We start from the raw sequence: 121,896 nt of genomic DNA, 5'->3' as shown, positions 1-121,896 counted from the left end.
ATACACACTTGGAGATGTCTAGCAGAAGTATCCCACACTCTGGGCAGAAACTCAGTAAAGGAAGTGAGTCATAAAGTTAAAGTGAGATACCCAGCAAAGTTGACTCAGGGCAGTCTTCACCTATGGAATGAGGGTGCCTTAAATTCAGGCTAGTGGTAGGACTGGGAACCCAGACTGGGGGGCACAGGTGAGTCAGTTCACCTGTGAGAAATTGCAGGCTATGGGTACAGCAGGTCAGGGGAGGCAGATGAGGAAGGTGCTACAAAATGCAATCATTTTAAACTGTGAAATCATAGTATAAAGACTGCAATAAAGCTAATGCTTTTATTGTAGTGTATGTCTCCTAGATAACATGCGAAAAAGAGAAAATTATCAGAAACTATATTTTCCTTTAAAAAAAAAGAACAGCACTCAAAGAAAATACTTTGGTGTATTCTTGTCCATTTTTTCTGTTTTATTATATACACAGGGTAGGCAAAAGTAGGTTTGCAGTTAGGAGTGCACCAGTTTATTATTGTATTATTATTATTAATTAATAATAATTAATTTTTGTATTATTTTTGTATTATTCATTTGTATTTGTGCTTCCCTGTAGTTTTGACCAGTCTTAGTATATAAATATACAGAAGTATAAATATACTTTTATTTATCTACTAGCACAGTGTTAATTCTCTCAACCCATTAAAAACTCTTCATTGGGATGATTTTCAATAACTGGGATGATTTTAAATAACTCACCCATAGAAAGAGCAACCACTTAAAAACTAGCCTTCTAGAACTTTATGTTTCTAAAAAAGCTCCAGACTTGGGACCATTTGGGGAAAAGGCTCGGAACAACAACAAAAACAAAACAATAATAACAATAACTATGATAATAATATCCCTTGAGCACTCAGAGGTAAATAAATATATGAGAAGAGCCCCCCCAAACCCCAAATTCTACCTTTTTATTGTGACATTGTCCCTCCTTATACCAAGCCAAAGGCATGCAATCAACTCAGAGTTAATCTATCATAGTAACTAAAGTTTGGACTGTGGAGTGCAGGCTCTGGTATTATTTAATTAAACTGTGGTAACTGAAAATCCTGCATTTCAGAAACAAGCCGGTGGGGGCTGCCTATACAATGGCACATTGTATATTCCAAGGTGGTCCACAGTCTCTCCTACCTCACGTGTTCTTCCAGAACCCTGATGTTCCTACACCAAAGGGTGCGGCCCAGGTCCCCTCTCCTTGAATTTGGGCAGTTTGTGACTCTCTGGTAACCAATAAAATGCAGCAAAAGTAAAATGATTTCTAAAGCAGAATCATAAAAGACAATACAGCTTAATGCTGGAAGACTTTCACCAAAGCTCTGGGACGCCGTGGGGGTGGGTGCGCAACAATTGCCTGGAGGACAGCGTGCCTTGGAGAAGTCCAAACGAGCCCCCGGGGAGAAGCCCCGGGGAGAAGCCATGGGGATTCATCGACCCAGCATTATATTATGGGGCCTTTAGGTTGTTTCCAATTCTTTGCTAACAAGTAATTTTGCAACCAGTATCTTTGAACAGACTCTATTTCTCACAAGTGTAAATCTATGTGCTGCTTAAATTCCAGAAACTAAAATAAGCACAAAATCTTGAATTGGGAAGGAATTTATATTTCACATTTCACCAATAAAGTTAAATTAAATGAAATTTTAAAAAATGTACTTAGATTTTCAAGAAAGTACTTAGTGGTCCATTTTCTCATTGAAGTAAGAGTTACAGATATTATTTGTGCTAATAAAGGAAAAGGCACTAGCAATACAATGAAGAAGATAAGTTTTGTTGGGATGAGAAAACTCCCTAGGCAAGGTAAATTATTCTCCAATTTAAAAGTGTATTTTGTAGAAAAAGGGCCATATTGTATATTCTTTATGTTCTTTTTAAATAAGATCTTATTTATTTATTTTTAGAGAGAGGAGAGGCAGGGAGAAAGAAAGGAAGAGAAACATCAGTGTGCGGTTGCCTTTCGCATGCACCCACCTGAGAACCTGGCCTGCAACCCAGGCATGTGCCCTGACTGGGAATCAAACCAGCGACCCTCTGGTTCACAGGCTGGCACTCAATCCACTGAGCTACACCAACCAGGGCAATTCTTTATATTCTAAATATAGTATTCTTTAATCTACATTCTTTAAAATGCAGAAAATGAACAAAGAACAAGTAGACAGTGGAAAAAAATGTTCAAGAAAACAAGATTTAGGGGTCCATTCCGGAGTCAGTACCATTCATCTTTATGTTGTACATCAGTTTTGTCAACATTTACTAAAAGATGTTTAGCTCAAAACAAAGCCTCATGCATGTATTGTTTATAATGAGAACCTTATACCATTAAAAAACATTAAGTATATTAGTATGATTTATTTAGAAGACAAGAAAGTGTATTTGATATTTTAGATTGTCGTGGGAAAGAACACCAACCCCCAACTATCTGGCCTTAAAGAGTTAACCGTCAGCAATGGAAAAAGCAGTTACCCAGAATGGCTCACTTCTGTACTTGACAGACTTCAGATTCTTTGTTTAAGCTTCAGCTTAACTTTATCTTGATGCTAGGCTAATTGAATTGCATACGATATTTCCTTTTCAAGGCGGCTCCACTTGTACACATCTTAGGTCTCTGTGGTGGCTCTTTCCAGCTCTCTGTCTCACCAGACCTGATAAGGCAGTATTTTTTAGTTAATATGTAGTGAAGTTCTAAAGCACTCTAACAACTTCCTTGTCTTTACCTCACCCTCAGAGTATTGGTCTATTAATTTCATCTTTATTTGCTTTTTCATTTTAAAATATGCCCTTGGTTTTAAAGGGCTTTGCTTTTCCTCTCTGCCAAATTGATTTAGGTGCTTCTGTTTTTTTTATACATAATTTCTTATTATAATCGTGCCACTGTTGGCTGAAGTATAGATGATGAAAACTCAATGTCCTGCATAGCTGAACCAACCTCAAGAAAGGGAAGGGTAGGTGACCCCCCGAAACGCCTGGGACTTCAGACGACGCTCATGTCATGTGCTTGCTGAGATGCAATTGCATTTTCGGCTTTGTTTACTTTCCATGTGAAGTTCTCTTCTAAGCTCTAACGTTTAGTCAGTGGGCGATTTTCGTTATGGGAGTTAAACAAGACTGAGGTATGAATGGCTGCTATGTGCGTGTTGCAAGCTATCTAGGATTCAAAGATTTCAACTAAAAGGTCTAAATATATTATTTAAAACAAATCCAGCAACCACTCTTTCAACAGAAGTGATGAAACCCAAAGAATTCATACAGTAAAATGGAGAAAATTAGGATGGTCATCTAAAAATTCGCCAAGGTTGAAGTGATGAAGAACACTTGTTGGCTGATCCCGAAACTTGTTGATTTTGTGACTCTGGGCTACATATGGATTTCTGTGGCTCAGTGTACAGTTTTAAACAGCTGCCTGAAGTCATGTGTAGCTAACCTGGTAAGTTTTGCTGGTCTAACATTCATCTTTGCAGGGACCAATACCTACAGAATTCAGCTGGTTATAAAGGATTACATTATTTTCACTTTAAAGAAGTTTTCTCACAAGAAAGACTCTTTTCTCAAAATATGTTAGGACCATTTGTAATTATGGAAGGTAGGGCTGGGCTATTTTATTTCTTTATCTGTTCAGAGATTTTGAGAGGACTGGAATTTGAGTAAATTTGATTCCCTCAGGCTTAAAAGAATCAACTTTGCATGCTTTAAAAAACAATAATTTTAAAACTCATTTATTACAAATTCACTTATACTTGTCTTGAAACATGGGCTAGGTTTGGACTCAAGGGAATGCCTTCTAGCCATAAACATCAGTACTATTTATATTGTGGACATATGATTGTATGGGGGGTGAGTGATCGAGGGAGCAGACACAATGCCATATGGAACAGCATTTTATTTAAAATGCAAGAATTGTTTGTATATTCCTTTATTGCTATCTATGCATTTGCAATTTTTTCAGTAATAAGGGTTTTTTTTTTAGTTTAAATCTGTTTTTCTTCACATTTCTGGGTGTTATCCTTCTTGTATGTATCACTTCATATCTTTTTACTTATTGTGATTTAGTTGTACTTAGAACAGTCACCAGATCAACTTTGAAAGCCAAATACAGCACAGCCAGGAAAAGATACACTCATCTACAGAAAAAGGAAAGAGTCTGATAGCTTACATGTGACACTATTTAGAGACATATTTTAAAAAAATAATGAAAATACCAAATGAAATACAGTACTCATCATTAGCCTAAAGTACTAGAGAAAGAAGTGAAGTGTAGACTAGAAAACAAATTTGTATTATTTTCTTTTTCGTTCAGTGTGAACTACAGTAGACATTATGATGCAGAATAGCACTTTTAAAAAAAAGTTTAGTATTTTATATAAATCTTTGCTGAAGGCTTCATTGGCATTAATGTATAATTATATGCTTTAGGTTTTTGCAGTTGTAATTCAAACTTAAAAATGAGAGAATGGGATAATTAAATGTTTTATATGTTAAAAATTTGAAAATTTTCTCTGTTTATAACAAGAATATTTACATATTTATTGTAAAGTATGTATAAGATAGAGAATAGAGAAGAATTAAAAAAACTAAAATTGACCATTATTAATCTCTGATTGTGTTTTTTCAATGTTTCTTCCTGAAACACATATATAGTTTTACACACAGCTGTGCACCCATCTTTTTCACTTAACATTATATTTTCTGCTGAAACTTTTATGGAAACAAGATCTTCAATGTACATGTGTTTAGAATATCCATCAAATGAATATATCACCATAATTTGTTAATGTTGCTACTGTCAAAACCGATGTTGGTTGTTTCCATTATTGCAGTTTCTATTCTATTTATTTGATTTTATTTTTAGTTAAGTTTAGTTTTATCTTATCTCTTTGTGTGGGCTCTTTGATTTCAGGATTTGGCAGTAGGAGTAGACAGTTTGTTCCTTTGCTGACTTGCCTTCCGCTCACCACCTACAGAGAAAGGCACAGCTGATGTGGTGGCGACGGCAAGAGACACGGTCTGCCAGTCCGCCTGGTGACTGTAAGGAAGGCTCTCCCTCCGCCTGGGCTCCCACGCGGGGGCTGGCGGGACAGCGGCCAGGTGAATGGTCAATGAACACAGCCTGGGTTAGGGGAAAGGATGCATGAAGTGCTCAAGTTTTTTGCACCGTTTGAATATTTTTTTCTGTGCCATCCTTTTTAGCCTGGACCTTTGCTCTGAAAGTCACCTTTGATTTCACTGGGAGGTTCTTTATGTTGAGGCATCTTTGTTTTTAAAGAAAAGCAAGAGAGGATTCTGCAAAGGAATGTTAGGATTGCTGTCCACAGATGCACAAATCATAGTTCTATGCTTGATCATGAGTATTTGACATCAACTGACTTAATATTTGTGAATTATATATGCCATGTGCTGCAACGAACAAAAGATAATATTCTTCAGAACACCAGCATTGTGAGGTCCATTATGAAAAAGAAACAAAAGAGATTTATGATCGAATAATTTATGAAAATTCTTTTTGCCATACCCTTTCTTATGTACATCCACATGACATAATAGCATATAAGTGGCTTTGTTTAATCACAATTTTCTTATTTTCAGCAACAAAATCCTTTTTCTCTCAGGAACAAATCCCAACAGATGTGGAGCTACTGTTGAGAAGTGCTTTGTTAGAAGTATTAATTTAATTCACTAAAAGGCTATTAGAAGCAATAGAGTTCAGAAGGTTGTGCTGCTTAAAAATATACAAACATTAGGCCCTGGCTGGTGTAGCTCAGTGGATTGAGCGCGGGCCTGCAAACCAGAGGATCGCGGTTCGATTCCCAGTCAGGGCACATGCCTGGGTTGCAGGCCAACTCCCAGCAGGGGATGCACGAGAGGCAACCATACATTGATGTTTCTCTCCCTCTCCTTCCCCTCTAAAAGATAAATAAAATCTTTTTTAAAAGTTAAAAAAATATATACAAACATTAATATTTTTCTTGTATATAGTAATTTTATAACAAGATAATGGAACAAAACCATGTCCCAAATTCCATAAAATACCCAGAAATTAGTAGGTTGTATTGATGTAGGAGTGGATAGGCCAGTGCACAGAAATAAGGCCATGTATGTAAGGGGTGTGGAATATGATAAAGATGACAATTCAGATGGAAGTAGGGCTATTGATTTAGACTAAAGAATAACTCCCTCCTTCAGTGGGAGGCACATCCAGACAATAGATTATTCAGAGCTAAAAAGAAATGAACTATTAAGCATAAAGGACATGGAGGAATTTAAATGTATCGCTATCAATAAATGAAAGAAGCCAATCTGAAAAGGCTACATACTGTAAGATTTCAACTCTGTGACATTCTAGAAAAGACAAAACTATGGAGACCGTGGAAAGACCAGTGANGGGGATGCACGAGAGGCAACCATACATTGATGTTTCTCTCCCTCTCCTTCCCCTCTAAAAGATAAATAAAATCTTTTTTAAAAGTTAAAAAAATATATACAAACATTAATATTTTTCTTGTATATAGTAATTTTATAACAAGATAATGGAACAAAACCATGTCCCAAATTCCATAAAATACCCAGAAATTAGTAGGTTGTATTGATGTAGGAGTGGATAGGCCAGTGCACAGAAATAAGGCCATGTATGTAAGGGGTGTGGAATATGATAAAGATGACAATTCAGATGGAAGTGGGGCTATTGATTTAGACTAAAGAATAACTCCCTCCTTCAGTGGGAGGCACATCCAGACAATAGATTATTCAGAGCTAAAAAGAAATGAACTCTTAAGCATAAAGGGCATGGAGGAATTTAAATTTATCGCTATCAATAAATGAAAGAAGCCAATCTGAAAAGGCTACATGCTGTAAGATTTCAACTCTGTGACATTCTAGAAAAGACAAAACTATGGAGACCGTGGAAAGACCAGTGATTGCTAGCAACAGGGAGTAGGGGGAGGGAGAGGAGGAACAGCAGGGCACAGGCAATTGTGAGAGCAGTGGAAACACTCTGTATGAGAGTATAATGACACATACATGTCATCACACACTCACCCAAACCTGTAGAGCGTACAACACCAAGAGCGAACCCTGACGTGAAGGATGGACTTTGGATGATTATGACGTGTCACTGTGGGCTCATCCATGGTAAAAAACACACTCTTCTGATTGCTGATGTTGCTAGTGGGGGAGACTGTGCATGTGTAAGGAGGAGGGTGTATAGGAAATCTCTGTACCTTAATGTCAATTCTGCTGTAAGCCCAAAACTGCTGTAGAAAATAGTCTTTTAAAAAAGTTAAACACACACACACAACCCCCTACATCACTATCAGATCCAAATGAATTCCAGGAGGTATTTAAAAAATGGTATGATTTAATCCAGACAAAAAACAAAAACAAGATAAGACTTTACTCTCGAAAATGGTAAACTAAATTAGGAGCAAATACTTCTATAATCTTGGAGTGGGAATGCCTTAAGAAACCTGATTCAAAAATTCAGAATTTCTGAAAGAAATGATTAATAAATATGAATGCTTAAAAACTTAAGCAGTAAAAGCAAAACTTTTACTTGCTATATGACAGTAAAAGCAAAGTTAAAAATAGAAAAAAGAATTGTACATGATAGACAGAATGTTATCAATTCTTATATATATAAAAGTATTTAAAATAAGTTTAAAACATGAAGATCTACTTCAGAAAAAATATACAAATGGCTAAAAAGCATGTTATCTTCAACTTCATAGAAATATAAAAATTTACAGTAAAAATGAATTATCAACTTTTCTTTTTTTAAAAAAGATTTTATTTATTTATCTTTAGCGGGGAAGGGAAGGAGAGAGGGAGAGAAATATCAATGTATGGTTGCCTCTCGTGCGTCCCCTGCCGGGAACCAGGAACTGGCCTGCAACCCAGGCATGTGCCCTTGGCTGGGAATCGAACCGTGATCATGTGGTTCGCAGGCCCTCGCTCAATCCACTGAGCTATACCAGCCAGGGCTCAACTTTTCTTCTAGCAGTTTGGCAAAGCTAAAAACATTTAGTTGACAGAATCTGGATAAATTTTGGCACTTTCATGTACTGTTTATTAGAATGTAAATTGATACATTTCTAGAAAACATAAGTTAGAAAATATCAAAACTAAAAGGAAAAATACCTATAATCCTGAACATGAAGAAATTTATCTGAAGAGAGTATTGCATAATGAACCAAAGATATGTCAGCAAAAGTCTGTTTGTAGCAAGTTTGCACCTGATATTAATAATAGATTTCTAAGTGCCTGGCACTGTACTATAGCAATGCATTATTTAATTTGATCCCCACAGAACTTTGTGAATTAAGTGTTATTTTGCTTATATCATAGGTGAGGATACTAAGTATAGACAGCACAGGTTAACTATCAAAATGTCACATCGGGAGCAGTGAGACTAAAATGCAGATCATTCTGCTTTGTTTCATTTATTAGGGTAGGAACTAAATGAAATTAGTTCTGCTGAGGTGGTCAGGGCAGAAAATCAGGCGCCAAGAAGTAGGTGATGGGTTAAGGGGACCTGAGGGCCAGGACTGGGATTGTGTGTTTTCAGCAAATGCCTGGAGCCAATGGAACTAAGGCACCTCCTATCTCCAAAGTGAGGCACGTGAACTTGATGCAGATTACAGGAGGCATCTGTGCTTTGGTTAAGAGCAAGGTTCTGGAAGGCAATTCTTCTCATTTTCCTTCAAATTCTAACTCTTGGGCAATTTACTACACCTCCCTGTTTTTCATCTGTACAATGGAGTTAATAATAGTACCTACCTAATAGGGTTGTTGAGGTGCTAAATGAAATTTAGTGTAAAACACCTTGAAGAGTTCCTGGAACGTAGGAGTTGCTCACAAATTGTTAGCTACGATGAGGAGGAGGGGGATGGAGAGAGAGTGGAGACTAGGAAAGAGTGTTGATAAAATCTGCTTCTTTAGAACCCTGTACACCTGGCTCCTGAGGCTGCCTTTGCCCAAGACCACTTGATGGGCCTTCCATTCAGCGTTTGTATCACATTTAATCTTGAAAGCTGCCAACTGAGGGACTCAGAACTGTTACAATATGACTTCATGGTCACTAAGAAACAGCTCTGCTGTCCTATTGTTCAGAATGGAACACAAAAACTACCCAGGTTCCACCTTGTTGATGTTATAAGCCAACCAGTTTTTGAAGAAATAGAAAAAAATTTAATGGCAAGTTCATTTTTTACACTCAACTGTATATGATTTCAATTCTCAAAAGAGAATCAAAGCTTCCTGATGAACAAAATCATGGGAACAAAGTATTATTAAGCACATGGTTGCACAATTAATCTAAAAGATACAGTTCAGCCCTGGCTGGTGTAGCTCAGTGGATTGAGCGTGGGCCTGCGAACCACACGATCGCGGTTCGATTCCCAGTCAGGGCACATGCCTGAGTTGCAGGCCAGTTCCCAGCAGGGGACTCACAAGATATTGATATTTCTGTCCTTCCCTCCTTCCCTTCCTCTCTAAAGATAAATAAATAAAATCTTTTTTAAAAAGTTTAAAAAAATAAAAGATACAGTTCATAGTATTCATTACCTAAAAACAAAAACATATCGAGCATTCTTTTTTACAAATATAAGTGGTTAGGGAATGGCAATTAGAATAATCTTTATTCACACATCCAATGAGAGGAAAAAGGTGAACATCTAGTTCGCTGGTTCCCGCATCAGATTACTTCTCAAGTAGCCCCCACACGGCTGGTGCTGGGAAGTGCTAGCCATCTGAATTCATGGGGTTATTTCTTCAGTATATATTTACTGAACACCTATTATCCCTAAAGCACTGTTCTAAGGTATAGGGGGTAGACTGCAGAGAAAAAAGGATGGTGCTTATGTGGAAGGAAGAGAGACTGCTCAATAAAATTAGGTACAAACATTGTTTTTCTTCCATTTGAAAGCAGAAGGACACAACGGGTGCTTAACCCCTGCCCCCTATCCCTCCGGCTTCTTGCATTTTCTATCATCTCCTGGAACATATCTTGCTAATAATGCTGAGTCACTTAGGGACAGATGGTGCACCTCTTGCTGGATTAGTCACTTCTTTGATTCAGTGGTTCAAACTCAGCAACTTTCATGTAGGGAGGTTCTGAGCAATACCCACAAGCAAAATTCACTTAGTATTCCTCTGCTTATAATTCTAAGTCAATCAGTGAAGCAGGTTGACAATCAGATCACATCTGGACAACAGTATTCAAATACTTAGCTGACTCATAGGCTCAGTATTGCCCTCTGTTCTGAGCGCTTCTGTTCATGAAGGACCACTTCAAATAAGGAACAGGGAGGGAGCAATTTAGGGAGTTTCCCCCCCTTAGTTCCTATTTCTTTCATTTCCCCCCAGCACAAACAAAAAGTTCTTAAAATTTGTGGAAACATGAGAAATAATCAGAGTAATCTGATATTTTACTCTATTTAAAATTCAATTTGTACTTTCTCTCTGCTTTTCAAAAGGCTACTTCTTAAAAAGAAAAATTTCACGTTTAATCTAAGAGTCCTTTGACATGTTTAAGTGACATGTCATGGGCTCGTTTCACACTGTGTGAGATGTGCTCCATTGTCCTTTACCACTTACTACAGCCACACTCCCATCCCACCTGTATCGTTTCTGCACAATTTTTAGATATTACATCTTATAACTTGCACTGACCTTTTTGTCTGATTTCATGACCAACTTCATGACTTTAAGACATTTTTTCTCTTTACAGTTAGAAGGCACTACGAGGCAGTGCTATTCCAGGAAGCTTTGCTTTGTTTGCTTTTGAAAGGTGTGGTAGTTATTGCTGAACACACTGTTGGGAGCTGGTGTTTATTACCTCCTTCTTCATTGCAGGGCAGGCACCTGGACAGTGGCATGCCTCATCACCTGAGTGAACCAGTGAGTAATCACTTCTATTGTTGAGAACTGTAAGTGCTTGCTTGGATAAGAAAGGGACAATGGTCAGGTCTTATCGCAATGAGAATAATTCCTAAGAAAGATCTCATTTATTTGTCCCTGTTGGAGGAAGAACAATCAAAAATACTTATAAGTCTGAGTTACAGAATATTCGAAAATGAAGCCAGGGACAGTGTGTTGAAGTGGAATGAACCCAGGACCAATCCAAGCCTCTGATTTTGATTCTACATACCTGTGTGACTTTAGACAAATTAACATTTCTGAAACATAATTTTATTGTATGTTATCTGAGAAGATTGGATTAGATTGTCTCCAGTGTCTCTTCTAACAATTACATTTGTAGTTTTATCACTTTTCTGCACCCGTGTCTATTTGTTCAACAAGAGTTTAGTGACTCAGAACAGAAGTATGAAGCGGGCGCTGTGCTAGTGATAGAGACTTAAGACTGAATAAAATAGGGTCTCTGTTTTAAAGGACTCTCCACCCTGTAAGAGAGACAGATGTGTACCTAAAATCATCACCAGAGAGCATCACTGGAGCCACAATAGGGGTGCGGGTGAGGGACAAAGGAAACACACAAGAGTAAAAATATCTCATTTGCCTGCATGACTTTTGAACTACCACTAGAAAGATAAAGAATTTTCTAGAAGGACTAGAGGGGAAAGGGTACACGGGTCAGAACAAGCCCTAACTTGTTCAGGAAAGTAAGACTGTTTCAGCCTGCCTGGAAAATGGGGCACATCTGTGGAGGATAGGGAGGTAGAACACAAGATTGTCAAGTTAGGAGGGGCTGGATTGCAGAGAACTTGGTATACCAGCTGAGAACTGGTTTCAGTTGCACAAAGTTTTAGGTAGTGATTAGGTTTTGTTTTTGAAAGGATCATTTCAAATGTGGAAACCATAGGTCTCTCAGGGGTCTGTTCGCAAGTGGTGGTGGGCACCAAAGAAAAGCAGGGGCAGTGAGTGGGTGAGGAACTCACATAGATTTCAGTTAATCAAGAGATGAGTCAGTAGGACTTGGTGATGCATTGTCTGAAGGGGGGTGAGTGGGATGAGAGAAAGAGAAGACACCATGTTTTCTGGCTCAGGCAACTCAGATTTTAACATATTAATGAGAAATACAAGATAAAAAGCAAGTTGGAGGTAGACAGTAAGGGATTTGATGTCTGACATGCCGACTTTGCAGTGATTATAGGAACTTCAACAGGTGTGTCTAATGAGCAGTTGCAAATCTGGGTTTGGTGCTCAGGAAGGAGCTTCAGTTGAAATCTGATGTGGAGATACTGACACCCGGGATGATTGAAGCTGAGGGCGTACACACAGACTAAAAAGTAAGGGGGTGGGAAAAGATACTTCATGCAAATGGAAAGGGAAAAGAAAACCTGGGGTAGCCATACTTATATTAGACAAAGTGGACTTTAGAATAAGCTATAATAAGACAAAGAAGGACACTACACAATGATAAAGAGATCAATCCAACAAGGGAATATAATTCTTGTAAATGTTTACGCATCCACCAGAAGAACACCTAAATATACAAATCAAATCTTGATGGACATAAATGGACAGACTGACAGTAGTTCAGTCATAGTAGGAGATCTTAACACCCCACTGATATCAATGGGTTCCTCTTCCAGACAGAAAACCAACAAGAAAACAGTGGCCTTAAATGACACACCAGATCAGATGAATTTGATAGCTTCAGAGCATTTCACCCAAAGCAGCAGAATATACATTCTTTTCAAGGGCACATGGAACATTTTCTAGGCTCGCCCACATGTTAGGACATAAAACAAGTCTCAGTAAACATACGACTGACATCATATCAAGCATTTCTCTGACCATAATGGTGCGAAACTAGAACTCAATCACAAGAAAAATACTGAAAACCAGACAAATGCATGGAGGCTCAATAACATGTTACTAAATAGCAAATGGGTTAACAATGAGATCAAGGAAAAACTCAAAAGATACTTCAAAACAAGCGAAAAGGAGAACACAGAACCAAAAATCTGTGGGACAAAGAGAACACAGTCCTAAGAGGAAATTCCTAGCATTCCAGGCCTACCTCAAGAACAAAGAAAAATATCAAGTAAACAATCTAACCTTACACTTAAAGCAACTAGAAAAAGAACAACAAACAAAGCCCAAAGTGAGTAGAAGAAAGGAAATAATAAAAACCAGAGCAGAAATAAACAAAATACAATCTAAGTACTATGAAAGATCAATGAAACTAAGAGCTGGTTCTTTGAACAGATAAACAAGATTGATAAACCTTTAACCAGACTCATCAAGAAAAGAAAGAGAGGACCCAAATAAATAAAATCAGAAATAAAAGCGAAGTTACAACGGACACCAAAGAAATACGAAGGATTATAAGAAAACATTAGCAACAGCTACATGCCAACAAGTTGGACAACCTGGAAGAAATGGATAAAGTACGGGACACATACACTCTCCCATCACTGAGGTAGTGGATGAGCTTGCCTGTGGAGAACTTGAAGAATGAGAAGAAACCAAACTGAGGATAGGCTATAAACTCAAAAGCTGTGGGAAGAGGAAACAAGAGATGCTAAAGGAGAAGGAATTGAGAGGAAGGAGAGGGGGATCCAGGCACCATTGTGGCCGTGGGAGGAATTTCTGCATGATCACAGGCTCAGGCAGATCAAGTAACGTAAGGAGAAATGGGCTGGATCGGTTCATCGGAGGCCAGGGCAATTTTGGGAGAGGATTTTTCAGGGCAGCTGTGAGATGAGAGCTGGCCAGTGGGCAGCAGACTTCTTAAACTGTCCCCCTATTTAAAGTTTGATAGGTGGATTTTGCTCGAGTCCCAGCTTTGAGTTTTGCTTGTCATGCTACCTCATGGGTCCTATGATATGTTCAATGCCGTGCTGTCCTAGACTTTACCTGCTGCCAGCCACCCGTGGACAGTGTGCTACCTGAAGTTCAGGTGCTCTCTGGGTTCTTGACCTGCCCATCCCAGGCGAAATTCACTTGGCAGCACCCTTGCCACCTTTCTGTGAACCACACCGCCCTGCAGTCTGGAGATAGGGCAGCTCTGCTTATAACCCCAAAGGCCCTGATTCCTTCGAGGCCACAGATTCCTCAGTAGATTTCTATTTCTAAAACACCTTTGGTTACTACGTTGCGTTTTCAGGTGACAAAAGAGTCGCTCTTGTCAGTCACCATTGTCTCTTACTCTCTCTTGCAGTGCATCCAAGGATGTCATTTTTGGAACTCTGTAGATCAGGAAAACTGTGCTTTGAAGTGTGTAAGTATTAACTATGTTTTTGTTTGGACACTGATGTTCCCTTTAGGGAACAGTCATCTAAGAGAATTCCCATTTGAATTTCCATAGCCTGAGTAAAACCCAGTAGTGGGGGAAAATGGAGATCAACATTGCTTATAGAGCTGGAGACCAAGCAAGGTTAACACAAACCATGGAACCCCGAGGATGCCCAATTACTGCCACCTAGAAAGGTCTTTCAGTAGGATGTTAGGTATTTGTTATACGTCCTAGTCCTATTCCTCAGGTTTTAATTTACACTTAACTGGGGATCTTGTTAAAGGGCAGGTCCTCATTCAGTAGATCATGGGGGAGGGGACAGATTCTGCACTGATAACACGCTCCCAGGGGATGCAGCACGGGTGGGCTCTAGACTCCCCTCTGGGTACCAGGACCTTCGGTCATGGTCAGAATTTCTCTATAGGCAACATGGTAGCAATCTAATCCAAACGTCACAGGCACCTAGATTTATTTCTCTTTATGTAGGAAATACTTCCCTGACACTTTATTTTTCACTTATTTTCATTTTACCACTTAGTGTATGACTTAGTTAAAGTGCTTAATTCCTTGGTACTTTACTTTTCTCATTGTTAAATTAGGATAATGATCAAATCTCTCTCCCAAGGATAGTGCCTGATACACTGTCATTACTCAGCCCCAGGAATAAAATTTGTGTAATTTAAAAGTGTTGTGTTGCCAACCGTTCAGGTCAGAGTTTAAATCATTTAATCATTTTATTATTTTTTATGGATTGCTCAAATTTGTAGGACTGACATTTAAATAAGGACATTAGCCTCTCCTATAGTCTTCGTAGCAATCTTGTGCAGTGCGTCCTTGCAGAGCTCTGTCCCAGGAGCCACTCATGGGCACTCTCCAGTTTGTGATCCTGTGCTTCATAGAACAGAAGTTCCCAAAAGGTGCGGCAGGTGTAGCTAGACTTCGAAAATGCTATGCACTCTAAAACCACTTCTGCCTCTCCTTGGCAGTGCTTTTTACAAATTGCAATTTAAGTCATTATCTGTCTAGTTATGTTTTGTCCCAACATGTAAACCCACCAGGGCAGGTTGCTCTCTGTCCCATTCATACTGCGTCTCCTGCACTGAACACAGTGAGAGCCTGATAGCAAGTGCTCTGATTGCACTGAGGCGTGAATGAAGGGGAAGTACCATTTGCTGTCAGAAACCATCCAGGAAGCAGAGTGGTGGCCAGCATGGCCTGTTTGGGCAGAGGAACCTGCTGCCTTTCTCAGCTGGAGTTATTGGCGGTTCTCATTTCAGGCTCTGTCTTCCCAGAGCATCTGCCAACACCCCTTCATTCTCTAACCTGGTCCATCACAGATTACATCTGACTTGGCTGGGACTTCCCAGCAGACATCACCTTTGCCATTTTATCAGTGGTGCAAATAACCCAATTTGTACAGCTCTGTCTTCAGCGGCTTATCTGAACAGAAGGCCCAGCTCCGGGCTCCCTTGCCTTTTGGTTGGTTGTTTGCTGATGATGGAATAATAAATTAATTTGGAAGAAATGTATCATTAAGTGTCACTAAAATTATTACAGCTTTAAAGATTGTAAGTAGTTTTTCTTCTTTTTGTTTTCTTTGTAGAATGGTACCTATACCACAGTTGGTGAGGTAAGTTGGCAGTCCTAAAAAAGATGTCATCATACTTGGTGTCTTTATTTCTTGTGAAAAAACTGGTAAAATACGAATGAAGAAACCTGAGTCATTCTCAGAGCACAGGGACACTCTTTTGGGGTGTGTTACGACTCTGGGTGTAAAGATAACCATGTAGTTCCATTTCGAACACAAATATTTTCTGTGTTTTATATATCTATCTGCATATATATAATGTACATAAGAAAATATAGAGATGTGTATATGGATACGCACATTTGTCTAATCTGGTTTGAAAGGTTTGAATTCCTGAACCCTGGGCAGGAGAGGGGGCAGGGAGGGAGGCAGGAGCAGACGCAGGGAGGTCCTTATCTCTGACCATTTTATTTTCCTCCCCATTAAGCATATGCTCCATCATTAAATACAGTGCATCAAAAAAGAACACTTCAGTTGCAGTTTTTTCCTTATTCAACAAACTCCTTCGACAACATTTTGAAACACAGCTTTTTTTTTTTTGTTCTTGCTATGCTAATGAGTGACTTTGTGCTGACTCGGCTTTCTCCACTGTACTTCATTTTTTTTTCTGCTCCGTCAGAAAGACCTGAGGGCTTTGACCTTTTCTTACTCAGCCTTCTTGAAATGAACTTAATCTGTTCTTCAGAATTTATTTTAGATTATTTGACAATAGGTATTTATGACTACATTATTTCTCAGTTTAAAATTTGTGTTGTATTCTTTTTACATGTCCTTAAAGCCAGAGAACAAAACTAATTTATTTCACCTGAGGAAGGCGTACAAATGATTGTCCATTAGTAAAATGGAAAAATTCCCTCTTAATAGATAATAAAAATAAAACAAAGTGTTTAAACTGGAATATTTTCTCAGTAGCCTGTAACTTCTCTGTACCTGAGTGATTCGTTCTGATTAAGATTTTTAAAAAAAACTTTCTAATAACATCTTGATATGATAAAAGCAGAGTTAAACAAAACACAAGCAAACAAAACACACGCACACACAAAAACAAAACAAAACAGCGACAACAAATAAAAGAGTCCAAGGAGGATTGTGGGTAGACAGCCAGAGAGAAGCCTGTCAGGCTTCTTAAAGCCTGTCAGGTGTGGACGCAGCCCAGAGGTGGATTGCTAATGTGGTGTTGTTCCCTCTTACTCATTATGCTGCCCAGTTGTCTGTGCTTACATTATATAAGTTTCTTTTAGTGTTAAAACTTGTATAATAATTCTATTCTTATCTATTTATACTCGGCTCCTTTACACTTTAAAATGTTACACTTTGAATAATGTAGAACTAAAGAGTAATGCATGCTCTGTGGCAGCGATTTTCAACCTTTTTGTTAAATTGCATGTCGCACATAAATTAGTTGCTAAAATTCTGAGGCACACCAGAAAATATATTTAGTTTTTGCTGACTGGACAACAAATAGGTATAAGTTTGATTCATTCACCTTGGATGACTATTCCATGTTGTGTTGGTCATTTTTAAACTTGACAATCGAAGGGAAAGGAGGTCGGTGCCCTTGGCAAATAGGCAGGTAGTTAGGTGCATGTTTTAAAAATTCCTGCCATGCACTGGTTGAACATCTCTGCTCCACAGTGATAGAGACAGAGACATATTTTAAATAACCTTCAGGAAATCAAAGTCTCCAACCATTCATGTTTTAAACTAGGAAGCTCAGCATTTTTTGCACATGTTCCTTGGAGCAAATAGTCTTGGAAGTGACAGTTCAGCGAAATATAACTTGGAAATGATATTAGCAAATGAGATGGCTTATCCTTCATAATTTAAAACACAGACTATACTGGTCCTAAAAATCCTTATATGGCTTCTCAATTGTTTGAGAAAAATTACAAACTACCAACCTTTGCTAGCTCCCCTGCCTTACCTTGCCCCTCTCCCTTGCTCTCTGTGCTTCGCCATGTTGGCCTTGTCCTCTTCTTGGAGTGTGTGGACCCTGCCCCAAGGCTTTTGTCCCTGCTCAGAGCTTTGCACACCCAGCTCCTTCTGATCACATGGTTTTCCCTTGAGGGTCGCCACCTCATGGTTCTTCCTGAGCTCCCTAACTAGCTAGGTCTCCTTCCTGCCTAGTCAGGCCTCATGCCTTTGACTTGTTTTACTTTCATCATAACAGTTTCATAATCTGAATGTGCTTTATTTTTACACTTGTTACTCTGCTGTTATCTGCTGTTTTCTAAGAGAATGTAAATTCCAGGAAGGCAGGGAACTTACCTATCTTGCTGGTTGCCATATCCTTAGACTCTAAAACAGTGCTTGACACTTGAAAGGTATCAATATATTTTTTTGAACAAAGGAGTGATTTTTTTAGGGAAATGAAGCCACAATTCATATGAAAAGGATGCAGGAGGGGCATCCCAGGTGGGTGGTGGGTGTGTCCTCCTTGTGTTACAGGGTACAAAAATGCACTGGTGACATGTGTCAGCCTGGGTGGACACAGGAGTGGAGCCAGAGAGATGATTATAAAGTTGGCTTTAGTGATAAAGAGTATGGGTGGTACAGAGACAGCAGGCTGGTGGAGCCCCGGGTAAGTGTGAGCTTGGCTTCTGCAGTGGGAATGACAACTTAATAGCCTGGAATATACATAGGTTTTTAGCTCAGATTCTGAACTAAATTTATCCTTAAATATTATGACCTTTAGATTCACTCCAGAGAGAGAGAGAGATGTGAATGTTGCTAAAAGAGTCAATCTTAAAGAAATGGTAGTTATGTACAGGATGGAGGTATTAGCTAAAGCTACAGTGGTCATCATATTATAGTGCAAAAAGTGTGTGAAATCAACATGGCGTATACCTTAAACACACACAGTGTTACATATCAAATGTATTTTACTAAAGTTGAAAAAATACAAATTTCACAAAACGTAAACAAAACAAAACATTTACATGCCTAGAGAGATCATAATTCTGTTATGTATTTTCCCCTGAAAAAAATGCAGGGAAAAAATAGGCTCCCTATTTCTACAATAGTCAGTACCAGCTATATTTCCAAATAAACATTATTGCATCTCCTTTCTTTTTCCTTGGTTTTCATTCCTGGAAGAAAATCTCATGTTACATGATAATTTTGCTGCCACTTAGTATACTTATTCTCTGCAGTTAATAAACATGTTGAATGTGTTTTACTGAAGAAAGATGTGAAAAGCACATTAAACCCTTAAGTTAAATAATCTGGAACCCAAACGGAGGTATTTAAATTAATCTTTAACTAAGCAAACCTGGCTTATCAGACTTCACTTCCTCTGGGTGCACAGATCAAACATCGAACAACTAGTACTTGCAAATCAGAGTCCTGAGATGTGCACTCAGGGCTGGGATGCTAGGGCAAATGCGTTACGTCATGGTTTCCACTATCACCATGAGAAACGGCAGCGTGCTGTCCTAGGTATTACACCCTGAATGAGAACAGGAAGATTGATCATCATTATGTTGTAGTTTTACACTGCACGTCTTTTCTCCAAGTTTTTTTTCCTTAGCTAATATTAACACATCTGTGTCTCAGTCATCAAAATGTTTACTTGGCTTTTAGTTAATGAGGTAAAAATGTTAAAAATTATGTTTTTGTAGACCTTAACACTTAATGTTGGCATTAAGACTTCCATTAAAATGTTCACCTACTACAGCAATTGTAGTCAGTGTTTTCATTTTTTAAGGAAGGCATAGATATATGAAATAAATAAATATAATTTTAAGCTAGACTTCTTAATCATTAGCTCACCAAAACTTTGACTGAGATGGCAAACAATTTGCATTATTGAGCTTAGTGTTTTATCAAATGGTGAGGTGTGACCCATTAGAGGGTCATAAAATCAATTTAGTGAATAGAATCTCAATAAGCAAATGAAGTAGAATAAGATGAATAAAATAGAACAGAACAAAGCTATCATTTCAAATGGAAGGGCAGTTAAAGTGCTTCTCAGACAAGGTAAAGTTAAAGGAGTTCACCATCACCAAGTCCTTATTGTATGAAATGTTAAAGGGACATATCTAAGAAAAAGAAGATCAAAACTATGAACAGTAAAAATAACAACAAACTCACAACTATCAACAAATGAACCTAAAACAAAAACAAACTAAGCAAATAACTGAAACAGGAACAGGATCACAGAAAGGGAGACATGGAGGGTTTTCAGCAGGGGCGGGACATGGGGAGACTGGAGGAAAGATACCTACCAATTAAGAAGCGTAATTGGAAGGCACAATATAGACAGGGGGAGGTTAAGACTAGTATCGGAAATGGAAAAGCCAAGGAACTTACACGTACAATCCATGGACATGAAGAGGGGAAGGAATGCTGGAAGGAGGGAGATGCAGAGTGGAGGGGGAAACAGGGGAGGAAAAAAATGAGACAACAGTAATAACATAATCAATAGAATATACTTAAAAAATAGAATAGAACAAAGATTGCATCCAGGTACAGGATATCTTTTTGGGATGAGGCTGTTCTAAAATGATATGGCAATGATTGTTGCAACATTCTGTAAATATACTAAAAACCATTGAACTGTGTACTTTAAATGGGTGAATTTTATGATATATGCAATATATCTCAAAAAATGGTTCAAAGGGAAAAAAGTAGATACTGTTTTAAGAATGTACTTTGCCACAACAGGTACGTCTGTACTAAGTGGTTTCATTACATGTATTTTGGAATCTGGGACATGATCAAGAAAGTTTAAAGGTGTTCTTCTAATCCCATTAGCAAAGTGGCAACTTTAAGTATTGCAGTTGCAATACTTGATATACAGGTATACTTATACGTCAAGCATTCAGATGTCAAAATTTAGTTGAGGCTTATCAGTTAAAGCTGTACAAAGGCTGCCCTGACTGGCGCACTCCCTGTCTCCCATAGAGAGAATCGTGTGAGGTTGGCTGCAGCAGTTCTGAAGGTGCATATGAAGAGGAAGTCCTGGGTGAGTAGGCACAGACAGCCACTGCCGAAAATTACCCGCACCATTCTAGGAACCTGTGCTTCAGTAAGGATAACGAGCCACTTCGTAAATCATCTAGACTTCCGGATCTCAGTGTGATCTATCTATCTATAATTCAATAATTTCAAGTGCGGGAGCCAGTTTGATAGGGACTCAGGGAGACTTGTCTTTCAGAACAAGATAGGGCAAACATTAGCACAAGAGCGAAGTTGAGAGCCTAAGATTTTGCCCACAGTTCAGTAGATGGAATCACTCCTATCACCGAGAAACAAATGCGAAGCAGTCGACTTGCAGTCAGGAAATGCCAGTTTTAGTGAACTGAGAGAATAGGAGGTTTTTTTTAAGATTTTATTTATTTATTTTTAGAGAGGGGAAGGGAGGAAGAAAGAGAAGGAGAGAAATATCAATGTGTGGTTGCCATTCGCGTTTCCCCCACTGGGGACCTAGCCCAGCAACCCAGCCATGTGCCCTTACTGGGAATTGAACTGGTGACTCTTTAGTTCACAGGCCAGCATTCAATGAGCCACATCAGTCAGGGAAAGAGTATAGAAATTTTTTAATTTAATGTTCATTTAATTATTCAGCTAGCAGTTATTCAATAAAGTACCTGCCATGGGTATGTCTTCCTACAAGACTCCAGGGCATTTGCAGGATGTATAATACCTATGTTCCTCAGTGTTAGATCTTAGTAAGGAAGGGACTTCAGGTGCTTCTGTATAACCAGCTCCCTCTGACTGATTTCAGAGCAGGTTGGGTGGGTCTAAGGTGACTTTGCCCTAAGGTGTTTGTTCCCTAGTGGTTTTTGAAGGACCAATTCTTTGATAAGTCACAGCCTAGGTGTCCGCAGCTATCTTTTTCAAAATTCCCCAGGGCCTCCTTCCACTGAAAATAGTCCTCTCTAGACTGGGAGGGGATTGGCTTTTCCTTAAGCTGTTTCAATGGCTTACTCATTGCTCTCAGTGGCTGATGGAAACTGGAAGAAAGATCTTGCCTTGCGGTCCTGATTTGCTTCTGACCTTTAGTATGGAAAGGGAGTGTTATCACATTTTTTTCTTCTGTATATTTGGGAATTAGCTGTGGATAAAATTTATATTTTATGATTTCCAAACTGTGCACCAAGGTGCCCCAGGGCATCACATCTACTTTCCAGGGAGGTACAGAGAATTGTAAATATTGAGGGAAGCACAGGGACAGTCAACATTTGTTGGACACTGCTGGAACTACTAGCTGGAGTGGTTAGCAGTCTAAACAGTGGGTTGCACTACACTCCTTCCCATATCATTCATATCTTCGTGGTGCCAGGCTTACTTTGCTTATTGCTGTGATAAAAACAACAAGTGCCGTGAGAAACTCAACGTGGAACAGGAAATGAGGATGTGGTACCCGATCTGATTACAATAGTGGAGACATTGTGCAGTGCCCAATAAACACACAGACCCCATCAGTTTGCAGTTGTTTTTATTAAAGGATGAAATGAATATACTCTCTTGTCTTTAAGTTTATGTGTGTTATTTTCTTCAAACATCTACTAAGTTGATAAAAACGCATACTTAAGTTATAATAATAAATGGAATTGTTAGATAATTCTTTTGGTCCAGCGACTCCTGAAAAAATTAGCGAGAAACTAAAGATTTCAGAACAAGAAGGTTTTGGAAACTTTAATTTATAGCTTTTTCTTATATTCTGAAATTATACTGCCAACCTAATTATACAATTCAGCTAGAATACAAGTGTACTTCGTGCTTTATTTTAAATTTCTCACCGGCTTTGGATCAGTGTCTACATACCACTGACAAATGAGATGCACCCCATGTAAATAAAGACATTCGTGCTTGCAGACCGTACCCTCACTTTGTTGAATCCTGCTGCCCATGCACCTAAAGCCTTGTCTGCCTCTCATGCCTGATCCAGCTGCGTCTGGGTCTGCTATACCATTCTCTCGGAGGTACCCTCCACGTGCCTTTTCTACATGGCAGGAATGATAGTAGCTAATAATATACTGAAATACAAATAGCTATTATTTATTAGGCATTTATGAGTCAGGTGTTGTTCTAAGTGACTTATAGGTATTAGTTCTTTTTGTCCTCAGAGATACAAATATTATCATCATGTTCATTTTATAGGTTAGAAAAATGAGGCACAAGTATAAATACTTGCTTGGAGTTGCTTGGGGTAGCTGGAAAGGGATGTGATTTCAATTGTAACCCAACTACCTCATCCCAGAGCTTTTCATATTCGCTCTGCTATGTACTGTGTTGAAAGTAGTATATAGCTCAGCTTAGCTTCTCTTTTCTCATTTGGTTCACTTTTGTCTTGATATTTTAGAATAAACCTAATTTACCTGTGTTTTTCCATACGTATCACCAGGGTTTAAAACATGCCCCCTTTTTTTAGCTATGAAATATATATTTATTAATCCTTATAAAATTCTAGTCCCTTTTGTCTAACTTTAATTACACCTTTTCTGATACCTGATCACTCCTGTTCCTTACTCTGTTTATAACTCATTTTTGGACACATATTAAAGGCAGACTAATAGATGAATGGGCTAGAATAGAAAGTCTAGAAGTAAAATCTTACATGTATGGTCAAATAACTTGGGCAGGGCTGCTAAGATCATTCCATGGGAGAAAGACAGTGTTTTCAACAAATGATACAGGGAAAACTAGATTTCCACATGCAAAGGAATGGAGTTGGACCCTTACATAATGTCATATAAAAATAACTAAAAGTGGATTTATGGCCTAAATGTGAGACCTGAAACTATAAAACTCTTAGAAGAACACATAGGACAAAAGCTTCACAACAGTGGACTTGGCAATGAATGATTCCTTAGATACGACACCAAAAGCACAGGCAACAAAAGAAAAACATAAACAAATTGGACTTCATGAAAATTTACATTTTTTATGCCTAGAAAGATACTATCAACATAGTAAAAAAATAAACTAACAGAATTGGAGAAAATATTTGCAAATAATGTATGTGACAACTGATTAATATCCAATATAGAAAGAGAACTAAAACTCAACAACAAAAACCCCAAGCAATCCAGTTTAAAAATGGGCAAAGATCTTAAATAGATACTTCTCTGAAGAAGATATAATAAAAGCCAATAAGCACATGAAAAGATACTCAACATCCCTAATCATTAGGGAAATGCAAATCAAAACAACAGTGAGATACCACTTCACACCCATTAGGATGGCTACTCTTAAAATAAGAAAAAAAAAAGAACCCAAAACCCAGAAAAGTGTTTCATAGGTGTGGGGAAATTGGAATCCTACCCCCTGCTGGGGGAATGACCATGCCTGGTGAATGAAATCTTGTTTCTCTCCAGAACGTGTGGGCCTCCCCAACGCACCCTTTGCTTCTTCCATTGGAAACCAAAGTGTGACATTACGATGGAAATCTGCCAACGTTTCTGGAATAAAATACATCATTCAGTGGAAATACGCACGACTGCTGGGGAGCTGGACTTACACTGAGGTATGAAAAGCTATCTATATACTTAAACAGCGTCTTTTCTCCCCAGGTTAGTTAGAGTGCCCTATCACCACACATAGCTATAGGTATAAAGACATTCTGGAGGAGATTCCAGCATAAAATGAGTGGTTTGGTTTAGATGAATTTTAATCTCTGCTACTCTGTAATGTGTTAGTACTATACCCTTTATTTCTGAGGAAAGGCTGTTATCAGACATACGTATTATTCCTTCAGCACAGCATCATATAATCAACTACTCATCTTATTGGTCGTTATCTGCCCATCCCATTTTACATGATTCTAACTAGGAAGGAGGGCAGGAAGGTCACCAGCACTGTACCTTTTAGGTACATGAGCCAGCTCAGAGAAAACTATGCCCAAAACACCAACTATACTGACATAAAAAAACTAAATTGAAACCTTGTGGTTGATGCCAAATCATTGAATCCATAATTTTGCAGTTTTTAAGAAGGAAAGAGCTTCTATGTGAATGAGGCAGACTGACATCTAGATGGCTCAGGTTTAAGCTCCAGACTTTCATTTTGTCTGGCCTGCAGACACCAAGCCACTGCATATCCCAAAGGCCACCCACCTTCTCCAAGTTAATCTGTGCCCTGGAGTCACAGAGGGTGAGGTTGAAGCTGCAAGTGCTGACGATTGCTCTCTGGTTGATCTAGGCCGTGTCCCGGCTGTCGTTCGTGGTGCAGCCCCTGCACCCCTTCACTGAATACATTTTCCGAGTGGCTTGGATCCTCACTGCCCAGCTGCAGCTGAACTCTCCCCCGAGTCCCAGCTACAGGACTCATCCTTACGGAGGTATGCATGCACATGTTGCTCACGCAATAGGAGACTACTCTAAAGCTTTGGTTTAATTCATTTTTATTTTAAGCCATGAAAAAATCTATTCCTTCATGAGTTAATCCACTTAACAATTGAGTTCCTATGTGCCAGCAGTGTTCTAGGTGCTCACCAGACCTCCGTGACCAAAGCAAACCAAAAACCCTGCCCTTGTGGAGCTCACATTTTCGGGGAAGAGAAGTTCAGCAGCACACATAATAAACAAGGAACGTGTACTGTGAGTGGAGAGGTGCTGTGCACTAAGAGGAGTGTTTTGAGCAGGGTCTGTCCTTCAGGGCATTGGAAATGGGGGGCTTGAGTGGAAGGCAAGTCAGGCTGCCGTATAAATGAGCTGGTCAGTATAAGGCTCAGTAAGCAGTTAGGAGTCGGGGAGGTTTTAAAGCAGAAGAGAAATTGCTTCCCATGCTCCCTGAAAAGATAGTTTCAGCAACTACACATGGAATGGATTGAGGGAATGAGAGAAATTGGAAAGTATAGAGGTAGAGAGACAAACTGGGACTGGGAGGTTATAATAATACATTTTATAATACACTTACTATACATTTTATCAGAGGTTACTAAAAAACATAGTGCATATATTGGAGCATTTCCTGATTCTTTTTTCGATGTAACTTTCACATCAGGAAAGGTTTTAAGCCTAGAGCCTTTTAGGGGGGTGAATGCCTGGGCCAGACACTCAGAGGGAGTTGTCTGGTGCCTTCAGCCTCAGAGTCAGCTGAGAGCACCTGTGAGGAGTTACTCCAGGCCAGATATGAGATATCCTTACCCCTCAGTTCTGGGAACGCAGCTGTGTGTAGGGACCCTGAGACTGAACTAGGTCTTGGGCCTAAGTAAGCATAGCTGGAAAGCTGATAAAGTTGATTGGAGCATTTTCCTCTTCTCCTCCTCTTTTTGCTCATTAGATCTTAGGTTATATGTGGCCACCTCTCCTGACCATTCCCTGGCCGTGCCCTCAGGTCTGACACTGAACTAGGACCATGTATGTATGCAATGTTCCACACTGGAGTAGATGTAAGAATCCTTCTTTGTTCTGAGAAATGCCTCAAGTACTTCAACTGTGCTGGATTATTTTCCAGTGCTGGAGGGACGCCATGGTCCAGGGCCCATGGCTAGTCAAATCAAAATAATGAGAGCCAACTCTGCTCTCCATTTCTGGGCCTTTCTCCTGGACGTGCAAGCCCACAGAGCCCGCAGGTGCTCCAGGCCCTGTACTGGGCGTCCTTGCTGTGGACAGCATCTCCTGCTGCATTTCTCTCTCACTTTTCTAGCCGCCTGAAAACTTACAAAGCTCTTTGTTTTGTGTTCCATTGCGTCATGGCCCTATTCTCTTTTAGCTGTGGAAAAAAATACACGATTTTAGATGGTACAGCTGCCTTTCAATGTTGGCTCTTACATAGATGATTTCTTAGCCGAGAAGAGTGGTTTAAGGCAAGGAATACCTTGCCCAACCTGACCAGCCTTTCAGGGAGGGCTTTTGTTGGGGAGATTTAGATAATAATCACACCATGGAGGTGGCATCTAACTTGCTTGAAGTGGAGATTATATCTGGGCACTAACCAGAACGAGTTAGGCTTTTTGACGTAATTCAGCGGTTCATGATTCCTATTGCCTTCTTCCCTAAGGTGACTGAGCGCGTGCAGCAGTGGAGGCATGCAGTGATGTTTGTTTGCTAAAGATGAGTCTGGGAGTGGGGAGGAATTGTATTGGAGAAGGGCTGAGAGATCCTTTAAAGTCCTTTTAAAAAACAGCGTGAAGGCTGAACGATCTCATTCTCACAACTCTAACGAATCAGGCATGACCTAGAGCATTTACCAAAAGTATTCGGAGGGAGCGGAGTCTACTAAAGAGCAGAGTGACATCAACATACGTCTGTCTATGGAAAGAGGAAATGAAGGAATGTGATTTCAAGGGGCAGAAGGTATGCAAAGTAGGTGGAGACATGGATGGAAGACAGATTGTTAGATCATTTGTTTTCTGTTCGTTGTCACTTAGGTAGCTTCTGAAGGTTATGCATGGGTGCTTAATTAATTAATGCATGCTCCTTTAATTCTTTGCAAGGGAAGGAGTGTAGCTAAAGCACAGTCAGCCTGGATTTCAGAGGACTTTAGGAGCTGGCTTCATCTCTGATGAGCAGGCTGTTCTGATTGGCGCTTATCTGAACCCATATCTTCAGCTGGAACTAGTCAGGCCATCGCACTCTAGTGAGTGTAAAGGCCCCAGGCCTTAATTCTTTCAACCCACGTTAAACATTGACTCCAGTTTTGTTACAGATTCTGTTCTTTTCCCCAGCTTGGTCCCACCCCACATGCGGTTGTTTTAACTCGCTGGAGATTTTTGACAACTTTTTCCCTGAAATATTTATCCTATTTGTATCCTTTCACATCACATGTAATTCTATTTCATAAATTGGAAGTGAGGAAAATGACATTTGAAAGAGTCCCTTAGGAAAGTAGCTAACTGGTAAGGTTTAGGAATCAAGAGTTGCAGCTCACAGACATCTTACCACCTTCTCTCTATCCTTTATTCTGAATATCAATAAAAGAATGTCACTTATTAACTTTTCAAAAAAATTGGCATTGTTTTCTACCCTATTTAAAAACACAAGTGCTGTGCGGTGTTCTGCTCACTTTGTTTCCATTATCCCTTCCAGTTCCCGAAACGGCCCCTCTCATTACAAATATTGAGAGCTCAAGTCCCGACACTGTGGAAGTCAGCTGGGCTCCACCCCACTTCCCGGGCGGACCTATTTTGGGTTATAACTTAAGGCTGATCAGCAAAAGTCAAAAATTAGATTCAGGAACACAGAGAACCAGTTTCCAGTTTTACTCTACTCTACCAAATACCACCTACAGGTAAGAATTAAGTGGTGCAAGGAAAAAGTAACCAGCATGGCTACAGGCATGATAATTATATATGGCTGAAAGGTAGTTTAAATGTATTTTGAGAAACCCTATTGATTCTGTATTGTTGAGAGGAAGTCATTGTGTTTTTCCTTAAGTTTGCATGCTTAATAGGTCACACCATCTTAAGCAGAAACATTCTCAAGTATTTCTATTATATTCAGAAGACCTCATAAATATGGGCCAATAAAAGCCATCATAAATACCATGAATATTATTTCTTCATTAAATTCAACATAAAGAAGTAAGGAAGTAAAATTCTATTAGTGGTATTTTTTATTAACTATTAGGAGGTGCTATTTTATTATGTTAGCTTTTTGAGCATTTACTAAGACCCTTTAAATGTAGGTAGGCATGGGGGTCATGCAGATAGCAGAGTTCAGATTCTGACCTTTGTGACCCTGAATTGTTCTATGGGAAATGCAAACAAGGATGTGATTGATGGTCATTTTACTGCCCAGCACTGGCACCAAGTACTTTGATACACACATTATCACGTCATCCTTTAAATAGAAACATTATTGCTCCTTCTATTTTTATCTCCTGTTCACACCATGCCCTGTGAAACACATCTCTCCAAATTGTTTTTGGAATAGGTTTTCAATTGCAGCAGTAAACGAAGTTGGTGAGGGGCCAGAAGCAGAATCTAGCATCACCACTCCATCCCCAGCAGGTATGGCCCAGCTGTATTCTTCTTTATATGGAACTTGCAGGGGTGTCGAGGGTGGGTTCACAACTCAGAGGCCCTGGGTCACCTGGTGTTTGTCCAGACTCCACCTCTTCTGCCCAAAGGGACAGTCTTTTTCGGTACTTAGTAAGCCTTTGGTTTGACAAGTAGAAGTAAGTTGTTAGATGGAAAGATTTCACATTAGAATTTAGGAATTTAAAAATTAAAATAAAAAAGCTTAGGGATTAGTGGCCTTGGTTTCAGGTAATATCACCAGTGATCATGACTCACACTTCCACACTTAGGGGAAACATATACCCTTTCTGCTTTAATCTTCATTTTACATTGTGTATGTTATTTAGTACAATGCATATCAGATATCTGTTCTTCCAGTCTCCTTCGGGTTTTCAGTTCTATCTGGACTTAATCATTTCCATTTTGCCATTTTGAATATTTACTCTACCAATATAATTACCCTTTTTTTTGGCTTTCGACATTCAACAATTGCCTTGAGAGACTGAACACTTACTACATGGTGCTTAGGTATGCAAAATAATAAATGAAAATGCTTTCTAAGAAGCACTGGAGATACTTTGGGGCGACTACTGAAAGAGTTTTGAATAGCACACAAAGATTTAGAATTGCAGGGGCCTGTTGTCTGTTTTCACTGGAAATCCCATTTGCTGACTTGACCGCCCCTTACCCTAATCTGCTCACACCTGCGCCAGTGCATATTGAATGTCATCTACCGCCAGTCTTTGTTTTTTTTGGCTGCTGCTAGACGCTAGGCAAGAAGAGGTATTTTTGCTATGCAAAACACATGTCCAAAGGGCAAGTTAAATATAGAGCAGGCTTAAGGTTGTCGTTACTGTGATTATTGCATAACATTTATTAATTGTCCTGAAAGTGTTCACCAGCACCCACTTCATCAGTCTCCAATGGAACGGGACATCAAGCCCAGTTCTGTGGTCCTGAAATTTCATTCTTCTAAGGACTTCTCTCCTGCCTCAAAGGAAGAGAAATTGAAGGCAAAGTGAAGACAACACATGTCTCTCTGTGTGTGTGTGCTCTGTAACAACCACTTTGACCTGGGCTGGACCACGGACTGCCACCAAGCAGTCAAGTTCTCATGGCTGAGCATAAGGAGCTGAACTTCTCTTGGGACAAGGCTGTTGAGAATGGTGATACCTCATGTGGCGTTCTTTTGAGGGCATTGAGGGGCACATACGCATGCAACCCACTTGACTGACACTGGACTTCCTATCCCACTCATAGAATAATGTGCTTTATGCAGCAGGTGAAATGCCCCAGCATCTTCAGAGAAAATCTGGGCAGCCTCTTTCAGGTGCTAGTCCCCTTGCTTTGGAGGATGGTATTGATCCTTTTGGGTCGATGTGTTTATGATTGGGGTTGCCTCTTTGTAAATTGTGTTGTTTTAGTTCAAGAAGAGGAACAGTGGCTCTTTTTATCCAGAAAATCTTCTCTAAGAAAGAGATCTTTGAAGTATTTAGTGCATGAAGCACAGTGCCTTGAGTCAGATGCTATACCCCATAACATTACAGGTCAGTATAATAGAGAGAAATGTTTCTTTGGTGTGAAAAGAAAGAATCAAAGCTGACTTCTATTTTAATCCCTTTGTGAAAAATTAAAAAGATAAGTTACATTTTGTGTAAGTTTTTTGTCTATATAACAACACACATATATTTACATGCTTCTTCTAGGAATATCGGTTAATGTCCACCAGCAAGTTGTTTATTTCTCTGAAAGTACTCTCATATGGGTGAAGAAGGTCTCCAGCATGTCCGACGTGTCTGACCTGAGAATTTTTTACAGAGGGTCAGGATTGATTTCTTCCATCTCCATAGACTGGCTTTATCAGAGACTGTATTTCATCATGGATGAACTGGTCAGTGTGAGAATTTACAGTGAATAACCAGATCCTGATAATCACATGTACAGTTTGGTACAGTTACAAGTAAACATAATCCCTTCATTCAATAAATCCTCATTGATTATTTACTGTTTTAGATACTTGGTTAGCAATGAACCTTGGATATGGTCTAGGCTTTACCTAGTTCTAGTCCTGACCTACTATTCACTTATCTTATTTGTGATTTTTCAGAGCCATGAGTTTGTACTAACAATAATTCATCTTCCATAAGATAGTGGTGGTACATGTGCTATTACTAGTTAAGGCTGCCAGTCACGGTCAAAGTCAGCTGCAAGTATTTTAAATTATATAATAGTCAGGGGTAACTTTAGCAGGTCCCTGAAAACACAGGACCACTGAAGTCTTTGAGAAGACACAGTCTTGATGTGTTTCAAGTGTCCTTCCTTGAAACAGACGGGGTTATCACAATTGCTATGGCTGGAGTCTGTAGCTTGGATCATCCTCAATATTAAAAATAGTTGAGTGCCTTCATAAGCCAGGAAAACAGGTACTTGTATTTCTTAGTGCCAGTAGCATACACACTCATTAGGATATGGGATAGAAAACTGACTTTGAAGGGCATTTTCATGTTTTCAAGAAGTGCTCAGTGACTAGCACAATTTTAAGCACAGGACAGATGCTCAAGAAATACTTGTTGGCCAAATTAAATACAGACAATCACTAATCCGTGGAATTTTGATTCTCTAGGTGTATGTCTGTGACTTAGAGAACTGTTCAAACATTGAAGAAATTACTTCTCCCTCCATTATTGGACCTCAAAAAATTGTGGCTGATTCGTACAATGGGTAAGTGAGTTAGCCTTGAAAATATGAATTCTCTTCCATTGGCGAGAAACTTTGGGAAACTTGCTTGCTAATGAAACATCATTGTACCAGATGAGCCAGTCTATGTATCTTAGATCAAATTTAAATAAATTCAGGCAAAGTTTTCATTCTATAGAGGCACAAGGGGATTTCTTTCAAATGCGATCTACAACTTCTCTAGTTAAACAGTTTTTCCTTTCTCATTCACAGCAAAATATGGGCATACAGGACAGACCCATTGTCTAGGATTCAGGGACCTGTATTCTAGTACTGTCACTTTATGACACAGCTCAGGTCTCGTTGCCCCCCACCTCGCATATGCCCCATGTTCCCATGTCCTCCTGCTCTATTTCTACCTATCATTGCCCCTTTCTTTTGCTGAGCAACTCAGCACCAGTTCAGTTCTCTGCTCTGGTTCTTAAACCTATCAAGAGGCTGGTTTATCAAGAATGCTGCCAGCATCCACCTTAGGAGATAGGACTCCACAGTTCAGAACAAGCGAAACTTTTACATTACAAATAAGTGCTTTTTCCCTTTGCTACCAATAAAATGGACACACTTTAGCTTAGTTGTGCTGGTAAATTGCAAAAGCACCTCCAGCTAGTAACTTCATGTCTGTGACCTTTATTTTATCCATCCATTATGGGGATGGGAATTATACTTACCTGCTGGGCTATTCTGAGGATGGAATGAGGTATTCACTGTGAATGTGTGTTGTGATCTCCAAATGCACATCAGTGTGCAGGAGGAAAGCATAAAAAATTTATTATAGCTTATTTCTTAACTATGACCACTAACTATAATCATAGATACTAACTAATAAGTAAGACAAATATTTGCAATATTAAACATTTTTCTTTTCTGTAAGAATAAAGTGATTTTCATTTGGAATGAAAAAAAGTTTCTAATACCTTTTAATTTTCACAAATTGACCTTCTTAAATAGGAGATTGTTCATTGTTGATTTAAAATCAAGCCTTTCTATTAACATTAATTCATAGTTTACTAGATCTTTATTTTAATATCTTAGTTTAAAAGAATTACTGAATTATAGAAAAATGTTAAAATTCTGTGATGTAGGGCGAGTCCTTTGGACTCTCTGGAGCTTATTTTCCTCATTTATAAAAATCTAAAAACCTATGAAGTATAACTTTGTTGCCAGCAATTATTCAAAATGACTCATTCTTAGGGTCATGAACTGCACCCCTTAAATCAATGCCTCAAAATGCATCTCAGTGAGGTCTTTGGTGGCTCTGTTTTCCATAAGGATAAAATTGATTTGTGCTTGGGTTTTGAAATGTGACTAGAAATATAAGGATAATTAATAGTTAATGAACAATTTGTGGTTTTAAGTGCATTACTTCAATCAATTGTTTAATTCTTATTCAACCCTCTGACATAGGTACTTTTAATATCCTAATTTAATAGATAGGAAAGCAAAGGACACATTGATTTAGTAATTACCCAAGATCACACAGCTATTTTGGGATGAAACCAGTGCCTGGCTCTCTGCCCCAGGGCCTGCAACTGTCTCCTCATACAGTGACAGAGTTTCTATAAAAATCAGATGTAACTTTTAGCAACACTTTTAGAGAATGACCTTAAGCATTCCAGATGTGAAATAGTCGACTCTTTTGCCATTAAAAATGAATTCCTTTACGCTATTATTTTGCAGCATTGAATTATTTACGCACGGAGTTCCTACTTACTACGAACCTTTTCCCTGCTCCCCCATCGCTGCCTCATCCCCTCAGCTCTGAACGCTTCCTCCCACACCCAGCTCTCCTCACCCTCCCGTTCTTTACCTTTCCCCTCCCAACGGGCCGCGGGCATTAGAAGCTTGCACAACTCCCTGCTTCAGTGCAAGAATTACAAACTTCACCCCATTCACCCACATCTTTTTCCTTTTATTTACTCTGAAATTCCTCCACATTCCCTTAGCAGTATCAACTTGGAAACAAAAGCAGGAAGTTAAGAATCAAGTTGTGTCTGCTTTTTGCCTGTCTCAACCCTCCCTTAAAAAAAACAAACTTGGGTTCATATCCACATGGAGTTTATACCTCAGGACACTGTGCTAGCATGGGGGTGTCGAGCATACTGATAAAGATTTGGAATAGTCACTAAGAGAACAAGGGTGGGGCTAAATAAGACAGGCACAATGATTGACAGTTGTGATGAGGGGTTTGAACTCGCCAGTCCCTGGGTTTGTGATAAGAAAGGTGTACTAAGTAAAAGGCACTTTTGTTAGCATCTATCTCCATGAGCACAAATCCAACATTGCCTAACTCACATCAATAGTTTTATGTTTTCGTTAACATTCCGACAGATTTGATTATCAATGAAATATTTTAGTGGCATTTCCTTTTCCATTCTTAAAAATTGTTTGGCATCACTATTTGGAGCCAGACATCATGATGTCTGGCTCCAAATGATGTGTTTTTTTCAAGATTCTTCCATTGGCTCCTTTCTTCTAATTACTGGGTGGCCCTCAGCTGCTTCGCTCACTTGTGCAGTATTTCTTAATGGTTTATAAAATGATAGCCTTGTTGCTTCAATTGTAAATATTTTTAAAAGCCCAGTCTACTACAAATACAAAGTAGTTTGCTGGACATTTATAGTAAAATAATAACTGAGGTTTTAAAAAATGGTTGAAATAGTTTTGATTTCTTCTATTTTATCATTTGCAATGTGTGGAAAAATTTACTGACAGAATTAGACAACAATTTGTGTTTTTTGGAGAAAAGTACTTTATAATAAATAACGTTCAGCTGTGTGTATAACTTTTATATAATATGCTTTCCTTTAAGAGTGGGTTGCATTAGAAAATCTTTAAAGACACTTTTGGTTTTTAAATTCTGTAATTCCTTAAAACATCTTGCATAATGATGAAGATGCTAAGCAGTATAAGCGAGGCCGAAGTTTTCCAGTGTTCAATCTTCTAACTTAAATGAACAGAGCATATCTTTGGTAAATATCTTTACTCTTGTACTCCCTGGGAAACCCTGTACTTAGCGACTCTGGAGATACGTGATTCTGGTTGCAGGATTGGATACAGCAATGGGTCGCGGAGGTTGCTCATCTACCTTTGCAGTGAGTCACACCAGCTTTTTTTGTTCTCGTGTCAGGTATGTCTTCTATCTCCTGAAAGACGGCATTTATAGAGTAGATCTCCTGGAGCCACCTGGTCGGGACTCGAAAGCCATGCGCATTGTAGAGAGTTGGACATTACAGGACTTTGTAGTGAAGCCACAGTCCAAGAGAATCATTTATTTCAATGACACTGCCCAAGTCTTCATGTCGACATTTCTGGATGGCTCTGCTTCCCATCTTGTCCTGCCTCATGTCCCCTTTGCTGATGTGAAGAGCTTTGCTTGTGAAAACAATGACTTCCTGGTCACGGATGGCAAGGCTGTTTTCCAACAGCATGCCTCGTCTTTTAATGAGTTCATCGTGGGGTGTGACCTGACACACATAGAAGAGTTTGGGTTCCGTAACCTGGTCATCTTTAGCACATACACCCAGCCATACCCGCTGCCAGCCCACCCGCAGCGGCTCTCTGTGCTGTTTGGCTCCCACCAGGCCCTGGTTCAGTGGAAGCCTCCTGCCCTCGCCATAGGAGCCAGTGAGTGCCCTCTCGCGGCGTGGTTATGGCCTCAATGGTCGGAAGGGGAGGCCTGAACTGCTTGCCATTGTGACTCGATTTCGAGGGCACATACATGATTATTCACTCATTTACCAGACAGTCTACTTAGCTCAAAAAGAAAGTTCTTACACATTAATTCTGCATTTGTTAGTTTTGCATTGGGACGATCTCTATGCTCTCCATTCTACTCTAAAAGAATGGTGTAAACATTTATGGAGTGTCTGCTAGGAGCCAGGCACTGACATTCTAGTCTGAGTGAATATTAGCCAGGGGGATAGAACACCTGGGTCAAGATTTTGTATGCACCATGATCATGAATGAACTTGAGGAACTCCCTTAAACTCTCTGAACTTGAACTTGTATCTCTGGAGAGGCAGTTTGTGTAGTGGGTTAAATAGGTGGGCTCTATAGCCAGCCTGCATGGACTCAAAGGCTGGTCTTGCCATTTATTAGCAGCATGATCCTGGGCAAGTTACTTAACTACTCTGTGCATCAGTCTCCACAGCTGGAAAAGGAGGGTATTAATTCTGCCATACAGATTATGCTATGGGATTGTCATACAGGTTAAGTTAAGACACAGAAGCAGAGCACTTGAACCAGTACCTAGCACAGAGGTCAGCAAACTTTTTCTACAGACGACTGACTAGAGAGTAAGCAAATATTTTCAGCTTTGCAGGTCATGTCGTTTGTGATGTATCTATACAACACTGCCTCGCGGTGTGGGAGCAGTCACAGATGATGTGTCACTGAGTAAAGGCTGCGGTCCAGCACAACTTTATTTACAAAACAGGCAGTTTGGGCCCCAGGACTGTAGTTTGCCATCCACTGGTCTCCTAGAGTATTTAGCAAACTATTTTCTGCTTTGAGACAAAGTTAATTATGCCTGTTTGCTGTATATCTCAAAGGCAGCTGAAAATAAAGAGGCATTTTTTTTGGGGTATTGTTTGGGCTTCTGGGAGGAAGGTGCCACGCTAGCAGTGGGAATTACATCAGAGATTCCGCACGAACCATTTGTTTTTTAGGAGCCTGGTTCCACCTGGTGGTGTGAGGGAGCACGCTTCTCGCGGTTCTCTGCAGGAAGCACACAGCTCTGACTGAGGAACAGTGTCCTCTGATTTGCTGGGAATAGTGTCTCTGTCAATAAGCAAAATGAGTGGCATGGGTGGGATAGACACTGTTCCAGTCATACTGTCAAAGTGGTCAAGATAACCTTGATGATAGGTTGTGTAACAGGTATCACTGCCTAATTACCCTTCCACACAAAGTGAGGCTGACAATCCTTTGTTTGCTCTTGCTGACACCATTCTGGCCAGTAATACGACTTAACTCTTCCCATTAGGCCCTTCTGCCTGGCAGAACTGGACTTACGAGGTGAAGATATCCACCCAAGACTTCCCCGAACTCACTCGCGTCTTCTCTGACATAAGTGACACCATGCTTAATGTCCCTGAGCTGCAGAGTGCCACAAAATATGAAGTTTCTGTGAGAGCAAGTTCACCCAAGGGGCCAGGCCCCTGGACAGAGCCCTCAGTGGGCACTACCCTGGTGCCAGGTGAGGAAATGTTCTTGATTTAAGGAATGATTCTGATGCCCCCCCCCCCCGCCCAAAAGATTTACTCCCTATGTCCCTTAAAGTGAGTTACCTCCAATGTGGTAAAGACATTAGAATGAGGGTGTGACCAACTCTTGAGTATGTGTTTATGTGAGATCAGAAAAACACACAGAGAACACTGTGTGATATTTCTGGGTCTAGCCTGCTATTTTATACTTTCCAAGATATTTTGTGGAAACAATACAATTTCTTCTTCTTCATGGCTTTCTTCTTTCTCATGGTTTGTTAAGCAATAGCGCTCCTTGAACTCTGAATGTCATGGGGAAAGGAGTGCAGGGGCCACGGATTGTACTAAATTCCATCCTCTTGGCAGAAAGAAAATGGAAAGATAATTGTACCATTTATCCTGCCATTCTTATCACAATTGCTTCGGGTGCTCTGAATGGGACCGTGGGACCATGGCAACCAATAGCAAAAGCAAAATACAAAAAATCTGCCATGACCATGACGTTGCTGTGGAGGCAACATTATCACACCTTTCTCTTCACATTCCATTTCAAATATTTACATAAAAATAAGAAAGTATGTTTACTATTATGGATAATTCTATTAAGCAGATGCAATTGCTTACACCTTTCCAGATTATTTTCAAAATGTTGATATTCTTTTACTTTATAAAAGAAATCCTAGGGTATAAGGTGTCTGCCCCCAAAGTGTGCTTCCTGTGATATTTTTTTCAATTTCTTTTTTACCAAATAGCTACAGAACCACCGTTCATCATGGCTGTCAAAGAAGACGGGCTGTGGAGTAGACCATTAAATAGCTTTGGCCCAGGAGAATTCTTGTCCTCTGATATAGGAAATGTGTCAGGTAAGTACCAAGTCCCTTTACACTTGGAATGACAGGTTTCTACTCACAAGACTTCCTAAGCTATTCAGTAAGTCAAGAGAATTGAGTTCTTTGGAATTAGGTCAATAATGAAAGGAAAAAATGGACTAAACTCTAATGCCAGTGAGAGTATTAAGAAAATGTTGGTTTTCTTGCCCTGGCTGGTGTGGTTTGGTTGGTTGGACCGTCATCCCGTAAACCAAAAGGCTGAGGTTTGATTCCTGGCAGGGCGCGTCCCTAGGCTGCGGGTTCGATCCCTGGCACTAGGACATGTACAGAAGGCAGCTGATCGACGGTTTTCTCTCATGTCCATGTTTCTCTCTCTCTTTTTCTCCCTTGCTTTCTCTCTGAAAGCAATGAAAAGAATGTCCTTAGATAAAGATTAAAAAATGTTGGTTCTTAAGTAGGAGTGCTATTTACTATTTCACAAAATGTGAGGTTACATATTGATTTTTGTCCATTTCAAGAAGGCTTTGATATTCTTATGTATTTTAATCTGTCAACGTTGTCTCATAGTGACAAACTATCTTGTTCCACTAAGGCAACTATACGGCAGTCATTTTTTTATGAGCTACCAATAAGACAGGAACATGGAAAGGATGCATGGAAATATAAAGAATGAGAATTTCATGTCAATGGAGATTATTAAGTAATAAGTGGATAATTTTGCCCAGAAGATATTAGAATGAAGAAAAAAAACCCTTCACTATAGGATGGTATAATAGTGATCTTGCTGGAAGATGGCATCTTTTATAATTATCTAATTATTTGACCTACTTGCTTAGCCATTAAAAGTACAACAGCATTTGTGACCAACAAGGGGGTTGGGCCTGGGGGTCAGCGAGGTACTGATGGAAAGAAGGCTTCGGGTTGTCTTACATCGTAGCTCCCCTCTTTCCACTTGCGAGACCTTGGGCAGAACAGATAATCTCCGAGTCCCGGTGCGCCATGTCAGAGATGGGGATGATTCCCATTTCATAGCTTTGTGTTAAGGATTCAGGGAGGCGTGTAGAAGAAGCGCCTGGGATGATGTTGGGGAAAGAGAAGATGTTTCATGCATATTAGTTCCTCTCTCTAGTTCCAGGGGTACAGGTTTTAGGATAACATTACTGAAGTATTCCTGACCAGTCCCTGAAGTTCTAGTGACTATCTATGTTAATAAATACTTTAAAATTACATTCAGATGAATGTGTGATTCTTTGACTTGCTCTGTTTATGTTAACCCATGCGAAACAATAACTGCCATAAATTCGTTTTGTTTCGAGACATGGATTGGTATAACAACAGCCTCTACTACAGTGACACGAATGGTGACGTTTATGTGTGGCTGCTGAATGGGACCAATACCTCAGAGCATCGCCACGTAGCCAACATTGCAGGAGCAGGGGCGATAGCTTACGAGTGGCTGGGTCACTTTCTCTACTGGGCTGGAAAGACATACGTGGTAAGTGAAAGCCTGGCGTTCTGGATGCTCTAGAGCAATCCCACCCACTTCAGTGGCTTCATGAGGTTTCCGTGATTGTTTCATGCTGGGGCACCACCTGTGCTGTTAGTTATTTAATATTTGTCTATAGGCCTGATCATATTTTAAAATTAGGATTCACTGATGTGTAAAAGAAATTTGTGTCTTTGGTGTACTACTTTCAACATCTTAAAATAAATATATTAAAATGTTCACTAGTGGGTCAGTGTCCTGGAGGAAGGTGCCACATTTCAAAGGCATGATGAAAAGAAAAGAAGTGAAGGCACTATTTTCTTTTTTTTTCAATATTTTATTTATTTATCTTTAGAGGGGGAGGGAAGGAGAGAAATATCAATGTATGGTTGCCTTTCATGAGTCCCTTTCTGGGAACTGGCCTACAACCCAGGGATGTGCCCTGATTGGGAATCGAACAGCGATCGTGTGGTTCGCAGGCCCACGCTCAATCCACTGAGCTACACCAGCCAGGGCTGAAGGCACTATTTTCAAGGGGGTGGACAGGGCTGTGGAAAAGGAGCAAAGGATGGCAAAGCATACCCTGGGCTAGCAAGTGTGGAAAGACACAATGACCTCCGGGCATAAAGGGGCAAAGGAAAGAAGGAGAAGGAGCTGCGAGGGCTGTGGCTTCAGGACAGTTGCTGACATGAGCCCCAATCACTGTCAAAATGCATGGGCTGGGGGAATGGGTACCCCAACCCCTCTTTCGCTCTGCACTCAGATCTCCTGTCGGTACTACTGTTGGTTGAACTTCCCTGGAAGTGAGAGAACCAGGGAGGCCAGCTGATGCAGTTCATGGACAGCAGCCTCCAGGGGCCCTGAGGAGGGCGCAGAGGGTCGAGAGGGGACCTGGAGGCAAAAGGAAGACGTCTTGGGCATGTGTAGTGGTGTACTTTGAAAAGAAAGATGGTTAATAATGAGAACACTAGTCTGACAGGTCAGGAGATACAGTACTGAAATTGTTTTCTAATCAGGAGGGTGCTGTTTTCAGCGCTTTTATTCACTCAACAATCATTTATCTATTAATGTGTTTAGATCCCTGAGAATAGACATAGTAGGGAATCTCAACAGTAGATATGTCCCTGCTCTTTTTTTAAAGTATCAGCTTTGTTGAGATATAATTCACACACTATAAAATTCACCCTTTTGTTACAGAAAATGGATGGTGTTTTAGTATGTTTAGTGTTGCACAATCATTACCACTTGCCCCTGATCTCTTAATGAGATAAAAATACATACATGAAATAATAGAAGAAACATACAAAGCAATGTATTTACGGGCAAAGCAATATGGTATCATCCAAATCTGTATGTGCCAATGACTTGTAGGTGGAGCTGAGTGGGGTTCATCAGAGAACGCTTCCTAAAATGGGTTAGTGGGAAATGGTTCAGAAAGAAGAAGTGGAAGACAGGTTGTAAAAACTGGCTTCAACTATTTACTGGGTCTCTTATAAAGCTGTTTAGCTCCAGAGAAGTTTGCTTAACTTCTCCGAACATAGTTTACTCCTGAAAAAATAAGGAATATAAATCCTTTATAGGCTTAATGTGAGGGTTACAAGAGCTTGTATTTTAAAGATTGAAAAAAATATAGTGTCTGGCACATAATAGGAGCTCACTAATAATGGCAGTATTTCATATTGGGAAAAACTGTTGATAGAAAGGAGCAAGGAGAGACATGGTTTATCAGAATGTATACCTCTTCCTCAGGAATCTAATATAATACATTCTTACCCAGCAGTGTTTTGACTGTGTGGACATATGATTAGGAAGAACAAGTACTTTAACTCAAAATAAATTCATCTCCCTTCTCGTCAGAGACATGAAAAGAGATAAGTTACGTCAGAGCAGGTACTATGACTACTGTGTTTACAAAGTTCAGCACGGTGCTCAGCACATAGTGTCAATACATATTTGTGGTTGAACCGATGAATGGATAAAAGCAGCAACTTAGTAATGATTGCAGTCAACTCTTCAGAAACCATGATGTCATTTGAAATCATTAACTGACCATATGATCATGTGTTACAGATACAAAGGCAGTCTGTGTTGACAGGACACACAGACATAGTGACTCATGTGACGCTGTTGGTGAATGACATGGTGGTGGATTCAGTGGGTGGCTATCTCTACTGGACCTCACTCTACTCGGTGGAAAGCGCCAGGCTCAATGGGGAAAGTTCCCTTATCCTACAGGCACAGCCTTGGTTTTCGGGGAAAAAGGTGAAAAATTAAAAATAAGGTCTGATTATTTAATAATTCTGAATGAAACTGTTTCTGCTCATTGTGAGTGGATAAGGTAGACTCTGAAAGGAAATACTATTATAGTAAGAACTTGGTATAAGCAAAATTTCTGTGACTTTTATTATCATTATTATTTTAAAAATTTAAAACATAATATGGAAATTTTTTAGTTTGCCTTATCTTGAATGGTCCATACTTAAAAGTGTTTTAATATCTGATTGTTTTTATAGTCTCAGGTATTTGATTGGCTACATGAGAGCTTGTTGGGTAGTGATTAGGTGTTTTATTATTTTTGATCAGTTTTGGAAGTTGACTGGTCAGAAAACTGGCTGACTCCATGGCTACTTATTTGACTTCTGTGTCCATTTTCTTATCTGAATAGTGGGACTAGTAACAATTGTTCCATCTCTCACTGTAGTTGCAAAGATTAAGTGAGATAATCCTCGGGAAGTAATGAGACTAGTTCCAGGCACATAGTAACTGCTTGATAGTCAAGCTCTCATTGTTGTGACTCAGTCTAAATATAACCAGATATCGGAATGTTTCTAAAACAAATGCTATTTTTACTTCCTCGGCTTCTAGAATCAGTGCTTATTTTTCCTGATCCTGTTTAGTCACCCTTACACAGCCACCTAAATTCCTGATTTTTTTCTGATCGTAACAGTAATATATGTCTAAAGCTCTCCTTGCTTCACTGCCATCCTTTGTGTTACTCACAGATTTATCACAGAGTCATGAGACACACTGCAGTCAGCAGTCCTGATGGAACAGTGAGCCAGCTATTTATAGAAAAACTCACAATATGTGTGTGATGAATCGGGGCATAAAGTAAGATACTCACATAAAATTAAAAGACACCTTTTGCCCCATCTGATGGGTTGGGCTAATGGTACATGGTACATTTTACCCCAGAATTAAACTTCAAGGTTTTAGTTTAGACTAAAAAGATTATTTCCAAGGCATATGCTCTATTAGACATAATAACGGTAGCAGAGATTTATAGAACACCCTCTGACGCTTTAAATATGAAACCAAGTGACCCAAAGGATTGGGCAATGACTCAACACCTAAACTTTGCTTACAGCTTGAATAGTTTCTGGTATTCCAGCAAAGGGAGCAGTAGAATCCCCTTTTTTAAGAGGTAAGAAGTATTGCTAGTTTTAACAGCATGGACGGACATGGATATTATGTTAAGTTAAATAAGTCAGAGAAAGACAAATGCCATATGATTTCATTTGTATGTGGAATCTTAAAAAAATGAGCTACAAAACAAAACAGAAAGAGACTCATAAATACAGAGAACTAACTGATGGTTGCCAGAGCGGGTGGGGTAGGGGTGGGAGGGTGGGTAGAAAAAGGTGAAGGGAAACAAGAGGCTTCCAGTTATAAAATAAAAAGCCACACAGATATAACAGTGTACAGTGTAGGGAAAATAGTCAATAACATCATGATAACTTTGTATGGTGACAGATGGTTACTAGGCTTATTGTGATCACATCATAAGGTGTACAAATGTCAAGTCACCATATTGTCCACCTGAAACTAATATAATGTTGTAGGTCAACTATACTTTAATAAAAGGAAATTTAAAAAGAGATGAAAGAGTTCATCCATTATTTAAAAAACTCCAGTGCATCTCATTATAAATAATGAAACAAAATTGACCTAATTCCACTTGAACTGAAAAAGTAATCAATAAATTTCTTTTACCCTGAAGTATATGGACAGGATTCAAGTCCCAGAAGGTTGGGAATTGCTAGAATAGTGTTTTACTGCTTTTCAGAAAAAGAGGAGGTTGAGTTTTTCTGAAAACAGAAAGCTGTGATTTACAAGGCCATTCAAGGTTCTTGAAGTCGGGCACTTCGACGTCATGTGTTTGTACAAGGCCTCAGGTCATATTAGCAAGTATTTTTAGTTCTCAGATACATTATTGTATTCTATTTACATTTTTCACTGGCTCGTCAATTTTGCTTACATGCTCACGCTGCTGTTTCTTGCTAAAAACGTAGTCATCAACTTTAATCCCATGTAATTAGACCAAAAGACCTTTTGGTCTCTGTGGGGGCAACTTTGCCCCCAAATTCCCCCATCTGCCATGGATGAAAGTAAACACTACCAAGACATGATCGGCTTGGGGAGGAAAGGTGGCCGACCCCTCAAAGGGGAAGGGCCCAGAGCCCCCTGCTCAAGGGGTTTTTATTGGGTTTGTTTGCAAAAGAATACAGGTAAGGATCAAACAATAGATATCATTCAAAGAACTATGAGGGCTTATTCTCAGTCAGGGTCAGATAGCTAACAGGCCGTAAAACTCTGAGGAACAAACTTCTTGCTTGGACCCTTATCATTTAAATGAGAGCATTCTGAACAAAGCAGGTTCTATAGGATTTTTACATATTCTTTCTTATGGCTGATTTGATCTGGATACCTGCCCTGTCTAGCACAGGGCTGCACTGCCTTCCTCATCATAGGTTTTCAGGTTTAAGTGGATTAGAGCCAGGCAGTGCTTCTCCCAGATGGAAATGAGGACTTGGCTATGTCACAATAGCTGGGGAGATGAGGGTCCATCACTCCCTCTTTGTCTCAGCCTCTCGAGACCTTCCATGATGGCCTCCCAAGTGATTGTGTCTGGCCTAGGTTGCCCCTCTCTGAGGGTCGTACCTGCCATGAACATCGACCATGCTTCTGGGGGTAGGGGAAGAAGCAGAAGCAGCGCTTGCTGCCAGAGACAAGTTTTGTCTCCTGTGGTCCGCATTCCAGAGGTTGCTCACTTAGCCATGGGGAGCAGTTACAATTCCTGAAACCAGGCAAGGCAGTTCCCAACAGGTCTCTTTGTCTGCTATAGAGAGAATCTACTATTCTGAGATCAGACTCCTGGCAACCTCAGCCTATTTGAAAAATACCTATAAAGCCAAGAAAGCAAAAAAGATCTCTTGGATTGTAAGAGATCTCTTGGATCTCTTGGACTGCTTCTATCGGAAGCAGTCTGTTTCATAGGAGAAGCAGTCTTTATACATGTAAACAATTGGACATAAAATTAAGACTGGATGGTAACAAGAGGTCAAAGACAGAGTAGTTAGAAGTGGTTTTCAGATGTCAGCTGGACATAGGATTTTATATATGTGTGACTCTATTCAATTATAATACATAAAAACTCTGTGTATTATGTTTTCAAAATGTGTCGGGATGTTTTTGATTATAATTCACAGAAGATACAATTTAAAGTGGTTGAAACCATTGATTCTTAAACTTGTTGACCCGTTGAAATTATCTGGGGAATTAAAGAGTATACAGGGGCCTGGGTTTCATCTCCAGAGACCAGACTTTAATACAACGTGACCCGGGAATTGAGATTTTTAAAGAACTTCACAGGAGACTCTAACATGAGGCAATGTTTGAGAACAACTGATCCAAACAACAGTGACATTCGTTGGCTTATGTGGCTGAAGGGTTCAAAGTTGTGACATGACACAGAGGCTCAAAGTTCCCGATCCAGCAGGACCCAGAGTGTGGTTGACAGTTTGTATTTACAACAAGTTCCCAGGTGATGCTGAAGCTGCTGGGGATGAGTACATAGCAATGAGTAACATCCCTAACTTTTGAAGATTTTTAGGAAACCAGTGCACTTATGGCCAAATTACATAGTAATAGGCATATTCATATAACTTTTATATTCAGTGAAAGGTGAAAAATTAGCGAGTTTACTATTCCAAAGAGGATCTTAAAGGGAAATCTGTAGCTAAAGTGTGACTTGTTCACAAAGCTATCCTTTGAAAGTGTATTTGATTTGTTTACTTTATGTTCTATTTAGGTAATTGCTCTGACCTTAGACCTCAGTGATGGGCTCCTGTACTGGTTGGTTCAAGACAGTCAATGTATTCACCTGTACACAGCTGTTCTCAGGGGGCAGAGGTATGTAATGCCTCTCAAAGGCAATTGAGAGGAGGAGGAGGATGACTTGCCCCTCACTTATAAATGATGATGCACAAGAATTCTTTCTTTCAATAAACAGTTACTAATTACCCACTCAGTTGCAGGTGTGCTTGTGGGGAAAGACAGGTTTATAAACAGCAAGTTACAGTAGCATATGTGCATATGGTGATGGGGTGCAAAGAGAGCGCTGTGGAGACACAGTCAGGGGGATGAAAGTCCACAAGGCACACCGGCTGCTGTCTTCACAGTGGAATAGGTGTGGGTGAATGGTATTTCACTAGACCAAGGACTATGGAAACAGCTTCTCTGCAAGGTTCACAGCTCTCAGCTGTGGTCCTCTGAGGTAGTGTCAATTTTTTCAAGGATGCATTGTAAAATTCTCAAAACAAAACTTTCATTGATTTTGATGTTAAATGTCATGCTTTGTAATTTTCTAAAGAGGGAAAGGCCTACATTTTAACAAGATTTAGAGAAACCATTTTAACAAGAGGTCAAACCTCTACTCTAAGAGGTTGAGAATGTTATGAGTTTTTACGGAGTACTAGGTAACTGGAGTAATTTTAGAAACAACCAAACAAAATTTTAAAGTAAAAGCATCTTTGTAAAATTTCCTGTCAATGAGAAAAACTCTAAAAACAACTTAAACAATAGTCTGTCTACATGAATTCCCTGGTCTGAAAAGAAGCATTTTGGCTAAGCTGTAGAACTTAAATATCACTGAAGCCGCAGAGTTGTGATTAGTATACAGAGAAGGACCAAACAGCCTAGAATACTGAAAGCAAGTAAATAACCTAGAAACGAGGGAGACATGACTCAATGAGAAACCAGTTGATGGGCGGTGCCTTTGGTAGGAGGGTATTACCAAGATTCACAAGTATGTGTTAGCACTCGTGCGACACTGTTGCCACTGCAGTATCACATTGATAAGAAAAGCCCTAGAAAATGTGCTTTAGAATTACTTTTTAAAAGGTGTGTGAATCAATTTAATATTAAACTAGAAATAGCAACGATTATTGCTGCGAGGTGTTTTCTCTTTGTGTTTGTACACACACACACACACAAACACACGTTTCCTCCAGTGCTTGAATGTGCCCGCCCTTCCCCCACTCCATATACACGGACAATAATGGATGTCATGTTTTAGCAGTGTTGGGAATACCACCATCACAGAATTTGCAGCCTGGAGTACTTCCGAAATTTCCCAGAATGCACTGATGTACTACAGTGGTCGGCTTTTCTGGATCGATAGCTTTAAGATGATAACAACTCAAGAGATAGGCCAGCGAACGAGTGTCTCTGTGTTGGAGCCAGCCAGGTGTCATCAGTTCACCATTGTTCAGACATCCCTCAAGCCTCTGCCGGGTATAATATCTTATTCCTGCCTACCCTTGCTCCTCCTCTCTTTCGGTTAAATAAATGTCTGGGTTGGGGTTTTTTTCTTAAGAATTATGTTTTCGCCCTGGCTGGTGTAGCTCAGTGGATTGAGTGCGGGCCTGCGAACCAGAGGATCGCGGTTCGATTCCCAGTCAGGGCACATGCCTGGGTTGCAGGCCGGTTCCCTGCAGGCCAACTCCCAGCAGGGGACCCGCTAGAGGCAACCATACATTGATGTTTCTCTCCCTCTCTCCTTCCCCTCTAAAGATAAATAAATAAATTAAAAAAATAAAAATTAAAAAAAAATTTAAAAAAAAGAATTATGTTTTAAGAGGAGAAAGGTTTCATTAGTTTCGGTTGTTGGTTTGTTTACAGTCCATTTACTCTTAATTCAAATTTACAGATTGAAATAGTCAGAAAAAGATAATTTCAGGACATATTAAAAGAAAGGAACATTTTGTTTTGGTGCCGTTGGGAATTAGTATTAACTTCCTGGGTTTTCTGTTATGATCAATAATTCTAAAGTGCTTCCCCCCATTCTTCCTTTCATCCCTTCCCAGGGACTTTTTCTTTCACCCCTAAGGTGATCCCCGATTCTGTCCAAGAGGCATCCTTTAGGATTGAAGGAAATGCTTCCAGGTTTCAAATCCTGTGGGATGCTGTCCCAGCTGTGGATTGGGGTGCGATTTTCTACAGTGTGGAATTTAGTGTTCCTCCTAAGGTATGGCATTTGTCCTAGTGGCTTCCATTTTTCAAACAGGCTGTACCATCTGCTCCCGCCCTACCTACACTGATTTGTGCTTTCTTCGCTTAGCCAAGCCCATCTCCGTGGTTGTTCCACTGGCATCTGCCATTGCGATCATTCCTGAGGTCTTTTGTCTGCAGCCAGTCTCTGGCCGCTCTGTGGCTGTTCCGAGCTGGCGCGTTAGACACTTGAATTGGTCTATGCGGAACCACATGGAACTTACCAAGAGAGTATTTCCAAAATTCCAACGTTTGACTTCACATGTGAGCCAAAATGTGAAGATTTTAGTTAAGTGAGAATAAAAGATTTTATAATTTTCTCCCTTAGAAAATAATGTTTTGTGCTTGTATTTTAGTTCCTGGCTAGTGAGCAACAGCCTTTACCTGTATTTACTGTGGAAGATCTGGAGCCTTATGCCTTATTTAATCTTTCTGTCACTCCGTATACCTACTGGGGAAAGGGCCCCCAAACATCTCTGTCACTTCGAGCACCTGAAACAGGTACACAGGTTAAAATCTTTAAAAAAGAAAAAGACAGAATCTCACTTTGCATGTTCTAGAATGGATAATTACTAACTTTTTAGAATAATTTTCAGTTTTGTAGATGTATTTAGATTCAATACCCTTTCAATGACTTTCTGGAGATTAGAACAGTACCATTAAAATAAATCTGCATAATTCATTCCACAAATATATTTCAAAGATTTCTTTAATATCACTTCACTTATTTGCAATGATATACAAGATAATTTGTAAAATGCTTCAGATAATTTGTAAAATGCTTCATCAGGAAAATGGGCATTTAAGAGCAGAGACAGTTCTGAGGAAGGCCAGCTTATCAGGAGGTATTCTCAGAACTGTAACTCACAGTCGTCACTAGGTGAGTAGCTGATGTCTAAATTTGATGTTTTCTTTGGAATATATTTAAAAATGGATACTAGCTATATCTTTACATGTGTATATCACTTTAAAGTGATACTTAAAGTGTCAAAAGCATATTTATGTGTATCACTCCTTTATTAAACATTTATTACATACCTATCATATGTCACAAACATCATTTTGTTTAATCCACACACAACTGTGAGGCAGGTAGACAGGTGTTATCATTTTGACTATGAGGAGAAAACAGAAGCCCAGAAGTTTCCCAACGTGAGATAGCTAGTAGCTAGTAAGTGACAGGGCTGGGACTTAATCTGGGCTTTTCACTATAGTTTCACCAAACTTCTATTCCATCATTTTTGCAAATGTTGGCAAATAATAGTATCATACTGATTTATTTATCTAAACTTCCTAGCACAGGACTTGGCAGGCAGTAAAATCTCAATAAACATGGTCATCCATTTACCATTGTATTTTTTTTTACTGTTAAAATTCTTTCAACAATATTTTACCATGAGTCTCATAACAGGAATGTAGTGCAGCTTGGGCAGGTTCAGAGCAGTTAGCATTTGGGTCCAAGTGTACCACCTTTGAGATTGCATGGGGATGTCATCCTTGGTTGGATTCTTCTGCAGAAATGGACTTGATGGCGTTCATCAGGGGATGGAGTAAAGGCTGGCAGCACTCTGCTGGATATTGGGGACAATAAAAAAGACTGATAAGATTCAGCCTTGGCCATCAGGAAATTTACAATGCAGTCAGGAAATTATTCAAATCAACAAATGTTTATTAAGCATTCACAGTGTACCTACCAGTCCTATACTAGAGTGAGAGGGATATAACAAGGAATAAGAAAAGGTGCTTTCTCTGATAGAGCTCATAAAACAGTAGAAAGATAAACACATTCTGCTAGTGATAATAGAAACAAGACAGTGATAACCCAGTAGCAATGGCATGTAAGTAGACAAGACTATAAGCCACCTCAACATTCTTAAGAGAGAGCAATGTACGCACTGGTATGGCCAGGGAAGGTCTTTAGGGGGTGGAAACTCTAGCTGGGCCCTGAGGAATGAAGTAAGAAGAGTGAGTATCCCATGTGAATACAATGTAAGAAGGCCTGGAGATTGGATGACGATGTGAATGTTGAACATTAAGAAGCAATGTGATTGGAGAGGAGAGTAGGAGGGGACCTTGTGGAAGAGTCTGAAGAAAGAAGAAGCGTATTTTAGATGGGATGACTTGAAATTCAGGCAGAAAAATTACTCTTGATTGAGAGAGAAGTTAATTAAAGGACTGAGCAAGAGTAAATTGCTGGGTTTGGCTCTAAAATGAATAGCGACCCTCAAATCATATTCTTGGGAAACATCCTGCCTCCTGGGAGGGTTCAAGGTGAGATGGCCTAGGATGCCTGTATTTTAAACCCCAAACTAGCTGAAGGCTAGTTACTGCCTTCCTCATGGGGGACTGCGATTTCCACCTCCAGCTGAACCACTCTGTCAGGATGAGAGTAAATGTTGTATTTTTCTAAGGAGAATCAGCCACCTTCCATCTGAATAATGCACAGACAGGAAAACGTTCCTCAGTGGTAGTAAGAGGAGTTTGGATTGAACATAAGGGAGATTTGCTGAAATACTGAGATAGGATCCTAAAGAAATCCATGGAATATTCTCTCCTGAGGATATTTAAGAACAGGATAGATATACTTCAACTGCCTGGAAGAAGAAGTATTTATTACTAAGTTGCTCCACACCCTCATTATGAGTGCTAAAAGTCAACCTTGTATTCTTTTCTGCCCTGCCTGTGTCTTTGCTTTTCAGTTCCATCAGCACCAGAGAACCCCAGAATATTTATATTATCAAGTGGAAAATACCACAGCAACAATGAAGTTGTGGTGGAGTTTAGGTGGAATAAGCCTAAGCATGAAAATGGTGTGTTAACAAGATTTGAAATTTTCTATCAAATAGCCAACCACAGTGACACAAACAAAACACTTGAAGACTGGATTTCTGCCAGTGTCGCTCCCTCAGTGATGACTTTTCAACTTGAGGGCATGAGTCCTGGGTACGTCGTTGCCTTCCAGGTATGAGAGTGGAAACAGGGATATGGGGGGTCTTACAGTGCACAGAAGGTTGACTGTAGGACCGGGTTATGAATTCTGCCACCCTGTCAGTAATTTAAGGTTCACTGTGACCACAGAGGTCAAGTGGGCAGCAAAGGTACAAAGGAGAGAGGGTAAAGGGCATCTTGACAACCTTCGTGCTTTCAGAGGAAGAAAAACCATTGTTTTTGATGTAGTCACCATAGGGCATTATTCCGGTAGATTCTTTTATATTTATTATCTCACTTGATCCTATCCTTTTGGGAGTAGGGGGAAGAATAAGCCATGTCCAACGAATTAGCAAAGCGGAATGGCTGGGAAGTGGTGCCCTACAGCCCAACTTCAGAGTCCTTCCCTCCGTATAACATCACTGCTGGGAACCACCTGGCTGCCCGGTCACAGAGCTACCAATGAAAATCAAAACTGAGGGTCTGGGCAGCTGACATCTCGCAGTTATCACCTGGCTGCCGATAGAGGGGAAAGTCGGAGAGAACAGGAATCAGGGAAAAGCTACTGCCACACTGTTCTGACATTTTAGATTTCCTGTGGAATAACTGGCCACATAGGTGGTTTGATGACTTCCATGTGTTCCTTAAACACTACCTCGGTGACAGTGTTGTATCTATTCAGAGATATTTTCTATTTCTTTTTTGGTAACATAATGTTTTGGAGATTGTTTTGGAGATTTGGGTTTCCTAAGGATCTTTATTTTTGTAAAAGGCTAATTTGTTTTCATAATATATTATGTCTACCTATAAAAATTTTTTAAATGTACAAAAAAGCTAAAGATAATGTATATTCCCATTTGTGAAGAGTTGTGTGTATTCTGTTTAAATAAATATTCTGGTTAAGTATATCTGTCTATATGTATATATAATTTCAAATATCAGTCACTATAGACCTGAGCCAAGTGAGAAACATGAATATGCATAAGTTTCACTTAAGTTTCTGTGTAAAAGTAAAGACTGCTTGATATTTATGCGCCCCATGATATATAACTATCATACACAGGTAGTTGTATATAGAATATAGTAAAGTATATTTAAAGCTAGAAGTATGACAAAATAATTCAATGCTTTATTGGTTGAGGGGGCACTTGAGGATCTATCTTTCGAGGTTGTCTTGTGGATGTCCATTTTCTTCGTAGACTATTGTATGCACATGGGCAAAGTTGGAAATGGAAATGATTTATTACACAATGAAAGACATCTAATAAAGATTGTTTTAAAACACTTTGCTGTTACGATGCAGCATGGCACAGTGGAAGGAAAATACATAGACCTCAGAATACGTGGTTCTTCTGTCTGTTTCTACACATGTCATCGGGGACAAGTTATTTTCCTTAATTATGATCCTTGTCCAGTTTATAGATGTGAGGATCCGAACAGATAACATATGCAAAAGTGGTTTGAAATGCACAATTCACTTTTAAATGCAAGATTTAATTATTTCTTTTTTATAAATCTTTTAAAAAGTACATAAACTTACTTAAAATTTCTAGTTGTTGAATTCAAGGTAAGTAAAATTTAACCATAATCCGTATAAGTTCATTTCTATTAAATGTTCTATGTGACTTAGTTTTGGAACTAGCTAAAGAATTTTTAAAATATTAAATATTTTTGCAATAGAGATTTGTGCCATTTCTTTGTGCTTTTCTAGACAAGAAAACCCATCAACAAGGATATGGGGAAATATTTTTCCTTTTGAGATTTATTACTATATACTTAGATATAAATATTTGAAATATTTAATAATGTGTATTCAGAGTGTGAAATGAAACACTCAATAATTTATTAGCCCCAAAATGTAATTATTGTCACTGAGGACACTCTTGAGTACAATTTTTGGCATTTTTTCTTTCTTTAGGTTCGAGTCTTCACATCCAAAGGCCCTGGACCATTTTCTGACTTGGTAAAGTCCCAAACATCAGGTATTATCTAAAACCCATGTAAATAACAAATAGTGTTTAAAAAAAGTTTTTAACCATTGATGTTCTCAGGATATAAGCACAGTCTCTTCACAGAAGTTAAACTCAAATAAAGTGATCAATTTTATTTGGATTAAACATGCTTAAAAACACCTGGGCATAGACCACCTAGCCTGTCTGAATTGAGCCTGAGATAGCAGATGAACCCAAAGGAAACCCATGGATTTCAAAATGACCTGATATTGAGTTAAGGGATTTGGGTAAGTGGAAGTTATTTTTTCTCACACATATCACCTACTTGTTTTTTGTTGTTGTTGTTGTTTTCAGAAATCAAACCATTTCCACACCTCATAACTCTTTTTGGCAACAAGATAGTTTTGTTAGATATGGATCAAAATCAAGCCATGTGGGTGTTTTCAGCAGAAAGAGACATCCATGCCATGGGCTACACAGCTGATAATGCAATGGGGTATTATGCTCAAGGAGACTCACTTTTCCTTCTGAACATGCACACTCGGTCTAGCTCTGAGGTATGTCGCCATGTAATTCTTTTGAAATGAAGGATGTTAACTGACATGGTTGTCAGCAAGAGCATTTTCAGTAGAGCTGCAAAAGAAAGTAGGGCATATCACACTGTCTGCAATGAAAATGACTGGCCTGGGGGTGAGCCATTATACCTAGAATGGTTGTAAAAGACAGATGCGGTACAATTATTCAGTCACAAACGATTTCAGACTAGGTTTTGGGCAAATGTCATTAAGAATTAATTTAGCAAACAATTGTTGGGTTTGAGGCAATGTGTAAGTTCCTGGACTAGTGGTGAAAAAGGAAAATTACAGTCCTTAAACACACCAGTCTAGTACTGGTCTAATACTAGGAAGACAGTAACTATTGTGTAGTAATTAAGAGGATGAGCTTTGAAACCTGACAACCTAGATTTAATTTTGACTCCACCTCTTACTAGATCTGTGACCCTCGGCAAGTTATCTAACCACTAGGTAGTACCTCATCACAGAGTTCCTGTGAAGATCAAATGAGATAATGTACGTAAGGCACTTAGCACAGTGCCTGGCATGTGGTAGGCATTCACTGAATGTTAGCTAGTGGAAGAGACAGAACGTAGTGTAAGTGCTGTGCTGGGGGCAGGATGCAGTGGAATCACAGAGATTGGATGCTCAGTCCAGGTTGGACGGGTGATGGCTGTGGTAGGATGGAAGGACATCTTGGGCACAAAGATGGTGAACCAGGTGAAGGTGGGGAAAATCTGAGGAAGAAGCAAGTGCAAAGTCAAGAAAACAAGAGAGCCATATGGCATGTTCAGGGAGCTATAAATAGAGGGAGCTTGGAATGGGGAAGGAGGTGAGGACAAAATGAAAGGCAGGTGGTAAAGCTGTAGTGGTAGGCAGGAGCCTGCATATAATGGGCCTCCTTTACTGTACCAAGTAGTCAAGTGTCAATCTCAAAGCCAAGAGCAAGCTATTAAGGCAATTTAGTGGGTCATTATAACATGATCAGGTGGTGTTGTAAAAAGACCTCACTGTTAACAGTGTGCTAGCAACTTAGAGTAGGTGAAGTCTGACACAACCAGGAGGCTATCACAGAAATCCGGAGATGAAAGGCAGGAAATGAGAGGCACTGAGGTGAGAAGGGAGAGGACAAACTGGGGAGATACTTAAAATGGGGCCAATTCACAATGGGTAGTAATGGGAGGAAGAAGTCAAGGATGCACTGCAGTTGACTGGATTGCTCTTTAGGTGAGTGTTGGGAACCCATAAAGACATAACTATGGGTGAACAGAGGGTTTGGGGCACACAGTGATGAGTTCCATTTCCTAAGATGATTCCTTTATGTTTAGTGGGCAGTTTATTTCAATCAGTAACCCAGTGAGGGATCTTGCCCAAAGGTGTGGATTTGTAGCACTGCTTCATGGGTGACAGTTGAAGCCACAATAGTTGAAATCACCCAGGGAAAACACACACTGTGAGAAGAAGACTGAAGTTACAAAGGCACGCAATCCAGTTACTGAGGCTTGGGATTATGAAAGAGAGGTGCAATAAATAAGTAATATGAGTGGTTACAGCAAAGTCCTCAAATTTGGAAAAAAATGACCACTATTATCTTGGCTCTGTTTTCTATCTGATTTAAGATTTTCCAAGATGCAGTGCTTCTTGATATCACAATTATTGCAATTGACTGGATTTCAAGGCACCTCTACTTTGTGCTGAGAGATTCACAAAATGGAACGCAAATATTTGATGTGGATCTTGAACACAAGCTGAAATATCCCAGGAAGCTAAAAATTTGCAACAGAAATTCAACAATAATCTCTTTTTCTGTGTATCCTCTTTTAAGGTATGCGAAGAGACATATTTAATATGATATCTCTGGTTTAACAGAAGTCAATGATGGGAAAATAATATACTTAGAGTTCTTGACTCACTACATTAACTTTTAATAATTAATTCTACTTATAAATTATGAGCCCACACCCACAAATATATAGACTGAACCCATACTGATAATTTAACTAATCAAAAGTTAAGTTAGTTGCCAGCAGGAAACCAAAGCAGACCTTTACATCAGTGAATTTAATAAAATCCTCAGTTGGTAAGGACAAGAACAGGACAGAGACAATGGAAGAAGATGAGTAGGAGGTAGATTGGCCACACGTCTTACACAGTAACATCTATCCTACACTCGTCTATCTTTGATTGCTGTCCTCATCAAATGAGTTTTAAGGCCTCTGTTCAGCAACTGAGCAATTGTTTCTCAGGCTGGAAAGATATATTTTGTGCTATAAGCATGGATATTGTCTATCTTAAAATTAGATTGTTGATTAGTATTAAGAAGCAGAAACAAAACTGAGATGAGGGGAAGGGAGATGGGTGTTGATGAATAGTTGCAAATATAGTTTATATGTATAATCATTAGTGAGCCAATTAATGCAATGCCTAAGGTCCTTATAGTCCAAGGCTTTAGGTATAAACACATTTATTAAGAAACCACTGGCCCTGGCTGGTGTAGCTCAGTGGATTGAGCGCGGGCGTGCAAACCACATAATCGAGGTTCGATTCCCGTGATTCCCGGTCAGGGCACATGCCTAGGTTGCAGGCCAGTTCCTGGTTCCCAGTAGGGGACGCACAAAAGGCAACCATACATTGATATTTCTCTCTCTCTCTCCTTCCCTTCCCCTCTAAGATAAATAAATAAAATCTTAAAAAAAAAAAAGAAACCACTGGAAAATGGTACAAACTAGATTTGTTATGACCTCTTCCATCTCAGAAGGTTATTAGTCACATGGACATATTATCTTCAAAGGCTGCATTTGTCCTTCTGATAATTAGAAACGATTGATTTTCATAATAAACTAATATTTGAAGTGATGTATTTTACTCATTAAGTTGGAGGGTATTTTTTCCCCCAACAGTCGCTTGTATTGGACAGAAGTTTCCGATCTGGGCTCTCAGATGTTTTACTACAGCATTATCAACCAGTCCTTGCACCACATTCTGCGACCCCCAGCAACAAACCATCCAAATGGAAGGAGCCAATGTTCTTGTAATGTGACTGAATTCGAGTTAAGTGGAGCAATGACTATTGATACCACTCACCTAAAGAAACCACAGATATACTTTGTAAAAGGACAAGAGATCTGGGCCATGGATCTGGAAGGATGCCAGTGTTGGCGAGTTATCATCATGCCTGCTTTGCTTGGTAAGACACTTCGTGCATAGGTAGATCTTGATTAGTAATGGCAATGCCTCCTGTCTCATTGAAAAGTGCTTACATCCCGCATATACTCAAAATAATATCCCCCTGGTATTTACTCTGGACTTTGCCAAATGCTCTTGTAGAATTAAAGTGGTTTCCAGGAAAATTGTATATAGGCATCCAACATAGTTTCCTGGATCTGTGGGGATGTTTTTGTTGTTATTTTGTAGTTAACAGTGGTGCTACAATTTATTAAGCTTAACTACATATTCTAAGCATGCAACTAAATGCATGATCTCACTCGATTTTCACAACATCTTGAAGTAGGTACTAGTGTTGGTGGTGGCAAGAATGACCCCAGCTGTTAAGCTGGTGGGATCAGACCAAACCTTGGTTTAGCAACCTTGGTACTTGAGTTCTGGCTAAAAAAGAATTCAGAGTCAAGACTCAAACTATAAGAGAAAGTTTATTTAGAAAGTCACAGAGGTAGAAGAAGTGATTCGTAGAAGAAATCGGCTCAAGAAACAAGTTACAGAGATAAAAGAAGAGGCCCTTGGAGCTTAGGAGAGATGAAGGTAAAGGTAACATATCCATGCATCAATGCATCAATGCACCTGGCAGGGGAGTTTGGGCGGGGAAAAAAGGAAGAGGGGAAAGGTTCAGCTTGCTCTCAGAAGGGAAAGCTCCAAGGGTCTTTCATCATAAGGGCTTTTAAGGGTGAAGATTTTATGGGAGGTTCCAGGGGAGGATCTCAGAATATTCATCAGCTTTCCAGGTGTGTCCTTTCAGAGGCATGGTCTTCACTGGTTGGTTGGTGTCATTTGTCAGTGGAGCTGGTCCTGAGGTCAGCCGTGATATCACTTGTCTCATTTTGGTCTTTTCTGAGCCTGGAGCTGAAACACAACTGAGGCCTACATGTATTTGACCCAAGTGACGATATCATTGCCCTGGGAGCTTGATGCTTAAGGGCTGTTCTCTGGGTCCTTTGTTTGTTCTCCCTTGAAGGGGATCTAACCCAAATGAGTAACAGCAAGTCAGAGAGGAAAGGTCAGGGGAGGATCTGAACTTCAGGACCAGCAATATGAAAGGTCTGGGTGAGGAAAAGTTACCCCGAGGGTGAGCTTCTAGTTTTCCCAGTTTTGCTCATTGCTAGGCACCTGGGTGCCTTTGTTCATTTCTACCTCGGTGACCTTCTGTACTTGGCTCTGCTCATGTCTGTCTTACTCCCTACCACACAGTATCCTCATTTTGCAGATGAGGAAACTAAGGCTGAGAAAGTTCAGATAATTTGTCTGAAGGGCTACAATTGGTTAGTAAACAAGCTGGGATTTGAAATTGGGCCATACTACAACTCATGATCTTACTCCCAGTACCCTATTTTACTTTGGTTTTGGTGATTCCACTGACTCGCATTCGGCACAAGTTGGTAAAAATTTGACAGGTCTATCTGTTGAAATTCACATGCGTGGGGAGCAAATATCTGAAAGCCTATTTGGAAGTATCCTAATTAGGAGTAATTGCAATAGGAAAAATATACATTCTAAATTCCCTCATGTATTTTTGGAGTCTATTTCTCACTGTCCAATATGGTATGTGCTAGTCACATGTGGTGGCTTCATTTTAAATTAATTAAAATACATAAAAGTGAAATTTTAATTGCATAGTCACACTAGCCACATTTTAAACACTCAAATGTCACAAGTGGCTAATGGCTACTCTATTGGGCAGCACTGATATAAAATCTTTCCATCATCAAAAATGCTATTGGGCATCACTGACTCACACAGCGAAGTTTTGAAGCGGCAGATATGTGTGTGCATGCATGTGTTTTTGTGGGTGTCTGAATGTGGAAGTTATAGCTACCCAATGGGTTTGTCAGCGTGCCAGTTGGTGTTTCAGAGACAGTTCCGCCGGACCTGCAACAGGCTTAAGAGTAGAGATAATGTTTAGAAAACTACCTGTTTATTGAATTTGTGACAAAGACCCTTTTCTTGACCAGACTTCAGTCAGGCTCCTCTGAGCCCTCTTCTCAACTAGGCCTCAACCTTAGCCTTCCCTGTCCACCCTTGCTGAGCCCAGTTTCAGCAAGGACCTGCCAAGTCAGTCTAGAGAGGACCTCCATGACTTTCGTTATCTGATTAAGCTCTCCGTACTCTTGCCTTGATGTCCTTGGCTTGCCTAAGGGCCAGGCTAGCAAGAATCCCCTCACCCTTGATGTCTCTGCTTCACAATTTTTTAGCTACTGGCCCTCTCACTGTGTGTGCTGGTGAGTAATCTTTGGGGGGTCTCTGTTGTGTTCACAGTTGAGCACATCCATTTCCCACATTATATCTCTTTCTACAATATTGCCATCATCTTGACTAAAGACTTCCTAACCATTTTGATGTATTAGAATAATTCTTCTTTAACATCGGATACTTGAGAATTATCTAGTGGGTATTACCAGTATAGAACTGGTGAAACTGTAACTTAAATTTCTAATCCTAAAATTGGAATAACTGTAAAGGTCATTTGGCTCAGATGGTATTGGAAGAAATCCCTCTGCAAAAACAGTCTTGACTGAATATTTATTTAAAAAATGACTACTTTATAAGGAAGTCCATTTAATTTTTTGGACAATTCTGAATATTAGATGTTTTTTCTTACATTTAGCCAAATTTGCCCAGTTCCTCCCATCTAATAACCTGAGTTCTGACCTCTGAATTTGCAAAGAATAAATTGATTACTTGCTAGATGATAGCCATTGAGCTGTCATAGCCGGTGCTCAGCATTTCCTTCCAAGGAAAAATTCAACTCTCTGTAACTACTCCTCAGGTGATGTGGTGTGTAGACCTCTCTTTGCCCTAGTCACCCTCCTGTGGTTTCACTTCAGCCACTTGGTGTCCTCTTAAATGTCATCCCCAGAATGACTCAGTGTACTCCCCCTGTGTTCTGATCAGTGCAGACGGCCTCCGACTGCCTCTGTCATGCTTTACCACAGCGAAGAGTGGCACTGGGGCTTTGGACTGCCTGCCATTTGAAAACACATGGTCTTTTTTATGTGAACTGTTGTTCAGACAGCTGTCTTCCATTTGTTATTTCTAGAGTTGATTTTAAGCTTGGATTTAGGCCACTGCATTTGTTCCTGTTCAATTTCAATCTATATCCTGGTTCCGTCGTGATATTTTTGAACTCCAAGTCAGTGATGGGATATACTAGTGACAGTAAGAACTGTATATTACCTGCAACTGTAATTTAACTGCAAATCTGATAATTTCGTTTGCTGTGCATTCATCCCAAATCACTGATAAAAATACCGAACAAGGCGCTGAGGCCTCTGCCTTGCCTAACACCTCCCTTCAGGAGGCGTGGTTTGACTTGGAGGCACCTAGGAGGGTTGTAAAGCCCGGCTCTGCCCTTTACTAACCTTCGGCCTTGACATGATTTAATGGGGCCAAGCCTCCAGTTTCTACTTCTACAAAGTGAGGCCAATAATAATAGTATTTATTTTATGGCTTGATGTGAAGCTAAAATGAAGACACTTCTGTGAGATCCTTAGCCTAATGACATAAAAATAAGTATTATTTCTCCATATTAAGAAGATTCAACATTTAGCAGTTATGATGTAGGAAAAGGATTTCACATATTGTTTACAGTAGAGAACATAGGATATGGTCTTTATTTTATGTTTTTCATAAACAGGAAAAACAACTGCTAGCTTAACCGTGGATGGGGAATTTCTATACTGGATCTCCACAGCAAAGAACAGCACATGGATTTACCAAGTAAAGAAAAGTGGAGGGGCCATCCTCTCTCAGGTGAGAGCCCTGAGGAGTGAGCGCATCCTGGCTTACAGTTCGCTGCTGCAGCCTTTTCCAGGTAATGAGGTCACACCTTCAGCAACCTGTTCTTCCAGTGCAGGGTCTGAAAAGTCTCAGAATGTCTCCTTCTCTAGGCTGTTTCTCCAGCTGGTTTGTTGTGCTCTTAGTGTACCTCCGGGTTGTGAGGATAAGCTGTACCCTGCGACTGCAGTTTGCCTGCATCCCAGCATCTGTCTGTGTGTGTGTGTGTGTGTGCGCGCGCGCGCGCGCAGCTCGGGCTGTGGTAGGAAACCCTTGTTTTGTCGTTCTCTCTGCCTGCTCTTCTTTCTCTTCTCAGTCCTGAAAGCGCCCTGCTTCCTGTCTTTTTTTCTTTTGACAGTATTTTAAATTCCCAATGGTGCCACAAAGCACTGCATAAAATTTCGGGTCTTTTTCCAAGTAAAATGCCTATTTGTAATAGCATTAGGTGCACCAACCATTTAACATGTGTATGTTTGTGCTACCATTTTTATTAAGTTCCTATCTTTTTAAAAATGTGTCACTCATGAAATATTTCGGTGCTGTGCCCTTGAATCTACTTCCCCCATAAACCCTGTGAATTTTATTGTGCAATTTTGTATAATGCACTGGCTTTTAGGAATGGATGTGTCACATTATGGGCAGAATTGACTATATATATATTTACAACTGGGAGTCATAGTAAAAAATGTTTGAAATCTAAAAACCAACCAACCAACAATAAAAACAACATTCCATAGACTCATGGGTGACATTCAAACCTAAAGTGGCTCTTCAGTTGTTTTCTCAAGTTCTCTCTGCCATTAAGGTACCTATGTCAGTCCAAATTAAGTACAACTCCCCACTAGAGAGGGGCAGAAATGAACGAGACAAACTCAAATAATCTTTGCTTAAATGTATTCATTTATAAAGTAAGTGAGTTACAAAATATTAAAAATGGAAGGTTTTATAAATAAATTGAACGCGCATTTTGGGTAAAGAACTCATTTTCCACTTCAAGAAATTTGAGAGACTTTAAAAGTTCATGTAATGTCTGTTTAAATTTGAACAGATGTGCACATTTCGCACCCCCCTCAAAAGAAAAGTCCTAAAGCTACTCTGAGTTTTCATAGTTGGAATTCATTTAAATATTGCCTTCAAAATAAAACTAGCTTTGCTACTATGACACTATTAAGAGTACTTTAGCTCCACCTGTTGGAGATTTTAAGAATTTATCAGTTACCTCGCTCTCCTTTTTCTGAGGCACACAGCATCTTCAAGATGTATGGGAAAAAACTTGTCTTCCTGTCCTGAAAAATATTTCCAATACTTTTATACATCATATCTTATAAGTTAAATAAAAATAAAAGGCTCCATTGCCCTTGATGTTAAATAAATTTGTTGTTCCTCTTTTATACATATATGTGTATATAATTAATATTTTTTTCTTATTTTAGATAAAGCATTTCTCTCTCTAGCTTCAGATAGCATAGAGCCAACAATACTTAATACCACTAACACCAGCCTCACAATTGGATTACCGCCTTCCAGGACGAACCTCACTTGGTACGGCATTACCAGCCCTACACCAACGTACCTGGTTTATTACAAAGAAGTTACTGGTGGGAGAAACAGCTCTGAACCAGAATACAGAGTGCTGGTAAGATTGGAGCCGGTGGTCTAAATCTTGTTGTAAGATGACCTTTTCTGATATGAAATTCTCAGTCACAGTATTTTCTGTATCATTTTCTTAAATGTGCTATTACACAACCTCTTATAGCTGATGTATTAACACGTAAGGTGCTCTAGTCTTCTTGTCTGGGAATAAGTTAAACTGACCAGTGGGCGGATCACCACTGTAACAATTTCCTAAATGTCCTCAGAGAACTGGGTTTGTTGCCCTTGCCGATTATCTAATTACCCCCAGGAAGGGACACAGATTTGCTTTCATAAAGCAGCAGTTTGCAGATCGAGGGGTAAGAAATGAATTGGGCAGAAAGAACATTGCCATTTACCTCTGTCTTCCACAGCATATATCTAATATAAAAATAGTATGTTATATTTTTTGTTATTTCCTGTATGTTATGAAAGGTGCCATTATACAGGGACTATGTTTTGATTTATCATTGTATTTCTAACACATAGCGCAATACTGGGTTGGCCAAAAAGTCTGTTTAGTTTTTTCCATAAAATTAAGGCACATTTTAATTTTTCTCCAATAACTTTATTGATTTGGATATTTTATATTGACTATCTTCCACAGAGTATAACATTGATTGTTCTCAATTAATGTCTCAATTTGATTGCTATCAACTTCAGCTGGAATACTTGATCATGGAGCCTCATCCAGTGAAAAATCTTCAGCACAAAACTTCACAAACCACTTTCGACACATTCAATCAGTCATAGCACCTTCTCTGTACACTGCACAAATCTTTTTTGGCACTTCAGTTGCATTTTTACCTTTCTTGTAATAATAAAGCATAGTGTGCCGAAAATGTCTCTTCCTTTCTTCCATCTTCAATATTAAAATGGCTGCACAAAAATTTACCAGTTTTGATAAGTTTTTTAAAAATGCAAGCTGATATGACAGCTATCACAATCCAATCTAACAAAATTATTTCAAAGGAAGTTAGAGACAACTAAGCACTACTAGAGCCATCTTATGGAAAACAAACAAACAAACAAACATTTTGGCCAACCCAATGCTTGGTATTGTATAAGAATTCACTAGATATTTCTGGAGTGAATAAATGAATTGGCATAATTCCTTCCATCATGGGCAGTGATGTTTTAGTTGTCCTTGGGATGAAATCATATACATTCAGTATTTTGTTTTAATTATTTAACCAAGTCCAAAGCGAAACTGATCATCATTTATTTGAGGTTAAGAACTGTATACTTTGCCACAAAGTACAGCTAGTATCTTTACTGTGTCTATTTTGATCTCTACGCATTTCTGAAGAGAGCCGTCTCAGAGACAGACTGGACCATCTGGCTGAGCGAGCTTGGGCATGTGGCACTGGGCATCTCTACTAGAGCTCACGTATCACATTGTCTTCACATGGATTGATGTGCATGAGAGCCCGTGGTTTTCAACCTTGTGCAGCCTGGTGCTTTTACAATCTCTGGGTTCAGATTTCACCTCGGACCAGCACAGCCAGAAGCTCTGGGGGTGGGACCCAGCCATCACTGTTATCTTAAAATTTCACAGAGGATTCCAAAGTATAACTAAAGTGGAGAACCATTGGTCTAAGGAAAGTTGTTCACTTAAACTTGATTTCTAAGAATGACTCAATAATGAACTTTAATCTTTTATTGTACTCACATATGTGTCACATCCTTCCAGTGCCACCTTGCTGAATTTCTAATGCGATGCTAATGAGATGGTGTTCTCCCCTGTGAGTCTAGCTTCCTGCGTGAAATGAGTATGTCACAGACTTGACTGAAGGCTGTCAGTCAATTAGCATTTGTTCTTGTAGATAAACAACTCAGGCCTGGGCAGGTTAGAACAGCAGACATTGTCATTCATAATCTACATTTTAAAAAATAAACTTTTTTGAGTCTTTTAATTTTTTCTCTCTTTGATGAAATAATTTCTCCCCATTTGTACAAAAAATGAGAATCACGTGTTGATTTTTAAAAATGAATTACAGGAGTTTCAGGAAAGGATAGCCCTTATTAAAGGTTTACAACCATTTTCAACATATATGGTACAGACAGCTGTAAAGAATTACTACTCAGATCCTTTGGAACAGTCACCTCTGGGAAAAAAGATCTGGGGAAAAACTAAAAGTGGAGGTGAGTGATGGGCTTGGTGTGGGTTGCTAGAGTAGAATTTTGTGATGTATGTGGTGTGTGTGTCTACATTTTTTGTTGTTTTTTTACCTGATATTAAACTTTATGTGAACTTTTTAAAGCATAACAAAAATGTATTGGTTGAGAAATATTTTGATGACCTGATTTTTGCTCCAACATCAGAGGAAGAGAAATAATATTCCATCCAAATGAAAAGCAACCAGAAGCCGAACATCAGAATGAATACTGTTCCGCCCAGAAATCCATTCTTTGGTCTCACCACACAGTGTCACCCTTTTCCCATAAATTCATAGGTCTCTGTATACATGGGGAGACAGGAAAAACAAGCCTTTTCTTTATGTGAATTTTACTAGGCCACCGAGATTTAAAGTAATACAACACCATTGCCTTAAAGTAAATGGATCTAGGATCCAGAAGGGTGGTTTTAGAGGTGGCGGTTATTATGAGGTGATGGCATCTCCTTCAGATGTCTCTGATGACATTCATGAAAGTCACCCAAATTTGGCTATTCAGCACCATTGGCCAAATCCTGGAGCCAGAGTCAGAGAATGATTTAGTCATTAGGCAAAAATAAGTGAGAGCCTTTCAGGCAGCCTGGTAACTTACAGTTACGTAAGAGGCTGGCTTTCCTTTGGAACATCTGTCATTCATTCTGCTCACATGATATGACTATATTCCTCAACCAAGACCCCGTTACTTCTTTCCATCTTCCAGTGCTATTGCAACATCCCTTGTCATGCGTTGCTATTTATTTCAGTACCAGAGGCTGTTTGGCATATTAACACCACTGTGCAGTCAGACACCAGCCTTGTTATATCCTGGAGAGAGACTCTCAAGCCAAATGGACCTAAGGAGTCAGTCCGCTATCAGTTGGCAGTCTCACACCTGGCCCTAATTCCAGAGACTCCTTTAAGACAAAGTGAATACCCAAATGGAAGGCTTGCTCTCTGTGTCACAGGACTGTCTGGTGGAAAACTGTATGCCTTGAAGGTACAGTGAGGTTACTGGGTACTTTGATTGCCATTCTTAAGCACAAGGTTTAGGAAAGTTTAAGCAATTTTATTTATATTTTTCTCTACAAAAAGGTTCTGGCCTGCCATGCCCAGGAAATGTGGTGTGCTGAGAGTCATCCCGTCACTGTTGCAACCTTTGACACACCGGAGCAACCTTGTGCCGTGGTTCCAGAGAACACGAGTTTGCAATTACATTGGAAGGCTCCATCTGGTGTTAACCTCACTAGATTTTGGTTCGAACTCCAGAAGGTAGATCACACTGTATACCTTTAATGCTGGTTTTTCTTTTATGCTATAGAATAAGTTGGAAGTTCTTTTGTGTATCTCTAGAGCATTCTCTTGTTTAAGTCAATAGTATATTGGACCACACTCATTGATTCAGGTTTTCCACATAGAAGTGGTGAGCTATCTAGACTAATTTCTGATGGGAAGAATTCCCAGAGAGATTAATTTACTCTTAAAAGGCCCCATGTAAAAGGGTATAATTATGGTTTACTGATTTCATAATATTTTACTTAGTGTAGATGTTACTGGCATGGTTCTCTGGTTTGAAGTCCACAGCAATTTGGTGTTTTCTAATGAAAAAAAAGGAAGATATGTACAAGTAAAAACCCAAAACCTTGTTTAGAAACATTCTTTCAACCATTTAAGGGCTGTAGAGCAACTGGAGAGTAAAATGTGAAGCCATTCTGACCTTGGCATGCAAGCTATGTATTCCTCATCTAAAAACCTCATGCTTTAATTGATACAAAGATATCCACTGCCCTGGCTGGTGTAGCTCAGTGGATTGAGCACGAGCCTGAGAACCAGAGGATCGCGGTTCAATTCCCAGTCAGGGCACATGCCTGGGTTGCAGGCTGGTTCCCTGCAGGCCAACTCCCAGCACGGGATGCACAAAAGGCAACCATACATTGATGTTTCTCTCCCTCTCTCCTTCCCCTCTAAAGATAAATAAATAATCTAAAAAATCTTAAAAAAAGATATCCACTGAATTTTGAAATATCATTCATCTAATTAATTCACTGCTAGGGAAAGTCTACATTAATTTTGATATTGCTGCACTTATAACATATTATTACATTGTATAATTGCTACATTCATTTTCATCATTATATATGTGTGTGTCCTCACTAATAAAGATTGGCTAGGAATGTCTTGTTCAGTGGTAATGTAAAAACCATTCAGTATAGTCATGGCCTCATTTCCCTTTAAAAATGAAGTTGTTCCCAGGATGTTTTTAGATTTTACTATGTAAAATTTTTTTATGCTCTTGTACTTTCAGATAAAACTTATGAAAAATGTGAAACAACAGTGAATGTTGAGTTGATAAAACCAAAGGTCGTAGTTTAACAGGACTTTTGCCATTAAGCATGTTTATGGTGATGTGTTGCTTTTTTCAAAAAATGCTCATCTTATAAAATGCAGTTACACTGGAGAAATTGGAGGATCACTTTTTTTTTTTCCTTTGACGTTGATTTAAATAAGCTCAGTGCAGTTCAGTTTAAAGTCAAAAGAGGGATGTAAAGTTCATTTCCCAGGTCAAAGACATGAAATGGAGAAGGACCTTGGAGAGGAGGATCTCTAGCCTCTCATTTCACTGATGAGAAGTCAGAGACCCAGACAGGTGCCCACATGAGTCAGATATCACCAGCCAGGCAGAGGAGGACCCCAGGGGCTGATTCATTCCCACAGCGCTCCTCCTCGGGTGCTCTCCGTAGAAGGAATGTGCATCATTAAGTCACCCTAGTCTTCAAAGTTTGGAAAGAAGGACAGCAGACAGGGACTGCCTGTTTCAGTCCTCGTGACTTCCGTGCAATGTTTTTTGTTTCAAAACGTCCTGTATTCTTGCACTTGCTCAACACAAGTTTCAGAAAGACCACTTAGGAAATCATGAAGCTGAAATTGTCTGATACAGTAATTTCTCTATGTGTGACCCTCTCTATAGGTACAAATTGATGAGCACAGTAGAAGGCTATGTTCTGATATGGTTAATGAGTGATAGCTAATCATAACTTCTATCTCTTTTGAATCTACCTTATCATAACAGAACATCTGGGAATGAATTTATAGCTCTATACTGAAACTCTGAGGCAGGCCACAAGAATATATATTTTTGTTCTTATTTATTCGATTACCATTGTCCCAGTGTTTCCCCCTTTGCCCTTCTCCATCCAGCCCACCTCCTCCCTCCCACAGTCCACCCCCACACCATTGTCCACACCCATGGGTCATTCATACAGGTTCTTTGACTACTCCCTGCCCCTTCTTTCCACCATTCTCCCCAACCCCCTCTCCTCTGGCAGCTGTCAGTCTGTTCCCTTTTCCCATGTCTCTGGTTCTGTTTTGCTCATTAGTTTATTTTATTCATTAGATCCTATGGTATTTGTCTTTCATTGACTGTCTTATTTCACTTAGCATAATAGCTTCCAATTCCATCCATATTGTTGCAAAGGGTAATAATTTTTCTTCCTTTCTGCTGTATAGTATTCCATGGTGTAAAAGTGCCACAGTCTTTGATACAGTCATTTACTAATGGACACTTAGGCTGTTTCCAGCACTTGACTATTGTAAATTGAGCTGCTATGAACACTGACTGCATAGATTCTTTTGAATTGGAGTTTCAGGGTTCTGGGAATATATTGCTAGCAGTGGAATCACTGGGTCAAAAAGCAGTTCCATTTTTAATTTTTTGAGGAAATTTCATACTGTTTTTCATGGTGCTGTACCAGTCTGCATTCCCACCAGCAGAGCACTAGGGTTCCCTTTTCTCCACATCATTGTCAGCACTTGCTTGTTGATTTATTAATGATGGCCATTCTGACAGGTGTGAGGTGGTATCTCATTGTGGTTTTAATTTGCATCTTTCTGATGGTTAGTGATGTTGAGAATTTTTTCACATATCTCTGGGCCCTCTGTATGTCCTCCTTGAAAAAGTGTCTGTTCAGGTCCTTTGCCCATGTTTAAATTGGATTGTTTGTCTTTTTGGTGTTGAGTTGTATGAGTTCCTTGCATGTTTGGGAAGTGTTCTTACAGAAGGAGTTTGGGAAAGAAAAACTAAATGTTTTAATCTGTAACTCACTGTGGATTTCTTCATAGAATCAAAACACATAAAAATATTATTTTGAAATTAATAAATCTGTGGAATTGGAAGTATCATTGTTTTGATCCATCATTGTATTCTTAGCCATCCTGGTATGTATAATATAGACCTATACACTTAGAGAAAACAAGAAGTCAAGCTCTGTGTCTTCTCCAATGACACATAGCCAGAAGTACATGCCCCACCTTGGACTTACCCAAGAACTGTCATTCAAGTCAGTTGTAGCTTGCTGCAAAACATACAAGGGCTGTCAATGGTAGGGATGAAGTTTGGGGTCAAATATAAAGAAGTTCTTATTTTTCAATATAAAATAAATTTTATTTAAAATTTAATTGCTTGCCTTAGTGTGTGAATTTCTATGCTTAAGAAAATTTTCTTAAAGAAACAAAAATGTTAATTGAGTCTTCTCTTCCTAGTGGATGTACAACGAATTTTACCAAGTTAGAGCTTCATGCAGCCCAGGTCCTGCTTATGTCTGTACTATCATGGACCTGCAGCCCGATACCTTGTACAGCGTCCGTGCGGTGGTGGTTTACGGGACAGGAATAAACAGCACCTCACTTCCAGAAAAATTTAAGACAAAAGGTGAGTAACTACAGCGTGCAGAAAATCCTATATGTTTTCTCAATTCTTTTCTCAGCACTTATTTTACAAATCTTTGAAGTTGACATTTTTCTTAAGACTGTAAGTCATTATGTCTAAAACTTGAGTGAAGAAACTGGAAAGGGTTAGGAGTCCTTATACACAGTATGAGATAATACTCACCGACTCTTGCAAGATCCCAAACAGGGCAAAGTTATTTTGCCTTTCAGGATTCAGACTTCTTGTCTAGCCTTGCTGTTTTGCAGTAAGAACTAAATGAGAGTAATGTTACAATATTTATTTTCTGACTACTATACCCACATGCTAAAGATAAAATATCTAAAAATATACTCATCTTAAGTAGTATTCTAAAAAATATACCATAAGTCCAACTTGATCCTTACAAGAATCAAGGGAAAATGCTTCAAAACTTACAATATTTTCTTTGTGTATCACTTATTTCATATCTAGCTAAGACATTATTACTCCTATCAAGAATCCATCACTAATAAAAACTTCAAATACTCATTTAAAAATATGCACTCATGTGAGAATATTTCTAAACATTTCTTTAATATATTTGTCTTTCCTTTTAGCAAATATAGTCTGTAAAAATATGTTGTACAGAATATTTTATACTGCTAACATATCAGTTAGTATTTTCTTTTGTTTCCAAAGCTGGAGTCCCAAGTAAACCAGGCATTCCAAAATTATTAGAAGGCAGTAGGAATTCAGTACAGTGGGATAAATCTGATGATAATGGAAGCCGACTTATGTACTATATCCTTGAGATAAGGTATGTCTGTTAGCAAAAGTGCTTTGTAAACTGCAAGGAACTAAGTAGTTAATTGCAAGTCATTATTAGATCAAAACTAACAATATTTTAATGTGTATTTTATAAATAAACATGAAGGATATTTAGTTTAAGGACCTTGAATGTATAATAATGTTCTTTGTTCAGTTCCTAGCAGCCAGCCTTGGCTCTCCAGTTACAAGCAGATAACATCAGTCTTCTCAGAAATCTGTAACTGCTTGTCAAAACTTTATGAAAATAATTCCATCATTGGCACATATAACTTATATTTACTTCATATCTATTACATTCTAGAAGCTGAGCTATGTTTAATATTAGATGATGGGATGCACATAAATTTCTGAAGTTAATTTGTTTTAGCTAGATGAATAATGTCTAGTGAGAATCGTCAATGAGCTAGGTATTTTTCTGAATGTAAAGTCAGGTGTAGATCACACCAGACTCTCTATTTACTGGGAAGATTACTGTTTGCAGTGTGTTCCTAGGGACTGAAAATATGCCTTTGATGAACACGAATCAGCTGATGAACACACGCAATCGCAGGCCCTGCCAGTAGGAGGAGCTCTGTGAATCCTCACTGGCTCAGATGCGCTGATTTCAAGCCAGCATGAGGGGAGAATTCCAAATTCCACAGACACGCCTCTCACGAGACTATGAAACCATCTTTTAAGAAGCTCCAAGGACAAAAGTCACTTCCATAATTATAGTCCTGGCTACTTGAGCTTTAGATCTATTTTTGCTTCATCTTACTCTGGCATTCCCATAACCTTAAAAAATGTTTGCTGCTCATGCCAGAGGATTACGTTAGCCATATTTCTAACTGGAACCTTCTTGAAATTTCTGTTACTGCTTTTCATACAGAGTGAATTACGTTCTGACCTGCAGTACTGCCTTGGTGGTCTGTGACGGTAATCAGGTCTCTCCATCGTCTTGCAGGATTCCTTTCCTGTGTCCTCTTCAGTAACACTTCAAGCACACTGTTTCATAATACTTCACATTTCCTTACTCCAAGTTTCTACTCTCAGGACAGGACTCTGGGATAACAGATGAATTGCTGTACCTTCAGCATCTCAATGTAACTTTGTCAGCCAGGACACTCTAGTATACCCTGTGGATTGTTCACAATCCCATGGCAATAACAGTGCTAAGGGCATGAACCTGGGAGCAAACAGACCATATTTCTTAGGGCTGCCTCAACAAAGTACCACCAACTGGCTTAAAACAACAGACACTTCTCTCTTACAGTTCTGGAAACTAGAGGTCTATAATCAAGGTGTCGGCATGACCATCCCTCTGAAGGTTCTAGGGTAGAACCCTTCCCTGCCTCTTCTCACCTTCTGGTGATTGCCACCGGTCCTTGGCTTGTAGATGCATCGCCGGTCCCTGGCTTGGTCATCACATGGTGTTCTTGTGTGTGTCTGTACCCATATCTCCATCTTCTTAAGAGGGCATCACATCAGTCATTATGTTTGAGCCTATTGTAATCCAATATGATGTCCTTAACTTGATGACATCTGAAAAGATTTTCTAAACAAGGTCGTAGTTTCAGAGTCTGGGCTGGCATGAATTTGGGGGGCTGCTATTTAACCTAGTACACAGAGCATGTTTAACTCTTTGATTTATTCCACTTTAAACTTAAATTTTCTCATCTGTAAAGTGGGATGATAATATCTACCTCTATAGGCTGTTATGAAGGCAGTGAAGTGGAATGACATAGGGAAAACACCAGTATGGTGTGTTTTAAGTACAAGGTGTTCAACCAATGTCAGAATTCCTTCTCTTTCTCAATGGCCAATAGTGGTGAAGACACTTTATAAATTTTTTCAGGGTCTCTTTCTTTTGGATCAGAGGTGTTTGGGTTAACCAATAAAATTACCTGTGAGGCTCAACATAATGTACAAAGTTATTGTGTCATAAAGCTTCACTCAGGATGCTTCCCAGGGCATTCAGCTCCTTGTAACGAAGTCTGCTGCTCTGACCCTCGCCTCGTTCTTGCCCATCCCCAGACCCTCACAGGCTCAGCCTTTGCTATCAGTGTTGCCCTTTTGGGACGGCTGCTCAGTTAGTAGGAGCAGAGCTGGCTTCTATTACACATCTCCACACTTATTGTGGGTTGCACTGCTGTGTTCTGAAAAGTTTTCAACTTCTTATTGTCAGAGAAAACATAACTGGAAGACCTTCTGTCTGTGACTTTGTTAAAAGCCATTCCAGTTACGTCTTTTTAAATCCAGCTCTTGTGCTCTTTCCATGCTGCACGTGAAAAATAATGTGGGTTGATTTTCAGGTGAGTATAGGCCAATACAAAACTTGGAATCTCAGACATAATAATTTTGGTGGCTGAGCTCTTATACCTTCCTCATCAATTTTATATTTTGTACTTTATTTTATCTGGATATGGTATTTGAAAACTACAGATAGAGAGACTAAGTATTAAGAAACATAAAAAGTTTCCAGTTAGCCCTGGCCAGTGTGGCTCACTTGGCTGGAGTGTCATCAGCCCATAAACAGAAAGGTCATGGGTTCCATTCCCAGTCAGAGCACATGCCTGTGTTGCGGGTTTGGTCCCAATTAGGGCGTGTGGAAGGGATGGCCAATCAGTGATTTTCACATCCATGTTTTTCTCCCTCTCTCTCTCTCCCTCCCTTCTCCTCGCTCTAAAAATTAATAACCATATTCTCAGGCAAGGTTAAAAAAATCCCAGTTAAACCTTAGGAAATAATTGTTTAATGTGTTTGGAATTCTGAAGAAAGTGTACACATTCTCATGATAGGAAAAGGCACTTTGGCTTTCTCTTATTTATTATTTTCCTGAGGAGCTGACTTGGTTGGCTCCATTCATTGCTGGCATGACTTTACAAGACTATGCTGTGTTCTGTGGCCAAGCCATGTGAGAGGAATGAGATCAAGGGTAAAGTGTGCACTTGGACATGCTCTGGAGTTCTGTCATTAAAATGATCTATAAGCATCTAGAATAACACATATGTTGTCTTGTATATTTTCTCTGTTCAGGGTTTTGCTCTTTCTTTTGCAGAAAGGGCTCTTCAGATGACTCACTGAACCAGGATTTCACGTGGAAGATGGCATTTAATGGATCCTGCAGTAGCATTTGTACTTGGAAGTCCAAAAACCTGAAAGGAGCCTTTCAGTTCAGAGTGGTAGCTGCGAACAATCTGGGATTTGGTGAATATAGTGGAATCAGTGAGAGTATTTTCTTAGCTGGAGGTATATTACCTTGTCTGTCCACATACTAACTTACACAAAGGTTCAGAGGCAAAGACAGCACGTTCTTAAGATTAGCAGTAAATTGGGTGACTATGACTTCTCATCCAAAGTAGTGAAGTGTTCATTTCATTTGATGTGCTCTTCTTGAAACATCCAGATCATCATCATTTTTATCCCAATAATAATCAGCTACTGCTTGGTGCCTACCTCAGCCGGTCCTAGACTTCCAAGGTTGTCCAGAATCTGGCCCTAATCCAGCCTTATTGCCCCTTTTCCAGTACTCTCATCTTCTATACTGCAGGCCTAAAACTGTGCTTTGTCTCTTTCCCGATACTTACATTTTCCACTATGTATCCATTTGTTCATGATATACCATCTTTCTCATCACATTGGCTAGAAATCTCAGTACCCTGTTTTATTTTCCCTCTCTCTACTCAGTCACTAAGTTCTGTTGCTTTACCACCTTGATTTCTGTCTGATGAGGTCCCATCTTCCTATTTCCACTCTGGCTTTCCAAACTGAAGCAATTGAGTTTGGGCTGTGCTCTTGGCTTTGTCACGTGCTGACAGTTAGTCTAGCCGAAGCACAGCTGGATCACATAACCTGCCTCTGAAGTGCCCGAGGTGGCTCTCCATTCACTGCCTTCAGGAACATGTGCAAACTTGTGTGTGGCATTTAGGGCTGTCTATGACTGTCCTGCATTTGTGGTTTATCTTTCTCAGTATCTATCCCTATTTGGTAGTCCATATCAGATTGGTAAAAAGCTTTAAGACACTATGTTTTCAGCTTTTGTTTTCATCAGCCTGGAATGCAGGACCCTGGAACCTACTATTTACCCCATTACCTGGTATTTCCTTTTCACTACTTTATGTCCATTGAAATTTTTCTCATCCTTCAAGGCCTAACTTAAATGAACCCATCATAATGTTTAACTGATAATCCTTAGACAAATAAATAATTGCATTTTATATACACACAGCCCAATATTCTATATACAATTTGCATTATTCTCTTTTTAAAAAATATAGTTAATTATCTAGATAAGAGTTCAGACAACTTTTTCTGAAAATAACCAAATAGTAAATATTTTCGGCTTTGCAGGCTGCATCTGATCTCTGTAGCATATTTTTCTTCTTCTTTCCTTTTCTTTTTTTAATAACACTTTTAAAATCATTCTTAGCTCATGGGCAGTAAGGAATCAGGCTGTGGGCAGATGTAGCCCACAGGCCGTAGTTTGCCAAGCTCAGGCCCATCTCTTGTACTCAACTGAGACTACATACAAGAAGATAGCATGATTTCGTGTTTACACTTTTCAGTTTAATAACCATGGGATGAAGTGTGTATGAAGGTGTTATGGAGGAATAATAATCCCGACTATATATTTGAAGTCTGATACATTACAAGGATTATAAATGTTTTCACAGTCACTTAAAATAAAACACCTTGCTGGGTACCTCCCTACCATGTATTGGTAAACTGGCTCTCTGGAAAAAATGTAAAAACATTGATTTTTATTCCCAATGGTGTAAATACTTTCACCATAAATATGATTTCAAGCTACATGGTTTAACTGCCTCCTAAAATGTCATAGGATCTAGTTCTCATATATCAGGCAGATCACCTGGACTATCCCTGCGAATTAATTTCTTTTTCTCATTTATCTCATTAGATGATTTTTGGATGCCAGAAACAAGCTTTATACTTACTGTTATAATTGGAATATTTTTAGTTGTTATAATCCCATTGGCCTTTGGTAAGTAAAATTATTTTTCATAAGTAATCGCCCTGGGTGGTGTAGCTGAGTGGATTGAGCGTGGGCCTGTGAACCTGATGATCGCGGTTCGATTCCCAGTCAGGGCACAGGCCTGGGTTGCAGGCCAGTTCCCAGCAGGGGACTCACGAGAAGCAACCATACATTGATATTTCTCTCCTTCTCTCCTTCCTTTCCCCTCTAGAAATAAATAAATAAAATCTTTTAAAATTATTTTCAATAAGTAATTATTTACTTGATTATGCTAATTAATTTATCCCTTAGTTTATTTAGTCTTTTACATGAAATAAACTCATAAATTTACAATGTTATCTTTGGCTATACCTTCATAAGCATTATGTTTTGTGGATTGTTTTTTAGATATAGGAGTAAGTATGTTATGAATAATATATCTATATTTACACTTCATGGTATACTTTAGATAAAACTACTGGCAAAAATACCAACTTGAACTTTCTTTAAAATAGTATTTGTTTCTGGTTGACTATGTAACAAGTGTTATGTGGCTCATAGTTTGAAATAAATTACAAAACGGCTCTGGGTATATGTTTATTTTAAAAAGGGTAGGATTAGTGCAAGACCAGAGGAAATCCCTGGTCGGGATAGTCCGGGTCTCCGGGCAGACAGCCTGGTTTGGAAAGGGCGGGGCCTCTTTTGCAGAAGAGCCATTTCAGGCTTGTAGGATCCACTCTTACTTTCAGATGCCTGGTTTGCTTATTTCAAATCCCTGCTCATTTATAAATGATCAGGAAAGCAAAAGAATTAGCTTAGGTTGGTAGAAAACTGGCTATTTCCCACCATTCATTTTATATTGATATCGCCCTAAGAGAGTATAAAAACTACTCTCTTATCAGGATAAGAGAGTAGTTTTTCTTATAAAGATCTAGTTTAATGATGAGAAAATACAGTGAAAACTCCAAAAGGGTTGGTCAAATATTGGGCCTACAAGGTTATTACAGTGACCATACTTCCTGGTTCATTCCTGTTATTGCAGCATAAACATTAGCAGCTCTTTCTTTCGGCCCCTAAAATGCCTTGGTTTGGATTATAAGGTATATGGTCACCCTATCACTATTAATATTACGAGTCCCTGCCATGCTGAAACATTACAAGAAAGGCATGATGTTTACTAGAAAAGAATACTGAAGTACATATTCAGAAAATTGTGGCTTATTTTTTTCATAAATAAAAAAAGTTAGAAGAGAACATTTAAGGAAAAGTTACAAACATAAACTTGAAATCTCCAGGATAAAGAAAGCCAATATTTCACTAAGTGTTCTAAATCTTTATTTTTCTCCAAACCGATTGAAATTGTAAGCTATTGGAGGGCATGTTAAAACTTGAACTGAGATTTCTTTTCAGCGATCCCACACATATAATTTATGGAACTCTGTCTGCTAACTTGGAAAGCTAAAAATTTCAGCTGACCCTGCCAGGATATTAACCTGCGGTTCCAGGGAGTCTAAGTATTGCACAGCTGATGTTTGTGTCACTAAGCCAGCCCCTCCAGAGTTACGCCTATGACTGCAGTATATTTGGCAGTTGGCATATAGGCTTGACTGCTTGTCTGCTTCCCTACGGGGAAGGAATAGTACATGAAGGATCTTCTGTCTGACCTTTGCTTGCCTACTTGTACATCACCATTGTTTAAATGCATGACCCTAGTGGATAAACATGAGATAATTTCAGACAACCTATTGTGCTTTCAAGACATCCCCTGGAGATCTGACTTTCTCAAGACTTAAAGGTCTTTATTCTATTTGGGACTCACAGATTTTTCAGTAGAGATAAGCTAATCTGGTTATTTAGGAACAGGGCATGTGGTTGAACAAGTGGGGGTGAGTAAGTGCAGGAGAAAAGATGGAGTTATTAAATGAAAAGTAGCAATTGTTTTCAAATTTGTATTGTGCTGAAGGCTCTCGTCGGTCATACTTATAAATATAAAATTAAAGCAAGGGTTTAAAAATAAGCATTGCCAGTCTTTGCTCTGGTGAGCAGTCACATCTTGTGTGCAACATTAGCCATATACTGGGAGCAGAGGGCAAGATAAAGCAGGGACACACCAGCCTCGGGAGCTTGCCATTTAATGAGGGAGGTAAGACCTACCTGTGTGGAAAAGATAAAGAGTGANTGGAGTTATTAAATGAAAAGTAGCAATTGTTTTCAAATTTGTATTGTGCTGAAGGCTCTCGTCGGTCATACTTATAAATATAAAATTAAAGCAAGGGTTTAAAAATAAGCATCGACAGTCTTTGCTCTGGTGAGCAGTCACATCTTGTGTGCAACATTAGCCATATACTGGGAGCAGAGGGCAAGATAAAGCAGGGACACACCAGCCTTGGGAGCTTGCCATTTAATGAGGGAGGTAAGACCTACCTGTGTGGAAAAGATAAAGAGTGATATATGTGTTAAACAACAATAAAAGGCAATGGATGATACGTAAAATCCACTAGACAGTGACATAGAAGTGCTGAGAGCCACTGTTAGTCTTGTAAGTTCAGAGATGAGAGATCAGTAGAAGTTGCAAAAGTCATGAAAGATTCACTGAAGGTGGGGGACGTTAACCTGGGACTTTAAAAAGGAAGAGGGGTAATGAGAGCATTTGGGCTTTGAAAGATTGCAGTAGTCAAAGTGCTTAAGATCTATCCCTGTGTGGTGCCTCAGATGGAATTTCACTCGAATAAAACTCTAGCCTGTTAAATACAGAAGCTACTGTGGAATAAAGTTCAAATTTTCATGATCAGCTAACAAAGTGTCCTTGCTGTTTCAGCTTCTGAGCCAATATTCTAAGATAGATAGGTGATCTCAATGACATATCTGTATTTTAATCTTTATCATTTATTTTTTATGATTATAAAAATATTTGCTTGTTGTATGAAGAAGGCAGCACAAATCACCCCTGGTTTTGCAACTAGGGAGGCCCACTGCTAACACTCGGTGTGTATTTGAGTGAGTGTATATGGAACAACAATGGGTGTATCCTCTGCGTTGTTGTACTCTGCAGTTAAACAAAGCATGCTGTTATAGCCATTAATTATACTGAAAGCACTCCTTAGCTCTCCCGAGGAGTATAACCTGGCCATATCTGGACTCAGAAATGAATTTATTTCCCTAATAATTATTCTGCAAGTGTGTTTAGGTTTGACTATGGTTTATGGGTGGTTTTGAAAAAGAAGTTCTGATGTTAAGATATTTCAACTTGTTTATAATAGTAATAAGAAATATGTTAAATATTATTATGATACAAGATGAAAAGTGAGGTAGTATAAGCTATGTGTTTTTCTGTGACTTCGTACCTTGATTTAATCAGTTTAAAAAAAATTTTAAATCCTCCCTTGAAGGCATCTTATTGATTTTAGAGAAAGGGGAAAGGGAGGAGAGGAACAGCAATGAAAGAGGGACCTCAACCAGTTGCCTCCCCATGCTCCCTGACTAGGGACTGCGCCCGCAACCTAGGGATGTGCCTTGACCAGGAATTGAACCCGAGACCTTTAGGTTTATGGACCAACACTCCAACCAACTGAGCCACACTAGCAAAGGCTAAGGAGGTGTTTTTTTTAATATGGGTGTCTTTTTCAATCAAATTTGGTTATTTTACCAGTGGTGTTCTTATAGATAAGTGCTTAAAGTATACTGTTAACGTGTCCTAAAGGGAAAAAGAAACAATGCTTTATTCTGTAAATTATGTCTGTTTTTGTTTATAGTCTGGCACAGAAGACTAAAGAATCACAAACCTCCCAAGGAAGGGCTGACAGTCCTCATAGACGGAGACAAGGGGTCGGCTGAGCTGCGAGGCCTGGCTGCTGCGGTAGGACTGGCTAATGGCTGCTGTGCGATACGGTGGGTAATGGGGGCCGTCACCCTGGGGCACCTGGGTGGAGAGCAGGCAGGGCTGCTCTGCTTCACGCCCACTCTGCTGGTGCAGCTATTAACAACACAGTACCCTCAAATGTGACCTGGGATGGATGGCAAATGGCATGGTTACGCTATCCTAAGGAAAATACGCAAAAATCAGTTGTTTTCTAGTGTTTTATAATGTTTTATTACATAGTTCAAAAATAAATGAAACAAGGAGATAAATACTGCATTGAAGAGAGTAGATGGTAACTTGATTGGTTCAGCAGGCGGCATGTGGAAGAGAGGAATTTCCAGAATGATGTGGGTGTGCTATGAATGCAATCTAATTCTAGTTTCAAACGTTGTATGTTGGCTGGCCTCACAAACTCTTTAAGATAGGACTTCCGCCAAGATGGAGGCGTAGGTGGAAACACTGTGCCTTCTCCCACAACCAAGTTTGAATACAACAAAGGTTTGGAGAACAAAGACGCAGCCAAAGAACAGAAAAATTGAATTATACGGAAGTCTGACAACAACGTTCAACTGGGAAGGTAAGACGGGTGGAGCCAGCAGCAGAGCAGGGTCGGGCAGGAAAGATCCCCCGACCCAGGTGCACAGGCAGCCTGGAACCAGTCAGGGTGTAGGGCAGACTGACCGCCATCACACATTCGCGCACAGTGAGACGGACCGTGCAGGCCCCAGCGGGTGAACCCAGTGGTGGAGGGCTGATGGCGGTGGCGCACTTGCGTGCAGTGGGACGAAATGCCCGGGCCCTGGTGATGGTGGCAGCTGCACCACCTGTGGCGGCGGCGGCAGCAGTGGGAGGCGGCAGACAAGACTGCCATTGCTCCTCTTTGACCCCGCCCCCACGTACAGCATCACAACCCAGTGACTGAGTTGCCCTGCTCTAGTGAACACCTAGGGCTCTGATCCTGATATGTAACAGGCACGAACAGCCCAAAAGATGGCGCAAGAAGAACTCAAAGCCCCAGAGCCCATAACTCTAAGCAACCAAGAGATTGCCAGCCTCTCAGATGCACAGTTCAAAACACTGGTCATCAGGATGCTCACAGAACTGGTTGATTATAGTCACAAATTAGAGGAACACGTGAAGGCTAAACTAATTGAAATGAAGGGAAATGCACAGGAAACCAATAGTGATGGAAAGGAAACGGGGACTCAAATCAATGGAATGGTACAGAAGGAAGAACGAAACATCCAACCAGACAAGAATGAAGAAATGAGAATTCAAAAAAATGAGGAGAGGCTTAGGAACCTCCAGGACATCTTTAAGCATTACAACATCTGGATTATAGGGGTACCAGAAGGGGGAAAGAAACAGCCACGAGTGGAAAACTTATTTGAACAAATAATAAAGGAGAACTTCCCCAGTCTGGCAAAGGAAATAGACTTCCAGAAAATCCAGGAAGCTCAGAGAGTCCCAAAGAAGTTGGACCCAAGAAGGAACACACCAAGGCACATCATAATTACATTAGCCAAGATGAAAATGAAGGAGAGAATCCTAGAAGCAGCAAGAGATAAGGGGACAGTCACCTACAAAGGAGTACCCATCAGACTGTCAGCGGATTTCTCAAAAGAGACCTTACAGGCAAGAAGGGGCTGGAAAGAAGTATTCCAAGTCATGAAATCCAAAGACCTACAGCCAAGATTGCTTTATCCAGCAAAACTTTCATTTAGAATGGAAGGACAGATAAAGTGCTTCTCAGATAAGGTCAAGTTCAAGGAGTTCATCATCACCAAGCCCTTATTATATGAAATGCTAAAGGGACTTATATAAGAAAAAGAAGATGAAAAATATGAACAGTGAAAGGACAGCAAACTCACAGTTATTAACAACCACACCTAAAACAAAAGCAAACCAAGAGGACAGCTAGATCAGGAGTGGAACCATAGAAATGAAGAACACATGGAGGGTTAGCAACAGGGGAGTGGGAGGAGGAGAAGGGGGGAGAAGGCACAGAAAATAGCATAGACAGTAGGTAGAAAATAGATAGGGGGGAGGGCAAGAATAGTAGGGGAAATATAGAATCTAAAGAACTTGAGACACGTGGTTATAAACTAAGGGGGGGAGAATGGTGGGGGAGGGAGTGTGCAGGTGGAAGGGAATGAAGGGGGGAATAGAACAACTGTAATGGTATAATCAATAAAATATATTTTAAAAAATAAATAAATGTAAAAAAACCAAAGTCTTTAAGATAGATGAGTTTTGAACTTATGTTGTCATTATAATTAAAGAAAATATTTAAATGTCTTTTTATACAAGACACTGTATTATATGACCCATACACAAGGGGGTTATATAGTCATAGGCCTTAAAATTTGTAATTAAATACATAAAAATGAACGATTTGGAGTAGACACAGAGGTGATCTAAATTAGTCACTCAGAGGTAACTTTCCTTGAGAAAAATATTCAGCACATCCAATATTCAAGATTCTCTTTGAAAAACTCAAAACATTTTAAGTGCAGATACATTTCCCCCTTGTAGTATTCCAAGTGAGAAGCTTGGCTTTCTAAAAGTTAACCTGATGGAAACAAAGTTGATTTTTGTGGTCATGGTAAATTTTGTTTTATATAGGAGACCAGGTGTGTGAAATTGTTGAAGTAAATGTTTTTTAGCTCATAAATCCAGATGTAGTTATTACTAATGTACAATAGCTATATATACAAATTGGTAACCTAAAGAAATTAATAATTGGTAACTGTAACAAAACAAACTATGGCAAAAGAAAAGACTTGAAGCAATACTCACAAGGGCATATTTCTATCAAAATGAAGGTGCTTACAAGCAAAGCGACATGGTCTGTCTGGATTTCAGAATAAGGAAGGAATATTCTGGATGGTGGAATAGGAAAGGAACAAGAACACAAAATTCCACATCACTGTCTCACACAGAATGCACTGCAGTGTTGTAAAGCCACGAGATTTCTTCCTCATACTCTCTTGGGCACTAACAACACCCACTTTCAAACTGTATATTTTGGGAGATCGAAAATATTATTATTTTCTAGTACTCTTCCGACGCAAGAGGAGATTGAAAGTCTTCCTGCTTTCCCCCGGGAAAAACTAACTCTGCATCTCTTGCTGGGAAGCGGGGCCTTTGGAGAAGTGTATGAAGGGGTGGCAGTAGACATCTCAGGAGCTGGAAGTGGAGAAACCAAAGTAGCAGTGAAGGTAATGTGGTTCTTTTGACCCCATGGCATGTTATGGCTGCACATTTACGTGGATTCACATGGATGCAACTACAATGAAAGATGAGTAATATTAATTGAAAAGAGAACTGGTGGAACACAGGAGCCTATTCACGGCTACAGGAATCACATTTGTCTTCCCCTTCCTCCACGGACTCTGAAATTGATAGTATCCTGGATGGTTTCTGATTGGTTGATACCCAGCAGTTTTTCCCTGCGAATACACTATGGAGAAGTGGGCGTGTTAAGCACGTTCTCAAGGTCCTAAGTAGCAGGGCAGATTGTGAATATTTTAGGCTTGTGGTCATCTTACAGTAGTTGCAACTATGCCACAGTCAGTTTGAAAACCCATGAGGGTGATTATCTTCCATTTAAACTTTATTTGAAAACTGAAGTTTGAATATTGCATAATTTATATGTGTAATAAAATAACGCAATTTTTTTACTTCTTTCAACCATTTAAGAATGTAACATGTCAATTATACTTCATAAAGCTAGAAAAAAAATAAAATATAATATGAATGTTGCCACTATTTTCAGATTGCCAGCTATACAAAAACAGGCAGGGGGGTAGGGTTGGTCCACAGGCTCTACTTGGCTGACCTGTGCCCCACATTATTCATCATGTATGTTCAATGTGGTTTTAAGGAAGCAGGGGATATGTTCCCATATTTTTGTGAAACTCTCTTTTGATTGGGAGATGATGAATCTTTTATGTAATTGAATAATACACAGCTTGTTAGGGATTTGTTCCTCTGAGGGTGAGCTACCAGAAAAGCTAGCAAGATTCTCTCAACTGGTTTAAGTGAATGTTTATTTTTCTGACATAACCAGAGGGCTGCCTCCTTTAGTGCAGTGCCAGTATGCGAGAAAGTCTCTTGACTTTGTACATGTCTCATGGTCCCAAGAGAGTTGCTGGAAAATCAGGCATTGAATTTTCACTCAGCTAGAACACTCATTGACCAGAAGTGAGCCACATTTGCAAGGGAGGCGGGGGAACTGCAGAACGTGATTTTCATAATTATCTCAGATCAATTGCCTGGGATTGGCCCCTCGCCTCTGAGAAACAAATTATGATATTGTTAACAAAGAAGGTAGGGGAACAGATATTGAGTAGAAAATTTTGAAAATTAAGAAATTAACTCTCGCTAGTGTGGCTCAGTTGATCATAGCATCATCATGTTACATCAAAAGGTCATGGATTCAATTCCCCATCGGGGCACATGCCTGAATTTTAGATTTGGTCCCTGGATGGGGCACAATGGAGAATCAACTGATCAATGTTTCTTTTTCACATTGATGCTTCTTTCCCTCTCTTTCTCCCTCCCTTCCCCTCTCTCTAAAATTCAGTAAGCATATCCTCGAATGAGGGCAAAAAAGAAAAACAGAAAGAAAAAAATGGAAATTAGCTTAAATGCCAAATTTGGTCTTTTTGAAAAAAATTCTACATGTCGGAGAGACTTTGTATAAATATTACTATATCTTTTATCAGATTTTTCTACTTAAATACTTTCAATAATAGAAGCTATCTTTTGAATAGTTTACACAGCAATACACATTCATTATCCATTATCTATTTTGAGCTCTCGTGGTGGATATTACAATACAAAGCAAAGACAATCTCCACTAACCCACTGAGCTCACAGAAAGGTTGTCTAGACTGATCCTATTTTTATTTTGCACAGACTTTGAAGAAGGGCTCCACCGACCAGGAGAAGATTGAGTTCCTGAAGGAGGCACATCTGATGAGGTATCAGGGCAGCTCTGAAATAATGTTCCCTCAGTATGGGTGGGAAGCTTTTGCAACTGGTTGGTAGACTTTTAACATCCAAAAATCACCTGACGTAATAAATCATGCCCCAAATGAGCATGGCTGAAGTTTAAACGGAAGCATGTCTGTAATGACAAGTATTCTACAGAAGCCAGTCTCCCAAGACTGGGCACAGGCTGTCCTCAGGAAGAAGGTCTTCCTTCCTTTTACCTTCAATAAAAAGTGTGCTTCGCAAGTGACTTCTGAAGCTGTTCAGCTTTCAGCTTGCGTATGGTCTTCTCAGTGCACGATAAGGGTTGAAGTAGACTGAGTAAAAGAGAGTTCTCTCGAGTGCAATGATGCCAATGAAAATGTCCCTTGTCTTGATAAACTTGTCTTCGATGTTAGAATTAGTTGTTGGGCATAAAAACTGCTCAAAGACATCTTAACAGGAAAAGCTGAGGCAGTGGTCCCAAACTGTGGGTTCTAGTTATTAGGCTGGTGTTTACTTGTTTTTGATATCTTAAGAAAACACTTGGAGTCCATCCGAATTATTACTCTAAAGAAGAGAGAATAATATTTCATACTTGGGATGATCAAAACATAATGCTTTCAACTATCTTTTGAAGAAGGAAATTAGTTAAAATTACTTTAGTTTCCAAGACAAAAATACTTTAATATAAACATGATTTGTTCTAAAACTCACCCTATCCTATCCATATGCCTGGCCACTAGAGGTTGCCGTGTTACCTCTGCAAGGCAAGAACACAGAACAGCCCTTGGAAAAGGAGGCCTTTATTTATCAGAGAAAAAAAGCAGGGCTTTGAATGGATACTACAGATAAGCGATTGCTCTAGTCCATAAAGGCACTCGGCTACGACTTCTTTTTCTGTCACATCATCCCGCCTGTCTCTTTCTACCACTTAGCAAGTTTAATCATCCCAACATCCTGAAGCAGCTTGGAGTTTGTCTGCTGAGTGAGCCCCAGTACATTATCCTGGAACTGATGGAAGGAGGAGACCTCCTCACCTATTTACGTAAAGCCCGGATGACAAAGGTGGGAAATAAGGGTCACAGTATTGGTTTGTAATGTATATGCCCCATGATGTCCTATTAGTTTTCTTTAAATTCAATAGCTGCAGTTTTGGCCAATGGGAGAACCTTAGAATACTTCCTTGGAAAGACATATCCTTCATGTTGGATAAGGACGATTAGCACCTTGAACTAATTCCTGGCATTTTCTGGTTATTTCAGCCTGTTTGCTATATTTTACAGGAAAATGGGTTCCTCATTGCCAGAATCATGGTTTCTGGAGAACAGAGATTGTGTGAAATCCAAAAAGGCACATCTTTCTCTGTACTTTATGTCCGTCTCTCCCAAACTGGTATTTCCCACCCTTATGTCTTTACTAGACTTACATGTCCCCACCCAGCTGACATATCTGTTTGAATTTTAATAGGCAACTTAAACTAATTTGGGGAAAACCAAAATTCTTCATTTCATACATTCTCCTCCATGCCGTCCATCCAACTTTTTGCTTTCTCTTTCCCCACAACCACGCTGAAAGGTCCTGTGGGCTCTCCAGCTCTGTCCGCAGGACGCAGCCTGGATCCAGCCGGTTCTCTCTCCAGTGCCCAGAGCAGTGCCAGGCATAGTGGGGACCCCGAAGAAGAGACAGTGACGGCACTTAGGGGTCCCCTACATTAAAACTTAGATGAGGAACACATGAGACAAAACGGGAAACTAAAATGTAAATCTATAGATTAAAAAAATTTGATTTTCATTTGTATCAAAGTAAACATTATATAGCTAACAAATTTAGAGACAGAACAAAGTTTATAGATTTTAAAAATCAGGAGTTTTTCACTATCTCATCCCATGTTCTATCTTAACCCCCTTCCCAGGCAGCTACATGTTTCTCTTGTACTTACCTCCAGCTCCTAAACATTCTGCTAGCGCTGCTCACTGATGATTGACCTTGAGGGAAATTGTGGACGGCCTGCTGTGAAGGATGAGGATGTAACCCTCTCAGACGTCCTCCGTGTAGTGGCCCACACCCACCCACTCTGCACGCGTTGTTTCCTCCAACCCCCGACGGTGTCGCAATTTTCAGATAAATCAGTATTGCAGGTTTACATTACTGGGACCACCTAAGTATCATTTGCAGCTGAGTTACTCAGTGCTGTTTGTGTATTTTCCTTAAGCTCATTTAATAAATGTGTCTTCTTTTCCATTAGCTTTGTTTTCTATATACCTAAAGAATTGCAATACTTTCCTTGATATGGTAAAATATATCAGATAATCCAGCATGTAACACATTTTTTTCTTGGGCACTTCTCTCCTGGGCTCATATGGGGGCTTGTCCTCCACTACCTACACAGCTATTATCCTAGAGGTTTCCTTCAGGTTCACCCCGGTAACATCTACATCAGGCCTTCATTCTCTGTGTTCCATGACTTCTCTACTGTTTTAGAAAGAGAAAGCATGCACAGGAGGCTAAAATTGCCTTCTTTTTTTTCTTTCTGAGGAAATGTCCTTTATTCTTCTCTCACTGGATTCATGACTTGCTCAATTCTAGGTTGAAAACCACTTGTTCTCAAAAATAAATCCACGACATCTTTGTTTTCTTACTTCTACAATTGCCTTTAAGAAGTCTTTTGTCATTCTGGTTCTCAGACTTATGATCTGTGACCTGCATTTTGTCCTTCCTCTTTGGAAAATTTTAGGAGCTTCTTGTTATCTGTGGTACTTTTTACAGACCTCGGTACTCAGCCTGGAAAAATCAGCCCTTTCAATTCCAGGATTTTTTTCATTGTATTTCTTTGATAAGAAATACCTTTGTTTCCTTTATCTCCTTATTCTAGAAATCCTCTTAGTTGAATAATGGACAGCTTTGTTATATTATTATTCTTTATTAGCTGCTCTCTCTTCCTTCCTCTTTGTCCTTTTGCTCCCGATTCTGGTAGATTTCCTAAACTATTTAATAGAGTTTAAAATTTTAATTTTACAGACTCATTCTTATACAGGGTCTGACACAAATAATGACCCTTTTTATTACAAAATATTTTATTACAAAAGTGTAAGCATGTAATTCTGTAACATAGCAATACCACACTCAAGCACACCATATGACATCTAAGATGAAATATTCAAATTAAAACTATAAATTATTAGACTCATGTTATTACCCTACCAACCACACTCAAGCAAGCCTTACTTCTGCTGGGCCTTGTATTTTGACCATATCCTAAGATAATTATCTGGGGTTTTCCCATACATGCAAAATCTTCTCTTATTTTTCCTAGGATGCTAATTATAGTTTTTTTAATAGTTACTTTGCCTCCTGCATTGTCCTGGTTTCCTCCTTTCTTCTTTGGATCTGTTTGTAATGTGAGCTTTTCTCAAGTGTCTGGCAAAGTGTGGCTGGCCTTCATATTTAATAGTGGGGCCTTCATAGTTAATAGCAGATTGGAACCGATGTGTCTGTAGCAGCTTCATTTGGACTGTCAGGTGGGACCCAGCTGTTCTCTTCAGGGTCCCCTGATAACACGACCTGAATGCCTTCCCGGGCATATGCCTGTCTTCACCGGAGGAGAATTGGCAGGTCTAGTTTCCAGGAATAAAGCTTGAGCCTCTGTTCAGGGAGTCAGGACGGAGACAGAGGCCAGAGGTCTCAAGGCTCACTATGAGGATGCTTATTTAATTTCCTTCTCCATTTTCAACAGAGCACTTTGGGATGTTTGATGGTTTTGAACTTGGTGTTGTTGTGGTTCACTGTGTGTGTATGTGTATGTGTTTTCTGCAGAGGAAAGCCTCCAGCTACAGTGAGGACATCTAGGATCTAGTTCTCCTTTAATACAAACTTTCAAACATTCCTCTTGCCTTGAGTCCTGCCCTCACCCCAGCATTCAGGGGTACTCACTACCTCCAATTCCAGGGTCTTTAGAGGGTTCTACAGCGAAGAACAGCTTAGTTCTGTCTTCTTCTGTAGGTATCAGTTTTCAGCTTCTTCTGCCTCTACTAAATTTCCACTCCACCTGCTTTTCCTGTTCTACCATGTCTTGTTATTCTATGTCTAGTCTCCTGATCTAATTGTCCTTGAGAGTTTATAAAAATTTCCCTTTGACTGTCATTTTAGTAAGGTTTGGGCAGAGTGGAAGTAAAAGTGCATCAGTCTTCCATCTTTAGCAAGAAAGTTTATCTGTAGATTTTTAAGGGTTTTTTTTTTTTTGAAGAGAGAAGATGAAGCTGGACTAGAAGAAAATGTGGGTCCACTTTTTCCAAATTCTTCTTATACACCCAGAGTCCTAATGGCTGTGATAATTGGTCCTCAAATATATTCAGTTCTTCCACTGCCTTCCATGTCAGCTGCCCAGGACAGCTTCCAGGCTTTGTCCCCCTTGCTTCAGTCACAGGGGACAGGATGCTGTTAAGAGGTTGGTGCCAGAATGAAGGTCTAAGGTCCTCAGTGCAACACCATGGGCTCTAAGCCCCCATCATGCTGAGCGCATTTGGCTAGCCCTCCGCCCACAGAGAGTAAGTGCTCTGAGGCACATTCCAGAAGAACTACCACAAGCATCCTTTTCCCTGGGCTGAAACTGATGGTCTACCAGGGGTGTCCAACCCATGGCCTGCAGGCCTCATGTGGCCCAGGGTAGCGATGAATGTGCCTAACACATGATTGTAAATTTACTTAAAATGTTATGAGATTTATTTGTGATTTTGTATCACAATGTATTTGATGTGTGGCCTAACTCTTCTTCTTTCAGTGTGGCCCAGAGATGCCAAAAGCTTGGACACCCCAAATAGTCCTTCATTTATAAAATGGAATATTACATCAAAAACTTTCTCAGGCTAATTTTAGCTTTGATATTCTAAGACTGTGTTAAGACAAAAAAAGTAAAAACTAGCAAACAAAACCATGCTATTGAAATAATACAAACCCATATCCAAAACAATTCAATTAATCAAATCTCTGCTGGGTGTTTAGTGTACAACTCTGAAGAATATTGCTCTTCACAGAACGTGCCACATGGTAGGAAGGAACATCACATGTAAATAACCCATTTAAGGCAGAAAGGGGAAGGACCCAGTAGAGTGGAGTAGAGAATACACTGCTGAAGTGCAGGGAGAGATGATTTCCAACTGAGGGGTCCTGGAAAGACTTTGTGGAGAAGAAGTAAGCAAGGTGGGAGACAGAAAGTTCTCTGAAACTACAGCTGCATGAGTTTTGAAAGGCTTTGACCAAGGAATAGATCTGGAAGGAAGTTCAGTGTTCCAGAGGATTTAGCAAGAAATGATAGTTGGTAGCGCAAGATGGCATCTGGAGTCAAGGAAACCCAACAAGGGCTGATGAGATATCCCGACAAGCTGTCACTGATCTCTCAGAAGCAAGTGATATTTAGAAATCCAGGCAGGCGGGCAGCATTCTGAAAATCTGTCAGCAGAGTGCAGGGTGCTGGCCATCAGTCTAAAGTTCAGGAGCAGGATTCTCTGCAAAGACAATCTTTATAAGTAGGGTAGGTTTTGCCAAGAGCAGAGCAGAGCTCCATTTACAGGGGTTACTCAGATGCCCACAGGCCACGACGGGCATCTAATGGACCTGAATAGGACTTCAGGGGACTGATTCTTGGAAGTAAGTTCCACCCTGGTTATCAGACCTAAGTGTGGTTGAATGGGACCATGGCAATATGAAGTCCCAGAATATCAGGATTCTTCCCACTTTGGGAATAAGACACAAGGTCACTGGGGATGCCGAGGAAGCAGTAGTTAAGTACACCTGTCTATGGGAAATTTTGAGATTTCAAGGCTGGGAACCATTATAGATGCTCAGTGAAGAATGTGAATGGAAATTAGGGCTGAGGAAGGCATCCCAGGCAATAGTGCTAGCAGGAATGTAGAAGAGAGGTTGAGAATGGAAGAGAAAGTATAAAAACTGTAGTGTCACCCTGGCTGGTATGGCTCAGTGAATTGAGCACCAGCCAGAAGGTCATGGATTCAGTTCCCCGTCAAGTCACATGCCTAGGTTGTGAGTCAGGTCCCCATTTGGGAGCAAACAGGAGGCAACCATTGATATTTCTCTCCCTGTCTTTCATCCTCCCTTCTCCTCTCTCTGAAAATAAATAAATAGAAATATTTAAAAAAAACAAAAAAACCCTGTGGCATTCTAGTGGGACCACAGCACAGATTGTGAGAGGAGAAACTAGGGAAGTGGATGGACATACAGAGAGGCTGGTGCAGCTGGGGGCTGCCATGGACGCTGTGTTCAGGAGTCTGTCATGAAGCCTACAGGCAGTGGGTCCCAGCGGAGTGAGCTAATGAAAGCATAGGCTGCTGGGGACATGGCTGGTTTGGGATGAGCCCTTGTTTGGGATGAGTCAGACTGGGATGATAAAGGCCTGAACCAGGGTAATTTCAGGGATGCCAAGGGGCAGAGAGTATGCATATGCAGTGTCCGAGCAGAACTTTGAGTTTTTTCCATGTGCTACTAATAAGCACTTGAGCTAGCTTTATTATTATTATTTTTAATGTAGCAATCACTGTAGCCAGTTCAGGCTCAGTCACTCAGTTCTTGGTTTCTCAGTTTCTATGTTGGCTCTCTTAGATAAGAACAATCTGTGACCTTGAAATAGAGTCTGTGTTGCTAACAATTTATATGGGGCTCATATGAGGAAAAATCCCATTGTCATGACTGACATTATAATGTGACCAATAATTAATGGGCCAATAATTAAACTGGTGAGTGCTGGTTAAACTATCATTATTAACACTATGAGAGCAGCTACTATTTATTAAGTGCTTTTTATACACCAGCCAGATTATATATGTTATCCCAAATCCTATGAAATCAGGTCTATTGTTCCCATTATACCCATGAGGAAGTTGCTGAGTGAATAAGGCAAAATAGGCATGTTCGCACAGCAAGTAAGTAGCAAAACTATATTTCAAACCTTGGTGTGTCAGAACTAGTACTCTGCTTCCAGCCAAGGTCCTATTATTGCCTCTGCTTACTAAAGGTAGCCTTATTTATCTTTTTTGGGGGAGAAAACATATAAATTTAGTTCTTTGCCTCTTTGAATCCTTGGAACCATAACTAAACATTTCTTTAAAACATCATGTGCATGTGTACACATGCACATAAATGTAGCCATGTATGCATGGATGTCAATATGTGCATTTTGTGCAAACTGAATGACTGCCTGTAATCTCCCTTTCATTTCTTACAGCTTCACGGTCCTTTACTCACTTTGGCTGACCTTGTAGACCTGTGTGTAGATATTTCAAAAGGCTGTGTCTACCTGGAGCAGCTGCACTTCATTCACAGGTACAGCAATATTCTGGATACAAGGTTCCTATGGATATTGGCACAATAGCCATCTGCAGTTTGGGTAAACCAAGAAAGTAAGTATTTTTATTCCTTCAAAATAGCAGTGAGTCTTAAAAAGTCTGCCTTCCCTACAGATCTGCTAGTATCACTTGTCTGATCTCTGGATCTTTATTATTGTTATTATTATTATTAAATACAGCTTCTGCCGTAGGGATCTGGCAGCTCGGAATTGCCTTGTCTCTGTGAAGGACTATAGCAGTCCATCACGGGTAGTGAAGATTGGGGACTTTGGACTCGCGAGGGACATCTATAAAAATGATTACTATAGGAAGAGAGGAGAGGGCCTGCTCCCTGTTCGGTGGATGGCTCCAGAAAGCCTGATGGATGGAATCTTCACTACACAGTCGGATGTATGGTGAGCCGAAGGACACAGAAAAATGTGGGCAGAGGCATCTAACATTAGAGCCCAAAGGGATCTTAAAAGGTGTTGTAGCCCTGGTCAGGTGGCTCAGCGGGCTGGAGCATGGTCCTGTACAGCAAAGGGTTGTGGGTTCGATCTCCACAGATTTAGATTGCAGGTTTGATTTCTGGTTGGGGTGAGTATGGGAGGCAACCAAGTTTTCTCTCGTATTGATGTTTCTCTCCCTGCCACACACTTCCTCTCTCAGATCAATAAACATATCTTTGGGTGAGGGTTTTCTTAAATTTATTATTATTATTATTATTATTATTTTATTTTTTTAGAAAGGGCCCTGGCTGGTATGGCTCAGTGGATTGGGCACCAAGCCTGCAAACCAAAGGGTCCCAGGTTCAATTCCCAATCCAGGGCACATGCTTGAGATTCCCAATTCAGGTCAGGTCCCCATTAACGGGTGGGTGAGAGGCCACCACACATTGATATTTTTCTCCCTCTGTTTCTCCCTCCCTTCCCTTCTCTAAAGATAAATAAATAAAATTAAAAAAAAATAAATTTAAAAAGTCTTCTAATCTTTTTTTTATGTGAGAAAACAGAAGACCAGAGAAGCTGTAATTTGCCTTAAGCTAAAGTGAAAGCTGGTGTCCAAGGCGGGACAGTTCCTAGGTCTCATCCCCCCTCCAACCAGTGCTGACCCTTCATCTTACCAGTGCGTGTGCAGTAGCTACATTTCCTTCAGATATTGTACTACTCCCCCAAAGTGCAGAGACTTTGACTAATAGGAATTGGAACCTATGAATGAACGTGTGAGTGTGTGTCTGAATGCCTGTTATTTAGAGACGTTTGGTCATTAAAATAAACTTTCAATCACAGATCTCAAAAACATTAGGACTTTGAGGAGACTGGAAAATCTCTTCGGCATTTGAATAGGACCCTTTATTTCTGCTGTTACCTCAAACTTTTGATGACAGCTGCTCAAAACGTAGGGATTTATTCCAAAACTTCTAGGCACAGCCCTAGGCACAATTGGAAATGAGGAAAAGTTGGCCTTCAAGGAGGCCCATTTTTATTCATGCCTTCCCTCTTCCTGTTTACTAGCACTCCAACCCTCAAACAGAAAGAAGCTGAAATGCTTTTTCACTCACCAGAAGTATGTCTGCGTAATGGAGGTTTGCAGTCCAGGTTCAGCCAGAAAAGAGGAGCAAAGTGTGTGTGTGTGCACATGTGTGTCCCCACTGAGCCTTCCTATCACCTTTGAAGTGTTCCTGGTAGGCAGTTGCTTGTTCTACTTTTTCTTGTGATGATCTTGCTTTTAAGTCTTCCATTTGCCTTTTGTGGAACCAATCATTCCAATCACAAAGTACAGGCTTATAGCTGCAGGAATATTACATTGGAGGAACTACAGTAAACATGAGGTTTGTGATGTGTACAATTAAAACAAACTCTCTAATATCCTAGGTCTTTTGGAATTCTGATTTGGGAGATTTTAACTCTTGGCCATCAGCCTTATCCAGCCCACTCTAACCTTGATGTTTTAAACTATGTGCAAACAGGAGGGAGACTGGAGCCGCCTAGAAATTGTCCTGATGATCTGTAAGTTATAATTATGTTAATATAAGTACCCCAAAACAAAACCATGTGCACATGCAATCCTATGACTCATTGGTATGATATTTTAAAGTAAAAACTGGTATTTATATATTGTATATCCTGCATAAAATATGAATTGTTACAATTCACTAAATATATAATGTTATATATCTATGTGTGTATATATACATATACATATACATATATACATATATACATATATACACACACACACACACACACACACACCATCAAAATTTGGAAGAGTAGAATATATTCATACTCCTGGTTAGGTGAATTTTAATAAATAAATAAAAGTTCTTGTCTGTGTGGGTATGTATACTATTTTACTTTGGAAGAAGATTTGGCTAATATCTTAATCTGAAAATTGAAAGATTCATTTAAGTAGGAAAATATTGTTTAAAAGTTGGATTGCATTTGTTGATATAGCTGACATTGAGATATAGTACTAATGAAAATTACATAAATTGTTATCTGTTTATGAATTTAACATGTAATGACTGAATATTAGTGACTCTATCAAACTGATCCTGGCCACTATTGAATTCTAATAAATTTGTAATCCTCAAAGAGTAGATGATTTTGATCTAATTATAAACAAAAACAAGTGAATTTATTATTTTTTAAAACGTTTTATTTACTTATCTTTAGAGGGAAAGGGAAGGAGAGAAGGAGAGAAATATCAATGTATGGTTGCCTCTCATGCATCCCCTGCTGGGAACTGGCCTGCAACCCGGGCATGTGCCCTGACTGGGAATCAAACCATGGTTATTTGGTTCCTGGGCCTGCACTCAATCCACTGAGCTACGCCAGCCAGGACACCAAGTTATTTTTGCTGAGTACTAATCCACCTTTATGGGAACCACCTCAGCAGAAATATTGTCCCGAGTTTCTTTGCTGCAGTGCGAGGATGAAGGCCCTTCTCAGCAGTCAGACCGTCGACATTCCAGAAAATGTCGACATCACTCTGAAGGGATGCACAGCTCTTGTGAAGGGCCCCAGAGGCACCCTGTGGAGGGACTTCAATCATACCAATCTAGAACTCAGTGTCCATGACAGGAAAAAGAAGAGGTGACAAATGATGGGGAAATGAAAAGGAACTGGCCACTGTTCACACTATCTGTAGTCACGAACAGAACATGACCCAGGGTGGTACTCCGGGCTTTCATTACAAGACGAGATCTGTGTCCGCCCATTACCCCATTAATGAGGATATTCAGGAGAATGGTTTTCTTGTTGAAATCAGAAATTTCTTGGGGTTTGGATGAGTGTAGACATTGCATTTTCATTATCTCAAGACCAGAAAGATGAGTTGATTCTTGAAGAAAACTACATTGAGCATCCATCAAGTTCAGCTGCTTTGATTCAGCAGCTGCAACAGTTAAAAACAAGGACATCAGAAAAAGTTTGGGTGGCATCTTGTTCCTGAGAAAGGAACAGTTCACAGGCTGATGAATAAGATCTAAGTTGTTCAGCTATAGACAGAACAAAGTGCCAAATAATTCCTCAGACTTACTTGCAATATTTTAAACATGCGAGAAAAGACACATTGATTTGAGAGAAAAAAAATCAAGTCTTGAGACTTTTCCCAAGAGTTTTACCCAGGAAGTTTCTAAAAGAACATGCAAGCAAGAAGTATAAATTTATCTGATATATGCACAATACCATACCAAGGACTGTGTGATACTCAGAGGTGTTTGAAACAGGGTTGTGTTTCTTCAGCATCTCAGAATGTATTTTGAAGGAAAAGACACTCAAATGGAGCAGCTGGATAACAAGCCAACATGTAATAAAGTGCTAAACTGTGTGGTACAGGCAAGCGCAAAAGGAATTAGCAGTATGCGGATACACACCATGATTGTCCTGCCTTGACTATGCTGTGTTATTTAGAGGATTATTCAGACTGGAGCCAAAAGATGATTAAGAACTGGGCACCTTGTTTGGATGTTTTCCTGGTGGATGTTTTCATATTATTTAAACCTTCCAGCTAGAAGAGGAAGATTTGAATCACTGCTCGTTTATGATTTAGCGTTTACGATGCAGCATCTTAGATATTTACAGGAAGGTTAATTACACATGTGCATGAACAAGTTTGATGATAGTGCCTAGAAATATGCTTCAGATATTTGGGGAGAGGTGGGAAGAATCCTGTAAGTTACAGATGAGGAATTATACACAATTTAAAAAACTTAGATCAAGGTTTGAGGAGAAAGCCAGCATACCTGAATATGAAATACATTTTTATTAAATGATAAGCAAACTAATAATTATTTTGCATTTTTTACATCTATCAAACAGTCATAAAATTTTCCCAGAATCTCAATCAAATGAAATTTTCATTGTGTTGTTAAAATTTACCTGGAGTAAGCACTTTAGGAATCACTGAGTTATATATTTTGATTGATATGCTCATTTATATTATTTGTCGAATGGAGAGGTATTGTGGAGCAGAAAAGTGTAGGAATGTTGAACTTTGCTCTAATCCAAAGGTATCTAAAATGCAACTGGAAGGAGGAGGGAGAATGTGTGCTAGAAAAGCATTCCTGATTATAAGTAGGAAAAGATAATAATCTACATAATATATTCTTGATTTTTCAGTTGGATACATTCATGCTTTAATTTTATAAAGATATAGTTGTCATGAAGCCAAATTTTCCATTGGTAGTTTTGAAGTCCATTCAAACACCAGTCATTGAAAAGTAAACAATACTCCCAGCTGTCTCTCAAAGTGCTGTACAACTCTCAGAGCCCAGGAAGGGTTAACTCATTGCCAACCAGGAAAACAAGCTGTGCTAGGAAATGGAGCTCTGAGCAATGCCATTCAATCTGGCCAAGGCCTTAAGTTGTCACGATAAAGATTAACTACTCTCCTTAGAGTACAGAGGGAACTGATTTTTATTTGAAGCAGTTCTATGAGATCACAGGCCCAGCTTAGAGGGTTGAAAGTCTGCACTGAGCCATGCTGCACCTTCTATTCACTGCTTAAATTCTCAGCACCTGGATGCACTCGGGGTCAGGTGAGCCCATAGATGGATATGCTGTGTTCAGCTATTAATGGAATGCAGGAGTTCAAGCATTCCCCCTTCTTCCCGTAGCCTGGGATGTGTGGTGGAAAGCCCAGTCCTCAGTGCTCTCTTTGGCTTTCAGTGCACACAACAACCACACCACTCTCAAGAAGAAACAGGATCAAAGGGCAATCTGCTTCAAGTGACAGCTCTTTGGGGTTCTCTGACAGATGTATCCCAGTGGCAACCGGAATTACCAGAGAGCTCCTCAAATGGATGGAGCAACAATGGGAGAACATGAAGTTCACCATCTTATTTTTACCCCTTAAAAATATGTGCACCCAGATGCTAATGAGTCTCCCCAGGATTGGAATAATGAGTAAGAGAGTTCTTAAAATCAGTATTTTATGTGCCTAGTTTAAATACCTATAGACACTCACCCTCTTAATACTGAAAGATGCCAACTTAATACTGAAAGTTGTCTTCTGTTGGATTTTAATTGACTTGTGAATCCAAGGCCTTTACTCATAGACACTAAAAATGAACATGGTTAACAAGTCTCATGTTATTTTGAAAAAAATCAGGCAAAGAGTAGTAAAGGGCTGGCATAGTGAATGAAGGAATTTGAATCTGAACACTTAGCTAAATGAGATATTTCAAGTATAATGAGCATGTGTCTGTGTACAACTGAAGCAACCAGTCCGGATAAATTTTAACAACAGTAAAATACCTGTACATTTATTTAGAATAATACGTTTGAATATTTGTAACTGTAAGTGAGTGCAAATATCTAAGGCATGATAATGAAATGTGACAAGTGCCTATTCGTAATGAAAAACTTCTATGTCAAAAGAATAGTTGTTATTAATTTACCTGAAGGCTGCAAGAAATGCATTTTCAGGATTAAATTCTTTTTTTTAAAGATTTTATTTATTTATTTATCTTTAGAGGGGAAGGAGAGAGGGAGAGAAACATCAATGTATGGTTGCCTTTTGTGCATCCCCTGCTGGTAGTTAGCCTGCAAGGAACCGGCCTGCAACCCAGGCATGTGCCCTGACTGGGAATCGAACCGCGACTGTCTGGTTCGCAGGCCCGCGCTCAATCCACTGAGCTATGCCAGCCAGGGAGGATTAAATTCTTGAAAGCTCCTTCACTTTATTTCACCTCCAGCTTAATGCTATTAAGAGCCCATGTTGTACTCTTTACTTTTAAATGACTGTTGCTTTATAGACTTCTTCTTTGCTTAATGTGTTGCTGTTCAGTGTTCACTGGTCCCTGGATCAGGGGACAGAAAGGTTTTATAGGCTACAAGATCATATGTTTTTGCCATCAAATAATTAAGAATAGTCATTAGATTCAAAGTAGATAAAGTCTCCGTCAGTGAAAAAATAGGAATATCTGCTTAAATAAACTGCACAGAGTAAACAAGAGGCTGAACCTTCAGAGGGCAGTGTGCAGGGGTGAGGTGCAGTGTGGCCGAGTGGCAGCTGTCGACATGGCTGCCGTCTCCTTCTCCCCTTCCTTCTTGCTTTTTCTTTCTCTCTGTCCTAAATGATTTCCTTTCAGTGTTTTAAAATCCTTTGTAGAATGAGGCAGGTCAGAAATAAGTACACTAAATAAAAATTGTGTAGTTGAAGTATGAGAAGCCTTGAGAGATCCTATTTTTTGCTGATGTCTTTGAATTAATAACTTTTTTTCAGAAAGAAAATGCTTCCTGTGGAGAATTATGCTTTACTTTCTTCTTACGCCTCCTGAAGCAACTCTTAGGCTAGTCATCAAGATTTTACTCTATTATTCAAAATACTTGAAAATGCTTTCTTTCAAATCTAATCGTTTTTATTGGGATCATTGTATCAGCCCTGTTTCCAAATGCCACATGTTCTATTAAAAATTAGGTTCTCAGCTGTGATTCTAATTTTTAAAAAAATTGAGACAGCCCTGGCTGGTGTAGCTCAGTGGATTGAGCATGGGCCTGCAAACCACACGATCGAAGTTCGATTCCCAGTCAGGGCATATGCCTGGGTTGCAGGCCTGTTCCCAGCAGGGAACTCACGAGAGGCAACCATATATTGATGTTTCTCTCCTTCTCCCCTTCCCTTCCTCTCTAAATATAAATAAATAAATAAAAATCTTTAAAAAAAGAATTGAGACAAATTTGGCACTCTGTATCCAGAATGTGAATTCATTGTTATAAATATGAAAAAACATCAGATCAATACTAGGAAATAGACCATAGTGATTTCTCCATAGTGCTCCATATTCAGTACTAACTCCAAGCTGAGATGCTTGTCAAGAAATGAAAGAGCTGGAAGGAGAATTTGCACAGCAAATTAAAATGAAATGGAGATTATAATTCCTACAATGGACACTAGCTCATCTCAATACAGTACCCAGAATGATTTGCAGATCATTGTCTCCTACAATTGAATATGTCCTTGCTCTAGCTCCATTGCCTCTGTCTTAGTCCAAACCACCATTATCCTTCACCTCCTCTTCTTTAATAATGTCGTATCTTCCAACTTGTTCCTCTACCACCCATTTTCCACACCTGTCAGCTAGAATAACCCTTTAAAAATATAAAAATCATGCCTATTTAAAAACTTTCAACAGCTTACCATGGTAGTGTCATAAGTCCAGCTCCTGGCCAGGTCTATGCGACCTGCGTGATCTCGCCTCCTCCTCTGACCTCATCTCCTCTGCTCTGCTCCTCAGTGACAGCTCTTCAGCCACACTGGCTTTCTTTCAGATTCTGAAGTGTGCCAAGCTCTTTCCAAATTTAGAAATTTACACATGCTTTTACCTTCTTCTAGTACGTTCCCTGACTCCCATCCTCACCCTATTCCCATGACTAGCATCTTAGTTTCCAACCAAGTTCTCTGCTTAAATGTCACCTCTGCACGGGGGCCTCCTGTGAGCAACTTACCCAAACTGTTCTGTCTTTGTTGGATGTTACATTGTTTACGTCAGCACTTTTAAAATAACTTCTATTTTGTGATTTCATATTTATCTGTTGGTACAGTAGTCCTAATATTTTAAAATACTTCTCAATGGAAGTTTCTTTATGAGTTTTTCTCCCCCTGCTCCTGATTAACCTTATAATGCCAGAAAAGAGAGAGAGAGAGAGAGAGAGAACAGGTAGTTGACCTTTTCAGTAAGGCAGTAGACTTGAAAACCAAGCTGAGAGGAGAGAGGGTTATCTAGACTCTTTTGGCTTCTTGTTACCATATTAAATGCCAGTTTGGGTGACTTGCACCCACAATTCTATGTAAGGATGATCTAATAAAAAAGAGAAACTTTATCTAATAAAAAAGTAAGTCAGTGGAAACACCGCTCCTGCTAAGCCCTTGAGAAGCATAGGAAGAAAAGACCTTGACAGATAAAGGCAGGAGGGTGAAGATGTTGGATGTTTAGGTCCTGCAACCTTCTCTATAGGGTTCAATCAGATTAGATGTGGGCAACATCAAGGTCATGAAGCAACTGCCCATTCCTCTCAGTGTGGGAGGATGGCAAGGAGATCATTAAGCAAGGAACACCCCCCCCACACATTGACATGGAGACCCAGCATCACGAAGGAGGTACAATGGCATGTTTACACAGAGAACATCTAGTTCAAACTTTTAAGCCTCCTTTGTTTCCCACATGGGTGAACTTTTTGATGAAAGCTAGAGATTAGGCCAGGGAGCACCCTGTGGGTATACAGCAGAAACGGGAATGGATTCCCTGGGCCTTGTCTGCAGATATAGTGTGCAGTGCAGCCTCAGGACAGAAAGGGCTTCAGCTAGAAAGAGAAAAGGAAAGGCCAATTCACTGGGGATGGGCCCAAAGACAAGGTAAAGAGATCAGAGACGGTAGATAGCAGCTGGTGCCCACAGCAGGATGGACCAAACCAGTCATTGCTGTGGAATTCACGATCATTCCACTCTGAGACTGTGAAGATCCAAGGGACAGTGGGGTCCAAAGGATGCCTTCACTGTGCCCCTGTACGTCACACAAGACTTTCACCCAATGTATGTCCTGACATTATCTTGGATAAAAGGACAGAAGGAGTAGAACTAGCCTAAAAATAAGATAAATTGAACTATTATCCAGAAAAGACTGAGCATTCCTACCAAGATTATTTAAAATACTGAATTGGACGAGGTGGTGAACTGCATTCATTAAATGAGGTTAATTTTCTTCTGCCAGATGGGGATTCTGGGAAAGAACTAATCAGTTACAAACAATATAGAAGAGCTACATTTTTCTGCTTATATCAATTGTAGTGAGATACATTTTATCACCTTCCTACATCTACAATAAAAATATATTCTTATGAAGACAGGTGCCACACTGTCACATTGCTAGCTCTTGATACACTGCTAGTGTAATAAAAGTTCAACAAAGTAATTAATTATTTATTGAACAAATGGGCACTGGTTAAGAGTGCTGCACAGATATTTCTTAGACAACTGCTAAGGAAAAGATAATGTTTAATCAACCAGCTGTTCATGTCTGGGAAAGCTGAGTCTCTTGACAGAGTAAAGGAAGAATAAAAACATTAGGATCAAATACGGTTTCTGCTTCTGGTTGTACCACAAAACATCTGTGTGGACTGGAGTAACCTTAGATTTGGCTTTAGATATTAAGGTATGAGTGCAAAGTCTTTTTAACCTTCAGTAACTTTTATAGCTCTTAGCTCCCCTATGTGTTGAGGAAACATTTTCTATCTATCTATCTATCTATCTATCTACCTACCTGCCTACCTACCTACCTGGATTAATAACTGTTAAAATATTGTCAGCTTTTCAAAAGAAAATTGTTATCCAATAAATGTAGTAATTTTGCAGGTTACTATTAAATAAGGACCAAAAAGTTTGTGCTGGTTCATTTATATCAATAATAAAAAACTGGCAATAACTCAAAATCTTTTTCTCCTAAAATGACCTTTCCTGGGCTTTGTTATGAGTAATTGTTGCCTAACGACATCCAATCACCATTCACTTTCCTGCCTTTACTCACACATCCAGGTGGAAACTAATGACCCAGTGCTGGGCTCAAGAACCTGACCAAAGACCCACTTTCCATAAAATTCAAGACCAGCTTCAGTCATTCAGAAACTTCTCCTTGAATAGTATTTCTCAGTGCAGAGAAGAAGTGAAACCCAGTGGAATCATAAATAAAGGCTTTGAAGGTAAGTTTGATTATTTGTCAAAACATTCTGGTTTTCTCTCCATTGTGGACTGAACAAGGTTGAAATGAAATATAGAAGAGATTTTACAGTGGGTATCATCATCATAATACTTAAGAGCTTATTTTAGTGGTCTGTGAAAATAACTTTGATTTGTGCACTACATTTAGAAAAGAGATGTGGTCTATGAATTTATAATCTCAGGTAGTAAAGAGAAAAATTAACCAGCTACAGTACATTGCCATGAGGTCTGTTCTCCCCCCACCTCCCGCCCTCCCAACCCCTTCAAAGCAGTTTGGACCTCAAGTGCAGAATTGAGTTAAGTGTAGACTCTTAGTTTGTAGTCCATTATCATCACTGGTCTATGCAGGGCTTCTCTTTTATTTTGTTTGTTTAGTCCCTTTACCTCTATATTCCTCTCTTGTTCCAGTTTCTTCCTCCCCCTGCCAGACAACCATCGTAGTTTTCAATGTCTATCATTTTATCTGTATATGTTCCTGCTAATTGTATACTGTATGCACAGATGCTATTGTGTTGTGTAATGCTTCTCGTCTTTTCCCATCAAGCACTGAGAGCCATCTATGTTGATATGTGTGTATCTAACCCATTGGTTCCAAACGCTGAGTATTTCTGCGATGATTATTGTAGTGGGTCATACCCTGCTACAGTCTAGTCTGGTTTTGCCACTTCAGTATTTTAATAATCAAGAGAAGAATCTTCTAGAGCCATTCACAGTGATGGAGAGACTAGACCTTATAGTTCTATGAAGAGTACAAAATGTAATTAAAACACAGTGGTCACTTGATTCATTTCCAAAACCAGATTTGTAATACGATTGCTTAATTGGCTGCAGCAAAATGAATTTTAAAATGATCACTTCCAGCTGCTTTAGAACTTCTTCCCATTATTAGTTCACAGTCACCCCACTTTTGTTTTCAAATCCAAGAGCTTAGATACAAACCTGGAAAGATGGATCATGACTCAGAATCTCTCAGAAATTAGGCCTCTCGGTCTTTGCAGTGATTGGCTGGTGACTGTCACGGAGTCTCCCCACTATTGCAGCACGTGGTGAGACCTTCACCTTGACTAATAACAGGGAAAAGTAAGAAACTCAAGGATGAATACCCTCTTGCTGTGTTTGGTGTGTTTCTAATTGCATATTTTGAGAAACTTGGAATAGGCGACACGAATGGAGATAGGACTCTGATCACGTGACTTCTGTGACATAAACAGCTAGGTGACAGATTGGAAAGGCCCTGCTCTCTATTCGCATGCATAGCCTTGTCCGATAAGCCTTGTTAACCATCTCACACTGTCTCCGCCTGCCTTCTCATTGTGGGGCTGAGCTGATTCGGAGAGTGGGGCCGAGAGGGGGGGCGCGTTATATAACCGCTGCACAACCCCATCCTTGCGGCGAGTTCTGGACATAACACTTGTCTATGTGACGATCACAAAGGATAAGGAAAAACATACCTGCGAGCGTTCTAGATGCCATCAAGTCTGTCTCCTTTTCTAAGCACTTACTTAATGCATTTCTTTGAATTTTTGTTAAAATTTTTCAAAATTATTTCAGCAAATAGTTATTAATTTTTGCCTAAGGTATAGTGTTAAGCACCTGAATTCAATGTGTTTCATTGGGCTGCTTTAAAGAAAAAGAAAGAAGAGGCAAGAATATTTCTTTCCCTTTTGAGAGTAGAGTCAGTTTCTTTACATTTTTTATGTAAAGTTTTATAGTGCGCTCTGTTTCTACTGGTGAATTTGAGTCGTCCCTGTCATAAGGACAACTGTCCCTATGTCCCTTTCATAGAGACATGGGGCTGTGTCTCTATCCGCAGGAAAGATGGGGATCCTGCATCACTGCTGAATGATCCTGTTTCGCTCAAGCCATTTGACTCTGCTCCTGCTTGGTTTGATTCTTATTTGTGTAACCTGATGTGTGAAATTTTAGAGGAACCACGATCTGGAGTGGTGTGCTAGTGTGTAAACGACGTCTTTTCTTCCTGAGATAGATTAGTTGCAGTAGCTGGGTTGAGTTGAATGTGTAGGATCTGAAAGGCAAGCAGCATATAGTTTTGCTTACCTGGAACTGGAAGCATGGTTTTCTTACTAAATCACTGCTCTTATCTCCAAAAGAAGCATGTAACTGATAGGACTCTGATGCCGATTTGTTTGTGGACATTATTTCTGTAGGCCTTATGAAATTAAACACAATCACCTTTTAAAGATTTAAAAAGAATTTTATGTTGTTTTGCATCAATCATAAAAATGATTGCTGGTTTCTTTCTGATTTCCTTTTTAACATTGCCAGTAATTAATCTCATTGACAGTTCTTGTTATATTACTTATAACTGTATCTAGAGATCTCTATTATAAAGTAATTTATATTTATTGTTTAAAACCTAAAATGACCTAAACAGAGTAAAAAGTAAAAGTCTCTTGCTTCCTACCTGTCTTCACTCCCCAGTGCTAGCCACGGTTTGCAATTTGGTTATATGCCTCCAGGTGTTTTATATGCATATACAGCCATTCACAGAAATGTTCATTTGAGTATGTTTGTACATATACTGGCTGAATTCAGGGATAAAATTTAGGTAATCTGGAGGAATACATGAGTTGTAGATTCTCTGGTCAGTTCTCCACTATGTTTTTTCCTTACAAATAAGCTTACTTTTAAAGATTTAGTGAGCAGATGATTTTATATTGTATCTTCTGCTGGAAACCACATTCTATGTGGTCAACGAGAAGAAATCTGTGCTCTGGGGNCAGCTGGTTCCCTGCAGGCCAACTCCCAGCAGGGGACACATGAAAGGCAACCATACATTGATATTTCTCTCCCTCTCTCCTTCCTCTCTGAAGATAAATAAATAAAATCTTTAAAAAAAAAAGATTTAGTGAGCAGATGATTTTATATTGTATCTTCTGCTGGAAACCACATTCTATGTGGTCAACGAGAAGAAATCTGTGCTCTGGGGGAGTCCAGAGGAAGGATGCTGAATCCGCACTGCCTGGCAGAGGGGGAGTTAATAAAAGTCACTGGGAGGAAGTTATTTCTAAGCTGAGTTCTGCCGGGAGGTGAGGAAAAAACTGTATTTCAGAATAGCAGTAGCAGTGTGTGTAAAGGCAAGCAATAACAGAGAATGAGGGGTACCTAGATCTGCATGTTGCTTATCATACACTAGGGTGGGAAATGCAAGTGATGAAGCCAGAGGGGGTAGTGCAGGCCAGAAATAAAAATTAATGAAAGCTGAATGAATGAATGGTCACAGGTGTAGAGAGAAGGAAATGGACTCAGAGTTACCATGGAGCTAGATTCTATAGGATGTGGTATCTAATTTGGTGAAGAAGAGAGAGAAGAAAATAGTGAGCCCCAGTGATGTGAGAAGCTCAGTGAAAAGCAGTGCTCTTCCCAGAGATGGGACCGTAGGAGGAGGAACAGGATTGGCATGTTTGGTTTGAGTTGGGTGTGGGGTAAGTGGGGAAGCCCAGTATACAGTTGTAAGGTCTGTCTTGTAAATACAGGTAATTGACGTCCAGCGTGTGGATAAGGTCATTGATTTCAAGGGCACAGACTAAGAAGGGAAGTGATCAGTGAGCGAGACACAGAAAACTGCCAGTACAGGAAGGACTGATGAAGTAATAAAACAGGGGTGGGGCATGGAGAGGAGAAGCGGAGAAGCAGGAGGGAAAAGAAGACAGCTGTGACTGCATCGTCATAGAAACCCAAAGGACAGGGGCTCAGGGAGGAGGGAGTGACCAGATGCCGCAGACGTGAAGTTCCAGAGGGATACAGGAATTTGCAGTTGACTTGTATTATATTTTAAAATCCAACTCTTTGCTCATTGAATCCTTTCCTTCTAATATGTGCAGAGTTTTTATAAAAATCACGGGAGGCTGCCATAATGGGTGCCAGAGGCCCTGACAGGTCAGCCCTACCTCCGGCTCTACCACAAGTCTCCACGCACCCTTGGGAAAATCTTTTTACCATTTTGCATTACCTCGTTCACCTATGAGGCTGAGATAAGCAACAAACAATGCTCACAGTAAATATACAGAACAAGACCCTTTTTGAAGTGTTTTTAATAACACTAACAGCTAATTTTATTTTAGCCTTTTTGTCCTGTGCCACTGGCTGTTTTATGCAGGTAAAATCATTAGGCCCTCACACTAGGCCTATGATGTGGGTATTTTTATAATCGCATTTGACGGAAGAGGAGGCTGAAGTGTAGCGACTCGCCCCCCGCCCCCCCCCCATCGTGCCGCTGAGGTGGGGTTGGAGTCCTGGTTCCATTCCAGAGCCTGTGCGCTCTGCCTTCCCAGCCGTGGCTGGGGAAGGACTCCGCCCGCAGGCTCTACTCTCTCCGATTCCGTGTCAGTAGTGGGTGCTCAGCTGGCAGGAGTGAAAAATCATTACTTGTGGCCCACTGGGAGAGATACACCAATTGGGTATGAAATCTACTTAGTGCCAAGTTTTGGCAGACTTAATGAAAATTCTAAATAGTGTTCAGAAACATAGAGAAGCAGACATTAATATGTAGAATAATGATGCAGAAAGAGATTAACTGGGAAAGTAACTAAACTTTTATAATTTAGACAGAAACAAACAATTCTGTGACACAGACACATAATTTTAGGGGAAAGGGAAAATCTCATTTTGTTATTTACAATGCATGTAATTCCTGAAGGTAAGAAATAGTAACAGATATGGAAATTGCTAAAAATTTTGATAGAGAAGTGATTGAACCAAAGGGGCAGAGAAGAGAGAAGAAATAGAATGAAAGGTGGAGTTTGCATATTAGCAAAGCATGGAATTCAAGGAACAGTTCCTTCAAGTCAAGCCTAACCTTAATTACCTTTTTAATGAAAGAGAATATGTTTGGTAACATTTTGCTGCTTTGCAGACTGGTACGCATATTTAGCAAAGCAGTGTGATGTCTGTTTTCATTGTTATTGTCGGACACATATAAGAACATAAGAAAGTGTTGGGAAGACTTTTTTGGAAAATAATAAAGGGTATTAGGATTACATGGAGCAATAATTCCATGCCTATCCCATGGTCCTACTGACCTAATGGGGTGGAGAGGGGATAGAGAGAGAAGTAACATATCTGGGCATCTAGTAAAAATATCTCAGTGACTTCATCCCAGCATTTGTGTAAACACCGCCTCATCAGTCCCAGAGAGTTCCACAGGAAACAAATCTAAATACTCCTCTGCTGTTCTAAACATAGCCAGTCAGCCGGCATATGTCTCGCCTGTTAATACCCTGTCTTACTTGAAGTTTTTATTTTAATATTTCTCTCTAAAAGAGAGGGTTGCTGAGTACATGCTGTCTTTATTCAGAGTGTCTGTTTTGAGATTTGACTTGTGGGCTTTCTACTCAGGAGTCTTTAAAGAAAAATAAACAAGCAACCTTCCTCCCCAACCCCGCATCTCTTTACGCAATAAGATGTACTGATTGCTGAAAGCCTGCCAGGGTCAGGTTACTAAGTATCGCTCTAAGCAGCACGAACCAATGAAGTAGTTAGCTAATGATTTTTCTGGGACGTACCTGCAGAATTTGTATAAAACATTTATTTGCCTTATATTAAATTTTTTTCACTCACCAATAGGCAAACAATGTAAAATCTTATTTCATTAGAAAGTTTCCTGATGTGCTGTTTAATGGGTTAAAAATATGGCAGTGAGTAGCTAGACTTATACTGTAGATTTCAGTTTTTGTTGAAATTCTAATTTTTATATACTTTTTAGGAATAGCCTAATTTCATCAATACTTTGGGCCTCTGGGCTATTTGAAATTAAACATCCTATTTCTTTCTATCGCTTTGGATAGTTTCTATTACTATTATCATATATAACTAATCTTATGAGTTTCTCAATAGCAATTAATACCTATTGAAAGTACTCATAACATTTAGATCCTTCCTTCACTTAAGTACTAACACAACCTGGCATCTGATCAAGTTATTTCTATGGGGAAGATATTTTACAGCACTGCTCGACCATTTATGTGGTTTGAAAGATGCTCTGATGCTGTCTGAACGTGAGATGATGCCAAAGAGCTCATGAGCCCGCAGCTTGGCCATCCTCTTTGTCCTCAGTGGAAGGGTCTGCCAAAAAATGAGTACATAATAATACAGAGTAGGGACAGTAGCACATGTGCCCTTGTAATAAAATAAGCTTTACATCAGCAGTGGAACTTATGGCCTACACCTGGTAAATAGGTAGGTCCATTCAATTCCAATGAGAAAACATAGATACAATGATGCTTCCCTTGGTCCTTTGACATTTTCTCCTATTTCAGTTTAAACTCATTTTAAATAAATTCAACCTGGATGTATGTCAGGGTTCACTACTAGAGGCCAGCAGGCCTCACCCCACTTTGATGCTCTCCTGCTGGAAGGACAGGGAGGAGAAAGTCAGGGCCATCGTCTAGCTCCTGAAATACTTCTGATTTTTCAAATACACTTTATGAAAGAACAGTAGTATTTCTGATTGTATTTTTTTATCCAGGTACTAGTATCCAGAGATCAGAAAGTACTGATAAAAAACAAGTCTCATGATATACATTTGTGTATTTATCTTGTATTATGTACTGTTGTATTTTAGGTAATATACATTTGCATATTTGTCTTGTACAGTTGTGTAACTTGTATTCCAGGCAATCAAAAAGATTTGTGAAATGTTTCAAAAGCTCTGCTATTAGATTTCAACAAGAATTCTTATACTTTTCTATGTAAGTAGGTCGGCCTTTTGGTAGAGAAAGACAAAAATAGCAGGAGCATAATTGTGAAGAAGGCCTGCTACCCTCTGGCTGCTCATTTTTCTGCTGCCACACCGACATCACACACACCCGTGCTGTGCCTGTCACAGACTCCTGTGGGGCACACTGCTCATCCACATGGGTCCCCTCGTACAGCCCAGCAACTTCCCCTCTTCCTTGGGGGAGGTGAATACGAGGAAACAGACTTGAGCCAGACGGTCTGGGTTCAAATTCCAGCTGTGTGGTTTTGGGCAAATTATTTAACCCCTCTGTGCCTCAGTGGCCTCATCTGTTACATGGGGATAATATTTGTGTTTACTTAATAGAGAATGCATTGTTATATGTTTATGGCTTAGAATAGTGCCTGATACACAGGAAGTACTCTGTACGAGTTACAACTATTGTTATTAATAGGGTATATCATGTCATTTTCCTCCTCCCTCCATCTTGCCATCAGAACTTGCCAAGCCTGTGTCCATTTCCTACCAGCCTTTGGAAGGCAGGAGCACACGCTAGTTTTAAATTTGCCAATCACTGTTCATGGTTTCATAGCTACTCGTCCGGGGCCTGGCAGAGGAGGGCCGGCCACATCTGCTGTCTAGTCCTCCTCAGTCTACACCCAGCACTCTCCTGCAGCAGGACCCTGGTTCTCACTCTTCTCTCTCCCTTGAATCTTCTTCCTAAGATATCCTTGTGAAAATTCTCTCACTTAATTCAGGTGTCTACTTAAATTTTACCTCGTGAGAGAGGGCTTTGCTAACACCTCATCTACAATAACAGCCCCTTTCCCACCATTACTCTCTTGCTCGCTTTTCCACAGAATTTTCCTTCATAGTGCTTATTACCGCCTGACACAGATTTAATGGTCTATGAATTTATTTCCTCTCTTCCCCATGAGAATGTAAACCTCAAAGAGCAAGCAAGTTTGCTTCACTCACTGCTGGGCTATCAATGCCTAGAACACAGCCTGGAACACGTAGTAGGAATCCCATAAATATTATTTTAATACATGATTAAATTACTTAATTTAAAGAAACACATCTTTAAAGAAAGGTGTTCTAGCTGGGATGGCAGGATGGAAGGGTAAGCACTTTAGACAAAAAAGGCCATAATTTCTTCATTTTTATCACGAAGACCACGGCCCGTTCTGCCCATTACGCCAGAAGCAGCTCTGTGCGCCTCAGCACATTTTCTATATCCTGTTATGGCTATAACACATGCCCCCTACGGGGTTGCGTCTGCTTCCCTACTGGACAGGATTAGCCTCGAGGACAGGGAGCATGTCTTGTGTACCTTTGTGTTCCCCAGTGGACCACATAAATGTTCGCTGATCCAAGGTACATAGTTGGTGTTGTAATTCTTATACAGCCTATATTTTACAAATAAAGGAAACCAAATAGATACTAGAATATATTTTTTTTCACAGATGAAGATGGCAACATGATTTGTTTGGATTTGGATGACAGTATGTCAATTGCTTTAATGGAGGCCAAGAACCAAGAAGGGTTAAACTATATGGTACTTGCTACAGAATGCAGCCAAAGTGAAGACAATTCTGAGGGTCCTCTAGGCTCCAAGGAATCTGAATCTTGTGGTCTGAGGAAAGAAGAGAAGGAACCACATGCAGACAAAGGCATCTGCCAAGAAAAACAAGTGGCTTACTGCCCTCCTGGCAAGCCTGAAGGCCTGAACTATGCCTGTCTCACTCACAGTGGACATGGAGATGGGTCTGATTAACAACTCTGGTTGGGAAATGCAGAGTTGAGATAAATGCTCCCAGTAAGTAGTTACCGAGTGGAAACCCTAGTAAAATGATAAACCTGGCAGTTGTCTATGACTCTGAATTAACACTGGGAGGTTCCTGAATTCTAATCTTGGTTCTAAGAACCACTTGGTTTCAGTTCTGACAATCCCTATACCCACTGTCTAAACTTCAGCAAGATTCTGAGGTGGACTGCTGAGCATTTAGAAAGCTTAGGAAGACTCATGAGTCTGGAAGGGAAACTGCTCTCCTTTACCCTGGAGGACACTTAGACCTGCCCACCCTTCAGTCTGGGTGGTAACCAGAACACCTGGGACAGACATGACCGTTCAAAGACCTGGAGGAGCGGGGGGAGAAGCATGCTCAGGGGTCCAACTGAACTACAGATCTTCCTGAAAGGAGCTGAGAAATAACTAAATAACTCTACACCTCCCAAAGGAACCAGCACCTGTGGCGTAAGAAACCATGTGAAAAGCTACTGCTATAATAAAATGCTGCCTTTAATGACTATTCTAAAAGATTTTGTATTTTGAAGGTTTTGAAGTAATGAAAGTGGAGTCCTGAAGATGTTTAAACCCTAAAGTTGAACACTGAGTGGTAGAAAAATCTCTCTGTGACTTACGTACTGTCATGGAAATGAGCTAATATGAAAATTGTTTTTATTTGCTGTATCTATTTTACATATAAAATACTTAAGATCCTGTTTAGTATCAAAATGTCCTTAAGACTAAGTATAAATGATTATACAATGCTAATTAAAGCTCTGTGATTTTTAGAAACTACATGAAATAATAAATACCCAAATGAGAACTATTTAAAATATTTTTCAGTGAAATGCTCTGATTTAAAAATGATCCTTTTTTTTGCAGCTACCCATTTCAACCTGAAAGTCTTAACTGCTCTAATAGCAACACTAATGAAAGCTTTCTGCATCTTACTAAATTGTGATACACAGGACGTTCGCTAGATATAGAGAAGAACATTTTGATTATAACATTTGCTAAAATCTACTGTGGAAGAAGATCATGTATCCCCTGCCACCTCAGAGACTTTAGTTCATTTTTGGACTTGCCTGGTGTGTGAGGATCTTCACAGATGATTGGCTGAATGGTGAGGAGCATGGGGAAGTCAATGTATTCTGCAGTGAGCAGCTTCCAAGTAAACGTCAGGGTTTGTGGCCACATCTGGTATTCCGCTGAGCAAGGCAGAATGTTCTCTCTGACCTGCTGACCCTTTAATTGGCATTCATCATTCTCTTGGATAGTCCCGCATCTGACACCCCTTTCCGAGTTAGGGAATTCCTCTGCCTCCATCTTCCAGGTGGGAGCTATGCTCCACTCGCTCCTCCAGGATCCTTTGCTGAAAGAAGGCAGGCATGTGACCTGGCCCCCACACCTCAGACTCACCCACCACAGGCGTTTGATAGAGAGCTAAGGATGCACAGGGACAAGGCTCACAGTGAGTCTTTCCTGGTGATGGTGGCAACTGCAGTTGGTCTGGCACAACTGCAGTACCTAGGGCCAGGAGGGTTGGCAGAGCGAATCTAGAGCTTGGTGCCTAGGGCAGCAGGGTAACCAGACTGACCAGTGCTGCTGTCTGCTTCTAGCCTTTGCTCCAGGCTCCATAGCCCCCTGTCTGGGATTCTATCAGTAACATCCATATCTTGTCAATAAATGTTGAATCAGCCAAAGACATTTCCATTGCTTGCAAGCAGGACTTTTACTCTGCCAGTGCCATGTACTTTTATTTTGAAAAACACAAAGGGATCAGAAATGTATACAAGAATTGAATTTTCACTATAATTTGGACAGTAAAGAAATGTATAGACTATCTGAGAAAAACAGTCCCCCAAATATTGTGTTTCAGCTAAAGTGTAAGTGCATTATTATTATTGTGCCTTTTTATAATTCATAATGAATAATATTGGTAGAAATATTCAATGTAAAATGAAATAGACAATGGCTAAACTCTCAAAGGTAAAATTTATTATGGAAAGTAGTAATTGATAAAATACAAATGGCTTTAACTTACATTAAAAATCATGTAAGTTAATTCTGTAAAAGTTAGATTTTGTAATTAAGAGGGAAATATTGACAGTGGCCTCAAATGGCACTTGTTAAAATGTGTTTCTCACTAAAATTTAACAGGAGTATAAAATCTTAACGATGAATTTTTTTAATCTGTAAAATATGGCCTGGAAATATTTCACTTGGGACAAATAATTAGCAAAACTGTAATTGGTAACTGAAAAACAAAACAATACAAAAGCCAATTGATAAATCTAATTTTCATTTCAAATTGTTCAAGGAGAAGAAATAATTCATAAGAAAAATATTTAAGTTAAAAACATAAAATATTTCTTATAACTTAACACAACCAAGTGAACAAAGACTGACCTACATAAAATTAACATTGGTATCATTCTGATGAACATGCTTTTCGGAGAACACCCTTGAGCGAAGAACCTGCCCCCGGCCGCAGATACGCTCTATGCTGCTCATCCACACTGGTCCTTGCTGGCCTACTGCGCTCTCCTCATTCTTCTCTGCTCACCTAAATCCCACTCATCCTTTAGGATTGGCTCATAGCCCAGCTTTTTGGAAAAGCTTGTCCCTAAGTCCCTCCTCTTTCCCTTCTCAGAATGACTGTTGCCTTTCTTGTGCTTGCGCCTCATCTGGCAGGGACCGCACGTGATCCCTCCCTATTTCTATGCATCATACCTACGTAAGTAAAGTGCAAGCTTTCCGAGAGAGGGCAGTCGGTACCTTTTAATACTCTGTATCCTCTCAAAGTCTAAGTGGGTATTTATGTTTAATGAATTAATTGGGTAATTTTCTTGTCATCCTTTTCCAACACACTTCACAAAATGTCTTCCCCTATAACTCACAAGGGAGGCAGAAAATTGGTCTAACGCCAAGAGGGACTCAAGAAGATTACTTTGATGCTGAGCTGTCTCCCAAGACATAGACAGACAGATGATAGAAGTTGGGGGACTCCTCTGAGCTTTGGATCAGACTTAGATGGGGCCTGGAATTCTGGAAGCTTTGAACTGGTGATGAACATACGCTAAAAGAAGCAAAGGGTTATTTTCTCATTACGTTTTTCTCTGTCTCAAACCCACCTTTTATCCAAATAATGTTTTTTATGGAAATGGGATAAATGTTGAGGTACCATTGACCTCTTTTACCTCTTCTTGGTAAAAGGAAGCCAGTCCAGTCTTGCTTTTTGCAGTTGGCTAGGCCTATGCCCCAACTAGATGACCTATCTCAGTCCTTACAGGCTTCTTTACAACCAGAAGGACCAATGAGTCAAAATACACCACCCAGACTTTATTGTAAATATTTAGGACATTCCTTCCAGCTTTTTTCCCCTTTGTTTTCACACCAAATGTGAGCTTATTTGCATGGCTGGAATAGTTGGATCTATCATTTTTACTTAACATGATAGCATATGCTTTCTCACTTACCATTAAAAATTCTTTGGTAAGGTTTCTAATGGCTGCAAAAAAATCCCTTAGAATGGATAAGCTGCACTTTCCTGTTTACTTGTAAATCTACCCATTCATTCACTCTTTCACTCAATCAATGAATATTTATGGAGTGCTTACTCTACAGGAAGCATTGTTATAGGCACTATGAAGAAAGTAATAAACAAAGTGATGGAGCTGCCTTGATGGAGCTTGCTTTCCAGAACTGTAGTTGGTGGAGAAAACATAATAAATAAATAAGCAAAAATATATATGACACATACTATATCACATGACAGAGGATACTGAGTGCTAGTAGAAATATGAATCAAGGGACAAGGTATAGAAAGAGAGATGGAGAGTGAAGCTAATTGCTATTTTATGTTGGATAGCTAGGGGAAGTCCACTCTGATAAAGAGATACTTAGCAAAGACCTCAAGTAATTTAAAAATAGGTCATAAAACCTGTAGTAGAGGAAAAGTCAAACTCAAAAGCCCTCTCTGAGATGGAAGCATGCTTGGCCCACATAAGGAGCACCACCAAGGCCAAGAGTGAAGTGAGGGCGGAGGAGTGGTACTGGAGGTCAGATCAGACAGGCTGTTATGGACTACAAGGGATCATGAACTGCATGATGTAAAGGAGGACTATTCCGGGCACACTGGGATGTGCGTTACTCTACTCGTGAATAATATCCAACACAGCTCATAATTCCACCCTTCAAACATCTTGTTCACTTGGCTTCTAGGATTATAATCTCTCTTGATTTTTCTACTACTTTTTAACCCCCTTCTTCATTGTTTTGTTTGCAGGTTCCTCTTCAGCACCCTAATGTCTAAACATGGGAGTGACTCTGGCCTCCATCCTTTCCTGAACACCTCTCCTTAATTCTTCTTCAATAGCACACTCAACTCTCCCATACCATCTCTAGCAATCATCTCAAAACTAACATACCCCACACTAAACCTCTGATTGCTACCCTGCCTCTCAAAATGAATACTTCTCCCGCAACACTTTCCATCTCAATGAGTATATGGTGACTTCCATTCTTCCTCTTGCTCAGTGCTGGTCTGCTTCTGCAGGCCAGAGACCATCTCAGATCTGGGATTGTTAACATCTGTGGGTATGGGGCAGCCCTGAAATAATAGAGGCCAGATGGCTGTACTTGATCACTAGAAGCCATGGGAACCCCGTCTGTGTCATGATGGAGAGGCAGCCAATGAAGTTGACCATAGGGAGTTATGCAGATGGTTAATCAAGCCTGTTGTCTCTAAAATAAAACAGTTGGGCAGTTTAACATCTATAATCAGGTAATAATGGAGGAGTAGGAGGCTGATGTAGTAACTCCAATTAAAATTATGATTCCTGCTCAGATCCTGGATCTGAGCCAATTTTCAAATCTGTCACCCATTGGTGGCTGTCACTCCTAGGAGAACTGGTCCTAGGAGAAGGCTGCTGTAACAACATCATGGTACATTCTGTCATGTCACCCCTGCAAAGAACTATAGCCACTTTGTCTAGTGACTGTGCCCTGGAGAAGGAGGGAATTCCCAGACATTTAAACTGGGTCTGAATTAACTCTGGTACCTAGAGACTTGAAGCATCATTATACACACATACACCGTGAAAGTGGGCTTTAGGGAGCCAGGCACTAAATTAAGTCCTGACTAAAGTCTAACCTATAGTGTGCCCACTTGGCCCATTGCTCCACCAGCGGTTCTTCTCATCAATTCTAATCAAATACAACCTCATTGTGGTTTTCCCTAAAGGTATACATCTGACATTGCCTTAGAGCCTTGTCTTACTCCTTTAAACAAGTACAAGTGGGAACATGTTTTCAGATGAAGTCTTTAAACAAGGAAGAACAAATGCCACAAGCTCTGTTCTGTTTCTTTTCTTTTTTTTTAAATCCAAATCTGTCTGTCAGTGCCTTCTCTTGATTTCTCAGTTTGGAGGAGAAATTGCCTGAGAGAAGATTTCACACTCCACAATGCAAGGTGGAATAATAATGATAATACAGAACTTCTAGTTAGTGCGACACCAGAAAATTCTACTTAGAAGTAGGCACAATTAAAAAAGTCATATAATACTAGAGGAAAAAATATCCAATTGTTTCATGGGACAGATTACACGTTGAGTAAATTGCCCTAGAAGAAGATAAAAGAAATAAGACTGTAGCTAATAAAAATAAACAGCAATAACAAAAAAATAGTTTTTGTTTTGTTTCCATCCTGTTTCTCAATAATACAGGGCCAACAACATAGTTGCCAAAAATAATGGCAAGGCTGTAGTAATGAGAATTAGCTAGAAAATAAATAAGCTCCTGACATTCTCCTCAGTTACAATTGTTGTTTTGAGCAAGAGTGTGCGTAAAACTTTTAAGATACTTGCCTTTCCTAAGTGAAAACGATTTTTATTTGAAAGTTCCAAATCATAAAATTAGCTGAATAGTTTAGTAGTTGTAAATACTTGTAGAGACTAAAATATGTACTTTTAAAGCAAATGTTGGTAAAAATTTCTAACTGGTCAACTAGATTAGAGTTATGCAATTATTGATTAGAAATCAGAAAGTTTTAATTATTTAGTTTAATTACTTAGCCTAAATTTCTCTTATGTTGTGATAGTTATGTATTCATTCATTTATGCAGTTTTCCTAGGAACTGGAAATAATGACGGCAGTGGAGGGGAGTTTGAGCATTGCCACTTTGACCGACTGATACACTGGTAGAGAAGCAGAATGAAAGCTTACTAGGAGATTTGAACAACAAAACAAGGAAATAGGAAATACACTGCAGCTGCATTTCTAGGGGAAATAAATGAATTCCATAAGACAAAGGAAATTTGGACATTTTGTTTTGGTTTTACAGGAGCTTAGTTTTATCATAAAAGTACATTGTCAACTCATAGAAATACTGTAATTTGAAGTAGACATGAAACTATATTTTGGAGAACTTCAGATATTTTTCCTTATTGAGTTTAACTTATTTTTTAAAGTGAAAAATTCCAAATAAAGGGTAATGTTTTAGCAAAGTAATAATTATTCTGGCAAACCCAATATATTTCTCCAAACAATATACTTCTCTACACATTAATGCTTCAGTAAAATAGTTTACTTGTCCCTCTTAGAAGGGAAGTTGTCTGTGTTCTTAAAAAGAGCTTCGGTTAGCAGGATCACCCCTGCCGACTCTGCCAGTGGCCACCCTGTCTGGACGTGATGCTTCTGCTGCAGTGGAGGTCAAGGCTGAAGCAACTGGGAGCTGCTCCTGAAGGCCGCCTTGCCTTTTTAGGTTATGAGGGTCTCTGTGTATTTAGGATAACATGATTGACAGCTCCACTCCAGTTCCAATTAGCGCCCTATAATTTATTACCTTCTGCTTTCAGATTATGCGTTAACTTCACAAATATTTCAACCACGGAAACAGCAGCTATCAAGTGTCTCTTTCCTGATCCAGCCTCTGGGGCCGGAGTGAAACACAAGGAAAGAGCGGTCCAGTTGGTCTGTCAAGTGAGAATAATCATTTGTGTCTGTGCCTGTCTGAGGGTGCGGCGCTCTCATTTCTTCAGCCTGTACCAGGGTGGATGTGTGTGTGGTATTTGTAGGTAAATAGATTTTATTGTGCAGCTATTGTACTTGTCTTATTTGAGTTTCATTCGTCCACTGAAGATGAGAGAGAGCAGGTGTTGAGAAAATGTGAAATTTATGGTTGTCTAATCCTATCATTTGTGTAAACGTGAACACTGTTAAGTACAAACAGTAACTGTGATAACCATGCTGCCTTTACACTATTCTTTTTCTCCAGATTTTAGGAATGTGTAAGAGAGAATGAATTATAATAACGCTAAACATCTTGCAAGGAAGAATGGAATATAGAGGGCAAAGACTTTGACAATTCAAAATGTGAATTATTTCCATGCAAATTATCAATCAGACTTAAAGCAGTTTTATAAGGGAATCATATGTTTTCCAGTTTTATTTTAAAAGTCCTTTCAAACATCTCTCCACTTTCCTCCAGGCTTTGCCATCTAATGAATTACATTTAAAAATGCATTTTATGGAAATGACATTTATGTGGAAAGGAAAGCAGTTTGTCTAAGTTTTCTTTTTTATGTCCTCTATCTCCAAAGTAACCAATCACTAAGTGCTTTAAAAAAAAAGAGCTCTTAGTTTATTTTGCTAGAAGATGGATAGGTGTCTCTACATCGAGGCAGGGTTTGTGATTCTAAGTGATCTGGAGGTTAAGGTTGCCTTAAGAATCGTTTCCCCCTGATGAAAAGGGGCAGAGAAAATGTAGCATTTACCCAGAAAGAGTGGCCAGAGAAGCTTCCAGTCGGGGAGTCTGAGCCCCAACACCCACCATCCCAGCCCTCCCTCCCACTCAGGCCCAGTGATTTCTAAGTCATTGCTACAATTTGCCATCCACTGAAATAGAACTTCAAAGGAGAAATGAGACAGGATGGCAACTCCTTCTAAACTGAAGGAGTAGAGCAGATAGAGTTCCCTGTAGTTGGGTGACTGAGTTCTCAGCCAGAGGGCAATCGGCAAAGGGATTATTCTGTGGCCGAGAGCTGTCTCTCCCCTTTTCATCACCTCCCCTTCTCTGCTGGCCTAGGCCAAGTGCAAAGGAAAAACTGTGTGAGGAGGACACCGAAGATCCCAATGGAAATGATCAGAGGAGGATCTAATCTCTCCCAGGGCCCTCACCAGGTACAATGTAGGTAAAAACATCATGTTTGCCTTTTCTCATGTCATCCTTTTCTCACGTCTCATTTCCTTGAATGTCCTTTTTTCAACTACTGGGGCCTTCTCTAATCCACGTGGTTTCACGAATATTAGCGAGGCAGGCATGGGAATTCATTATGTTGCACGACTCGTTGGGCCTAAAGAATGTCAGTGAGGTCTATTAATTCACCAGCGCTCTCTTTGATGCTCTTATTACAATGAATCATTACAGTTTTGGGCCATCTTGTATTTCTCCTTTAGGAACGTGTAACATGGAGGAAAATGCTCTGCTCTGTGTCCTATGGGCCGGGTCACTGCAGCCCCGCTCAGCAGTCTGGACAGGCTGTTCAGGGCTGCCCCAAAGGCCAGTTCCAGTGAATGTCTCCTCACATGCAACCTAATATTCAGGCCAGACGCAGCTCAGGAGAGAGGCTTCAGGAGTCAGTACCTGCAGCTGGGAAAATGCTCGGTGGGTTCTGATCAGAGAGCTTGTGAGTGCTACTGAAGATGGAGCACAGGTAGAGGGCCCCTTCCGTGAGCACTACTTGGAGAAGCTGTCTAGTGGAGAGAGCACTGCTGTGCTTTCTGTTTCCACTGCATACTCAAGGGCGTCTTCTGAAAAGCAAACTGGAACTTCATGAATTTTATTCATGCTTGTATATTGCAGTGATCCATGCCAATGGAACATGGATTTAAAAAATCCACAGAGAGGTCCAAAGTTAATTTTAGCTATTGCTTCAATATCCAAACCTCTGGCCAACTCTTACACATCTTGGTTCAATTGGGTGTGAAGAACTTCAGAGCAGTGAAGGCTAATTAAATACTGCAATGAATTAAGAGAAGCAGTTATAACTTCCTCTTGGAGAGAATGGAAATCAGCACCTGGCCGACTGGTCTATAGGTAGTGGCATCTGATGGAGGGTCTGGACAATGTCCTATGATGGCTCCTTTGAGACCTGGGGTTCCGTATGTTCTACAGTGGACCAGTCTTTGCTGCTCTGACTCTTCTCTCCCTTCACCATCTATTGGTTAGGAGAAATCAACCCTGGAGTTAATCAGAAGTGGACAAGCAGTCTCAGCATTGGACCATGATGCAGACTCCCCACCTGGCTACCTAGGTTGGCACCCGGGCTCTGCCACTGACAAGCTATGTGATTGGGCATATTATTTCTGCTCTGTGAGCCTCAGTTTTCTCATTAGTAAGAGGAGGCTCGTCATAACAATATCACACAGAATTGTTGTGAGGCTTCAGTGAGTTGACCTATATATGAAGCTCTCAGACTATGCTTGATATATGAAAAACAATACACATTAGCTATCACTCTTGTTGTCACATCTAGTGCAACAGAAACACATCGTACCTCCCACCTGAGCAAAACCAGTAATGGGTCTTTGTAATGATCACAATATACTTCCCAGCAGGTTCGGAAGAGGGGATGGGCAACCTTGTTAAGCCATGAAGTGAGTAAAGTTCCCTAAGTGACCCCAACTCTTGAGACTATTAGTGAAGATAAATTATATTTGCCTCTCGTGTTACAATAAAGGTCAAGATTGGAACTAATATTTTTATGCTTTCACAATCTACAAGGGCAATTTGGGCAACACACAAAATATCTCAGAGATACACAAGTAATTTTGACATCATAAGAAAACCATAGCCCTGGCTGGTGTAGCTCAGTGGATCGAGCACGGGCTTCGAACCAAAGTGTTGCTGGTTTGATTCCCAGTCAGGGCACACGCCTGGGTTGCAGACCAAGTCTCCACCTGGGGGCACACAAGAGGCAACCACATATCGATGTTTCTCTCCTTCCCTTCCTCTCTCTCTAAATATAAATAAAAATAAAATCTTAAAAAAATAAAGCCATTAATTGTGTAATATATACATATTTTGCCCTGTGGCAGCTTTGGTTTCTTAGACTAGGTATTAAAATATAAAAATAAAAAAATAAAAAATAAAACATAAAAATAACCAATATTTCAAAGACACTTTTAAACCAACGACTCTGTCTTAAGAGATCAACAATAATTCTTTTCCAAAAAGGGTAGATGGGTATCTGAATGAATGGTGTATGGAATGGTGCTTTCTGTACCATTTCTGTTTCTGACTCTGTGAATGCTAAGAGGTAAGCCCTGGGCTGCTGTACGCCACAGTTGATTTTCTCATTTGTCTAATGAAAGAAAGATACCTGACTTCTAATCTCCAAGTTTGATATGAGGGTAGAGGGGTTAGCAGGTTTCACAGTGCAGCAAATACATTGGAAAAATGAAAAGTCATATATATATATATATATATATACACACACACACACACACACACACACACACACAAACACAGCATAAAGGAATATTACTTCCTGACATCAGGTCATACAACTATAAATTATTTTATTCTACTAGAGAAATCTAAGACACTTACTTTTTTTATTGAAACAACATAGCGACCTTGTAGTAAACAGACATCTTTAATGTTTATTTCTTCTTCCTCATCACTGTTAGCTTGCCCACGCACAGACCCGTCCCCCTATCCCAACAATAACATGTCCCGGTCACTACCACAGTGACAGAGAAAAATATTTGAGGTATTGGAGAGTCCACGGAGCATTCCTTTCCCTTGTGGTTATTCCTACTTCTTCATGGAGACAGTTGGGGTCTCTCACCTTTTTTCATCCAGGGGAGGGAAGACGGAGGGACAGAATTTGTGGGAGAGAAGGCAGAGAAGGGTTTCTTCTTTCACTGTAAAATGTTCCTTGTAAAAAATGATATACATACACACACATATAAAATATATCCAGTGCGATTGCAGTCGCTGTGACAAACACTGGGAAGTGCCACCTTGGTCGATGTATTTCTGGAGTTTTAAACAGTTGTCCTACAACAGCTGCATTTCAGTAAGACGTGGGCAGGTGGCTCCAGATGAGCCACCTGCCACTCGCATTCAGGCTGAGGCTTCCACGTTCACAATCCAGAGGAAGAAGTGTGTCTTTGTGCCTGGAGTCTGGGTTGCAGGGAGGGAGTGGGCAGGGAGGGGGCAGGAGGCTGCTGAGGTGAGGAAGAAGGACTGGCTTCTTTTTACTTCTCTACCACAGTCTTCGATGCAAATCCAAGTACATTTGAAATCTGAGGATACTGACATCAGTAGTGCTATGATCACACTACTTAATGAAATAATTCACATCAGCATAAAAATATTCACACCAAAAGTCCAGTTTTTTTCCTTTCCCTCCTTCCAAGAAAATGTATGATATCATATCACCTAAGTGATCTCACCACAGATATTTCCAGTGATTTGCCCAAAAGTCATTAAACATAATTGAGAGTCTTCAGATCTGCTCTTTTGGGAGAAGGAGTAATTGTTAGGTGAAATTTCCGAGATGTATGTTTTGATTTTCCCGGCACACGGAGAAGTTCGAAGTCTCTGCCTTTCCCCATGTCCTCATCCTTGCAGTGAGAGGCACAGATGCTGAGCCTTCTGGCTGGTCAGAAGGGAAAGGGAAGGGGAACCCTGGGTCAGCAGGTCAGCTCAGGAGGGATGCACCACAGAGGGAATAACGACGAGCTGCAAACCAAGATCAGAAGCCATTACAAACCCACTCCATTCAGCTGAGGGTCAGCAAGGGCTCGAGGCAGAGACCTACAGGGGAGAAGATGGGCTGTCTAAAACCAGTACAGATCCTTGCTTTTGTCCTGAGGCTGCAAACCTGAAAAGCAGAGAGAAAATAAGAGAGAGAGAGGGAGAAGAGAAAGAGAGGGGAGAGAAGGGGGTGAGGGGGAGGGAAGGGACAAAATATTTAAGGAAAGAGAAAGAAAGACAAACACCACTGTTTTATTGTGAAGGTCATAGAATTCATCCAAAGGGCACAAATGAAAGTAAAAGCAAAGCCAACACAATGTCACATCTTCACCTGAAGGAAGGGGGAGTGGGCAAAACTACAAGCTGATGATTGTATTTATAACTTTCTTTTTCATTTGTCTTAAAACTAAAAGAAGAAAATGTAAAGTGGTGTTTGAATGTACCTTTCAAATTCAACTCTTTAAAACAGAGACAATATTATCCTTCAAATCACATTCCTGTTAAGGTTTATGCTTTTGAGAAATCTATGCAATATGGCAATGATGTGGATAACAGAGTCATATTTTTCTTCCCTTATACCTGTCACTAGGTGACAAGACAACCCCCCACCCCCAGCTGTAGAGGACCTCAAGCTGCACGCTCAGCGGGGACTCTAGACCAGCACTGTCCAACAGAAACACACGGGGGCCACAGGCGTCATTCTAAATTTTCTACCACATTGAAAAGAAGCAAAAGAAAACAAGTGAAACTTAGTGATGTATTTTACTTAACCTAATATATTCAATATGCAGTGTGTTTAAAATAATTCAACATGGACTCAATGTAAATACATGAAGTAGATTTTACTTTCCTTTTTTGCACAAAGTTTTGAAATCTAGTGTATATCATACACTTAAAGCACAACCCAGTTTGGCCTGGACACATTTGAAGTGTTCAACAGAGACCGTGTAGCTAGTGGCTACAGAATTGAACAGTGTGGAGCTAGAACCTTTCCAGTTAATTTTATTTTTTTGAAAAATCCTCTGTAATATTTAGCAGCTAGGGTAGGGCAGGGTTCTGCTTCCTCATTCTGCTCCTACCCGTGGCCCAGGTCGTCTGTCCCCAGAAACACAACCCCTCCATGCAGACCTTCAGCCCACAGTGTCACTGGGGTCTCCAAGGAGAACTAAAGTGGTTCCAGGGCTCAGCCCAGGGTGGAGCACAGGGCAGGAGGGACCTGGGTCGGCCAAGCTCGCTTTCCGGCTTACCTGAGT

The 121,896-nt window shown here is 39.9% G+C and overlaps 2 protein-coding genes and 1 pseudogene across 3 annotated transcripts in view; 2 read left to right on the top strand and 1 right to left on the bottom strand.

Moving 5' to 3' along the window:
• Window positions 1-3,334: 3,334 nt before the first annotated feature.
• ROS1 (ROS proto-oncogene 1, receptor tyrosine kinase) lies at window positions 3,335-109,709 on the top strand. The gene is made up of 45 exons (XM_037065112.1): window positions 3,335-3,457; window positions 10,876-10,920; window positions 14,150-14,209; window positions 15,828-15,854; window positions 20,718-20,778; window positions 24,137-24,285; window positions 24,960-25,098; window positions 27,791-27,992; window positions 28,637-28,713; window positions 30,147-30,269; window positions 30,429-30,613; window positions 31,346-31,443; window positions 34,586-35,082; window positions 36,443-36,655; window positions 37,415-37,525; window positions 38,809-38,987; window positions 41,049-41,240; window positions 45,070-45,170; window positions 46,339-46,553; window positions 47,126-47,286; window positions 47,666-47,810; window positions 50,009-50,271; window positions 52,156-52,219; window positions 52,544-52,746; window positions 54,363-54,568; window positions 55,644-55,930; window positions 59,609-59,785; window positions 61,182-61,384; window positions 63,381-63,525; window positions 64,301-64,533; window positions 64,629-64,805; window positions 68,073-68,241; window positions 68,917-69,034; window positions 72,083-72,273; window positions 73,943-74,026; window positions 77,749-77,884; window positions 80,914-81,076; window positions 82,779-82,843; window positions 83,771-83,900; window positions 90,070-90,167; window positions 90,382-90,585; window positions 92,044-92,178; window positions 100,208-100,371; window positions 108,554-108,906; window positions 109,425-109,709. The coding sequence occupies exons 1-44, from the start codon at window positions 3,335-3,337 to the stop codon at window positions 108,862-108,864; spliced, it is 7,029 nt and encodes a 2,342-aa protein (XP_036921007.1). The 3' UTR covers window positions 108,865-108,906; window positions 109,425-109,709.
• LOC119000332 (60S ribosomal protein L9-like) lies at window positions 93,107-93,662 on the top strand (annotated as a pseudogene).
• Window positions 109,710-120,369: 10,660 nt separating the features above from the next.
• Window positions 120,370-121,896, bottom strand: part of VGLL2 (vestigial like family member 2) — a 7,057-nt gene continuing 5,530 nt past the window's right edge. The window contains exons 3-4 of one of the 2 annotated variants that reach the window (XM_037065110.1): window positions 121,891-121,896; window positions 120,370-120,770 (exon numbers count right to left, since the gene is read on the bottom strand). The exon at window positions 121,891-121,896 is cut by the window's right edge and continues 543 nt beyond it. In XM_037065110.1, the coding sequence (XP_036921005.1) occupies window positions 120,727-120,770; window positions 121,891-121,896 (50 nt within the window). In that variant the 3' untranslated portion in view covers window positions 120,370-120,726. The remainder of the gene's footprint in view (window positions 120,771-121,890) is intronic. The other variant, XM_037065111.1, reaches the window with a different exon arrangement.

The sequence above is a fragment of the Sturnira hondurensis genome, unplaced genomic scaffold, assembly GCF_014824575.4.
Source record: "Sturnira hondurensis isolate 20B ecotype Veracruz unplaced genomic scaffold, ASM1482457v3 Scaffold0015596, whole genome shotgun sequence".
In the NCBI taxonomy this organism is placed as follows: Eukaryota; Metazoa; Chordata; class Mammalia; order Chiroptera; family Phyllostomidae; genus Sturnira; species Sturnira hondurensis.
Note: the sequence above shows the minus strand (reverse complement) of the source record. Positions and strands in the feature narration are given on the sequence as shown.

Excerpts from the sequence above, each read along its gene's own strand:
- ROS1 (XM_037065112.1), top strand. The coding sequence starts at position 3,335 with ATGAAGAACACTTGTTGGCTGATCCCGAAACTTGTTGATTTTGTGACT. Across the intron at positions 81,077-82,778 it reads AAACCAAAGTAGCAGTGAAG|ACTTTGAAGAAGGGCTCCAC; the intron begins GTAATGTGGTTC and ends TATTTTGCACAG. Across the intron at positions 90,168-90,381 it reads CAGCTGCACTTCATTCACAG|GGATCTGGCAGCTCGGAATT; the intron begins GTACAGCAATAT and ends CTTCTGCCGTAG.